The sequence below is a fragment of the Mastigoproctus giganteus genome, chromosome 4 (assembly GCF_048544385.1).
Source record: "Mastigoproctus giganteus isolate SK-2022 chromosome 4, ASM4854438v1, whole genome shotgun sequence".
Taxonomy (NCBI): domain Eukaryota; kingdom Metazoa; phylum Arthropoda; class Arachnida; order Uropygi; family Thelyphonidae; genus Mastigoproctus; species Mastigoproctus giganteus.
Genome location: NC_143578.1, coordinates 52223238 through 52367416, shown reverse-complemented (window position 1 = coordinate 52367416; position 144179 = coordinate 52223238). Strand labels below are relative to the sequence as shown.

At 38.0% G+C, this 144179-nt stretch overlaps 4 protein-coding genes and 2 non-coding genes across 6 annotated transcripts in view; 4 read left to right on the top strand and 2 right to left on the bottom strand.

Moving 5' to 3' along the window:
* The first annotated feature begins 41939 nt into the window (after window positions 1-41939).
* TRNAL-CAG (transfer RNA leucine (anticodon CAG)) lies at window positions 41940-42023 on the top strand. The gene has a single exon. It is a non-coding gene; the product is annotated as a tRNA-Leu (tRNA).
* Window positions 42024-55835: 13812 nt separating this feature from the next.
* On the bottom strand, window positions 55836-62648 carry LOC150086738 (alpha-1A adrenergic receptor-like). Its single transcript, XM_090371550.1, has 2 exons — window positions 62483-62648; window positions 55836-57043 (listed from the first exon to the last, which is right to left on the bottom strand). The coding sequence occupies exons 1-2, from the start codon at window positions 62522-62524 to the stop codon at window positions 56054-56056; spliced, it is 1032 nt and encodes a 343-aa protein (XP_090227676.1). The 5' UTR covers window positions 62525-62648; the 3' UTR covers window positions 55836-56053.
* A 9668-nt stretch (window positions 62649-72316) lies between these two features.
* LOC150086736 (uncharacterized) lies at window positions 72317-106422 on the top strand. The gene is made up of 6 exons (XM_090371551.1): window positions 72317-72491; window positions 78937-79424; window positions 91355-91405; window positions 100950-100980; window positions 102337-102421; window positions 106117-106422. The coding sequence occupies exons 2-6, from the start codon at window positions 78957-78959 to the stop codon at window positions 106229-106231; spliced, it is 750 nt and encodes a 249-aa protein (XP_090227677.1). The 5' UTR covers window positions 72317-72491; window positions 78937-78956; the 3' UTR covers window positions 106232-106422.
* On the top strand, window positions 97853-97934 carry TRNAL-AAG (transfer RNA leucine (anticodon AAG)). Its single transcript has one exon. It is a non-coding gene; the product is annotated as a tRNA-Leu (tRNA).
* A 2549-nt stretch (window positions 106423-108971) lies between the features above and the next one.
* On the top strand, window positions 108972-117248 carry LOC150086735 (uncharacterized). The gene is made up of 4 exons (XM_090371549.1): window positions 108972-109378; window positions 112620-112794; window positions 116556-116719; window positions 116864-117248. Exons 1-4 carry the CDS (start codon window positions 109258-109260, stop codon window positions 117178-117180), a joined length of 777 nt encoding a protein of 258 aa, XP_090227675.1. The 5' UTR covers window positions 108972-109257; the 3' UTR covers window positions 117181-117248.
* Window positions 117249-138206: 20958 nt separating this feature from the next.
* The window catches only part of LOC150086734 (ileal sodium/bile acid cotransporter-like), a 13499-nt gene continuing 7526 nt past the window's right edge, over window positions 138207-144179 (bottom strand). The window contains exons 3-6 of the mRNA XM_090371548.1: window positions 143933-144137; window positions 142007-142267; window positions 139839-139980; window positions 138207-139047 (exon numbers count right to left, since the gene is read on the bottom strand). Of these exons, the coding sequence (XP_090227674.1) occupies window positions 138950-139047; window positions 139839-139980; window positions 142007-142267; window positions 143933-144137 (706 nt within the window). The 3' untranslated portion in view covers window positions 138207-138949. The remainder of the gene's footprint in view (window positions 139048-139838; window positions 139981-142006; window positions 142268-143932; window positions 144138-144179) is intronic.

Genomic DNA, 144179 nt, shown 5'->3' with positions numbered 1-144179 from the left:
TGGAAAAACTTTTTCCTCTTCTTCTCTCTCTCCCTTTATCGAGATAAATGAACTTTGATTTTGATGGTCTTTCACGCCGTGTTTGGACCCGAATTACGTATACAGCGTCTCATTTGGGAGATTTTTTTTCAAATTATCAACTTTTATTTCCCTATTTCTTTGTACAGATGGCAGTGACATCAAATACAAAAGGAGATTACATTATATACGCCTTTTATTACAATATTTAATGTACTCCGAATATGTTTGTCACTTTTGAGTAGCTGCCCTTTCCTATTCGTCTTACCCTACAATTTGATAATTATTCAAATTATTAGTCAAATAGCAAATACCCAGTCTAGAATGTTTCGATTTCGATACTAATATACCCCTCAAGGTGTATATAACCACCATCCGTCTAACACAGGGTGGAAAAGGCCCCTTAACACACATGCACACAATTTCTAATATATGCTAAGGTAATTAATAATCTCCAAATTTGTATGTCCTTTACATTACAATTTAACTTTTGAAACAAACCAATCAGGACTGTCACTTCTGAGTAGCTGCCCTTTCCTATTCGACTACCCTGCAATTTTATAATTCAAATTTCTCATCGTTTACTAAAAAAAAATTGCAGATACTTCTCTTCAGAATATCATAACTCCTTACATTTTTGAAACGACCCAATTAGGACTGTCACTTTTGAGTAGCTGCCCTTTCCTATTCGTCTACCCTGCAATTTTATAATTATTCAAATTCTTACTTCGTATACTTCTTTCAAGTGGCCATTTCTTCCCACCTGACCACTCATCGAAATCCTCCCCATCTTTGCATAAAATATTCTAATTTCAAACGATTTATCCCATCTATTTAATATTCATATCGCGGTATTAAGAGAAATAAAACCATCCAACCATTTTAAACCACGTGTGGATAGTGTAATTATTCTGTAAGTCACGTTAAGGAGGGGAGTGTTTGATGATTGATCTTACTAATATACACAAAGCAATAAAAAAATATATAATAGAAGCGCTTCGTTTTTTTAAATTTTTTTCTTTTAAAATTGCGAGGGAAATTTCAGGCGAACTTTTGGACAACCTATAATTTGGTTTAGCCATAACACACCATAAACTTACTCCGGATTTATTAGCGCACTGATTAATAGATCAATCATGGCCATAGTTGGAAAACAAGCCGATAAAATGAACCAAATGAGTAATATTATCCAATAAAAAAAAAAAAATCGTATAAAATTTTACTGTTAATATATAAAATGGACCTAAAAGTAATTTATCTTAATTCTACACTTTGGGGTAAATTGGTTTTCATTAAAAATATAAATTATTTGTATTTCTGCTTTTTTTTTTTTAACTTTCCACGCGGTACCAAACGATCAAATTTCTTTCATTCATGCTACAGACATTGTTATTAGTCGCTTGGTTGAGCACGTGCGTCAACTTTTTTTTTTTTTTTTTTTTTTCGTTTGGTGCCCGGATGTTGTTTGCAGACGACAAAGCGTTTACCGGCATGAAATTTTACATAAATATCGAAACTTTTTAACAGCAAATTTTGTTTCCTGTTTGAATCGATTTTGAAAACTCTATAAAGTAGCGTAATTCACCAATCGGGGACATTTAATTTAACCAAGATGATGAAATATCTTTTGGAGAATATTATACAAACAGAATATTTGATCTAAAAGGGGATTAAATGAAGACATTTAATATTAAAAGCGAAAATCCTTTGGGAGATTACTTTTAATATATTTCATTTGAAGCTTTTCTTCTAAATCCGGGAATGTTATTGTGTTTCTCAATTACTTATTTACATTTATCTTTTTATTTTTCTCTAGTACTTAAAATTGTTTGGGGTTTGAAAGATTCAAAAATATTTCTTGACTATTAGCGTTAAGGATACGTTTAGAGATGACTTCTTCCAGTTCAATTATACATTTTTATTTTTAATCCTAGCGAATAAATGTATATGTAATCTCTCGAGTGTTCTGCGTTTAATTTTATGTCTTCCATCCATTTAAAATGGTGCATCATTTAAATTTATAATAAGAAATGGAAAAAGAAGCCACGATGAGTACCTACGAATTCTAATAACAATTTTCAAATGTTGCCAACACAGAAACAGAATTAATTTGTGTCTTTTTGTTTGGATGGATTTTACTAAATCGATTCTTAAATTTCTAACGTGTGCGCTAGTAATGTTGCTAGTAAAATTAGCTTGTACAACAGAAAGGGAAAACTAGAGAAGATTCAATTAATTTTTGTAGATGATTCTAACCCACGTGATCTATTTTGAAGTCTACCAAGGGATGGTGTATTCAGTCTTTTGTGTAGATACACTGCTCGACAAAATTAACAGAACACGTAGAAAACGTGGTGCAGCTAGCGATGAAGGTGGACAAAATCCCATTCTTCCACCAGCGTAAATCTTACCTCACCAATTGACCAAGGAGTTGGCTGTCGACGTGCAATGCGACGCCCAAGGGTGTCCCACACGTTGTGTGGACACCCTTGTGGGCCAAAGAAATCTGGGCCAAACGCACCCCTAAAAAGTCATACATAGAGTTGAGGATCTGTTCTCGGTACCTCAGACCAAGATCTGAGGATCTGTTCTCAGACCTTGGCCAGATCTTCTTGTAATGGTTCCTATCTCCTGAAACTGGTTCCGTAGTGCTGGGACGACACTGCGTGACACTTTAAACCAAGTTCCCTCAGCCTGAAATGCCCGGCTTCAAGTCGTCCAACGGTCAGCCATCTCAAGAATCATCTAAATGACGATAACTTGCCATCCTGGGTACTGGAGATGTGGCTGTCCCACTGATTTGCATAATTTGCATAATATGCTGCTCTGTCAGGTGGTAGATCGATTTCTACTGTATACTCGGAATTTGCATGCCTATTATATCAAACAGTCGCCTTGGGAGTTCTTCACGTGGCGTGCTTGAACCAGCACGATTCCACAAAATTGGGTTTCCTGTTAACAGTTTGGTGCGATATCTGATAGTTGTAAATCCCTCGAGACCCTATATGACTGTATTTTCTGTTTTGCGCTATGAAAAATCCGAATATTTTGAAGGGATCTATGCAGTCCTTCTCCAAGACCAACTACTTCGGACACAATGCAATAAAAAGTCATAAATGTTTTCATCAGACGGAATTCGAACACAAACTCGTTTGCAGGATGAAAAACCTGGGTTTCCGGAAAGAAAAACGACACAACCCTTATTCGAGTCCGACTACTGGTTGGGTGTTTTCCACAATGGCTGAGTTAGTCGGTCTAAGGCGAGGGTGGCATGGTTTTTTCTTCCGGAAACTCCGGTTTTTTGTCCTGCAAACAGCAAATCGACCGCAGAACACACGCAATTTATAAACATATTATATACGGAGCAATATGGCTAAGTTTTTGGCAAACAATCACAATAAACTTAAGAAAAATATTAAGCGAATACACATTTATCAAATAGAGGTTCAAATAATAGAAAACACTGGTTTTTATACATGCCATCCAACGATATCCTTGCTCAGTTTCTTTGTTTCTCGATAAGGGAAAAGTCAGAACCGACAAACGTGTCGTCTTTGAACTCTCCTTCACCCGCTGTATTTTTCATTTTGAAAAATAATCGCCTTTTTAAGAGGTCAGAGCCTGCTCGCGATCAACACATCCCCGTATCCAATTCTTCTCTTTATTTTTTGATAATGCAATCAATTACGAAACCAGCAACGAAAGAAAATATAACCTGTTACCTCACAGACAACAAAAATCAAGGAAGATTCGTAATAGGAGAATAAAAAATGTTTTTATTGCAAACAGAAGGAGAAATGCGCAAGAAAGTGCAACCATTATTGTAGAGTGACGTCACTTATCAGATCAGGCAATCATTTCGGCATTGTTAAGTGACGTCACAATAGAAATCAACAAATGTAATGAACTGTTTTGCAAATAGAACGTGAAATGCAACAGATCAGGAAAACAATTTGGTATTGTTCAGTGACGTCAGAATAAAAAATGTGTTTATTGCAAATATAACTTGAAATGCAACAATAAGTTTCAATCATTATTGTAGAGTGACGTCACTTATCAGATCAGGCAATCATTTCTGCATTGTTTAGTGACGTCACAATAGAAATCAACAAATGTAATGAACTGTTTTGCAAATAGAACGTGAAATGCAACAAGACTTGGCAACCATTGTTGTAAAGTGACGTCACTTATCAGATCAGGAAACCAATTCGGTATTGTTCAGTGACGTCACAATAAAAAATGTGTTTATTGCAAATATAACTTGAAATGCAACAATAAGTTTCAACCATTATTGTAGAGTGACGTCACTTTTCAAATCAGGCAACTATTTCGGTATTCTTCAGTGACGTCACAATAAAAATGTTTTTATTCCAAATAGAACGTGAAATGCAACAAGACTTGGCAACCATTGTTGTACAGTGACGTCACTTATCAGATAAGTCAACTATTTCAGTATTGTTCAGTGACATCACAATAAAAAATGTTTTTATTCCACTTAGAACGTGAAATGCAACAATAAAGTTGCAACCATTATTGTGGAGTGACGTCACTTATCAGATCAGGCAATCATTTCGGCATTGTTTAGTGACGTCACAACAGAAATCAACAAATATAATGAATTCTTTTGCAAATAGAATGTGAAATGCAACAAGACTTAGCAACCATTGTTATAGAGTGACGTCACTTATCATATCAGCCAACCATTTCGGTATTGTTCAGTAACGTCAGAATAAAAAATGTGTTTCTTGCAAATATAACTTGAAATGCAACAATAAGTTTCAACCATTATTGTAGAGTGACGTCACTTATCAGATCAGGCAATCATTTCTGCATTGTTTAGTGACGTCACAATAGAAATCAACAAATGTAATGAACTGTTTTGCAAATAGAACGTGAAATGCAACAAGACTTGGCAACCATTGTTGTAGTGGACGTCACTTATCAGATTATTATTATTATTATTATCTGTTTATTTCCATAAGGAAACCACCCCGGGACGGCAAAGTGCCAGGAGGGTGCTAAGTACATATCAGGGTACGAGATACTACGTGCAGTGGGTTACATATACTGAACACGTAGTCTCGTCCCGAAATATTATATACACATTTTATGTTTAATACATACATACAGTATTTACACATTTATGATTGTGTACAAACATTATACAGCTCATATATTTACAATTCATTAATAATTCCACATATAACTTACATATTAACACAACTGTTACAGAAGGTATATTTTTACAGTCAACAGATTATTATTGTTCTTAAAGCAGAAAGCTTCACTTTTATTCACAATTCTTTAGTACTTTGCAGCCGATTCATATTTCAGTAAGTCTGTACGAATCCTGGAAGATCTCTTTCCGGTATGTTGCATCCTCACAGATCAGGAAACCAATTCGGTATTGTTCAGTGACGTCACAATAAAAAATGTGTTTATTGCAAATATAACTTGAAATGCAACAATAAAGTTGTACAGTGACGTCACTTATCAGATCAGCCAACCATTTCGGTATAGTTCAGTGACGTCACAATTAAAATGTGTTTATTGCAAACAGAACTTGAAATGCAACAATAAGTGCAACCATTATTGTAGAGTGACGTCACTTATAGGCAACCATTTCGGTATTGTTCAGTGACGTCACATCAGAAATCAACAAATGTAATGAATTCTTGTCGAATATAACACGATTCCAAGCTGTGTTCGATAGAGATTTCACATTACCTTTTGCGTAATTTAACTACGCATTCCTCTTCTGAGAAATGTCGTCCCTCCCTCCCTCCTCCGAATCCCCTTAAAATTAACGAGAAGTTAGAGATGGTGAGGAGAATTGTAGCAGAAGGAAGTAAAGCATTAAGCCCATAGAAATGCTCGCGGTGGATGGCAGAAGCAAACCCGAAACCTGAGTCGTCTGGCTGATGGAATTATAATGACTCATAAAGCAAGCAAAGCCTTCACCTGCCTCCAACTAGTTACCTAAACTCTAAGTGCAACACTGTACGTGTACGTGTGTGTGTGTACTCTCCGTCTGTTTATCGGACTATCATACAACATCTATCCATCCATCTGTTTTCTCAGTTAGCACGTTGCGGGCTGAATTGCTAATCAATACGGTAAAATACAACTTTAACAGGTTCGCTGAACAGACGTAATTGTCTTTTGATGGGTATTGTATAAACACACACGCACACGCGCGCCTGCTAATAGTGATACGGACGGGTGGGTGTGTTTGAGTTGTAGGGGGGAAGTAAGAACCATACTTTCCAAACAGCAAAGTAAAAAATTCAGCTCATTAAATATGCAAAATCTAATTTAGCGTCGTCTGACTTAGAAGTCGTCTGCGATCTGAAAAATGTTATCTGCTGCCACCAGACGGCAGGAGGATCATACACGGTCCTAAATCGAAGTTATATACGCAGTTTGTTCTTTTTACTACTGATAATTCGTTTTGTTGTGTCTGTGGGGTTGTAAGCTCGGCGTATGACGTAACAATGAAAATATTTTGTCGTTTGGTACGGTAATATTGTCTTTTTTTTTTTAAACTACAACTGGCGATTTTTTAAAACTTACCAATACGTTAAAAGAGTCATCAAAAATACGATTGCTTTATCGTCTGCCATAGCTTTCGTCTTTTGGTGTTTCTCCAGGTTTCTGAAGAGGTAAATGCAGTTTGCATAGCTTTACAACCCACTCGCGTTCCTCGAATTCTTACCGTAAATACCTAAAATTCTTACGGTAATTATTTTAGTGGTCAGCAGTATTCTCCCCATCATTCTTTCTGGTGAAGTGGATATCGCGAACTTCCATTACCGCGTTTGCAGATAACAGTAAACCCGATTTAGAGGTAAGTTGCGTAAAGGTAATACGTTCCGTTAATTTTCTGAAGACCTTCATCAGAGACGTTGAAAACGCAAGTTTGCTTCCTATGTGTAATCATAGTACTATTAACTATTATTTAAAACACGCATGCTCAAATATATTTGAGTACAGTAGGCTTTTCAGACATTGCATTCAATGGCTCCGGTGGTCTTCTGACAGAAGGACATTAGATGAATCTTCAACAATCTCGATTCAAAGACGTCTGGAGTTCCCGATGGCATTTCTCCACTCGTTCTCGAAGCCTAGAATTCTAGACCTTCCTCCTGTTTTGTCTCATCTTCTTACATCCTCTTATGGTACTGGTGGTTTTCTTCTGTTTGAAGTGAACCACCCAGTGAATAAAAAAAGGGTGACAAATTCTTCCCTTACAGTTATGGTCCCTTTGCGTTTACCTCTATTTCTAAAGTAATGGAAGAATTCAGCAACCACCAAACAAACTGGAAACCATCCATCTGATGGATGATCGTCAATATGGATTCCGTCAGTATTCGATCCATTGGTAATGTATTGACTCATGTTACTCATCTGTGGACAAATTCGATGGGAAATCTTAGATGTGTCAAGACCAATTACTTTTGACATTTCAAAGGCTTTTGTCGTGCTTCGCATAAAGGTCTACTAAACAAACTTCCAACTGATGGATTGAGGATTGTTTTTTTTGCGAATGGATCCAGTTTCCTTTGTCATTAGTCATTGTAGATGGCTCTGTATTCTGATTTTGCCACTAATGCTGGGTTCACTTATTTCTTCCACTCTTTTTCTCCCTATATTAATGATCATCTTCCATCGGTTGGAAATCCTACCCATATCTGATGAGAGAGAGAGAGAGAGAGAGAGATTGTCGCATGGAGCGAAGAAAACTTCGTTAATTTCAATCCTTCTAAAACTGTGTCAGCTTTTTTCTCTCAAAAAGAGTCAGCTGGCCCCATATTTATCTTAACTGGGGTTTACTCTGGCTTCTCATTTCTTCTAAATATCGTTTCATTTGCATAAAAAAAAAAAAAACCTGAACTTTCTACTTTTGTCTGATTACTTATTCCTCTAAATAGCTAATGAGTATAAAATATCAAATCCCTACCAATGAATGTTGTTCCCACATCTGGGATGGCGCCCACAAAACTTCTCATAAGCATTCACATTAATTAATAATTAATGAAACTGAAACTCTGTCCACTCACTATCGCACAGATATTTCTTTAAAACTTCCTTCAAACTAAGTCCTGAAAATTACAATACATATATTTATTTATTTATATTTTTCTTTCTCTGTTTCGTTTTCTCTCTCTCTCTCTCCTTCCCTCTCCTACTCTTTCTCTTCTTCGCTATCTCATTTTTTCTCTCTTTCTATCACTCCTCTTCTCTCTCTCTCTCTCTCTCTCTCCTTCTGCTCTGCTCTCTTTCTCTCTCTCTCTCTCTCTCTCTCTCTCTCTCTCTCTCTGCTCTCTTTCTCTATCTCTCTCTCCTTCTCTCTCTCTCTTTGCTCTATTTCTTTCTGCTCTCTGCTGTTTTTCTTTCTCTCTCATTTTTTCTTTTTCTCTCTCTCTCTCTGCTCTCTTTCTTTCTCTCTCCTTCTGTCTCTGCTCTCTTTCTATCTCTGTTTCCTGCTGTTTTTATTTACCTCTCCTTTTCTCCTCTCTTTCTCCTTCTCTCTCCTCTCTTGCTCTGTGTCATCTCTTTTTTCTCTTTATCCTTCTCTCTTTCTTACTCTTTATCTCTGTTTCCTTTTCTCGCTCTGTCTCTTCGTTTCTGTCTGTCTCTCTTTCCTTCTTTCTCTCCTCTGTTTCTTTTTTGTTTCCTTCTCTCTCTCTCTCTCTCTCTGTTTCCTTCTCTCTCTCTCTCTCTTTTCATTTCTCTCTCTCTCTCTTTGTGACAATTTTAAGATCTTGCCGCATATTTAATCCGGTATAAGTGAGTACTTAATCCTCGCGTCTCTATCCACTGGGTCTATCACTCACTCACTTCGAACACCCCCGTCTTCGACCTTCCCTTACGGCAAAGAAATGTCGGAAGAGGGCAAAGGGAGGCCGCACCGAATCTAAAACGTTTTTATCACGGGGGCAGACTGGCGGCTTAAAAGAGTCCCGCCAGTTGCCCCGTTGTGTTGGGATCGGCATCGGGCCGGTTATTGCCCGGAGGAAATCCACCTGCTTAGCCCCTTCCGACAGGGCACGGCGCAATGAAATAACACCCCCCAGCAGCTGCGTACTGATCTGTGACACTCGAAGAAGTTATGGACACGATAATCTGCGCGTGACGTATGTGGCCGAGCTGGAAGGCGCCAATATTTCTCGTGCAATCCGTCTCTCCCCGAGAGGCTTCTTCCGATTTAGCCGCTCCTCGCGACCGTCATTGTCACAGCGAAACGCCGACTAGAGGAGCAAAGCGGTCTTTACCTGGCTCAGAGTGTGACAGCACCCCTCATTGTGGATGCACCACTCGCGAGACAGCTCATTCATCAACGTGATCCACGCGGGCCCACAAGGCCCCGCTGCCGAGGAAATAGGCTTAATTACCATATTATGAACATCGAGACAATGAACTCGTCAAACACGAAGCGACGCCTGTCGGAGCGCCTCGCGGCAGGAGTTGTAATCACGGGGACGGACGGACGGCGGATCAGACGACTCCGACCGGACATTCGCAGAAGACAAAACGGGACAGAAGAGTGAAAAGGCGGATTATAAGAATGAGGAAGGAAAGATCTTAGTTTGGGGTGGGGTGGGGGGCGGGAAAAGAAACGCGAAAGAGACGGGCGCGTGCGTGAGAGGCTGGGGGAAGGCTGGAGATGGGGAGGGGGCGAACCGTTGGGAACAAGTTGAAGGATTGGGCCGCTCGATACAGCACGCCGAGGGTAGTCATCAATCACGCACCTGTCAGGGCAGCGCGGAGACACAAAAGAGTGAGGCTACCTGATATGTGATCAATGAAAATGTCGGGGGGAGGGGGACAGGTGGGGGGAGGGAGTTGTTGGAAAAAAGCGCTCTTCTCTCTGCGGTCGGGTATTAGGACAGCGGCTGTCTGCGAAGTAGTGACCAGGGTAGAACACGGAGCGAAACTCGCCCGACTGACATCGCAGCGCGAATGCGGGAAGATTAATATTGTGTCAGTACGCTTTTGCAGTTTTCCGTAGCGGGCGTACGGCTTCGGGGCCGCAGCGTTTGGCGTTCACGTGTGGAGGCAACCTGGAAGCAATTACCGCGAATGAAAATCATTAAAGACACACTCGCTTTAATTTACGGCCGCGTTAAAAACGTATTGAAGAAGAGAGAGAGAGAGAGAGAGAGAGAGAGAGAATAACCGAAGATACCTGCCAGTCGGTGATTACTGCTTCGCTCTTCGAAATGGTTTGCCTAAATAATCGCCCGCCCGCCCGCGTGAACGTGTGTGTGTGTATTCGCTGGGGTTTTCGGCGAAATCAAATGCTACGAATTGTTCCCGTCCATCGAGTACGGTTAGGGCAATGCGCGGTTCAATAGATTCGCGCTCGTGTGGCAGCCGAGGAAGGCAACAATGAAAATTAGCTTCACTTTTCAAGCAGACTTCGGCTGCTCTAAATGGGATTTCAATGACCCGGATGAACCCACCTCTCGCGACTTGTGATTGTTGGAGGGTGCTCCACTTCTTCCCCACCCCTCCCTCTCTCTCTCTCTCTCTCTCTCTCTCTTTTATTCACTCTTTCTTTCTACTTCATTTTTCTCCTTGCATGCGCTCCTCTCTCTCTTTATTCTTTTCCTCTTCTCTTCTTTTTCTCCTATTTTTCTATCTTTCACACTGTTTCTCTCGTTCACTATACCTTCATCTCTCCTCCTCTTCTTCTTTTCTCTTCTCTCTCTCTCTCTCTCTCTCTCTGGGTATCTGTTTCTTTTCCTCTGTCACTGTCTTTCTTTCTCTCCATCGCTCTTTCCATTTCCCCCCCTCTTTCCGTCGTTTTACTCTTTTCACCCTATATTTTCTCTCTGTTTCTTCGTTCTTTCATTCTTCCTCCCACTGTCTTTCTGTAATTTTTTTGTCGATATCTCTTTTCCTTTCGCTCTCTCTTTCCTTTTTCTTTCTTTTTTTCCTTTCCATTTGTTTTTTTTTATTGTCCTTCACCATCTGTTGTTTTTATTTTCTGTATCTTTTCTTTTTCTCTTGCTTTCTCTGTCTACTTTTCTTTCTTTTTCTCTCTACCCTTCATCGTTTTTCTCGTTTCTCATTTTCTCTTCTCTCTCTCTTTATTTTTCTCTTCCTTCCTATCTCTTTTCGTTATTTCTCTATGGTTCTCACTCCTCTCTCTTTCTGCTTCCTTCTTTCTCCCTTTCCTTTTCTCTTCTCTCTTCTTTCTCTCTCTCTTCTTCTTCTTCTATCTTTTTCTCCTCTCGTTATTTCACTATGACCTTCACCCTCACTCTTTCTTTCTTCTTCCTCTTTTCACTCCGTCCTCTTCTCTTCTTCCATCTTTTATTCTCATTCTTCTCTCTCTCTCTCTTTCTCCTTTCGTTATTTCTCTATGATCTTCACTCTCTCTCTCTCTCTCTCTCTCTCTCTCTCTCTCTCTCTCTCTCTCTCTCTCTCTTCTTTCTTCTCTCGCTCTCTCACTTCCATTATCTTTTTGTTTCTCCCTCATTTTTGACATGTTTTTCTTTACTCTTTCTCTATCTTTTTCTTTTCCCCTCTTTCTTTCTTTCGTTTTTCTCTCTGGCCTTCACCTTCTCTCTTGGTTCTCAATCTCTCTCTTTCGGTCCATATTTTCTCACTCGCTGTCCACCGATCTGTTCATCATTGGCTGTTCTTACAGCTGCACTGAGGCAGCTGAGGTCATGAGGCGTCAGTATACGACAAAGGCCGCAGCACGAGCTACGACACATTTGCACGCGGTGCTGCACGAAAGATAATTCCACCCAATTATCCCAATATCCACCTTTGCGTCGAAGACAAAGAAAGTCATTTTAATCTCAATGCCAAATAACTTTAAAAAATTTAAGATTGTTTAGAGAGGAAATTGCACATTAAAAAAAAAAAAATTTTTTTTTCTTTCGATATATGCCAACCATCCTGGTCCTAATAAATCAGCGAACTTCCTACCAAGGTTCAGGTGGCACAGCGCTTATCCCTTCGTTTCTTAACAAAAGAATTTATATTACCCCAAAAAAAAAAATTGCAGAAAAGAAAACAAGCATCTTGTAGACGACCCTCGAAGAACAAAGAAAATTATAAAAGTAAACAAGCAGCCGACCCGTGTTTTCACAGACCCATCTCCATATTTATAACTCGTGTTAAAATAGCTGTGCTAAGCGTGACTGATTACCCCTGGGGCCCAGAGTTCCCACCTACCGGCACAAGTTCGCGCGAAGCTTTTTTAGCATCGATAGTTGAATTTCCTAACTTTCGATTACCAGCTTAAAGGGGAAGGGGAAACTTTCCTCTTATTAGGAAACTCGAAGAAAAACACGCTCATCTCAAACGACAGATCAGTCCCCGGGGTCGAAGGAAATTAATATTTATGCGCCGAACATTCACCTGTTTATATTTCCGCACAACCAAAAGATGTCCACGTTAGGCCTAATACCTTCTCCTTCTCATAATTTCCGCGTCTGACGCGTATTCGATTCCGGCGTTTCTTTCTTCTCTTATACTCCTGAGAAATTTCACGAGCTCCCAAATTCCACCTCATCAACGTTATTTTTAGCCTTACTTGACTCTCGGTTACCATTAGAGGTCTCTGATGAGAATTTTGTACCTCGCTTCAATTTAATTCATTAAACCATGGTGGTCCCACCCCTTTTTTAATGTTTACCTAACGGGGGTCGCTAATTGTCACCGGAGATTAAGTTTTCGTGTTTATTCGTGTCGTTTGGTTAGTCGAAGTTGTTTCCAGATGACCCCCCCGCCCAAACGCCTCAGTATTACGCGCGTCAGAGATGCCCACATGTGAATTTGAAGTCGCGAAGAAATTATGGTCAAGAGTTTGGAAAATATCTTTTGAAAAGCAAAACGCTGCTACCAGTGGGGTGCGCGCTTTAATTATTTAGTTAATCAGTGATAATAATTAATTCCTAGCGTATTGAGAGATGTTAAATGAAATTTTAGATAAATGCTACATTCTTTACATTCTAAAATTTACAAAATGCTAATCTACGTTCCGGTGACACTTTAATGTCTTCATCAGAAGACGTTAAAGGTTTTGCAAAAATGTCATATTGTTATGTAGGTTGGTTATCAGAAGTTTAACATTTCCGGACTCTGCTTTTCCGAATAAATCGATTAGTAAAGCTTTTGATAAATCAACAATAAAATGTTTTGATAAATCAACAATAAAAACTTTCGATAAATCAACAATAAAATCTTATGATGAAGAGGCGAAATTTTCGAATGAACAAACAGTCAAAGCTTCCTAATAGCCTAACAAGTTTTGAATAAACTTCCAATACACAAGCAATCAAAACTTCGAAAAAAAAAAAAAAAAAAAAAAGAAGCAATCGAAAATTCTGAATAAACGACGAAAACTTCCGAAAAAACGAACATTCAAAAACTTCATAATAACATGCAAAAACATCCAAAGCTTAGGAGTAAACGAATAATCAAAACTTATGAATAAAAACGCTCAAAACATACAAATAAACACTTCAGAATAAATGAATAAAAAATATTTAATAAAAAAATTCACTGAAAGAATAGTCAAAAATTAAGAGTGAAAGAAGTCAAAACCCAGAACTTCGGAAAAAGGAACAATCAAAACTTGAAAATAAAATCGAAATCGCCAATAAATCAACAACGAAAATTTCGAATAAATCAACAATCAAAACTTCCAATAAATCAACAATGAGAACTTTGAATAAAACAAAAATCACAACCGAAAAAATCAACAAACTTTGAATAAATCAACGATGAAAATCTGAATAAATAAAATATCAAAACTTCGCAAAAAATCAACAAATTTCGAATAAATCGACAATGAAAAATTCCAATAAGTCAACAATCCAAGTCTCTAATAAGTCAACAATGAAAACTTTGAATAAATCAAAAATCAAAACTGCGAAAAAATCAACAAACTTCAAAATTAAATCAAAATTAAAAACTTTTAAAAAATTAACAATCGAAACTTTCCAATAAGCGAACACATTTGAACAATCAACGCTCCCCAAGAAACCCAAAACTTTCAACCAAAGTAACAATCAAAACTTATGAATAAACACACAATCAAAGCTTCCAAATAAACAAAGGAGCAACGCTTCAGAATACATCAGCAACAAAAACTTCAAAATAAATAATCAATGCTTTCCGATAAAATAACAATTTCGAACGAGCAATACAATCAAAACAAACAATCAAATAAACAAACAAACAATCAATCAAATAAACAATCAAACAATCAAAACAAACAATCAAATAAACAAACAAACAATCAAAACAAACAATCAATACTCTTTCAAATAAACCAACAATCGGTACTCCTTCAAATAAACAAACGATCAAAACGTCCAAATAAATCAACATATTTCTGATTTATTGGAAAGATAATATTGATTTTCGTCTTTCAAAGCTTGAGTCAGCTTCCTTTTTTTTTGCCTCTGGAAGTATTCTATACCGCCATCTAGCGGATTTATTCTGAATAAATACTGTGGATGGCAGCGTAGGGTATTTCAGAGGCAAAGAATTTAAACAATTTTTCTGTTTATACCCCAGGACGTCTATTTAAGAGCAGAAGAGCTCACAAGAGAGGGGAAAAAAGTACAAGAACATCACCGTATTTAGCATTTGTCATAGGCTTAAACTACGATCAAGTGAAACGCGGGTATTAATGCACCCTTGCCTTTAACCATTCATTATTTCTGATGATTATCATTTCTATTATTTAAGCGCTTATAACTATACCGTTATAACGACTTTATTAGTGATTAATAATTTAATTAACTTAATAATTATTCTTTAATAAAAGTAACTATCATTAAATTTGGCTTCCGTGTTCGCGGTCATTCCTACATGTCGCCAGATGGCGCTCGTCAGTTCATTACGTAAAAATGTGTGTACGTTTGTTATTCAAAACTCTCGATGACTATCGTATGTGTAATAGTTCATGACTTGTAGCCGAAGTCAGTTTTTTTTCTTTCTTTCTTTCTTTTCTATTCAAGCTGGATAAAGGTATTCGGTGAATTCGCGCTAATGTACTAACAAGACATGGAGGGTATTAAAGGCATTGCAGCGTCCCTCATTAACTGTTGCACTTCTCATTCCCACACCATTCGTTAAGTTCAGACGAAGCCAAATGAGTTCGCTGCTTTCTATCAGACGATCATGACACATACCGCTATGTACGTTTCAACCAGTGCGCGCGCGTGCTTGCTTTTCATTGTTGTAATGCCCGGCATTCGCGGAACAGCTTTTATTTCTAGTTCTTTTCTGACATCACGTGACCACGTGAATAGTTGAGGTTTGAACAGCTGCATCTAGAAGAGGAGTGGGGGAGGGGGAAGAGAAAGACACAGAGAGAAAGAGAAAGCACCGGGCCGAAGATACATTTTTAATGCACTGCAAGAGGATAAAAAAAAAGGAGGGGGAGGGGGGCATAAAAAGAAAAAGGGAAAGCAGAATATGTTATTGGTGTTCAGCTTTACGTAGAGATAAGTGCAACAAGACACGGGAATTTTATGGATTAAGGTAATTTACTGAAGAAAATTCCGCATTCTTTTTTCTTTTCGTTTCTGCAAACAAAGGAAAGTTTCAATAGAGGAGGAAATGGTAATAAGACAATCATTAAACGCACTAATATGCCGTATTTAAATTAGCGTCATTTATTTTATTCATTTTGCCAATTATCTTGGATTGCGCGCAGTGAAAGCAATCGTGTTATTCCGCATTTAAAGAAGGTCGTGCGCATTTATACACTGCCATGCCAAATTATTGGAATCGTAGTAGGGATCTGTTGAAATAATCATCCGGGAGAAATCGCGGCTCATCGCTGAAGCCAGTCGGCGGCTCTTAAGGAGGGGGGGAAGATCGCGGGTCAGAGGTCGGATAACTTTATTTTACTCCGACAGTCGTCATGGAGGTCAAAGGTGCGCGGGTTTTTTATTATAATTTTGCGAAAGATAACCTTACTTTTCCCAGAGTCCTTTTGGAAATCGGAATGCGCATGTGCAGTGTATGTATCCCGCGTGTATACTACGCTTGAGAATAAATTGTCCCAAGCACGCTGCTCTCATAACGGTGGATTTCGCATCGCATTAGAAGTGATGTGAGAAGAAAATCTTTCTTTTCTTTTAATTTCTTTTTCTTTCTATTTCTTTCAATTTCTCCTTTTTAATAAATCCCTCTCTTTCCATTTCCTTCCTTTTCTCTCTCTCTCTCTCTCTTTTTCAATTTATTTCCCGTTCTGTCATTCTTTTTACAAGGCACTCCCTCTGTCATTCTTTCAGTTCCCCTCTTTATCACTCTATATATTTTTTTTGTTTTTCTTTCTCTCTGTCACTTTCTCTTTGTTCATCTTTCTATTTTTTCTCACCCTTTCTCTCTTCATCCCTCAGCTTTCTTGTTATCCTTCCTTCTTTTTTACTCTGTCTTTCTTTCTTGATATAAATCCTTCCCCCTCACTCTTACTCTGTTTTCTTTCTGTCTCTTTATAAATCTCTTTTTTTCTTTCTATGAATATTTCTTTCTTTCTTTCTTTCTCTCTTTTTCTCTCTATGAATCTTTATTTCTCTCTCTCACGCTCTTTATCTTTCTTTTCTCACACTCTTTCTCTTTTTATTCTCTTTCTTCCTTTCTTTCTCTTTCTTTTTATTCTCTTTCTTCCTTTCTTTCTCTTTCTTTTTCTCTCTATCTTCTATAAATCATTATCTTCCTCTCTCTTTTTCTCTATGAATCTTTCTTTCTCTCTCGCACGCTTTCTCTTTTTCTCTTTTCACTCTTTCCTTCCCTTTCTTTTCATCTCTTTCTTTCTATAAATCATTCTTTCCCTCTCTTTCTCTCTCTTCATATAAATCTTTCTCTCTCTCGTTATATTTCTATCTGTTTTTCTTCCTCTCTCTCTCTCATTTTCGCTTTCTCTTCTTCTTCATTCTTTCTCTGCCTCATTCTTTCGTCTTCTCTCTTTTTCTCTATCCCTCTATTTTTTCTCTCTGTGTCTTTCTTTATTTACGTTTCTCCTCTTCTTTTTTTTATTAAATTTTCTTCTATATTTTCTCTCTCTTAATCTCCGTCTTTCTGTTCATCCTGTCTTCTTCTCTCCTTTTCTCCTTCTATATATTCATTCACGATTATATTTTTCTTTCGTTCCCTTTTTTCTCTCTTTCTCACTTTCTCACACTTTTTGTTTCTCTCTCTCACACACACACTTTCTATTTCTCTCTATCTCTCTCACTTTCTCGCAATTAATTTCTTTCTCTCTCTCACACACATGCACTTTCTTTCTCTCTCTCTATTCTTCTGCTGTCTCTATTTTCTCCGTCTGCACACATCTTTCCCCTTTTCTACACTGGCTCTTTTTCTCTCTTTCTCTCTAAAGAAGATTACGACGAGAAATACCATCGCATTCTCCTAGAGAGGATCACGTGAACAACTTTTAAATCTCTTCCCTAATTTCGTATAAACTGAGCCAGATTACCTTAACGATGTAAACATTTGTTCGCTTTGTGATTATCCCTTCATCACGTTTATCACATTTTATAATGTAATATTTATTTATTTATCCTTCAATCCATCGTTCTCCCACTCTGCATTCTTTCTTCATCTATCACTCCTGCTTTCTATCTACCTATCCATCTCTGTCTCTCTCTCTCTCTCTCTCTCTCTTCCTTCTCAACTCAATCAGTTTCTCTCCACACGCTCATTTCACCTAACACTCCCACTCCGATAAAGCATATACTCGAGTAGTCATGTCAGGCATTTCCTTCCCCGATAATATCAGCGGTGACGTGTGTCAGTCCTGTGGTCTCAGCTAATGACAATTTCAAACTTAATCAGTCAACCAGAGTAAATATCCAGATAGCCACTCACTCGAGTTAACATAAGATACGAGAAAGAAAGAAAGAAAGAAAAAGAAACTTTTTATTTCCGTTCTAATAAAGTCCATCATGCTATTGACATCTATCACGCAAAGGTGTACGGAGTTCATGTCGATCGGCGAACTAGGTTGGCTGCGCAAAATATCCTTAAATATCTATCATCAAGCCACTTAAAGCTATGCTGGTCTCTGCTGCTGATATGAAGTGTCATTAGAACGGCGTAAACGAGTGTTTTTTGGCCCATTTTTTTCCCCAACACCGAAATCAGTTGTTTGCGAATGATATATGAGAGACGCACAATCCTTAAGTCGACCCCAGCTTTCATTAAACCCCCGTGTACGGTAATGTTCTCTTAAAAGAAAAATAAAATCAGACGTTAACGTACTTGAGGACTAAAATTCACTCGGAAAAACCATTCGGTGAGTTACGTGGTCACCTGGCTATCGAGAACCCCCACCCAATCTAGGTATCCTTGGACGCTTTTTCTCTTCATTCTGCTTAATTACACACCACAAGGTGTGCTGTTCCTTGAAAATTTTAAAGGAACTTTTCAATTTCCGAAATGTATGAAAGTTCGATGTGGCAAGATCAGGCCACTATGATAAATGTGGCTGGGCTAGTATTTTTTTTTAATGATGATTATTCGCTTTAGCAATTAATAACAATTTTCTGCAAAGTAAACCAGACGCTGTTTTAATAAAACATCGTCTGCTACTACAAAATAAACCGAGTCCAACAGATGCGTATTTCGCAACAGCGTTAACTTGTTTCTTAAGGGTCACAGATGAAAATAGAGCAGAAAAAATAGCGTCCTCTAAATACAGTTGGACTTTACCAGGCAGCTTTATTAAGATTAAGATCGAATTTTGCACGCGATTTTTTCTCTGATAAGAAAAAAGGGCATCCTACAGTAAACTTACAGCACGATGATCATCCCCACTCTCTAGAAGTGCTTGGAGTAAACTAAACACAAATACGTAAGCGTTCATGTATGCCTGTGTGGGTGCGCGTTAAGGGATGTATATTATGTGCAAAAGTATTGGGACACTTTTATTCAGTAGGTGTTTATTTTTTTCGTTAACTCTTTGCCTAATATTTTTAAAATGTTGATAAATGGGCATCACGATTTCTTGATCCATCTTACTTTACCTTTCTTAACAGATGTGACCTTATAGTCCAGGCATCATGGCAGCTTCTGTTCGTATGTTAAAGCATTCTCGGTGGGGGGGGGAGGTGAATGCAACTTCATCCCCCTTGAAATCAATTATACACGATGGAGCAGGTGGCATGATGTAAAGCAACTTTTACAGGGGTAACAAACTGTTATTAGTCAGCAAATGCATTAAATATTAACCCGCCTCTTAACACCCCTCTAAAAACATTTTTACACATCCGGGTAATAAATTTAAATCAATCTTCCTTAAATCGGTTGGCTTATAGCAGATAATTATTGTCGTGCGTGACCCTTTGTTAAACGTCTTCGAGACTCAGCTCCTTTTTTCCACTTATCACTTTAACATCTAAAAAAAAAGGGGACAATTATAATTTGGAGAAAAAAGGCCGAACTCGATTTAAAAGGTTCTTTTCAACCCTACAAGAGTCCTTCTTACCTCGTCAACCCAGATTGTTCCACCTGGTGGAGTCAAACATGCGATTTCAGATTATCAGTGATCTAACGGCTGAAAAAAAAATATATAAAAATAAAGAAAAAAATTCACAGTTTTATTGATGGGCTCGAGGGCATTTGGAGAAGGGAGGGCTATGATAGATGACTCAGTTATAATCCGCAGAGGACGCTATTTATCATCGGTCGTTGTGATTTGGGCGAGATCGCGGTAATCTCTTCAGTCCAGGGTATCTATCACTGCTCTTGTCTGCGGTACTTTGGGAACGGGAAAAGTAAACAGTAATCCAAGTCCTCTTCAGCGATGGGCTACGTGAGACAGCGTTCCGAAGAGGTTTTCTTTACCGAAAGTTAATTTCCTGGAGAGAAATTTAATTTAGACCTGGTCTTGCTTGTTGAGAGATATTTGTTTCCTGCACCGTTCTGTTGGGCAACCGTATTACGTTGTGATAAGGATTTTCCAGCAGGGGGGGGGGAGAGGGATGTGTAGGGATGAAGACATTACTCTTTCCCTCGCTCTTTCTATCAGGAACTAGTAGAACTTTTTTTTTATTGTTTTCCGAGTGTTTAAGTTCATAGACGTCTGCTTTTATTGTTCTTGTGTTAACTAGAAAGGAGTTCAAAGTTTTTTTTTCTTTTCTGGGAAAATCGAGTCATTGTTCTTCGGGAGAAAAGAGATTCGCTTTGAAAATAACAGTTAATTTTTTTCTCTTTCTGGAGAAGCTGGTATTTGTTATCTTTGTGACAGGAATTTTTCAATTTTTTTTTTTTTTTTTTTTAATTGAGAATTCTTGTTCCCATAGCAACAGCGAAAACGTTTTGGCTGTTGCTATGAGAACAAGAATTCTCAAGATGCGGTTATCGCGACACAACGGTTCACTGCTGCCATGGAAACCAGTTTTTGCTTTTTTACGGGAGAACGGAACGCGTTCATTGTTGCCATGGAAACGAAAATTCTCAAAAAAAAACATGTGCGTTGTGTTTATCGCGACAGAACAGTTCTCTGTTGCTGTGGAAACGTAATTCTCGAGATTCGTGTTGAAGTTTATCGCGAGATCATCGTTGTCATGGGAACATAAATCCTCAAAAATGCGCGTTGCATTTATCGCGACAAAACAGTTCTCTGTTGCTATGGAAACGCGATTCTCAAGGTACGTGTTGTGGTTTATCGCGAGATCATTGTTGTAATGGAAACGGATTCTATGGTAGTTTCGTTTTTCAACACGCGTGATTATTGTTACCATTGGAACAGTATTTCTTAAGAGGGGTGTGTGTGTGTGTTGTTTCTCTCAACATAATAGTTCGTTGCTGCCACGGAAACCGGATTCTCAAGATACGTATTGCGTTTTGGAGAGACTGATGCTCATCGTTGCTATGGAAATGAATTTCTCAGATCAAAACAATGGTTCATCAGGTTTGTGTTGTGGTTTATTGCAAGATCATTGTTGTGAGAGAAACTGATTCCAACGTCGTTTTTTTTTTTTTCGTGATTATTGTTACCATGGGAACAATATTTCTTTGTTTATCTCAACAGCAATAGTTCTCTGCTGTCATGTAAACCATGATTCTTAAGACACGTGTTGTTGTTTTTTTTGCGAGACAGATGCTTATTCTCGATATGGAAAAGAATTCCAAAAGATAGTTTTGTTTTTCTAAATGTGCGATTATCGTTACCATGGAAACAAGATTTCTTAAGATGAGTGTTGTTTAGATCAACGCAACAGTTCGTTACTGCCACGGAAACCGCGATTCTCAAGATTCGCGTTGTGTTTTCACGAGACAGCCGCTCAGTGTTGCTATGGAAACACTGATTTTTAAGATTCGTGTTGCGTTCATGGTGAGACAATAATTCGCTGTTGCCATGGGAAAGAATTTCGTATATATCAGTTTCGTTTCTCGAAACAAGCGATCACTATTGCCATGGAAACCGTGATTCTCAAGATGGGTGTTGTTTTTCGAGGTAATGGTTGCTATGGAAACGAATTTTCAATGTAATAGTTTCGTGTTCTGATAGAAGCATTCTAATGTTGCCAAGGGAAGAAGGAGTCTCAAAATCCAAAAGTTCGCTTTTGTCATGGAAACGAATTCTGAAGATAGAAGGTTTTTAGAGGTATTCATCATTGCCATGGAAACAGAGGCATCCGGATGCATGCTATATTTATTGCGAGATGGGCTTCATTGTTGAAGGTTTTCATCAAGACAATAGTGCATTGTGACCATTCTCAGGATAAATGTTGTGTTCATCGCGAAAAAATATTTTTCTGTTGCCATGGAAATAATTTCGAAATATTTTCAAACTGATTGTGTTATTTAGGGGATCGAATGGCCACTGAGCGATTTTTCTTTTTTTTTGTTTTTTAACAGAGAAAGTTCATTGTTGTGATAGAAACCAGGATTATCAACATACTTGTTGTGCTAATAACCAGACGCGAGACAAGAGCCCATTGTCATGGAAAACGAACTTCAAAAGATACAAGTTTTGTTTTTCGAGACAGGAGTTCATCGTCTCCATGGAAACAGAAATTTAAAAAGGCGCACGCTAAATACGCCATTTTGTTTTCATAATTTGCTAATCCGAGCAGTCTCGCTAAAATATTTTCTTTCGCGAGGCTTAAGCGTCTAAAAATGTCCACTCTGAAAACCACGCAATAGAAGTTCTTCCTGTTTGACAACTTCGCATTTCCGTTCTCCAACGCCTGGACCATTTCATCAACTCAGTCTTTTATATCTTTGTGTTAAAGCAGCATTCTTCGAAAATAATATCTTGAATTCTTTATAAAGAATAGTCAAGAAATGGACATTCTATAACCAAAAATAAAGCAGTGTCCTAAGTCGCATTGTGACGTAAATTTCATTGTTAACGAGGAGTTCGTCTGCTAAATGAAACTAACAATAAAGAATAGTCGAGAAATGGACAATCTATATTTAGCAATAAAGCAGTCTCCTAAGTCGCATTGTGACGTAAATTTAATTGTTAACGACGAGTTCGTCTGCTGAATGAAACACGCTTAGAAATAGACATTCTAGAGCATTAAAGAAATTCAAAATGAGAGCACATTAAAGCGACATCTACTAACAATTTTCCCTTTTTCTCCTTTGCGAAAAATATATTAGCTTCAGAAAAAATGATTTTTTTTGTGCTATTTATCCTTATATGAAGTTAATAATAATAAACACTTAACCATACTGGAGTATTTTCATTTTTATTACTATTTTTTTCCCCCGGTTATAAGCCAGAATAGAAGTTACGCAAAATTAACCTCATGTCCTTATGAAAAGTGAATTACATGTTAGGAGGTTCAGCTACATTAGCCAAATAACAAGCATGTATCTTAGGGTTAAGTTGAGCTGTAAAATTGCCATAATAGCTTAATCCATCACCTCAACTGGCTGCATGTCAGGACAGTATACTTACGGATGGCTTCCACCTAGTGGTTAATTTGATTAATCCGACATGTTTAGTGTATGTGTGTGTGAAAGGACGAAAGAAAGAGGCCGTAGTTACGGCGTTATATTTCAGATGACGTCATTTATCACCGCCCTCTCATCGGACACTGGCAATGATCCGTCTAATAGCGAATCCGTCTCTGAATCTCATTTGGCGATGAGCATTTCGACACGGCAACCATTGTCTGGCCTGATATATTCTTCATTACTTGGATGGTGTTGACTATAAATAAGAAAGCGTATTTGACGCGTCTTTTGAGCGCACTTGGAAGCTGCGAAGGAGAAAAGTATCAGCCGAGAAAATCGTTAGTAGATGGCGCTTTCATTTGCTCTCATTTTGAATTTCTTTAATGCTTTAGAATGTCTAAAGCGTGTTTCATTTATCAGACGAACTCATCGTTAACAATGAAATTTACGTCACAATGCGACTTAGGAGACTGCTTTATTTCTAATTGTAGATTGTCCATTTCTTAACTATTCTTTATTGTTAGTTTCATTTAGCAGACGAACTCACCGTTAACAATGAAATTTACGTTACAATGTGACTATGGAAAACCCTTTATTTCTAATTGTAGATTGTGCATCTCTTGATATTCTTTATTGTTAGTTTCCTTTAGCAGACGAACTCATCGTTAACAATTAAATTTACGTCACAATGCGACTTAGTAAACTGCTTTATTTCTAATTGTAGATTGTCCATTTCTTGACTATTATTTATTGTTACTTTTTAAATAAATTTTCTGTTTATACTCCGGGACGATCAAACGGTCAGAGGAGTTCACAAGATAGACAGAATACAAAAAACAGCACCGTATTTAGCAGTCACGAACTTGAACCCCGGTCACTCGAGACACGTGTACTTATGCACCCGCGCGCCTGACCACTAGGCTACGGCGGCAGCTGAATTTATTTTTTGCAATGAAACTACGTCACAATGGTATAATTTAATAGAGGGTTAATAAACGTTTTTTTTATTATCGATTTCGTTTATAACAATGAAAAATATGGCGTAATGATATGATTTTTTTTTTCTGCTAACTTCACGTACCGAAAAGATTTTGAGTCACTGGTAGATGGCGCTTTAATATGCTCTCATTTTAAAATTTCTTTAATGCTTTTGAATGTTTATTTCTAAGCGTGTTTCATTTTGCAGACGAACTCTCTGCTAACAATGAAAGGATGAAACAACGTTAACAATGAAATTTACGTCACAATGCGACTTAGGAGACTGCTTTGTTTCTAATTGTAAATTGCCATTTCTTGATTCTTTATTGTTAGTTTCTGCTTTGTAGATTTTCCATTTTTTGATATTCGCTTTTGTTAGTTTCATTTAGCAGACGAACTAATCGTTAACAATGAAATTTAGGCCACAATGCGACTTAGGAAACTGCTTTATTTCTAATTGTAGAGTGTCCATTTCTTGACTGTTCTTTATTGTTAGTTTCATTTAGCAGCCGAATTTGTTTTTAACAATGAAATACGTCACAATGCTATGATTTCGTAGTAGGGTGAATAAACGTTTTTTATTATCAATTTCGTTTTTAACAATGAAAAATATGGCCTAATGATATGATTTTTGCACTTTTGAGTTTTTTTTTTCCTTCTGATATTTTTTCTGCTAGCTTCACGTAAGGAAAAGATTTTGGGTCACTAGTAAATGGCTTTACTTCTAAGCGTGCTTTATTTAGCAGACGGACTCATCGTTAACAATGAAATTTAAGTCACAATGCGACGTAAGAAACTGCTTTGTTTCTAATTGTAGATTGTCCATTTCTTGACTCTATTGTTAGTTTCATTAACAATGAAATTTACGTCACAATGCGACTTAGGAAACTGCATTATTTCTAATCGTAAATTGTCCATTTCTTCACTATTCTTTATCGTTTGTTTTATTTAGCAGACGAACTCATCGTTAACAATGAAATTTACGTCACAATGCGATTAGGAAACTGTTTTATTTCTAATTGTAGATTGTACATTTCTTGACTATTCTTTATTGTTAATTTCATTTAGCAGCCGAATTTATTTTTAACAATGCTACGATTTAGTAGTAGGTGAATAAATGTTTTTTATTACCGATTTTATTTTTTAACAGTGAAAAATATGGCGTAATGATATGATTTTTTCACTTTTCATCGTTTTTTTTTTCTCTTCTTGTGCTACTTTTTCTGTTAACTTCATGTAAGGAAAAGATTTTGGATGTCTAGTAGATGGCGCTTTAATTTGCTCTCATTTTGAATTTGTTTATTGCTTTAGAATGTTTACTTGTAAGCCTGCTTCATTTAACAGACGAACTCATCGTTAACAATTAAATTTACGTCACAATGCAGCTTAGTAGACTGCTTTATTTCTAATTGTAGATTGTCCATTTCTTGACTATTCTTTATTGTTAGTTTTATTTAGCAGCCGAATTTATTTTTAACAATGAAACTACGTCACAATGGCATGATTTAGTAGAATAAACGTTTTTTAATTATCAATTTCGTTTATAACAATGAAAAATATGAAGTAGTGATGTGATTTTGAGCTGTTTTATGTATTTTTTTCCTGCTAAGTTCATGTAAGGAAAAGATTTTGGGTCACTGGCAGATAATTATCGATGTCACGCTTAAGCATACAATTTCATAGTCTGCTCATATATCTTTCAGGAAAAATTATCATCTCATTCTCTACAATACATCAACAGGAACACGGATTAAAAATTACATCTCGAGACGAAACGTTAAAGAAAGAAAGGCCGTAATTATATGACTAAAACTGAACAAAAAAAATAATTAATGAATGCTTTGTTGTTTGTTCTAGATTATGACGTGGGTGATAGTTGAAACAGATTGTACGATGTCTGCGGAATCCAATACGCCTGGTAGAATCTCAGAACATGACTTACATATTAAAAAGTCTCCTGCACGATCAACGCAGGTAATATTAATGCTACCTCGTTGGTTTCTTGATTAACAATAAAAGCATGCGCATGCAAAAAAAAAAAAAAAAAAAAAAAATCAGAAAACGTTTAGGCTCAATTTAGCGATTTCCTTCATCAAAAGTACCTTAATATTTTTGATGAGCATTAATATCTTTTTTTTTTTTTTATCAATTTTAAACTAGATAATGATCGGTTTAGTCGAAGGAGGTGGTTAAATCCCCTGTAAATTTGTATAAAAAAATTTGTATTTATTGGCAGCCAGACTTATAGCGCGTTTTTAAGCTCGGACTTCTTGGAACCATGATGACATCCGCTGAGATTCAACATTGCAGACATCCATTTCATATATTAGGACGTTTATCATTTGAAGTCGTGGTATTTGAAACAAATCCAAATGCTTTTTCCTTGTTTGCTACCTGTTAGCCGCCAGGGAGCTTAGAGGTAGAAAGCTTCCTTTCTTTGACGATACAGAGAGATACACCAATTCTGGGATGACGTATCAAAAAGTCTGCTGGTGATCTTTCACGCCACCGTTTGGCACGTGACATAAGACTCTACTCTGCTCTAAGATTTCTTTAAATAACTGATGGGAGAAATGAATGACAAAGTGTTGCAGGAAATGGAATAATAGGAAGTTTGTTGGACTGCAGGGGGAATAAGTGTATTCTTAATTAAGTGAAACATAGAGGGCGCTGCTGTTGCCGTTCGGGATATGGGAGTTCGTTAGTACATGATCTTGGAGAATGTCCTTAACAATATGCAAGATAAGTAAACTTGGGGGAAAAAAAAATGTGTTCATGCACCTGGGTTCGAAACTGTCTGAGACTGCATTCGACCCCATACTATTCCAGGAGCGACAAGTTATGGAGAACATACGCAGGGTTATCCTTTTATCGCGCAAATTTTGGCCAGCGTTTTGTACAAAGGCTGCCATGGTAACCTTAGAGCATATGACGTCACTGATTATTTAGTGAGATATTAGACCTACGGCAGAAGACAGTTTCATTGCGAGTGTAGTGCTATTTGAGAAGCGCGCTACTTATAAGTGCGGTGCGTAACTTGGATTTTTCCTTAGAACCAGAAATAATGAAAACTGCAGTCGCTCATCTGACGAGCAGACTTTTCGTAAGGTTGCATCGAACATACTAAAAAAAAGAGTCTACATGAGGAAGGTGGTCACTTCCAGCACGTTCTGCACATTTTAATTAAATTCTGTATTCGTTTTCAATAAAAATTTGTTGTTTTGCTAACTGGATTTCATTTTAATTGGATAATCCTTAATGAAAAGAATTAAATTTTGCAATATGCAGTTGGAGATATGCAAAATGAATAATCGCAGAACACTCTCTTGAACAAGTATAAACACAGTTAACGGATTCTTAAAAATGAGGCGGTGGCGGTGGCTGTAGTTTTCGTGCCGTTAACAACATGGATATGTCCAATGCCAAGGCAGTCTACCCAGTACCTGCCATGTCTCAAACAAACAAAGCTATTAACGAAACAACTGTGCCAACTGTGCAGACTAGTCTCCTTGAAACTCTGCTGGGGATTGCCAAGTGCATCAGTAGTGTTGTGCGGTGCGTAAAATGGGTTTATATCATTCTGATGTACACTTAACGGAACTTGCCATGGTGTCTGGAAAGGATTCAGGCCTTTACATCGTCTTATTCTACTTCTAACTGCTCCCAAGCCTTCTTATATACTCCGAAGCCTAGTGCTGCCATCTATCTGCTACCCGACCTCTAGAATGAATTATTTCCAACACTGCAATACTTGTTGATGGATAGTGTATACTGAGGAGCCCCACCCTCTTTAATTATTACTGGAATTTCGATTCCAGGATTAAGTTCGCCCCCTCCCCTTCCCCCGTCTCCTAAAATTCGCCTATTATTCCTTTTTTACCAATTCTTTTCTCGTCCTATTTTTTATTTTATTCTTTCTTTCTGAGAAAGAAATAATTCTTGGTGTCCGCCTTTAAGAAAAGAGCTTTCCGTATCAGAGGTGTGCCGGGTGGCAGAACAGAGTGGTGGCAAGATATCATGATTTATAGAACTCTTCACATTACTCTTAGAGCAAAATGGTTTTAGATTGATTTCCTTGTTTCTGTGGGCGTCTCACGTTCCACTGAACAACCGCTGAAACAGCGAAAAGAGGATAAGTAGCACTTTCTTTGCTTCAAAATCATATTTCTGTTGGCTTCAGGTGCAGGGGTACAATGTACCCGGAACTATTTTATGTGTGGTAACTCGGTTTAGATTAGTTAAGTAGCTTCATTAGGTATTCTGTGGCAAGATGGATTGGAATTGATTTTCTCCATCTCTGAAGACATCAGATGGAAAATGTTCTTTCCATGTACAGAAGAAAGCAGTGCGGGTGACTCGCAAACTAACAGAACGCGGAGAGAAAATCACGGATAAATGGGAAATTCCGGATAAATGGGAAATCTCGGATAAATGGGAAATCCAGCTGAAAGCTAAATGTGTCCAATTCTCTTCAATGTTTGCCAAAGCAAGAACATTTCTAATAATGCTGCTTTCTCGTCCATCTCGCAAAATCTCGTAGTACACGAGAAATTTAGAGATATCCGGTTGAATACAATTTCAACATACGTGTTGAAATTAACCCTGTTGGATATTTATGACGTGGACTTGTGACGTAGAATTAATTGTTTATTATATTTGATGGTTATTTTATTATTTTTTATTATAAGCATACTCCTGGAGCGTTATTTAATAAGGGTCATTACGTTTACAATAATTAACCATGAAATACGTATTTAGTGACGTCGTGTAGGATTAAACACGCGATATGCCCAACACTCTACCAGCACGCTTATTAGCTGGATAAAGACAGCATATATAATCGTTCTCTCTCTTTCTGTCCTGTTTATCCCCACACTGGATGGAAAAGAACTGAGTTCGGGTCCCGTCGATGAAGTGAGGTGTTTCTATGGACCTTTTTCGCAACGTGGCTGAGTTAGTCGGTCTCAGGCGAGAGTAGCAAGGGTTTTTTATCCCGGAAATTGTGTTTTTTTTGTCCAGCAAAAGAAAATTGACTTCAGAACACACGCAATTTACAGACAGTACACACGGCGCAATATGGACTTAGTCGCTAATGCTCCTTAAACTCTACAACAACAACAACAATCTCCTGTTTATTTTATTTTATTTTTTTATTATAAGTATACTCCTAGACACGAGAGCCATTATGTCTACAATAATTAATGTTAACCATGGAATACGTATTTAGTGACCTCGTGCAGGATCCAACACACGATACGCCCCACGCTCTCTACCAGCACGGCTAAAGGCAACATATGTAATCTCTCACTCAATTATTTATATACATTTCACTGTTGTTATAATGATTCATAACAACAATTTAAATGACAGTTCTGTATAGTACAATATACACAGGAGATGAGAAGCGCATGCGCATAAAATGAACTCTATTATTATTATTTTTTATTTTATTTTTTATTTTTTATTTTTTTTTTTTTTTTGCCTATCTTAAACGAGTTTAGCTGATAAACATGGTAAATAAAAAAAAAAAACGAATGTGAAATAAATACAATGAATTTAGTGACATCGTGTAGGATCAAGTACGCGATATGCTCAACACTCTACCAGCACGCTTATCATTTGGTTAAAGGCGACATATATAATCTCTCTCTCTCTCTCTCTCTCTCTCTCTCTCTCTCTTGTTTAAGCTTTTTATTTAATTAAAAATGTATATGCATTCAACCCTTGTTATTATGATATTAGCATACTCCGGGACCGTCTCATAATCAGAGTCAGTACGTCTACAATAATTAATGATAACCATGGAATGCGTATTTAGTGACGTCGTGTAGGATCAAACACGCGATATGCCCAACGCTCTGCCAGCACGTTTATCATTTGGCTAAGCGCAACATATATAACTCTCTCTCTCTCTCTCTTCTGTTAAAATTTAGTAAATCCTGTTTACAATGAACCTCGTTTAATGAAGCCAATGTTATAAAGCACGCTGTTTTTTTTTCCCTTTTCTTTCTTTCCTGCTACAGGTATATTGTTTACTACAATGAATTTTTGTTGTTGTTTACGGTGGACGTAGAAATATTGTTTCCTTAAGTACCAATTTTAACTGTTGATTGTGAAGTGTCCGCTTGCCAAATAGTTCATCTTATCTTAAGAGAAAAACGGGTTCGGCCATTTTATGGAATGGTGTCGATACGCCGCCGACAGTGTTACGTGCGAACGTAGTGTTAGATTCATAGAGCGACCTTTCCGATTACATAACGTTCGCTATAAGAGAGAGACACCGCTAGTTTTTCCCCGGTGGGTCGTATTCCTCCCTCGCAATAAAGATGGATGCTTTATTACACGGACTGCGATCTAATCCGATTTATTTTTTATTGTTTTCGTTAAGATTATCAGCACCGAGGATAGACGAGTTGAGGATGAGATTTTTCCAAATACGGTATATATTTTCTACGTGTGTTGGGGTGGGGGAGGAGGGGCGCTGGGGGGTTTAAGGCATTCGGTGTTTCTTCTCTTATTACATCCCTCGTGAATTCTATGGAGAGGAGCGATAAAATTCGTCTATAACTACAAAGGAGATTTTAAATTACTTATTTACGAAAGGGGGCGCCACCAGTCCGATGATTATTATGGCGAGTTCTGCCTGCGAGTGCTGGAAATAAAGGTGCAAAGTGATGGCTGGTCATTTGAACAATGGGCACATAGCAACAGAGAGAGAGAGAGAGAGAGAGAGAGAGAGAGAGAGAGATAAACGGAAAGGGAGAGAAGGAAAGACAGGCGAACAGAAACATAAGAAAGTGGGAAAGAAACATAGAGATAGAAAGAGTAAATGAGAGACAGAGAGAAAGAAAGAAAAAAGGAAAGCGAGAAAGTAAGACAATGACAGAGGGAGAGAGAAAGAAAGGGAGGATGAGAGAGAAGAAAATGCTAAGAGAGAGAGAAAGTGAAAAAGAAACAAAGAGAGACAGAAAGAGTAAATGAGGTAGAAATAAAGAAAAAACGAAAAAGAGAAACAGAAAGTAAGACAGTGAGAAACTGAAAGACAAAGAAAATGAGGGAGAGAAAGAAAGAAAGAATAGAAGAGAAAGAAAGGGAGACAGAGGAAGGAAGGAAGGAAGGAAAGAGAGAAATAGAAAAAGTAAGACGGTGAGAGAGCGAAAGAGAAATTGAGCGAGAAAGAAAGATAAATAGAGAGTAAGACAGTGAGAGTGCGAGAGAAAAAGAAACTGAGAGAGAGAGAGAGAGAGAGAGCGAAAGAGAGAGAAACTGAGCGACAGAGAGAAAGAAACTAAGAGAGAGAGAGAGAGAGAGAGAGAGAGAGAGAGAGAGAGAGAGAGAGAGAGAGAGAAGAAAAAGAAAGAAAATTAGGAAGTAAGACAGTGAGAGAGAAAGAGATAGAACATAAAAGAGACACGGAGAGAGAGAGAGAGAGAGAGAGAGAGAGAGAGAGAGAGAGAGAGAGAGAAGGAAAAGAAAGAAAAAGAAAGAAAATTAGGAAGTAAGACAGTGAGAGAGAAAGAGATAGAACATAAAAGAGACACGGAGAGAGAGAGAGAGAGAGAGAGAGAGAGAGAGAGCAAAAGAGAAAGAGACTGAGAGAGAGAGAAAAAGAAAGAAACTGAAAGAGAGAGAGACTGAAATAGAAAGTAAGACTGAGATGCGAAAGAGAAAGAAACTGAAAGAGAGAGAGAGCGAAAGAGAAAGAGACTGAGCGAGAGAGAAAGAAATTGAGAGAGAGAGAGAGAGAGAGAGAAAGAGAGAGAGAGAAAAGAAAAAGAAAGAAAAATAGAAAGTAAGACAGTGAGAGAGAGAAAGAGATAGAACATAAAAAAGACACGGAGAGAGAGAGAGAGACAGAAGGAACGCGAGAGAGAAAAGAAAAGGCAAATGGAAAGAGAAAAAACAGTGAGAAAGAGAGAGAGAGAGAGAATGAAACACAAACGGAGAGAAAGAGAATGAAAGATGGAGAGAGAGAGAGAGAGAAAGTAAGAAAGGGAAAAAAGACAATGAGATTGAGATGGAAAGGAAAGACAGACGGAGAAAGAGAAGACAGTAAAAATGAAAAGTGAGAAAAAAGACTGAGAAAGGGAGAGAGAAGGAAAGACAGACTGACAGAGGAGAGAGAGAATAAAATTTGTCATTAAAATTTGTGAAGTAGAATTATATGATTTGCAAAAAACTGGAATTGTGGCGCCATCTAACGGCCGAATGAATAAAAGGGACGCGTTTGAGAGATAAATAAAAGCAATTGGAATCTTTGAAATTAATGAATTTTTTAATGAAGAATTTTAGAAAAGAATCTACTGACGCTTTCGACTAAACTTCCTGCTTCTTTGCGCTTGCGTCATTCAATAATCTCGCGATCCTCAGGAGAACTGCGAAGAGGACTTGCCCTCCTTGCAAACACCCCACACTTCACTGCGAAACATTTCTGCGTCAAGAATTAAAGTTTAAGCGGATAAGTAATGGTAATCATAACTTCACCAGGGCCGGAGTCATCAATAATCGTATGGCCAAATTAAGTCGATATTCGAGAGCAACTTATGATAAATGGCTTAATCAGCACGGGGTTATCCTTTATTATTTCATCAAGATTAATATCGCGGGGGTTAACTTACAATGTTCCATTCAACAACGAAAACTGTCGCCAACCCATATCATTTATATTGATTGACAGCGCCCCCCCCTCACTATCGATGCATCTAATTGCGAAGGGACTCGAACCGATTTCTACTTCTAAAAGTACTGTCCAAGTAACTGCACTTCTTGGCTCGCTGAGATGATGGGATCGCGGTTCGGTTTATTTGTGCAAATACAATGTTAGCGCCACCTAGTGGCTTAACGTTTCCCTATTCCTGTTAATTCACGTTTGCGACTCTTATGACCTCGTCGAAGTGGAAAGCTAGTTGACAGTGGTGCCATCTATGGAGATATGTCGGAAGTTTGCAAAAAAAGTTCTACGCAATTGGTGTTCTTTCTTTGTCTTCGGGGATGAGTCCCGGGACAACTTAGTAGGATTTTTTGCCTTAGAGAGAAGTCGGTTGTGTGTTGCAATGGTAAGAAGGTAGAAAAAACAATTAAATTTAGATAAAGAAGAAATAAATAAAGAGGAAAAGAAGGGAATTGAGAAAGGAGAAAAGCAGAAAACAAGTTGTGTAAATTAAAATGAGGAGAGAGAAAATACGAAGTTCAGAAAGAGAAAAGGAAGAAATGTAAGTTAGCAGTGAGAGAGAAAAGGTAGAAATAAGGACTAGGAAGAAGTAGAGAAAAGGAAACAGTGGAGAAAGCAAAATAGAAAAAGAAAAGCAGAGAATATTAGTAACGTATAAAGCAGAGGTATGCAAAGGAAAACAGCGAAAAAGAAAAACGAGTGGAGAAGGAGAAAGCAGAAAGATGGAAAGTTGAAAAAGGGAGAGACAGAAAAGTCGAGTAAGGGGGAAAAGAAGGAATGTAAAAATTAAGTAGTGAAAGAAATAAAGGGTGGAAATAAAGAGACAAAGAAGAAAGAGAGAAAAAGAAAAATGGCTTTTAGAGTAATACTTAGAGAAACAAATGGGGGAAAAAAAGAAAGAAAAACAGGAAGAGAAATTAGAGGAGGAGAAAAAATTAGCGAAAACAGATGGAAAAATGCAAAAAAGAAGAATTGGGAGCAGAGCAGGACCAAGGTATTTCTGCACCCCGGGCAGAAATATTTTTCCTTTCTTGCCTCATTGTTCTTCTGTTTTTGGCGCCCCTTAAAGAATAGCGCCCGTTGTAAGGGCCCTACTGCCTTAATCCGGCACTAATTGGGAGAAAAAAAAATACGAAATAGAGAAATGAAAGATCTTAGCACGGGGAGATCCAACCATCACGTTCGGGGGGGAGGGGTAGTAACAGCGTAGAAATATAGGGGGGGGTTCCAATTATGGGGAATAACAGCGTGCGAAAATCTTCTTTGCACACAACGCACAAGTATGACAATTCGAGCTTACAAAAAGAGAAAAATAAAACGCTGTAATGCAAAAAGAGAGAGTGTAGAAAGAGAGAACGAAGAAAGAGCCTGGAGGAAGACCAGAGCGAAGAAAAATCTGATTGCAGGTGTGCTCCCCGCGCTAATCGCACGACATATGTTAAGAGGCGTGTTCTTCGCAACACATTAATTGCCCTTCTTAAATAAACCCACTTAACAGTTGCGGTTTCTTGAGCAGCGCGTGTTCCATGCGGGCAACTCACGGCACAATAGTTGCGGACGAAAACAAATGGCGGCACTGGCGAAGTTCGGGGGATGTTCGGCTAAGTGCTGGACGATGCTTGTCACCTTGTTCCCGCCAAATGGAAGTTCGTGGTTTGGCGAACAGTCAGTTGCCGTTAATGGGCGCGTGTCCGTCAGTCGCCGGTGACGAAGGGAGTGTCCTTGCGGTGGTTAACGTCAGCTACGGCACGCGCCTCGAAGGCACTCTTCTCTCTCTCGCGACGACGCTCACCAAAGTCCGCACTTTACAGGTTGCCGCAATTGTGGTACACGTGATGCACCGCGGGGACCCCCGCGTTTAATGAGACGAACGAAATTTCAGGTTTGGTCGCTGCTAATCGACCCTACCCCCGAACTTTGTCCCCTGCGGATTATCGTAGGGGAGTCCTCGATATTGGAATCGTAGATGGTTTTTTCTTTTCTCTTTCTTCTCACCTTTACGTCTTCCCAATTATTTTTGTATTTAACGAATCCGGCAACAGAGGGAGAAATTATTGAGTTTATTTAGCGGAGTTCGCGTTCCTCCAGAGTTGGCTGTCACCTAATTATCGATAAAGTAATTAGCCGTGGGCTTGGTGCTTTAAGATCTGTTGAGAGCTCGTGGATGGCAGCGAATGAGAGCAAAAAGTATCTATCGTTCCGATCGACTCCCGGCAATGGACATCAATCAGAGACAACTGTATCTCTTGCATCACACTCTTTTACGCTCTCTTTCTTCGAAGCCATTCGGGTGCAAATTATTCTCTTCGTGTCTTCTGATAAGTTCATTTCTTCACCACAGTCGCGGTTAAGACATTGAAATGTATCGATATTTTTGTTGTTTATTAAACTCAACAGAACTTCTTTTACTCTCTCTCGCCGGGAAAGTTATTACCCCACTTATGAAACATTTTCCGGGCTGAATGGACAAGGGACGATCCCAGTCTGTTCTGATTGGGACATTGACCACTGTAACATTGAATTTGTTGGTTCCAAAACAAAATGGTGACTCCCGGCAATAAAATTCGGTAATCCATACCCTAGTTGTACCACGCAAACGACAAGACCAGAAGGGCCCAACTAAGGCCACAAGGTATCGTTCTGTGGTGTCTGTAAATTGAATGTACGCTATAGTTGTTTTTTGGGATGAAAAACCGCGTATCCTTCTCCCGAGATCAAAGCAACATGAACATAGGGATCCACTTGGTTGTGATATCTGACTTGAGGAAGAAGAGTTGTGATATATGACCGAGATATGATCATCTGGGAGATCCCTGAACTGAGCCACTTTATGGCAAAAAAAAAACATTAAAAATTCCTCACATCATTTAACTGGATTCTAACTCAGGTCTTTTCCACCAGGTGTGGGTGGGACGGCGATTATACCAACTGTACTACACACAAAGACTCTCCAGAAACCAGCTCATTAAAAGCGAAAACCATAGATGTTGACCAATTGGAAACATTCATCCATCTATACCAATCGGTTGTGCTGTCCGCATGAAAGAATCCTACGAGAACATGAAACTTCTCTTAAGAAAAGTACAGTGCGGTATTCAGCCCTTACCCCAGACCGACTAACTCAGTCACGTGAGAAAAGGGCCAATAAAAGGTCCCTCTTTGGGGAAAGACAGAAATATTAGGTCTGTCACAGAAATATTTTTAATAGATTTTGTCGAATTCAGAACATTACAGAGATAATTTACCACTTTGCATTACAACCGGGTTGCAAAGGAAAAGATTAACACCTCTTGTTGCCCTATATGATTTAAAAGTAATGGTACACACAGGGCCGGAACGATTAGGACTGTCAACCTGTCTCGAGTGCAACAATTATGGAATTTAATGATTAGGAGCGGCGGGTGCTCACTCAGTTTTGAATAGCAGGCACTCATATCTGCTTTAAGTACACACTATCAAAGACAAACTGCCCTTGGAACACACACACTGGACGTTGGTGCTGTTGTAGTAGGGTTTTAAGATCATCAGCGACTAAGGCCATATTGTATATATTGTCTGTAAATTGCGTGTGTTCTTTGGTCAATTTTCTGTTTGCTGGATGAAACACCCGAAGGAGGAAAAACCATACTATCCTCGCCTGAGACCGACTAACTCAGCTACGTTGTGAAATGGCCCATAAAAATTCCTACCGTCATCAACCGGACTCGAACTCAGGTCTTTTTCCACCAACACACACTGGATGAAAATCAAAAGAAAGGTTCCAGCATTAAAACCTCACTGTCCAAGAAATTATTTTAGAAAACTCCACCTGGATAATTGACCTTAGATGGATGATAGTGCTTCCAGAGGATTCTTCCCCTCCCCTTTATCCCTTTTGATATCTCTGAACAATTTTCCATTATGGTTACTCGCACACCCACCATTTCAGATGAATTATAAGTGTGTACGTTGTATTTCGTATTGGATTCGTCGATCTAATGGATAATGTGGTTTGCCACGATGACCTGGTGACCTCGCTCGCAAAACGCACTTAAATCCACCGAATAAGACGGTGTCATATATTTCTCGGGGGACGTGTTTGTACCGTTTCTACGCTACTAACTCCCCCACCTCCACCAGGGATATATATGGATATTTTTCGTAATCTTTCTTCATTGTTTTCAGGTTTCTACAGCTGTCAAGAGTGGCTGTATACTCTACCAAGTTGGGCCCATCCCCCTCTTCGTACATCAGTCACGTCCGGCCCTTCCATTAGCTGTTCAACAGAAACACGAACAACGGGTATCAGGCGCGTGTGTCATAAATATAGTACACCTTCACCTTACACTAAGTCTTGTGGTGATAAAACGAATCCTGGTGGTGTTCCCAACCCCAATGGACAATCCCTTAGATATATGCTACAGAGTTAGCCCGCACCTTTATGTTGACAGTTCCACTTTAATACGGATGTAGGTGGCAGATGGATCGATAGATGAATATGTGCGCGCGCGCGCGCGCGTTCCTAGATCTGTCACGTTGGCAAGCGCCAAATGATTTTTAAGAGTGCTTCCAGTAATTTGTCAACTTGGCGTGGGTACAATTACTGTACGCTTACAAAATGTACTCGGATCAACGCATTGTTTCAAGGGCCGGACATATTAAAGTTTATATAAAGCTCGAAAGGACAGCTTATTACAGCCGTAGGCGCCGACAAACAAATGATTCTGAACGAATAGTGCAAAGGTCATCGATCTTCATCAACATGTAGCGCCATCTCGCGTTGTCATTATGAATTAGAGAACTGTAAAGTAAGAAAACGATATTTGGAGTCTCTTTTGTCGGATAAAATGGTGGTCTGCAGGTAATTAATGGGAATATTGGGCGAGGGACGGCATAATTAAGGGTTGCTGGGGGCTTACAGTTTTTTTTTTTTTTTTGTAAGAATTTAAACTCCTCTTTGTCTTATAACTTCGAATTAACAGCTTCTGTTCGATTTATATAGTCATCGTATAAAAATTTAATTCCGAATGGAAACGTAAAATACGGGAAAACGTTGTTCGCGGGAAGTTAAAAAATAGCGCTTTTTTTTCTCATATGTTCCCTTTTAAGTTGATATTAGTAAATCCGTCTCGCTATTTAGGATTCTTTGCCGTAAAGAAAGCGCTTAGACGCATTTAGAGATGTGGGCCTAATCAATGAAATAATTATTCCAAAGACTATAGAAAATCATCATTTGAATCCAACGCAAACAATTATTCATTGACCTATTTCCTATTTAACCCCCTGTACGTTTCCCCCACTTCCCCCCCAACAGTGACCAATACAGAAGAATGGCTCGTGACACGAAACATACATTAGGATGAATAATTACAACCCTACACGAACGACATTGTAATTAATTAAGGGGAAAGAGAAAAACCCATGATGCGATGGAAGGGGGAGTGGGTTTGGAGGGGGGGTTGTTTCCCTTTTAGCATCCTGGAAATGACGGAAGCTACCGGCAACTATCATACTAGGCAGAGTGGCTTAGGTGAGTTAATTTGGTTAATTAGCATCGCCCGATAGGACCACTGATGAATATTAACGCCGTGTCCTTGTGTCACATGATATGCTGTCTGCCGTGTGAAGTGTCGACAATGCTAACTCTGACACCCGTAGGACGGATGACATCGGCATTGAACAATGGGAGATTAGCGGGAGGGAGAAAAAAAAAAAAAAAGGAAAGAAATTAAAGTTAATGCACTCCCACTTTAATCAATTCGGCTTTGCTTTGGAAGGCTATGTTGTGTTTATATAACTAATGTTATATTCATCTTCTTATTTGAGGGAATATTAGCGATAATTTTCTGGGGGGGGGTCGACTAACCTTCCCTCAGGTGATGCCTATGGTGGTTAGCAAAGAAAGTTATTCAATTTTTTTATTATTATTTTTTTGTTTATTTTCTAAACTGAAGCAGTGCTGTTATTAATTTAGGTTGGTCGCTTAAGTAGATAAGAATGAAAGAATGTACACTGTTCCTTCAAAGTACGGCAATATAGAGATGGGCTAACGATCATGGGGAAGGCGTTTGCTGTGGCCCTTTCCAGGGACCTCAAATGCCTTCAGAATCTGTTTCATATACACTGCACGGAAAAATTAACAGAACAAAATGTTTTCATTATTTTTTTTTTTTTATTGTGAACAGGGTTGCTGAAGGCGAATATTTGATATAATACATCCTGGCATGCAAAGTCCCAGTTTCCATCAATCTACCATCTTACAGAGGCAGAACATTATGCAAATTATTCATGTCTATAAAAACACGGGTTGTGACCACATCCTTTATCCCCGTTTTTTGGCTTGTTCAGTGGGAGAGCCACATCTTCATCTCAAAGAATCATCTAAACGATGATGGCTTGCCATCGTCATTTAGATGATTCTTTGAGATGGCTGGCCATTGGACTGCTTGAAATCGGACAGTCTCAGGCGGAAGTGGCACGTTGGCTTAATTTGTCACGCAGTATCGTCTCGACCTTCTGGAAGCAGTTTCAGGACACAGGAACCATTACAAGAAGAGCTGGCCAAGGTCGCCCGAGGACTACGTCAAACGGAACAGATCGCTATCCGGCTCTAATAGCAAGACGGAACCTTACGATGTCATCAGCTGTCTCTTGAGGTTGCTGTGGCCACATGTGAAAACATTTCCAACCAGACTGTGTTAAGAAGACTCAATTCAAGTGGACTCTACGCAAGGAAGCCAGTGGGTTGTGTCCCATTTGCTTCAAACCACCACAGAGCTCGTCGCAACTGGTGCCATAAACACGTGTCTTGGAGCCCTGGCAAATAGGGTACAGTTCTGTTGTCTGGTGAGTCCCGTTTAGCCTACAAACAGATTCTAGACATTATTTTAACTGGAGACAACGAGGAATGTGTTACCATCCCTTCATCAGAGAAAGGGACACTTATGGTGCTCGCGTGGGGCAGAATAATGATCAACCGCCGCATCCCTTCATGGTTTTGATAGGGGTACCATAACTGCTCAGAGGTATCGAGGATCGGATTGGTACAGGTCTTCTTTTCATTCACGACAATGCCACTGCACATAGAACTCAAGTGATGGAGGAATATCTTGAAACTGAAGATATTCAACGGCTTCCGTGGCCAGCACGATCACTAGACTTAAATGTGGGACATTGCATGATGACAGCCAACTCTTTAGTCACCTGATGAGCTAAGGTCTGCGCTGGTGGAAGAATGGGATTTGTTGCCACAGAATCTTTTAGACACTCTTATATCGAACATGGTTGTCAGGCCTGTTTTGACTATGGAGGGGATCATATGCCGTACTGATGCCATGTGACCATATTTTCTAGCATGCTGCATACTTTTGTGACTTTTTGGCAGTTCTTGTACAACCCCTATAAATGTCCCTATGAGTTCTTCATTGGCACACCACCAAAACAAATTTGGTCTGGCTTCATCGCAAGCTGCACGAGTTGCACCACTTGTTCTGTTAATTTTGTAGAGCAGTGTATTTAAAGTTTAATCAATTCACCGAGAAATTTCACTTATACCTCGTTTAACGTCGTTTCACTTAAAGTTTCCCATCTACGTCTCTTTCACGTTAAAAACAGGCCTATCATATTTAACATGCAATCTTTAGTTTCTTGAAACTTTCTTATTATTGCGCGGGTCAGCTGTTAGCAACAAAAATAAAATAAATAAATAAAAAACAAAAACAAAAATCAACCGAAGACTAATTTTCCTCTTTATACCCATGAGTTTTAATTTATGTATAGCAGGTCACAAAAAAAATAACAATGTTGGCAAAATGCCAATAATCTCAATTTCTTGATGAAGTCAACAAACCTTAGATTATGAATATATAAATAGAAAGAAAAAGGAAAAAAATATATTTATAAAATAAATAACAGTTTATCTTCTGCTTTTTTTTTTTCTTTTGGCTAATTCTTTAGTGCAGCAATATTTTCGAAAAATTGCTTCCATTTGTCACGAATGAGTTCTTCTTCTAACAACTTACCCTATTTTATCTCCTACGCTTTTATTATTATATTTCTTGCGACATTTTTACTCCTTTGCTGAAGACGACTAATACAATTATGTCACGTGTCTTGTCAGAGTGGAATTTCGAAATATGTCTTACTTTGCCTCCTTGTGTATAAGAAGAGGATTACAATGTAATTAACTGCTGCTCTGTTGCTTTACTTTTATTTTCCATCTATACTTAATGTATTTTCTAAATAATCTCCTTTCGCGCAACTCCTCCGAATTAAATTTCTACGAACGCACTCAACAAAAGTGTTCCTTAGAAAGAATGATATCTAATTTCGTAGCTCCTTTCTTCCCTTTTTATTTTTATTTATTTATTATTTTTTTTTTTTTTTTAGAGAAAACAGTGAAGCGTTCAAAGATGGCGGTTGTTTTCTTTATAAAAAAAAGAAAAAGAAAAAAAATTATAATCAATGAAATCTCATTTGTGTAGAAAACATCCAAAGAAACTCCTAAGGAGAAGGAGTATGGATTTTTGTTTGTTTTAGGCGAAGCCAACCAACTGAAAACCCATAATGCTTTTGTAAATGTGTATCCGAATTGAAAATATAATTCTGGCACTTTGCCAAACCTTTTCCCTCTCTTATCTTCTGCATAGCTCGCGATTGGTTATAAGGTGGAAACAGCAGCCGATGAAAACAACAAGTTAGCACGAGACTAACATCAGATAATGACGTCAGAGGTAGCACGTATGAACAAATAATTCTTCAGAAACATTTGCTTCGCTACTCTACTGTTTTGTTTTTTTTTTCTTTCTTTCTTTTTTTTCTACCCTACACGCCACTATCCAATATCGTTTAGAATGTGGAATATATCTGCGCATGCGCATTTAGACGTAAATGTTTAGTAAGGAGTCAGGAGCGGTGTTAATAAGGTTGGATTGCAATTCTGGATAGACGGGGATTATTGCATTATAAATCTTCCTCGTTTACTGCAGTCGCTTGGTTTGAAAAGCAGACGGAATTAGACATCGGCTGCTGTAATGTGAATCTTAACGTTTATTAGTAAACAATGACTGTTTATTCTGTGGTCTTTTTCTAAGTGCAGTAAATTAAGGTCAATGGAGTTGTTTGGATTTCTCAAACCTCTTTGGATTCTGTTAAAGTCCATCCAAGCGTATGATTGTTGTTTGATGATTCGACACTTTTTGTTTCTTGTCGATTGGCAACAATATGGAATTAGCCAGAAGTTATTATGGGTCTTTAATCGTGTCACTACATATTTCATGCGTGTTTGGCAATCGTTTGACACTTGTAACAGCAGATAATATTTTAATGTCATCACCAGTTGTGATGGTGATTACCATTACTAGTTTTAAATTCAGCGTCCATTCATTGTTGTGTCAGGATGGCCGAGCGGTCTAAGGCGCTGCGTTCAGGTCGCAGTCCGGTTTTCCGGGCGTGGGTTCGAATCCCACTCCTGACAAAATTATTTTTACTTCATTTTTCTTAAAGCTTCAAGAATTTCAAAGGTCTCTTATCCTTACAGATGTAGCACATGTCTTGGAAAATTAAGTTTAGATGAGGGAATGGAGTTTAGATTGAAAACCAGACGATTCCAACGAAAAATTTCATTGGCACGATTTGGTCAAACAGGATCTTGTGATGGCAGTGAATGGTCCTGAGAGAAAGCTCCATTGGAGAAGAGATAATCACCAAGTTGTGATTGATCTGAGGCAAGAAAAGGACCAATATGCTGGACCAATTGTCTGAACACATTAAAAAAAAAAAAAGTTTTTAATCTCTTTCTCTGACACTAGATGGCAGCAATGGAACTCAGCGTTTGTAATTGTATCTTAAGCTGATGGTTCCAATTATTTTTTTAAAAAACCAATATATATGTGTTATTTAAGAAACCAAACATATGGTGAATCCTAGAATTTACTAATATCCATGAATGGTGAATTCACTTTTCCGATTTTTATATAAGGGTATAGGGGGATATATTTCCCATCCCTGCAAGGTAGTCTGTCTGAAATATTCACTGTATTCAGCTTGTAGAGAATATTTAAAACAGACAACCTTGCATGGATGCGTGATATACCCCTATATACCCCTATACCCTTGTTTAAAAATCGGAAAGGGGAAAGAACCAGTTAATTGGTGAATGTTTCCACTGGTGGGAATAAATTCGAGCATCATTTTCTATCTTATTCTCATTCTCTGCGTTTGTTTGATGTGTAAAAGAATAGTGGGAAGCAAATAGCTGTAGCACAATGCGCGAACTTTTCTTTGTCCACTACTGTATAATAAACAAAAAATAATCAGTACGTGCAAAATTATGGCTTCCTGTGTGCTTCAATCGTCTGGCATTCTATGAATTGACATTATTAGAACAAGAATAAATCATACATTGCGAAATTTGAACTTATTATGCATTGTGAGAACCTTCGGGGGATGTTTATAATGATGACTATAACGGATTCCGCCTTTCACGGTCGGTCAGTTTTGTTCCCTTTGAACGCGTCTCAATTAAGATGGGTAAGCATTCGAAGTCTTAAGCAACTCAAAGAGCTTCTTTGTACTGAAAACAGAAAGAACAAAAGATAGGTTGAGTAACAGAAGCGTTTAAGAAATGTTTGTTTGAAGCACCCTGCTGATGCAAGAAAAAAAAAAAAACGAAAGACAGAAAGAAACTGTTGTACCGATTGCTTACAAAGAATCCTTCAGAATGAGATTGATGACCGAGTAATGCAGAATAGTCAACAAAGTAACTAAGGCTATGAGAAGACCATGGAAATGAATCGTGGAAGAGAATCATGGAAGTCGCCTTGCGACTTCCTCGTTTTTGGGAAGCTGAAAAGTGGTTTGGCAGAAATTCTTTGTCAGAAATCGTTTTGTCTTTCTTTAAATGAACGTTAACAATTATTTTGATCATATGTGGTCGTCCTGGAGTGCAAACAGATAATTTATTTATTTATTATTTTTATTTTATTTATTATTTTTCTTTTATTTATTTCTTTATTATTTTTATTTTATTTATTTCTTTATTATTTTTATTTTATTTATTTATTTATTATTTTTATTTTATTTTCTTTGCTTTCGTGAATCTTCAAAGTGTTTTTAAGTTCATTACTAAGATTAAATTAGCATCGATCGAAGATAAATATTTTTAACTATTTTTCGATTAACTACTGGTGATTAACTGATTAACTCGAAGTGGAATATTGCAAAATGAAAGAAATTTTTGGTTGTGGGAGAAAATGCATTTGCGCTGTAACTTTTTTTAAAAAATTCTATTTGAACTGGCATGCAATCAGCGAGGAAACTTACAGGGAGAACTTAGGAGATGCAGAAACCAGAAAAGTGAAAAAGGAGAGAAATGATGGGAGGAGGAAGACAGAGAGAAAATCTGCAGCGAAAGAGAAAGGGAGGATAGATGGAAAAATATAAATTCAGAGAGAGAGAGAGAACAGGGATAGAAGATAAATTGAAAGAGAGCGAGAATAAAACAAAAATCATCGAAAGAGAGAGAGGGGGGGAAGAAAGAAGATAAACTGAGAATGAGGGGTAGGAAGAAAAAGAGAGAAATAGCCAGAAATAGACAAATAGAGAAACAGACGGAGAAAATATATTGAGAAGGAGACCGTGAAAGAGAAAGAAATACATTAAGAAAGCGATAGTGAAAGAGAGAGAGAGAGAGAGAGAGAGAGAGGGAGAGAGAGAGAGAGAGAGAGAGAGAGAGAGAGAGAGAGAGAGAGAGATAAACGAGAGAGAAGAGAATGAAAGAAGATAAATTGAGAAAGAGAGACAAAAAGTGAGAAAGAGAAATAGAGAAAAAAGGGAGAAATAGAGAGAGAGGGAACAGGGATAGCAGATAAATTGAAGGACAGCGAGAAGATAAATTGGGAAGAGAGAGAGAGAGAGAGAGAGAGAGAAATATATTGAGTTGTGAAAGAGAGAGAGAGAGAACCGAGAGAGAAGAGAATGAAAGAAGATAAATTGAAAAAGAGAGAGAGAGATAGGGACAGAAAAGAGAGAAAACTGGGCAAGTGAGTGAAAGAGAAAGAAAGGAGAAAAGAGAGATAATTGAGACAGTAAGTGAAAGAGAAGGAGAGAGAAAAGCGACAAAATTGAGAAAGTGATTGAAAGAGATAGGGGAAAGGAGAGATAATTGAAAAAGTGAGTGAAAGAGAAAAAGAGAAATAGAAAGAATTAAAATTGAGAAAGAGAGGTAGGGAGAAAAAGAGGGAGAGAGAGAGAGAGACAGATAGAAAGAGAGGAAAATAGAAAGAAGATAAATTGAGAAACAGAGATGGTGTGAAGAAGAGAGAGAAACGAGAGACAGGAAAAATTGAGATAGAGAGAAAAGAGAGTTAGAAAAGAAAGATAGTGGAAAGAGACAAAAGAAGATGAATTGAGAAAGAGCGAATGAGAAAACGAGAGAGAAAGAAGATAAATTGAGAAAGAGATATGGAGGGAGAAACGAAAGAGAGAGAGAGAGAAAGAAAATTATGGAAGGAGAAACGAAAGAGAGAGAGAGAGAAAAAAGATAAATTGAGAATGAGAGATAGGGAGAAAAAGAGAGAAATAGATAGAAAGAGCGAGAAAACAAGTGAGATAAATTGAGAAACAAAGAGAGAGGAAAAGAGAGAAAGAGAGGAAAAAGAGAAAAGAAGATAAATTGAGAAAGAGAAAATGATAGGGACAGAAGATAAATTGAAAAAGAGAGACTGAAAGAGAAAAAGAGAAAGAGAGAGATAAAGAAGAGAAATTAAAAGAAAGAGAGAAGATAATTTGAGAAAGAGAGGGAAAGAAGATAAACCTAGAGAGAGCGAGAAAGCGAGAAGGAGGAAGTTTTCATCAACTAATATATCTATTAATGCGCAATAATAGAAGGTCAGTTCGAGGTTCAGAGAGAACTGAAGGTTCTCTCTGTCCAATCGTGTTCTGTCTTTATTTAGCAAAAACACCAGTGCACCGTGACCCATTTAATGATCTCATCTGCTTATCGCGATCTCTGTCGAATTCCTCTAATTAATAAAAACAAACAAAAAATGCGCCTTGCATTTCAGTTCGAATTAATGAGTTTGTGTGGAGGGGAAAGGAAAAAATACATTTTTATTTTATTACACGGTGGTGTTTTACTCTGCATAAAAACGTAAATAAAACGTTGCGTTTTTCTTTTTTTTTTTTTGTTTACCTGTACACTACTGCAACAAATGTATCAGATCACTGCACACTATTCATCGTATAAAAAAAGCAGCGGGTACCCTGAAATTCCGAGGTACTCGAATCATTGTTTGCGCTCTCTATCGCACGCTGACAAATGTCCGCATATTTTTCCTTCGTTCACCCAAAACGCCAGATAATTCTCTCTCTCCTATTTTCGTGTACATATTTAAAATATCGCCTTTGATGCGAGTGATGGAATGCCGAAGCATCAATGCCGTTGGCCTTGATGTTTTATTCATGCGCGGACTCTCAATGATAAAAACCGAACAAAACGGCGTTATCTCTCCCTATTGGACGCTGCACGCGCACTGTACAACCTCCCTTCCCCCCCCCCCCCCGAAAAACTATAATTTCTTTTATTTTTTATCTCTTTCAAATACGCTTATTGCGAATTTTAAAAAGAAAACAAAAATTTAAAGCAAACGATATTGCTTTAACAATTATCCTCGTGCCAACAGACAACAATGAATAAAAATCTCATTGTCGTCTGAATTTTGGATCGCAATTTTCGACATTCGAAATACTCGCGTTCCTTTCATTCATAATTTGAATTGATTAAGAAACAGAAAATTTGAAAATTATTCACGATGGAAAGCAGACAAGAAAAATTAAGTTTTTGAATTTACATACTTCGCTATTTTGAGAGATAAAATCAGCAGAACAAGTGGCTCCCCCACTCCGAGAATTCTGTTTAATGAACAGTTTCCAGGACTAATAAACCGCACAATTTGGTGACATCGTAATGGCTATTCGGCTCTCAAAGAAGATATAAAATGAACGGGAATTGCCTTTCTTAATTACCCCGATAAAAGAGACAATTCTACTATGTACACGCCACCAGAGGGCTCTGTTGTGAGCAAACACTAAGGATGAGGAGATTATAAAGATGAAATTGATAAACCCCCCTAGTCTAAGAAAGAATAGAACGAGCGTAGTCATGGAAACAGTTTGGAGATTTAATTTTTTGCGCGGATTTACATCCTCGTACGACTCTGGAAAGAAATAAAACTGTTTGCTTCATTTGCATATTAGTAAATCAGCAATAATGCTCACTTAAAGTTTCTTTGAGCAAATTTGCTAACCTGGCATGCGAAATGCATGATGGGATCGAGTAAAGTTTTTAGAAATGCCCTTGCTTTGTTTGCCTACGACGAAAGGCACGCTTCTGCAGCTAATCAGAAATGAAGATGTGGAACTTGGTCAGGTGTTTCAACCTTTCTATCCCAAAATGAACAGATGGGGTTATTATCGTTGCTTCGAAACAGTGGATAATGGAACTTCCAAAATATATCTGGGTTAACAATGTTTCCCCCTTCCCTCCCCTCCCCCATTGTTTAATGTTTTCTCATTGGTTATTGACAAGGCATTGTTAAGTTAATTGCGCTTGCGTTCTCCAATCGAGTTGCTCTTATTTGGAACAACAAAAGGGAGTTTTTCGGGACTGCAAAAAGGAAAGTTTTAGTGTTTTCTGCCTCTCGGAAAAATAATAAAGGTTGGCACATTTGAGAGCGAGCGAGAGTAAAATATCAAGCCAATATTGTGCCACGTTTGCCAGATGTTGTCTGCTGTTGAACAGAGATGGATGGATACAAATGACTCATTAATCTCCTTCATCGATCTATAATGAAAGAGCCAATAATCACCACACTCCATTATGGATAGCTCCGAAGTATCTTTGCCGAGCAAAACTTTAATATCGGAACTGTTATCGGAGCTGTTTCGCATATTTCAGTCGTTTCGTTGTAACAGTAAGTTTGTTAAGACGCTTTCTTATACGAATCTCGTTGTTATTTCGGAGGAAACGAAGAGTGCAGTGGGAAAGCTGCGTGGAATTAATTATTGGGATGTGGTTGGTGCGCAGTGTGGGTCGTGAATAAATGGGGTCTGGCCGTGGAGGTGTTTGCAGCAGTTTTGCCGTGTCGTGGTTGGGTGTGCCCTCGCAATCAATCACTGTCACAATAGCTGCGAAACGTACACACGTTGTAATAAGTGTCAGAGCGCACTCTTTCCGCTCGTGCATTCGAGTGAGGCGCCTGCGTGCAGTGTGCTCACGTGCACCACACTCACGCTCGCCACATCCTTCGAACAATGACTACCAATGCCGCTTTTAAAACCTGTGCGGCGAGAATGAAGGGGTAAGAGACAGAGAGAAGAGAAAAACAAAGCGAATAAGAGAGAGAGAGAGAGAGAATGAAGGGGTAAGAGACAGAGAGAAGAGATAAACAAAAGCGAATACGAGAGAGAGAGAGAGAGAGAGAGAACGAAAGGGTAAGAGACAGAGAGAAGAGAAAAACAAAGCGAATAAGAGAGAGAGAGAGAGAGAATGAAGGGGTAAGAGACAGAGAGAAGAGATAAACAAAAGCGAATACGAGAGAGAGAGAGAGAGAGAGAGAACGAAAGGGTAAGAGACAGAGAGAAGAGAAAAACAAAGCGAATAAGAGAGAGAGAGAGAGAGAATGAAGGGGTAAGAGACAGAGAGAAGAGATAAACAAAAGCGAATACGAGAGAGAGAGAGAGAGAGAGAGAACGAAAGGGTAAGAGACAGAGAGAAGAGAAAAACAAAGCGAATACGAGAGAGAGACAGAAAGAGAATAAAAAACAAAGCGAATACAAGGAAGAGAGAATAGAAAGTGAGAAACAGAGAGAGAGAAAAGAAATAAACAGAGAAGTTGAGAGAGAGAGAGAGAGAGAGAGAGAGAGAGAATGAAGAGAGAAGGAGAAAAAAAGCGAATACGAGAAATAGAGACAAGTGAAAGAGAAGAGAGAAGGAGAGAGAGAGAAAGAAAAGAGAAAATAAAGCAAATAGGAGAAAAAGAGAGAAAGAGACAGAGAGAGAAGCAGAGTCATACAGAGATAGAAAGAAAAGGAATGAAAGAGAGAGGGAAATAGAGAGAAAGAGAGGAGAGAGCGAGAGAGAAGTAGAGTGATAGAGAGAAAGAAATGAAAGAAAGATGGAAGGAGAGAATGAAAGAGAAAGGGAGACAGGGAAAAGAGAAAAACAAAGCCAATACGAAAAAAAAAGAGAGACAGAAAGAAGAAATAGAACGATAGAGAAAGGGAATGAAAGGGTATGAACGAGAAAACAAAACAGCCAATAAAGAAAAAAGAAAGAAGATACAAGGAGAAAGAAAGAGAGATGGGATCGGGAAGTGCGATTTCTTTACCTTATCGCGTGCTGCGCCCCCTGCTGCTGCTGCCATCTTTGATGGTGTGCGTTGATTGTGGACTCGTTCATTCGCACTTTCCGAAGATAAGCGTCCGAATGAATCCGGGGCAGCGTTCGGGACTTTCCTCGAAGCAGGAGTTGACCTTTGCCGGAAGTGGCACGCGTGAATATAAATCTCGCATAACTGCCGCCTCTTATCCGACGGCCACTCGAAAGTTCGGATATCGGAGCCAACAACTCCGCCGGTTATATTCGGCCGCCTTTGCTGAGATCAGCGAGTTGTCGCGACGTCTGCGTGTAACGAAGTGCCCGTCTACAGCGATATCGAACATTTCCTGAGCTGCCGACCCTGCTCGTGCAGTCCAGAAGAGAATTGCGATTCGGTTTTGCCAGCAGACACACAGGGCGAATCTTGGATGCGCTCAGCATCTTATTTATTGATCAGCGCGTTTCTTGAATGACCTTTCAACAGCGGCAACTAAGGAGACTGCGTTGTTAATAAACGCAGAAATAGAACGCAAAATGCATTATTAATGAGGGCCCCATTACAACGCAAAATGTATTATTAATAAAGCCCGAATTACGATTTATTTTGCTTCGCGAACAGGGGGGGATGAAAAAGGCCCCCTCCTCAGTGGCAAAGAAATAAAAATCCTTCCTTCCTTCCTGAAAAGCGAAGATGCAAAAATCCTTCCTGAATAGGAAGGATGGAAATACGTCCTATTAGAGAAGGATTTATTAATTAAATCCTTCATAAATAACATTACTCGTCCTGAACAGGAAGGATAATGTGCTTTAAATAAAGGCAGAGACGAAAAAGAGAAAATATAATGGATGGCAGAATACGACACAAGATTTCTTGTTAACAAGGGCACAAATAGGTTTAAAATGTATCCTGAATAAAGGCAGAAAACACAAAATCTATTGTGAATAAAGGTGAAAGTAGGAAGATAATCTGTTTTTAATAAGGCGGAAGTAGGAAGGATATCTGTTGTTAATACAGAAGGAAGTAGGAAACATAAACTGTTGTTAATAAACTCGTAAGTAGAAAGGATAATCTGATGTTAATAAAGGCAGAAGTAGGAAGGATAAGCTGTTGTTAATAAAGGCAGTATATTAAAAAAAAAAAAATAGGAAAGATAATCTGTTGTTAATAAAGGCAGAAGTAAGAACGATAATCTGTTGTTAATAAAGGGGAAAGTACGAAGGATAGCCTGTTGTTAATAAAGGCAGAAGTAGGAAGGATAATCTGTTATTAATAAAGGCAGAAGTAAGAACGATAATCTGTTATTAATAAAGGGGAAAGTACGAAGGATAGCCTGTTGTTAATAAAGGCAGCATATATAGAAAAAAATAGGAAGGATAACCTGTTGTTACTAAGGGGGAAAAGTACGAAGGATAATCTGTTGTTAATAAGGGGGAAAAGTACAAAGGATAATCTGTTGTTAATAAAGGCAGAAGTACGAAGCATAACCTGTTGTTAATAAAGACAGAAGTAAGAAGGATAATCTGTTGTTAATAAAGGCAGAAATAGGAAGGATAATCCGTTGTGTAAAGTAGGAAAGGAAAGTTGTTAATAAACGGGAAAGTACGAAGAATAATCAGTTGTTAATAAAGGAGAAAGTAAAAAGGATAATCTGTGTTACTAAAGGTAGAAGTGTGAAGGAAGGATAATCTGTTGTTAACAAAGGTAGAATTAGGAAGGATAATCTGTTGTTAATAAAGGCGGAAAAATAGAAAAGATAATCAGTTGTTAATAAAGGAGGAAGTAAGAAGGATAATCTGTTGTTAATAAAGGTGGAAGTAGGAAGGATAATCTGATAATAATAATAGAGGCGGAAATAGGAAGAAAAATATGTTAATAAAGTCAGGAACAGAAATGAAAGCTTATAATTAATTAAAATAGGATTAGGATCGAATTTTTGACGTTAGAAAGAGAAAATATGTTTCAATAAAGACAAAATGGGGTTGAAAATATGTATTTTTTTAAAATAAAGGACGTGTAGGATACAAATATATTATTAACAAAAGCAGGAATAGTAATAATAATCTTTAATAAAGGTAGAAAGAGGGCACGAAACGTACTGTTAATGGAATAGATTTTTGGGCAGAATTTTCAAGGGTATATTTAAAAGAATTCGTAGATTGCAATCCATTAATAGTATTTCTCAACATGGCCGAAAGGTCCCCAAAGGATATCAATTAAAGTATCCTTAAGTAAACATTTTATATCCTTTTACCATATATAAAGCGAAGGATTACGTAGGGGTACTTGGAACAGACACGTTCGCAAAGTTCCCAGAAAAAAAATTACTTTTAATTGGGTTTTCGTGGTGTAACCATCGACTGTTCGAAATCTGATAACTCTGAACGTCTTAAGTTGACTGCTAAGAACAATATTTACTTAAAGTTATGACTCTCTCAAGAACCATCATGATATCCAAAGGATTAATTGCAATTGGAAGGCAATAATTTTTTCAAGAAATCAGCTGGATGTGACGACATCAGTGACGTCACAGTACCTAGAATGGTATTACATTGACAGGAAATGGCAACATCCTGGGGGTGTACTTAAGAAATGACAAAAAGATCAAGACATAGTAAGAGAGAGAGATGGCATCGTATTTAATATTTTACGTGCGATCTCTGCTGGCGTGTTTATCCTCAGTTCACGCACTGGGTGGTTGATTAATGAACGCTGAGATCACGTGTTCTGAACCCCAGTTTTGTAGGTGGTGTACATTCACCCAATATGTGTATTCTTATATACATAGTAGCGCTGTTAGTACATCCCCGTTATGTATCCACTTGCCATCCCGAAGGAGAACTGCTAATTAATTGGAAACGATGATAGCAATCTCCTTAATGGAATAGTCTGAGCGTCTCCCAGCAGGGTACACCCTGTTCTTAAGCAAGCCTCGAATATAAGATAAATTTACGAATTAAAGAGTAAGTCAAGTTTCGGAAAACGTGGATAGAACCGCTGTATATGCGTTCTTTTATTGAGTTCTGTTTTCAGCTAGAAATCCATGTGCAATCCGCCCCTCCCCCCCATAAATGAAAATAAAGAGTGAGAGAAAGAAGAATGAATTTCTATATTGGTGTAGCAAGATAGATTAAAGAAATAATCTTACAATGCGCCACGCACACACACATTTATTTCGGAAAATACAATTTTCCCTCGGTCAAAAGTAACACGAAAGATCAGACGAAGTATTACATTAATCAGAGAAAACGTGACCGAGATACAATCACCAAATATGGCGTTGGAGAAGGATTGTGCTGTCAAATATCATCTCCTAACAGATGACTGACTGCCTTTAAAAATATTTGTTATAATTCACAGGATAGCAGAAGAAAGAAAATGCTTGCATGTCGGTATTGCTTTGGCTATCACGCACTATCAGATCATGAACAAAACACGATACCCGGATGACTTCTTGCTAAAAAATGCTCTTCGAATCCACGCCGATAGATGTCGCTGTTTAAAACACTCGATATCGAGGTGCAGCGTATCGTAAGACTCTTAATGACTCTAAGCGACTTTTGGTTTGGTCAGTTGACAACAGGATTTTGGCAGTAGTGGCCGCTAGAGGGCGCTACTCGCCCTCTAGCGGCTACTAGGCGCTTTAGCGTTCATTATTTTATATAAATTAAAAATAAAAATTTTTTATCATTTTAAAATAGACGTGCAGGTAGAGAGCTCTGCACGTTGCTTGTTCGAACCTGCACTCCGCCACAAAATAATTAACGATCACTAAAAAAAACAGTTTCAAATGCATAATTCGATTTAATAAAACTGCAATTTATATTTCCTTCTGTTTTTTACGCCATCTCTTTTGATAGTAACAATAAACTGTAGCATTTTAATCGGTTTACAAGTTTTCCTTCCGACTCTTTAAGTAATATCCTGATGAAAGCATGCGCGCTGTAAGGTTAAGAGAATTTAGTGCTTTTCTCTTTCGTGCTCTTGTGCCTCTTTTACTAGGAAAATTGCTCACACTAAAATGTTTTACTGCCTTTTGAATGGGGGGCTCTTGAATTTTACGACAATTATAAGCGTTCTTTGCTGTTTCGTTTCTGTGCGCTGCCATATCGTTAGCTGAACACGCGTTTCTCTGTTAATGTCCTGTTATGCGTGGCAAATGGCCTTGGCGAATCGAATTTAAACACTTTTACAAAGTTGCGCATCATTGTTTCCAATATGTTGATAGCATGCTGCAACATACGTGTAATTCTTATGCGCGTTACTTCGTTTTGGAGAATATATTCTAAGAAAAATCAGCCTCTTTTCCAATTAATATTTTGTCTGTCCGTCTGTCTTTCTTTCTGTCACGCTCTTTAGTTGTTATGCAGGCAGGAATATTTTGTAATGTAGTGTTACTTTGGTTATCTTCAATAATCGAAATAATTGAATGAAATCGTCGAAAGTTTTTCCATAATCGAATGATTTTCAGTGATTTTTTTTTTTTCATAATTGAATTATTTTAAATGTTTTTCCATAATCGGATGGATTTTCATAACTGAATGATTTTTTTTTTTTTTTTTTCATAATGTGAAGAAGTTTGCCTTTAGCCAGCGGGTGGTTGATTGCTGGAACAAACTTCCATCTGACGTTGTCAAGGCAAAAGTAGACAAACATATGGAGCGAATGGATGGGTGAAATGGGAAGGTTTTTTTTTTGTTGTTGTTTTTTGGCTGATACTGTATAAGCTTGCTTTCTTGCATCATGTGTCTCTACTAATGTTAATATGTTAATGCTAATGTTAATACTCGACCGGTTTTCCCTGTTCGAATGAACAGTCACAATTGAATGATTGTCCATAATCGAATGAATCCTTCGAATGATATTCCACAATCCGATGAATCCTTCGAATGATATTCCACAATCGAATGAATCCGTTGAATGACTTTCCATAATCGAATGAATCCTTCCAATGATTTTCAGTTTTTCCATAATCGAATGAATATGAATATGCCTATGATTTTCCATAGTCGAATGATTTTCAATGTTTTTCCATAATCTACCGATTTTCCCTATTCGAACGAATTGTTACAATGGAGTGATTTTCCATAATCGAATGAATAGTCACAATAGAATGATATTCCATAATCGAATGAATGAATTACAACTATCGAATGGTTTTCCATGATCGAATGAATCCTTCGAATGATGTTCCACAATCTAATCTTCGAATAATTTTCCGTAATGGAATCAATTCGTTGAATGATTTTCCATAATCGAATGAATCCTTTGAATGATTTCCCATAGTCGAATGATATTCAATGTTTTCCATAATGGGATGAATCCTTAGAATGTTTTTCCATAATCGAATAAATCATTCGAATGATTTTCAATGTTTTTCCATAATTGAATGAATGCTTCGAATGATTTTCAATGTTTTTCCATAATTCAACGAATCCTCCTAATGAGTTACAATGTTTTTCCATAATCGAATAAATCATTCGAATGATTTTCAATGTTTTTCCATAATTGAATGAATCCTTCTAATGATTTTCAATGTTTTCCATAATCGATTAAATCATTCGAAGGATTTTCAATGTTTTTCCATAATCGAATAAATCATTCGAATGATTTTCAATGTTTTGCCATAATTGAAATGAATCCTTCTAATGATTTACGTTTTTCCATAATCGAATAAATCATTCGAATGATTTTAAATGTTTTTCCATAATTGAACGAATCCTTCAAATGATTTTCAATGTTTTTCCATAATTGAATGAATCCTTCGAATGATTTTCAGTTTTTCCATAATCGAATGAATCTGAATATGCCTATGATTTTCCATAGTCGAATGATTTTCAATGTTTTTTCCATAATCTACTGATTTTCCCTGTTCGAATGGATTGGTACAATCGAGTGACTTTCCATAATCGAATGAATACTCACAGTAGAATGATATCCTTCGAATGATGTGAATATAATGGAAACAATTGAATGATTTTCCATAATCGAATAAATCATTTAATGACATGAGTATATCCGAAATAATCCAGTGACTACTACGAGTATAATGGAAATAATCGATTGTGATCTCACGATTATGCTCATTCACAAAGAGCAGTACCGATAGAACACAGACGCCACCCCGTGGTCACATTTTGCAACCAAGCTGTGTTTTTTTTTTTTTTTAAGAAATGATAATTAAATTTAAAACATATACTTATTTTTAACAGACTTATGTTCATCATCTATTTATAGATGTTTTTTTATGAAGTCTAATTAAAATGTTTTCTTAGGCGAATGAAGAGCTTCGCTTTTTTTCTTTCTTTCTTTCTTCTGTGTAGAATTCTCTTTTCAAGACAAGCCCGGGAGCTGTTTGTGTTTCTCGTGGTGATGCCACTCTGTTTCCCTGTAAATCGGTAAATGTTATAAAGAGTTTTTCATCGCATTGATTATGACTTTATCAAAAAGTAATGAGAAATAATACCATTCAATTTTCTTTCCGATCAAGACTAACAAGATTAGCAAATTCCCTCTTTCTTTCTTTCCCAACCCTACACAGGAGTCAACGTACCGCATTACTGTAACTCCAAAAACTTTTGTATTTTTAATTACCATAAAAATCTCATCTGTTCTTGAACAACTTTAAGACAAATCAAATTAATGCTCGCTTTTATTGGGGCATAAATCACCTCCCGCGTGCAGGCTGGACGCACCCTTCACTGTCAACACCATTTAAACAATTATTTGCGACCAAAATAATGAGCCCCGCGCTGTTTAAGTAATAAAGCAAAATCATTACGAAAAAATATTTATTCATGGACACGTTTCCACACTCAACAAATGGAACTACCAACTGCATCTTCAGATGAAAAGAGACAAGTGTTAAAATTACAGAACATCATTAAAAAGAGTCCAACTTTCCATTTTCGTCCATTCAACTGATCAACTGTGGGATTATCTCAACAGATGACATTTATTGTTTTAATGCTACTGAGGCTATTTGAACATTGACAATATTCCCATGTCCGATGAGGCTATTTGAACATTGACAATATTCCAATGTCCGATGAGGCTATTTGAACGTTGACAATAATTCCAGTGTCCCATCATTTTAAGGACTTACATTAGAATATTGTCTTCTAGTATGCTACGCGATGTCCCTACATTCTCTGTCCACCAGTAGTTGTTTAAACGCCACCCTAAAATCGCTATTCTTCCATCCATAGATGACCGGATTCACGGCGGATTTCCCAAAATAACAACACACAACAAAGGGTTTCACCGAGTGTACATATTCCTGGTTGACACCATCCATATATCTGATGGATATAATTAAAAAATACGGAAGAAACCCCAGAAGACACACACCTAACACCAATGCCATGGTCCTAGCAGTCCTGGCTTCCTGATGTAGCCGATGGTGTATTTCTTGCATGGCCACTGCTCTGGTTTGCTTCCAGGCTTGTTGGAAGATGATCGCGTACAACACTGTCGTGGACACAAGGGTTAAAAACACGTGAGACGCTACAGCCCCAAGGGCATAGCTGCTACTGTGAGTGTAATAAAGGTCACACTCTTTGGAAGGGTCGTAGGTCTCTCCAATCCCTAGCAATGGCAGCGAACTGACGAGACCCATGTACAACCACACCAGTACGATATACGTGGAGGCGTATCGTGGTTTCATGATCCGATGGTATGACAGGGAGTGGACGATGGCCACATAGCGATCTACAGCGGCTCCTACCAGACAAAGCATCGAACATCCGGACGTGTAGATGGCGAACCAGTATCTCAGCAGACACCCGTACTTCCGACAAGTGAACTCCATGTCGAAGTAGAAGAGGACGTAATAGGGAACGTTCAAACCGACAAGGAGGTCAGCAGCTGCTAGACTTACCACGAACTTGTTGGTCACCGTCCGCAGCCTTCGGAATCGGCAAACTGCAACCACCACTAGAAGATTGCCCACTACAGCCAGAACCGCCAGAAACGAGTCTAGTATGACAATGAGGACTGTCTTGATGTCAGGGTTAGCCTTGTAGCACGAGTCGCTGTTATTAGCCTCCGCTGAGTATAGGACATCAAAGGCACCTGTACTGTTCAGGACTTCATTCAAGTTTGGGTCGGCTGCAATGGTCTAGAAAAGAAAAGGAATTATGATTATATGACGTCATCTGTCAGATGATCTACTACAGAAAGATTTATAAATGTCAAGAAAGTCCATAGAATATTTCTACATATGAATCTTTGCAGTGAAAGTCCAAGTTGTGTTCTAGTTGACGTACTGTTTGATGAGATTTCTTCTCTATAGAGTCCTGGAGAAATTGAAATTGGGGACTCGACAGATACTCAAGTGTCAAATGCTACGCCGGGCAACGCTCTCTCGATTCCTGTCCCAGGACTGGATCGTTTTGTGCAGAATGTTCTAGTTCCAAAAGAGGTACTCTCAATGTGGGGGATTAAATTGTAAGGGAAATATGTTCAGCAATAAAGACAGATGAAATATAACCAGAGCCTACACGTGCGAATGGATTAACTCTAGAGTTCAGGGATTCCCAAAGATTTGTGAGGGAGTTTTTCTCAGCATTGCGTGACAGAGTTAGTAGGAGTTTTTTAAAGTTTTTGAACAGAGGAGGCGCAAGGGTTTTTGCTAATGTCATTGAGGTACTTATAAGGTCAGGGAAATGCTAATTTGGGGATAAACTTGCATCTTTCTCGAGAGTAGCTGCGTGGAAATTCTAAGTACATTATGCAGCATAAAATTAGCAACAGCCACAGACCACAGTAAAAAACGTATTTAAGCAGCTAATAAAAACCGATCTCAAAAAACAAATATCCAAAGTTACCAACAGATCTCCATCCTATATCCACTGGTTTCTCTCTGATAAAAGTCTTTGAAAGGCTAATACTCCCTACAATTGTCAACCATTGCTTCACCAATAGACCATCACATCTCCACACGTCACTGCACCAAAGATGTACCATAACGAGCCTCCTTGATAGGTTATTTCGAATTCAGCATGCCTTAGCAACAGGTCTCAAATAGGCATCATCTTCTTTGACATAAAATCAGCTTTCCACAATGTACCAATTCAAGCACTTCATTTTTAGAAAATTATTTCTAGGCAACCAACTCATTAATCTATATTCTCCAGAATCACCTTAAAGATAGATTTATATGAATTTATTACGGAAAGTACTCGAGTAAATGAATACTTCCCATAATGAACTGAAAGTATGAGTGGAATGGGATTTATCCAGGAAGCCACCAAGGCATTCGTTTCAGTGGCTAGATGATCCACAAAAGAAAGGTGATTCAGCAAATTCTAAATGGGAAGCATTGAACGAAGAAATATTAGAGTGTACTAGGCTTTCATACCAACTAAGAAATACTGTTCAAAGTTCCGGCCTAAATGGATCTTAGATGAATTAATGAGGCTCGTGGCAGAGAAGACAATGCATGGGATGCACATAAAGTGTTAGGCGACACAGAAGCTTATGGTAGATATAAGCTGATCTGTAACCAAGTCACAAAGAAGGTTAGGCAGGCAAAGGCAGAATACGAGAAATCTTTGGCAAAGGATGCAAAGAAAAACAGCAAAGAGTTCTTTACTTATGTAAACTCTAGAAGGAAGGGGATGAACTGTTGATGATCCTGCTTAGGTAGCTGACAAACTCAATGAGTATTTTGCATTTACATTTATACATGAGGAATTATTCAGGGAGGAGAAATTGTTGAAGTTAAACATAAGAAAGGTGCCTGGATTGGATGGGATCTATCCAGTTATATTAAAGGAGGCGACAAAAGAAGTAAGCACGCCCTTAGCCATAATTATGAGAGCATCCTTGAACTCAGGGAATGCCCCCACGGACTGGACATGTGCAAACGTATCCCCAATTCACAAAGGGGGATCGAAGGGTGACACGAGTAATTACAGACCAGTTAGTTTAACTTCTGTTCCTGGTAAAATAATGGAATCACTGGTTAAAGATGCATTGCAGGACCATCTAGACAAGACTGCAGCAATAATTCAGACACAGCATGGGTTTGTTAAGAAAAGTCTTGTCTGACCAATATGATTGGATACTATGATGTGGTCACAAAGGAACTGGATGCAAAAAATAATTTTGATATCATGTACTTGGATTTCAGGAAAGCTTTTGACACTGTTGCGCATGGAAGACTATTGTACAAATTGGAGCAGAATGGTATTAAGGATAAGTTGCCACAATGGATAAAAGGATGGTTGAGTGGGAGAAGACAGAGGATGGTAATTAATGGGTGCTGCTCTTCGTGGACTAATGTTATTAGTGGAGTCCCACAGGGTTCGGTGTTAGGTCCACTGCTGTTTTGTATATTTATCAATGATATTGATGAAGGTATATCAGACTTAGTGTCCAAGTTTGCAGATGATACGAAAGTTGGCAGGGTTACTAATGACAGCACGTTATTGCAACACGAGATAGAAAAGTTGTGCAGATGGGTTGAGAGGTAGCAACTGAAGTTTATCATCGACAAATGCAAAGTACTGCATATGGGTAGAAGTAACTCCAAAGTAATATACCAAATGCGTGGTACTACACTGAGGGCAGTGAAGAATGGAAAGGACATGGGGGTAATCGTGCAGTCAGATATGAAGTTTACTGAGCAGTGTACATACAGGCTGCCGAGCAGGTCATGTAGTATTATCAATAATATAATGTTCAGAAATTTTGCTAGCAAGTTAAAGGAGGTGATTATCATTGCCCTTGTATAAAGCAATGATCAGGCCACATCTTGAGTACTGTATACAGGTCTGGAGGCCTCATTTCAAGAAGGATGTAGAGATTCTGGAACGAGTACGAGAAGTGAAACAAGATTGGTGAGTGGAACAAAGGGTTGGTGTTACCAAGAAAGGCTTAAGTTCTGCAAATTGCAGCGCCTGGAGAGGTGTATATGGCCTTGAATGGGTTGAGCACGCTCAATGCTAATAGGATTCTTCCACTTGCTCAGATTACGAACCTAAGGGGGCATAAATTCAAATTGAGGAAAGACAGATGTAGGATAGACGTGCGGAAATTTGCCTTTAGCCAGCGGGTGGTTGGTTGGTGGAATAGACTTCCACCTGTCGTTGTGGAAGTTGATAGCTTAATTCAATTTGAGAAAGAACTGGACAAACCTTTGGAGCGAATGGATGGGTGAAATGAATTTCTTTTTTTTCTTCTTTCTTTTTTGGCTGATGCCGCATAAGCTTGCTTTCTTGCATCATATGCCTCCAATAACGCTAACGTTTGTGATACGATAAGATGAAAAAAAAAAAAAAAAAAAGAACGGATTTAAGCATTCTGTTAACTCTGACATTGACAAAATAGGCAAACTATACAACACGACATTATTTAAAAACATATATACAAATTATGAGCATTACAGGTACACAAATATACAAACGCTTAGGTGCACCTCACGACCACAGTTGCCTCGGATAACTAGCCTTGGAGAAAATTTAGCCCTTTGAAAAGGAAAGCATATTTAATGGTGTATTGTGAAGAGGAATCCATATTACAGATGGAAAGAATTCTGCAGACGGATCCAGTGAATCTTGAATTATAGGGTTATCTTGAATCTCGGTTACTTCGTATTAACCAAGAATGTATTAACGAGGGTTCGCTCTATTAAGGGGACAAATATCTCTACCAAGAATATTTATAAATATTCATAATTACGATGATCTCTTGGGATCTTTATACAGGGGTCAATAACTTTCGGGGTTCTCCCAACTGGTGTTGTTCTGGTGTAGAATATCACTTCATTTGTGAGGGTTCGACATCTTTTTCGGTAGCAACCGAGCCAAAGTAAACATCACGGTTGCAGCTGTTGGATGTGAACTCCAATTTCTCTAGAATTTTGTTCAGGTGGCTGACCCTGTTTTTGGGCGAATTCGTCCCTCTTATTTATCCTTAAAAACACTGATAAGAAACGAAGTTTTACGAAACTTTTAAGTGCAGATTCTTAATTTTATCTTTATGGGGACGGAATGTGGAGTGTCAACAACCCTCTTCGAAGTAAATCAGCAGAAAACTGAGAAGGGAACACCATTAAGAAACTGTTTTCGTCTCTCTTGTTAGCACACGGCGAGAACGTAAAACACTTCTCAACTTAGGGGGGTAGAGGAGGGGAATGACCTTTGGTCGATTTCCCGCAACCTCTAAGGAAAATAATCTTCTTCGGATTCTTGTGTTTTTAATCAATGTTTGACGTGTGAAGACATTCTTTAAAATAAAAAGAAAAAAAAAAGAACAGGCGTAACGTAAAATTTTTCAAATTTCTAAAAATTTGAAAAAGAAAACTGAAAGTAATAACAGCAGATCTCTGAGTTATATAAGATGGTTGTGTTTAGATACATCATATGTTCTTAATGCTACCAGTTTAAAATTTGGTCTCTCTTATTGGACGTTTTGGACGTTTCTCAACTTTTTATCTCCAAATTTTTAACTTTTTTTCACTTTTTACGAAATTTCCTACCTTCTCAATTTTTCTATTGTCCCGATTTTTTTTTTTTTAATTTCCAAATTTTTTCCCGAAAGTGAAGAAATTTTAAGGGGGAACATTTTTCTTTTGTTTCAAATTTTTCTAGGAGTTTTTATTCTCGAAAATTTTTAATTTTCAACTTTTTAAAATTTTCAACCTTAAAACACTTTTTTCTAAATATTTTGCATTTTCCAAATTAAAAAAAAAACTAGAAGCAACTAGAAAAAACAACAGAAAAAACTAGAAACAACAACTAGAAAAATTTTTAAAAATTTCTAGACTTCTACCTTTTTTTGATTTTTCCAATCTTCTGCCTTTTAAATTTTTCCAATCTTTTATCTTTTAAATTTTCCAAAATGTTTCTACACCCTTACTAGAAACAACAACTAGAAACATTTTTAAAAAAATTCTAGTCTTCTACGTTTTTTGATTTTCAAATCGTCTGCTTTTTCAATTTTCCAAAAATAAATTTCTACCCGATTAAAACTTTCATAAACTTTTTCAATTTTTCCAATTTTTTTCCCTGAAAAGGAAAAATTTGAAAGAACGATATATTTTCTCTAAAAAGTTTCAAATTTTTTCAAAGAATTACTTTACTTCCTCTATTCCTGAAATAACGATTGTCGAAGATTTTACAAGTGCATCCTATCAAAACATTATCTTTTCAATTTTGAAACAAACAGCAAGAAAAAAAGTAATTCTTATTAAATCTACCTGTCAATCTTCGAGACAATAAATGGTACATTCTCTTTGGATGGACAAAGTCCAGCATGTGCTGGGCCAGCTAAGCCTCAAAGAAAACATGCTAATTCATTCAGAACAAACCACTCGGCCACTGTCATGATTGATTGATCACACTCAACTCAAAACGAAATAATTCTGTTAAATAAAACGTCAGCATCAGGTTGCTTGTGATTTGCATATCCCCAGATGGCTTAATATTAATAAATATCCAGAAATAAATGCGCTCATCAGTCCCCAGCATTGTTCCGAGTCCTCTTTAGTATACATACCTATTAATAGAGCGCGAACAACTAAACCCTTCCCTTAATCAATCCCCATACTTACCACCATCTTATCAGCTCCAGTTAGGGATGACCTTGGGTACATTCATAAGGAGACAGCTTTTCCAATACGGCGTCCTGCGTGTCATCCCTTATCGAGCACAGCCCTACCTAACTGGACAATCGTGTTTGTTTCATCATGTGAGCCGACGCGAACGCAGCAACAGCGTCTTGAGCCTTGAGAGGTTCTTTAGATCGACCGACTGGCACCTTATTCGCTTGCATCACTTTATACTGTACTCTTACAAGCGGTGGGGGGGATAAATAACGCGGGTACTGTGTCTGCAGGAAGCTGAAAGAGAAAACCAGCTTAACAAGACGCCCACCCCATCGTTTCGCCCTCCCCTCCAACTTCCACCCATCTCTGTACGGGACATCTGCGTGACGTCACGCGCAACTTTCCATTCTGGCGACTCCTTATCTTCCAAGCGATACACAGCTGGAAGCTCTCTTCCGATGTGCGCGCGCCCAACAAAAGTATGCGTGTGTGTGCTTGCACGTGGTAGATCCTCAGGCGAGGATGTTGCTTCAAACACACACACAGGAGCCAAGGGGTGGAGTTGGAGGTAATCGTTACACTCATGTGACTACGCAAAATTTCTCGTCGAAATAAATATAATTTCGATTATTAGATGTGACGTTGTCAAGGAGACCGTGATGGGTGAACGAATAATAGTTGTCAACAAACACCTCCCAGCCACATTGGTTTTTCCAAGAATCAACTCTATTGATGTTAGACAAAGATGTCTGGAGTATCGCGGTACGCATGCCCGGTATTGAATGTAGTGGCATTCAGTAGTGTGACTATCTTACTGTTGGTGATCTCATTTTGGCCCTTATTGATTGGAGCAGGTGGGAGGGAAACCCATCATGGAGTTTCTCACCATGTTTCAATGGTATAGCGTGTTTTAAAAGAGAATTATGCGGACATTGATGAGCATCTTTCACTGAAATATCTTGTTCAACCACATCTCATTGATGGTTGGACATCTTGTTCAACCATTAATGTTCTCATCCACTTCTGCGTAATCTTTGAAGATTAAGCTTTCCTGTAAGTTCAGGTGATGACGCGCATGTTAAAATATTTCTTCCCTATTATGGGATTGTTCTTCGCAATTAATATCCAGCATGTTTGAAGCAGTTGGCGATGGTTTTTCATCAATTCCATTCCATTCTTAAATACAACACAAAGCACAATTTTATTCAATAGCATTCTTCGGTATTTTTTCTTAAAACACTGTATTACACCTTGATCAAGTGGCTGAAGAACTGACGTCTTATTTGGTGGTAGGTACACGTAGGTTGTTTACTTGACAATGAGGGGCGCAGTTATCCACAAACAGCAAATTTTTTCTATTCTTCTCACTCATCTTGCGATCTAAGTCTGATCCATTCTTCGTAGATTTGTGATGTCATCCATACCTTTTGGTTTCCTCGATACATAGTGCGCAATGTCTTCAAACCTTTCAAGCATCGAGGCTTCTGGGCTTTCCAAATGGTTAAAGAGGCCAGTTTCATCAGCATTGAAGATGTCATTGTGGTCAGCAATACATTTTCACCACACTTTTTTGAAAGACAGGCCACGACGAGTCTTAATTTTCTGGAACCATCCATCTGATCTTCAATATCCATTCGATGCGCAAACGGTACATCGAATATCCATCCGAATACTTCGCCTTTCGTGATGGAATCCAACCGGGTACAGCAAATGTCTCTAAACTTACAATCTTTTTTCAGTCTTTCAGAACAGTGACTACTCTTAGGAATGCCAAACTGTTTGACAATGTCAGCCTTAGATTGCACACCATGCAAAATCCTAATTTAATCTCTGATTGGCAAAGCTCTCCGCTTCCTGGAGCCATACCAATAAACATACACTCCAACTAATGAGATTAACTTCTAGCCGATGTTCATTTGATTACCACATCTAGAGGCAAGAGTGGGAAATCTTAACAAATGATTTCTCACGGTCAGACGTTGCAAATGGTTTAACAGGTACTTCGAATTGATCTTTGTAAATGAAAAACCCTTGATAGTAAGGAGCGGTAGGAAACTGAGGCACACTGAGGAAACTGATGAAATTAGTGATATTGAAGTAACAGTTGATTGGTTTTTTGGAAAACTTTCGAGACTGTAGGCAAGTAAGATCCCAAGAGTTTAAGGCACACACATCCAGTAATTCTGAGGGATGTGGCAAGAAAGTGCGCTGAATCATTAAGGTTAATTATTATGGATTACTAATACGTAAATGCGGTTCTAGGTGTGAAGAAGGTACTATACAACGATCAGTCTAGCTTCAGCGGTGGGGAAAATCGAAAAATATGAATCCACTTTTTTTAGCAGGCTGGAATATACAAGGGACTTTTCCACCCTCAAGTGTAATATTATTGCAATTCTGGCCCACATAATTTTCAGTCGAAATATAGGACAGAAGTTTTATTGCAGGGTGATGCTGTATATACGTGTGGGGGAGGGGAGGATATTCACTTAAGTACAATATGACTGCTAGCCTTCCCTAAACAGAAATTACGAAAACAGCTATAAAAGAAATAAATCAAAAATTTTTAGATGAAAAATGGGACAGCGCTTTTGCAGAAGGGGATGCACAAGGGGGAGATTCCCTCCCTCAAGTCCCTCAAGTATCCTATGATTATATGTTATAATTCCGGCCTTAATCAAAGTTTAAATGACCACTCAGAATGAAATAAATCAAAATGTTTAAACTAAAAAAGTAACAGCCATTTTTTTAGAGGGGGGAATATACAATGAGAGGATATCCCTCAATCCTTCTTCCCTCAATACTACTCCATTCGCTTTTATTCATTCACGCAAAACCTTTAGACGCTATTCTGATTATTGGTAGCACATACTACCACCACCATCCATTTCCTTTAAAAGGACCATCTTGCAGTACATTGTACCATGTACGCATGCGTGTGTAGTACCATAGTTCCACCTTCTAATTGCTCTTCGGGGATTGATCACCCATTTGTTATTCTACCCTACTGCTATTATTACGTATCTTCTTACCACATCGCGTAGCAATCAAAATTTAATTTAATTACCAAGCTCCAGTTTCATTTGAGTTGAGGGGGCTATTGAAATTCAAAATAATTAACTTTCGCAATGAGTTTCAATCATTTTAAGAAAATTAATCTAATAACAGGTTACTGTGATCACGGTAAAGATTGATTTATTGTTTAAATTAAACTTCTATCAGACGTGTGCTGACTGGTTGCGCCATCTACCAACACAAACGTGGACTACGAATAATTTTGGAGATTCTGGAATTATTTTGAGCTATGATAGTAAAAATATTTCGTAAATTTCAAACCTAAATGTTAGTTGCCATAGTAACTGGTTGCGCCATCTGCCAACAGAAATGTGGACTACGAATAAATGTTAATTTCGGTGATATTCGAAATATTTATTTTGAGCGATGATAGTAAAAAATGCAAATTTCAAACTTACAATCATAAATGTTAGTTGCCATAGTAACCGGTTGCTATGGCAACTGGTTGCTATAGTAACCGTGAAGGAAAACTATCGATATTAGCACGAATTTTAAAATCAAACTCGATTGTTTTTTTTTTTTTAATTAGATTAAATTCTAGTACATAAACAATTTTTTTTGTATTTGCTTAATAAACTGGATAATAAATAAACTAAATTAAGTTAAGGTGTTCATTAACATCTCGCTGCGCGTGCCAAATATCTCACTGACATTTATTGGTACATAATTGTTCTGGTATGGCCGGCTATTTGGGAATAAAATGTGATTATTTCTCAGTGGATATTATTTTGGTGTCTAGGATGAGATAGGGGACAATGTATTACCAAAGGGACCCCAGATGTGAGCGGGCCATTGCCGATCAACCATGACACGATACAGACAACCAAGTTGGTTATAATTATCACACACACTGCCAACCCATAATAAGATATGGTTGTTTATCATTGGTTCCCTACCTCATTTCCCACTATCCGCACTGCGGGGAAGATCAGAAAGAAAGAAAGAAAGAGAGAGAACAAATTAAGTACAAACAAGTTTAGTATCATACTAAAGGTCAGTGGTCGCAGGATCTTTTTCCTTTGTTTCTCTTTCGCGACGGGTGATCCTTGGAAGCTTTGAAGACATCTTTTGTGCGGAAGAAAGACTTGATGGACCCACGGTTGAATTATTCAGGGGAAATGGAGGCGAGTGACAGCACGCATTCTTTTCTATGTCTCCCTGCTGCATACAGAAACCCATCCGAAGTGTGTGTGTTCTATCTGTATGATAATTTTCCTTGTCTTGGCCCCTATATAAACATTTCGCCAGCCGAGTGAGATTTTGAAGAGAGAGACAAAAGGAAATTCGGTCCCAAAGGTCGATATGGTAAACACTATGGAAGCTTTATGGTAAATTAAGATTCCACTCCAGTTCTTTGTATAATTGCTTCCACGCTAGTCTGTCGGTGGGCTTTCATTTAATTTTCTCCTCGATATTCTAAATATTATCTACAAACGTCATCAGCGAAATTAAAAGTAAACGCTAATTAAAATTATCCACACTATGAAGGACAGGGACAAAGGAGCTGTTCCCTTACGGGTTTCTGGGTCTGTATGCGAAGCCGAGTTAGGGGAAGGATGCGGAGGAGGGCTCTTTATCTTCGCTGGGATCAAAGATCTAGCAGTGTGTTTGGACAAGACCACAGACGCCAATAATCTAGTTTGATTTCTTTTTTTTTTTTTTTTTTTTAATCAGAGGCTGCGCGTTTGAAAAGTGTGAAATGTGAAGATCAAGGAAGGTTCATTTTTTCGTGGTTTTTGATTATTTAATAGAAAAAAAAAGAGAAAAGGAAAAAAAAAAGAAACCATTTGCAGATTTTTATTTCATAAAATTTAATATCTTGTCTCATTTTATATTTACAGTATTTATTTATTTAAAAATTTCAAGTTTTTATCACTACCGTATTTTTCGAAGCATGTGACGCATTTTTTTTCTGAAATCAAAAAGCCTGAAAATTTATTTAATCATATAAATCCGGCAGTTATCCCAAATATCGAAAGTACGTTTTTCAGGATGCTTTCTTAGCTGCCAGTTTTAATAGCCAATTTCAGAACGCAGATATCAATGGGCATGGTCTTATGGTCCAACACATACGGTACAGTTGACTCAAATTATTACATATACTGATTCCACTTTGCTTTATGTGAAAGATTAATTAATTCGGATGCATCTCTCAAGAACATCATGACAAGTTTGCAATTCGATCCTGTCATGATGTATCCAAGGTCGCATTGCTCAGAGATATTTTATGATTTAAGTATTATTTTATGATAAGACGTCTTCAGGCGTCTGAGACAGTCTAGCGCCACATTTGGTGGCTATTCTTCCATCGGGATATTTGTCAACCATAGAACTGCAAAGCCGAACTGCCGTTTCCAACATGTCACAGACATTCTCAACTGGATTGAGATCTGGAGAATTAAGGGACCAGAACAGACGTTAGAAATCTTAGGAATGTTAGGAACCATTCAGAAACAATTTTTGCACCTGTGGATAGTTGCGTTGTTGTCTCGAGAGAATCCATCGCACTCCGGGTGAAAATGAAGGTGAAGTCGGTCTGATACGACAAAAAGATTGGAAGTAAGACGACCTTCTAAGGTTGTGATCGGATATGTTCCATGCCAACAAAACAGACCCCATACCATGATACTACCTCCAGCTATTTGAGTAGTGGACACCATAAATCTTGATGCACGGCTTCATGAGGTTCATGCCACATTTCCACCCTTCCATTGAAACCCGTCACACTGCGTGATCTTTTTCCACTGTTCCACAATTAAGTCTTGGCAGCACCACTCCAGTCGAATCTCTCGATTTTTAACAGAAAGAAGTGGCATTCGTACAGGGACACCATTACCAAATCCAAGCTTCTTCAACAACTCCTGCTGCATAGTTCGTTCGAAAATGGATCTTTCTTTAACTAAACTAAAATTTTTCAATCATTTGCTGAACATTGCACCTTCTGTCCTGAAGGACAATTCTCTTTAAATTCATGCGATCTTGGAGTACCAACTTTCTTCCTTTTAGAGCTGGATTTTCCTTTCGCTTTCCACTTGTTGTGTACTTTTTGAGATGGTTGCTTTCGACACGCCGGTGATTTCCTTTGGTTTCTCAATTGTAGCTCCTGCTAGACGTGCTCCAACAATAACACCTTTCTGAGAATCGAAATGATCACCACTCTTCCCCGTTACTTGATCGAATCATAAGCCCAGGGAAAGCGTACAATAGCTATCTGATACCAAGGAACTTCTGATCATACCATGTGAACAACTTATATTTGCATACGTACGTTAAATATTTGTTCATGTGAATTGCAAAAGATTTCTAAATTTTTGGTCTATGAGTGCATGTTCAATCCGGAAATAGGTATCTAGATTATATTTGGTATCAATTTAACCAAGCTGTGTTCCAACATTCTTTTTATATTTCGAACTCTGGTCGATATCGTCTAAGATCAATTTTACTTCTGCATATGTAGAAGTGGTTAAGAAGTGGACAGCTGAATTTAAACGAGGAAGAAAGAGAGGCTGGAAGATAATCCGATCTGTGAAAGACATCCATCACTCTAGAAGTTGTTGACAGTTTGCGTGATCTGAGCGATGGACGAGTGACAGTTCGGTACATTGCCAGCGTCTTGGGCATCTCATCTGAACGTGTGTAACATACAATAACGGAGGTTTTCGCTATGAAAAAAGTGTCAGCACGATGGGTCCCAAAATTGTTGACAGCAGATCAGAAACGCACGAGTTGTCAAGTGAACATTTCCATTGTTTTCAAGCGACAGATCCATCCAGCAAATTTCTTTGTAAGGTTTGTGATCAGGGATGAAAAGTGGATCCATCTGTTTCAGCTAGGGACAAAGGAACAGTCCGAACAGTGTAGATTCAGTTCTTCTCCCTCCTCCAAAGAAAGCCAACCCGATTCCTCCTGTTGGTAAGGTGATGGCATTGGTTTTTTGGACATATTTCTGGACTGTTGCTAGTGGATAATCTTTGGAAAGGACAGATACTCACAGCGGCATATTAAGCAGACCTTATGAGGTGTTTGCATGAAAGCATCAAAGACAAACGCCGAGGAAAACTTCGCAAAGGTGTCTTGTTCCACCAGGAAAACGCGCCACCTCACAAGTCTGTCATTATCATGTCTACACTGCATGAGCGTGGCTTTGAAATCTTGGACCATCCCTCGATTCACCAGATCTAGCATCATCTGACTTTCACCTATTTCGTAAATTGAAAAAAAAAAATAAATAAATAAAATAAATAAATAAATACCTGTCTGGCAGCCATTTTCCCAATGGCAGTGCATCATTGCTGCAGTGGATGCATTCTAGAAGCCAAAGAGAAAAACTTTCTTCGCAACTGGAATCAACATGCATTGCAGAATCGGTGACAAAATTGTATTGACTCTAAAGGGGACTATGTTGAAAAGTAACAGGTTACCAGATTACTCCACGCTTCTTGATTAGACCGGAGTTCGAGCCCGTGCCCACCAAATACGGAGGATGAGGAAAGGTCAGGGAATGACCACCGCATATCCCCGGAGCAATATGGCCTTAGTTGCTAATGCTCCTAAAAACCAAATAACAACAACCAGATTACTCAAATAAACCCTTCATACTCAGGCCACGTACTTTTCAAACGCCCCTCTTATAAGACAGTTTTGAGTCACTTTCTTTCTCATGAATCAGTTCATCAAGTCCGTTTTAAGTCAGCATTTTTTCTTATGGGTTTGTTTCTTTCTTAGGGATCAGTTTTATCGTGAGCCAATTTCTTTATTATGAGCCAGTTTTGAATAAGTTTCTCTGTTATAAATCAGTTTTGAGTCAAGTTTCTTTCTTACAAGTTTCTTTCTTTCGTCTTAACAGTTTTAAACATGCGTTTGTTTATTTCCCAGAGAATTTTGAGCCAGAATGATTATTATTAATCAATTTTGGCTTAATTGATTTTCTGCAAATCAGTTTTGATGAAATTATGAATGAAATTCTTTCTTACAAGACAGCTTTGAGAAAATTTCTTTGTTAAAAATCAGTTTTGGCTCAGCTTACCATCTTTCCTATCGTCTATCTCTTTCATGAGCCAGTTTTTCAGTTTATTTCTTTTCTATAAGCCAAATTTCCGGCAGAGTATTTATTATGAATCAGAATCAGTGTCTGACTTATTAGCCAACTTGTTTCCTGGAAATAAATTTTGGCTGGGACCTTTAATTTCTTTCTATGAGGTAAGTTTTGAGTTTGTTTCCTAAGAACCAATTCTGTGGCAGGGTCTTTATTATGAACCAATTTGCAATTAGTTTCTTTATTATAAGCAAATTTTCAATCAATTTATTTATTACGAGACAGTTTTCAATCAGGTTCTTTATTATGAGCCAATTTTCAATTAGATGCTTTATTATGAGCCAGTTTTCAATTAGTTTCTTTATTATGAGCCATTTTAAATCAATTTATTTATAATGAGCCAATTTCCAATTCGTTTCTTTATTACGAGCCAGTTTTCAATCAGTTTATTTATTATGAGCCAATTTTCAATTAGATTCTTTATTATGAGCCAGTTTTTAACATTTCGAGCCAGTTTGTTTGAAGTCATTTAGTGTCTGCTTCTTTCTTGGAAGTCATTTTGAGTCTGACTCTTTCTTGGAAGTAGTTTTGAATCTGGCACTTAATTGAAAGTCCTTTTAAGTCAGCTTCTTTCTCGGAGGTTATTTCGAGTCTCTATCTTAGAAGTCATTTTGAGTCTCACTCTTTTTTGGAGTCATTTCGAGTGTGCCCACGTGGGTATCAGAGTTGCTAGGATCGCCGTTCCTCCCCACACCAGCTGGAAAAGAGTTCGAGTCCCGTCAATGACGCGAGGAATTTTTATGGGCCTTTTTGACAACGTGACTGAGCTAGTCGGTCTCAGGCGAGAAAACATGGTTTTTTCTCCCGGAAACCAGAAAATCGACCACAGAACACACGCAATTTACAGACAGTATACACAGAGCAACATGGCCTTGTCGATGATGCTCCTAAAACGCTAGTACCGCAACAACAATATATTGAGTCTGACTCTTCCTTGGAAGTCATTTTAAGTCAGTTTTTTTTCCCTTGGAGATTATTTGGAGTCTGACTCTTTCTTGGTGGCCATTTCGAGTCTGTTTCTTGGAAGTAATTTCTAGTCGGTTTCTTTCTTAGGAATCACTTCGAGTCTGTTTCTTTCTTAGAAGTCATTTGGACCCTGTTTTTGTTGAAGTCATCATAGTTTGGTTTGTTTGGTATTATGCAGCACTTCAGGCTGTCCTTTACAACGCTGCCATCTAACGGCGGGAGAGAAGTTGAAAAAAACGAATAAAATGTTAAAAGAATAATTATGGGAAGACGATAATTTTTAATACAATAATATTTGTACAATAGTGCGCAAACATTAATGAATTTTATATTAATTATTAATAATATGTACAGTATTGTACAAAAAATTCAACAACTATTTTTATACGATACTATTTTCCAAAGAGGCATAATTATTTTGTTTGACGTTCAAAAATAAAACATTTACAAAATTGTTTTTGAAAAAAAAATTAGTCGCTTGATCCCAACGAATTTTTATTACTTCCAACAGATTTTGTACGTCAAAGAGAACCCACAGACCACGATTTAATCCTCATTCCATAAAGATTCAGTCCTTGTTTCATAGATGGCGCCACTAACCGACAGTAGGGATGATCTCGAGCAAGGTAGTAATGAAATCAATGCCTACAGCGTGTATGTACGTTTGTAATTCGTGGCGCACTCTATTATTGATTGACGGACGCGTGTCTGTCGCACACTTCGGACATTGGAAAAACAGACGTGAAGCCGATGTCACATCCAGTTTGTTTCAGTGCATCCGGCTGCCCTTTGTTCAAGAAATGAGACGTGTAGTGTCAGTTTGTCTACACCACCTCCATCGAGTGATAGAATGAGATACTGTCTTCTGTCTATTGTCAGGTAAGTAACAGTCAACGTTGTCGGTTTGATAACTTAGTGTTTTAGAGCAGATGAAATACGCACAGTGTGCCAAGAAAGACGATTCTGTTTTATTGTTTATTATTAAAATCAATCTCCAACCATTGACATCTGTTAATAGTCTGAGTTTCTAATATTCTGTGATGAAAATTACAAATTAAAGCAGTCCAAACGACAAGCAAAAATCGTTAGTTGTCCAACTACAGTGGGTTGATGATTCTGTTCATATAAAATAGATCACGTTATAAGCCACATATTTCTTCACAGATGATAAATCTACAAGAATCTCAAAAATTAAACTTGAAATCTAGAGGCTTCTCAAAATTTAAACGCGAAATCAACTTGGTTTTCAATAATTAAAAACGAAACGTTCACGCTACTCAATAATTAAACGAAAACCGAAATCTACAAGCTAGTTAACAATTAAACGAAATGCTACTCAACAATTAAATGAAAAGCTACTCAACAATTAAAAGAAATGATACTCAACAATTAAACGAAATGCTACTCAACAATTAAGCGAAAAGCTACTCAACAATGAAAAGCTACTCAATAATTAAACGAAATACTGCTCAAAAATTAAAAGAAATACTGCTCAACAATTAAAGGAAACGCTACTCAACGATTAAACGAAAGGCTACTCAATAATTAAACGAAATGCTACTTAATTATTAAACTAAAACGCGAAATCTACAAGATATTTAACAATCAAACTCAAAATCAACAATTGTCTCAATAATTAACTTCGAATCTAACCTCTTTCAATAATTAAACCTAACCTACAATTATTTTTTCAACAATGAAGTTCGAAATACAACATTTTAAACAATTAAAAATCAGTTAAGATTCCTTCTAACAATACGTTAACTATCTTTTGGTTTCCCTATTGTTCAAATTCTGCACTCAAAAACCTGTAGATTACAAAACCGGTGATAATACAATCTGTTTTTAAAATGTCAGAAATAAAATGTATTTCATAACAGTAATCGAATAGTCTGCTAACAATCAAAAGAATGATATTGATATCTTTCGGGATCAATACTTGCATTGTAGATGTGCATGTTAATGCGATAACCATACTATAAAGTCGTCTGAAAATTTATTCCTTAATATTGATTTAGTTTGGTGTTTCATTTTTAAGTATTCATGTATATAAATAAAATAAAAAAAAATTAAGGAAAGGAACTCATCTTACTGGTCAAGGTTTTATAACATAATTTTGATCCCGTATGCTAAATGGGTTGAATAATTGTTTTGTATCAGTTGAAATATTGTTTTTATACTTTCTAAATACTATTGGCATGCCCTCATGGGTAGCACAGTTGGTAGGATCGTGGTCCTCCCAATACCCGTTGGAAAAGACCTGAGTTCGAGTCCCATCAATGATCGGAGAATTTTTATGGGTCTTTCTCACGGCGTGGCCCAGTCAGTCGGTCTCAGGCGAGGATAGCATGTTTTTCACTCCCGGAAACTCGGGTTTTTCGTCCAGTAAACGAAACGTCGACATCAGAACACAACTTACAGACAATACACAAGAGCAATATGGTCTTAGTCGCTGATGCTCCTATAACCCTACTACAATCTAATTCTTCCAAGTTCTTCTGCTCAATACAACTACACAGATTTACAACACCATCTGGCCACACGTACCATTATTTGCACGTATTCTTCAATATTTATAAACAGACTATTTTTAACCGTACCAGTTAAGCCCCGTCTCCTGCTAGGTTCATGTTTCGTTTCTACAATACGTAATCAGACATGCATGAACTTATGGACGGAACTTGAGCAGAATACATTTATTGTCACTGAGCTAAACCACTAGCAAATAATTTGCTTAAGAGGTGGGTTGTTTTGGAATAAATGATGATGAACTTGAGACCACGAAGCGTTAGTTTTAGATGCTTTGCATATCATCGCGTTTAGAAATTACGTAAATTGTGTTGAGTTACGGGATGAAAAAACTTAATTTCGGAGGGTGTACGTCCTCACCTTCGATAGATTAAATAGTTCTTTAAGTTCGAAACATCCACAGATCTCTTTTGCAACCTCATCTAAACCACTGTATGGATGGTAAAGATTGTATTGCAAAAGAGTGGGATCGTGAAAGATTGGTCTTCTAATATTACCTTCATTCATCGTGATAATTACTGGAAGAAACTCAAAATCAGTGTTCAGTGTTAATATGATTCTGGGTACAATGGCCAACTTATTATCTTGAAATACAGTTCTACCTATGTATTATACGAGTCTTTGCTAAGAATTATTGTAGTAGGGTTTAGGAGCATCAGCGACTAAGGCCATACTGCCTCGTGTATATTGTCTGTGTTTTGAGGTCGATTTTCTGCTTGCTAGACAAAAAAACCCGAGTTTCCGGGAGAAAAACCATACTACCCTCTCCTGAGACCCACTAACTCAGCCACTTTGTGAAAAAGGCCCATAAAAATTCCTCACGTCATCGAAGGGACTCGAACTCAGGTCTTTTCTACCCCATGTGAGGAGGACTGCGATCCTACCCACCAGGGCTCTAGGCTGAATAGAATTCTTATTAAGAGTAAAACAATTCTAGCTTGTAGATCAGGTTTAAAATCAACAAAAGAGGGCCGGGTTCTTAGAAAGTGTGAAAAACAGTCTGAATAAAATCAATATTAAATGTAGTTTTCAAGGACGGCTGTAAACTGGGTCATATCGATATATATTGAATTTTTTTTTTTTACTTATTATGCTATACAACATCTTAACGTTCAAACAGACTCATTACAGACGCTAACCAATTCTTTATCGTGTTTTTTAAAGGCTGTTTGCACAACTTGCACTTGTACTCGGTAATATATTCACTGAAAATAAGTAGGTCACAGATATTAAAATTATGAAAATTGAAACCATTTCACAGTTGAGGGGAGGCTATAAGTACGTCGTGTTCTGGGTTTAAAAGGGCTGAAAGCTGTTCGGTGAATTCATTTATTGCTGCATGAAGAATGCACGATATTGCTAATAAATGCTTCTGGTTGGATTGATGTCCAAGTTGGTAATGCACTCTTTTTCAGAGGACGAGAAAGAGAATAAAAGTTCCAGGAACCACCATCAAGGCCACCAAAACAATGTCCGTGGATATTTTTTCTTTCTTCAGGACTGCAAGGTGCTGAGTGCATGTTTGTTTTTAGCTGTAAAGCAACTAAGGCTGCGAGGCGATGTATATTGTGTCCGGAAATTTCTTGTGGTCGATTTGCCTGTTCACTAGATGAAAACTCCAAGTTTGCTGGATGAAAATCAAGTCGATTGTAAAATATACATCAACATTTTGTTCTGAAGTGTAGTCATTTATGCACGAAGTCATTCCATCAGGAAAGGAGGATATAGTGTCCATCTGCAGGGCTTCGACTGTCCCAGAACTGGACAAAAACAAAGATTTTGGGTAAAGTTATCCATCCATACATAGCTTATGGAGATAATCAGCAGCTAAATCGTGTATTCTATGGTGAGTGATGGTATTTTTCGAGTTCACATTGGCCAACAACCAACTTCAGTCAAGACTGGTCTAAGTCAGAGACTGCTGGGAGTCATTGGGGTACAAGTAAACACGTGGGTTGTGTTAGGGTAGTTAAGAAAAAGAACAGTTGCATGTATACTTGCGGTTACGCCAATGCTAGGAGTTTGGTAAATAAATTTGATGAATTTGAGGTATTGCTCAAAGCATCAAAGGCAGATATTTTTGGGATATCAGAGACGTGGTGTCACCAGATATAAGGAATATGGAACTGGAATTTGGGGAATACAATGTGTATAGAAATGACAGACAGGATAGGAAGGGAGGAGGGGTTATGCTATTATTGAGAAACACATAAAATCCAAGGAAGTGAATCCAGTCGACATCGCTGGACAGTGCAGTGTCCAATCAGTTTGGTGTGACATAAGCATTGGGAGATCAAAATTGAGAGTAGGAGTGTGCTATAGGCCTAATGACTCCGATGATCAACTGTTGATGATTCTGCTCAGGTGGCTAACAAAGTAAATCAGTATTTTGCATCTACATTCACCCATGAGGAGTTATTCAGGGAGGGGAATGCCAGAGGTGAAGTAAACTCTGGCAGTAAACTAGATAATCTTGTAATAACTGAGACTAAAGTGGAGGAGAAATTGTTGAAGATAAACACAACAAAGGCACCTGGGGTGGATGGGATCTATCCAGTTATATTAAAAGAGGCAGCAAAGGAAGTAAGCAAACCATTAGCCATAATTATGAGAGCTTCCTTGGACTCAGTGGAAGTACCCATGGACTGGAGATGTGCAAATGTGACCCCAATTCACAAAGGAGGATCAAAGGGCGACACAAGTAATTATAGACCTGTGAGCTTAACTTCTTTTCCCGGAAAATTAATGGAGGCACTGTTTAAAGAAGCACTGCAGGATCATCTAGACAAGACTTCAGTTATAGCTCGAACACAGCATGGCTTTGTTAAGGGGAAGTCTTGCCTGACCAACTTGATTGGATACTATGATGCAGTCACAAAAGAACTGGATGCAGGGAATAGCTTTGATATTATATATTTGGATCTTAGAAAGGCTTTTGATACTGTTGCACATGGAAGACTGCTGCAGAAATTGGAGCAGTGTGGCATTGAAGGCAAATTGCTGCTATGGATAAAGGGGTGGTTGAGGGGGAGAAAACAGAGAGTGGTAATCAATGGACACTGCTCATCGTGGACTACTGTTATTAGTGGAGTCCCTCAGGGTTCAGTATTGGGTCCATTATTGTTTCCTGTATTTATAAACGATATTGATGATGGTATATCAAGCTTAATGTCCAAGTTTGCAGACGATACGAAGGTTGGCAGGGTTGTCAAGGACACTACTGACACTATGCTGCTGCAACAGGAGGTTGAGCAGATGGGCTGAGAGGTGGCAAATGAAGTTTAACATTGACAAATGTAAAGTACTACATATGGGAAGCAGCAACCCCAGAGTGACGTATCAACTCTGTGCTACTACACTGACAGTGGTAAAGAAGAAAAGGACCTGGGGTAATTGTGCAGGCAGATATGAAGTTTTCTGAGCAGTGCAGACGGTCTGCAAGAGTAGCTCATAGTGTCTTGTCAATGATATACAGGAATTTTTCTAGAAGGGATAAGGAGGTGATTATTCCCTTGTATAAGACAATGGTCAGGCTACGCCTTGAATACTGTATTCAGGTCTGGAGGCCTCATTTCAAGAAGGATGTAGAGCTGCTGGAACGAGTACAGAGAAGAGCAACAAGATTAGTGAATGGAAAAAAAGGGTGCTCTTACGAAGAAAGGCTTAAGGTTTGGAAATTACAGTGTCTGGAGACTAGGCACCAGCGAGGTGATCTGATTGAGGTGTATAAAGCCTTGAATGGTTTGAGCATGCTCAATGCTGATGGGATTCTTCCTCTTGCTCAGAATAATCACCTGAGAGGGCATAAATTCTAATTGAGGAAAGACAGATGTAGGATAGACGTGCGGAAATTTGCCTTTAGCCAACGGGTAGTTGGTTGGTGGAACAGACTTCCATCCCTTGTGGTGGAGGTTGATAGCCTAAATAAGTTTAAGGCTCAGCTGGACAGGTATTTTGAACGAGCAGAGGGGTGAAGTGGAAGTGGGTTTTTTTTTTTTTTTTTTTTTGGCTGATGCTGCATAAGCTTGCTTTCTTGCATCATATGCCTCTACTAATGCTAATGCTAAAGTCTTATTAGAATCATTGTCTCTACAATGGGTTTTAATGCGGATCATTGCCAAGCTTTAAAATTTTCCTGCGGTGGTTTTATTGTTTCTTCTTTTTTTTTTTTTTTTTTTTTGATTTGGTAGTTGTTGGCGCATCGGCTTCTGTGGCCATATTGCACCTCCCAAGGTTTTTGTAGTACTTTGATCCAAGCCCGAGGCGTGAATCGAACCCGCGACCTTTGGGTTGCCGAGCAGGTACTTTACCCACTCGGCTAGCCCGGTCGGCGTTTCTTCTTACAACAGCAGTCTTTGCCCACACTCTTTTATACTTGCAATGAAGTATTTTGAGAGCACAGCCTCCTTTGGTGAGGGCACCATTAACATCAACAGGTTTTAACTTAGTACGGGCCTGTGATTAGCTTGTTTCCACCCTGCCAATCGCTCTCTGTCCCAATAAATCGTTCATAAGAGGGTCTTGAGACATTGGACCATGAAATGTCACTCTGACTTTTGGTATTTGCATAATAGAACGATGCACACGTGCTCATTTGCACGAGTTGTTTGGTCTATGTATGCAACTTCAGTTCTATTTACAAAGGGGAAGCATGCCAACCGAGCTGTACTTCGACTTTTGTCCACCACTATATGAGGATAAGTTTCTTAAGATGATTTCTCCTATTATTGTTTTTGAAGTGTACATTAACCTATTCATTTTAATTAATCCATAATATTTTCTTTTCTTTGCGCAGGTCCACCTGATGGGCATAAAATGGGAATTGGATCCAGTGTCACTCATGATGCACCCACTCCAGACATTCCTAAGTCCGAAGACATCGATAAAGGAAACAAAAAGAAGAATTTGCTGTTTAGAAGAGTGAATAATGTAAAGGAAGAGAGCAAACCCCCGTCCATCTCCCCCGAAAAGAGAAGCACTCATAATGTTCGCGATAGTTTGGATTCACAAATCGAGGAAATCGTTGAAAACACCAAAGATGTACCAAAATTGCAACCACAGCGCTCTAAAACGAGTATTAAGGTACCATCAAAGGAGATTAAGGACACGGATCAATTGCTCCTTCTGGAGGATTTTGATTACGATGAGGTTAACAATATAAATGCGAAGAAATCTAGGATGGATGTCGCACCAGCAGTGTTCACAAAGCCTAAAATAATCGAACCAATACCTCAGGGAATCAAGAACGGCTTGCATACCATGGAGAATTCTGAAGAAATAAATGTAAGTTGATACAAAATTATTATTTGTTCTTACACACTTGATTCCCAGTTACTACCATTAACCTTTCACCGTGAGATTAAAACTACTTCGATGCTTTGTTGTATGGCAAGTGTTGCCATTCTTGAAAGTTAACGAGCTGCGTATGGATATTGAAAGCGTGCTTGCTGCGGTGAACTGAGGCTGATTTCAAGGTCATCTGTATGCTTAGTCAATGAGATATGGCTGACGATTTATTTTTTTCTCGGAGGGATGGCCGTGTGCCACGCTACACCGAGCACAGGTCATGTGATTAGGAGGGTTTCCGATCGCCGTGCGTCATCATCCATCGTTATATATTTGCACCTGTACAACATTATATTTGTCTTCTGGGAATTGGACCATTTCACCTTTATGGGTTGCTTTTTCATAGGTGTTTATGTCAGGATGTACACTCCATGTTCAAAGAATTGGTAGTCATTAGTATTATAATAGATGAATGATGTAATGAAGAGAACTTTTACTGCCAATCCTTTCTAGAACTCCTATGTCTTAATTAAGCCGTGGCCTTCGGACCCGAACTCAATGTTCTAAATGGTCTCACCATGGTCTTATACATAGGGACAAACAACTTTTTCCCTTAATTTCAAAAAGTCGTATATATCATAGACAGGACCTCACGTGTTTTCCTAGACACTTGTTTACACTGCATGTAAAGTTTCATGTTCGATTGAATCGTAATCCCTAAAAGGGAATAAAAATAAAGGGATGAATTAGATTGGTCCACTTGATGTCGGTGGTTCGACTGTTGATGATCCTGCTCAGGCGTCTAACTAACTAAACGAGTATTTTGCATCTACATTCACACATGAGGAATTCTGTAAGGAAACGGAGGACAGAAGTTTATCAAACTGTAGCAGGGTGTTTAATGATTTTGTAATAACTGAGAGCAAAGTGGAGGAGAAATTGTTGAAGTTAAACATAAGAAAGGCACCTGGGGTGGATGGGATCTATCCACTTATATTAATGGAGGTGGCAAAAGGAAGTAACCAAACCCTTAGCAATAATTCATATCATATACTTTGATTTTAGGAAATCTTTTGATACTGTTGGGCACGGAAGAGTGCTGTACAAATTGGAGAAGTTTGGCGTTAAGAGAAAGTTGCTGCTATGGATAAAGGGATGATTGAAGTGGAGAAGACAGAGAGTGGTAATCAATGGACATTGGTCGTCGGGGACTAATTAGTGGAGGACTATTGTTGTTTTCTATATTTATCAATGATATTGGTGAAATGTCCAAGTTCTCAGATGTAAAAAAGGTTAGCTAGTTAATGGGAGTAATGACAGTATGCGGCTGCAACAGTATTTAGAAAAATTGGGCAGATGGGCTAAGAAATGGCAACTGAAGTTTAACATTGACAAATGCAAAATACTGCATATGGGTAGAAGTAATCCGAGAGGAACGTACCAACTGTGTGGTACTACATTTAGGGTGGTAGAAAATGAAAAAGACCTGGAGATAATTGTGCAGTCTGATATGGAGTTCTCTGAGGAATGCAGAGAGGATGCTAGAGCATGTTATGGGGTCTTGTCAAAGATATACAGGAATAGCGAAAAGGCGCTGATTATCCCCTTGTATAAGGCAATGGTCAGGCCACGCCTTGAGTACTGCGTACAGGTCTGGAAGCTTCATTTTAGGAAGGATGTAGATTTGCTTGAGCGTGTACAGAGAAGGGCAACAAGGTTGGTGAGGGGAATGAAGGGATCCTCTTACCAAGAGAGACTTAAGTTTTGCAAATTGCAGTGGCTGGAGACTAGGCACCTGCGAGGTGATCTGATTGAGTTGTATAAGGCCTGGAATTGGTTGAGCAGGCTCAATGCTGATGGGATTCTTCCTCTTGCTCAGACTATACACATGAGAGGGCATTAATTCAAATTGAGGAAAGACAGTTGTAGAATAGATGTGCGGAAATTTGTCTTTTGCCAGCGAGTGGTTGATTGCAAGAAGAAACTTCCATCGGTCGTTGTGGAAGTTGATCGTTTAAATAAATTCAAGGAAGAACTGAACAAACTTTTGGAGCGATAGATAGGTGAGTGGGAAGTTTTTTTTTTTCTTTTTTTTTTTTTTTTTTTTTCTTCATATTTGCTGATGCTGTATAAGCTTGCTTTCTTGCTGTATCAAATACCACTACTGCTAATACTAATGTTTGGACTGGTCTGAAAGACAGAGGGGGGGGGGGGGGGAATTACAGAAGCCAGTTCAGAAGAATAATGCCCATGGAAGTGTCTGTAGAAAAGACATGCAGTAGAAATAGAACGTCTATGAGACAACGAGTGGAGAGCCTCTGCATGAGATAATTAACATAACTGCTATCTTTTCAATGGAGTCTAGAAGCCTGAGGGAGTTTATTGGGGGACCGCACAAGATGTGGGAACAATATTCTATAGTAGTGCGGATTTCAGATTTGTACAAAGTGGGAAACTGTTTGGAAGAAAAGTAACTCCCAGAGCGAAATAGAAAACCCAGCTTTTTAGATGAAGAGGAAACAATAATTGTAATGTGCTTGTGCCAAGAGAAGTTAGAAGTCAGGGTAATTCTCAATAGAGATATATGATCTTGCCAGAAAGCGGAGTGTCATCGAAGATAAGCATAGAAACTCAAGAATCTTTTTGCGTGATATAAGACAGGACTGAGTTTTAGAAGGATTGAAATCAACTAAGTTGCTTTTACCCCACTGGAGGTTGTTGGTTAATGTAGGATTTGGGCCCATCAGCAACCTAGGCTATATTGTGCAGTATATAATATCTGTAAATTGTGTCTTCTGTGGTCTGTTTGCTGGAAGAAAAATCCGACTTTCCCTGAGAAAAAAACCAAACCATGCTACCCACGTTTGTGACCGACTACCTCAGCCACGTTGTCAAAGAGACCCATAAAAATTCTTCGCATCACTGACAAGATTCGAATTGATATACCGGGTGGGGATGATGATGATGATAATACCAACTGTGCTTCCCACGAGGGCGCTCTTTTGGAGAATTACCTGGAGATCAGCATTTAAGGAATTCGTAGTGGATATTCAAGAAGTTGAAACTGGGACAAGGTTTCTCAAAGTGGAAGGATGAATGCATTGCTTTATCAGCTGAAAAACTATGGATAGGATTTTCAGTCGATGGAAGAGAAGGCCATTAATACACAAGGAGAGTGGGAGAAAGAACTGAGCCTTGGAGAACACCAGCATTAGTGGACAAGTTAGAAGATAGAGAGCCGTCTACAATGACCAACAGTAAGGGTCAGAGAGAAAACTAGATACCCAATTATAAAAAAAAAAAAAAAACAGTTGACAATTCATAAAATGGAAGCTTATTTAAAAGACCTTTGAGCCAAATAAAATCAAAAGCATTTGAAATGCCAAAAGCAGCTAATTAGGTTTCTTTTTTGTCCATAGATGGGTAAACTAAATCAATACATCACCAGTGGACCGGCACTGACGAAATCTATATCAACAATCATTGATCAGATAAAAGATTTCAAGATAGTTTAGGAGTTGTCGGTTAATGGATTTCTCTATTACTTTAGAAAGAGTAGAGGTGAGTGCAATGGGACAATAACTGGATGGAAGGAATTTGTCACCATTTTTAGAAACTGGCTGGGTATAAGAAAATTTCCAAGCAGAAGGAGAAAACATCAGTTGAATCAGAAAATGTAAAAAGGCGACACAGAGCAGGAGTGACCTCAGGAGCACAGATTTCGAGAACAAATGGATCTGGAGCTTTATTGGTATCAAGATTGTTCAAATTTAATCTAACATCCTTTTGATGGAAGACCACAGGTGGCATTGAATGGAATCTACAGGAATGGTAGGAGATGGTTTACCAAGATCAGTAGGAATACATGACTTAGAAGAAAAGTGGGATGCTAGCAGGTCAAATTTATCTTTAGCTGAGATGGCACCGGAATCATTGGGTTTTAACAGAGATGGGTGTAGAGTTGGGCTTAATTCGGCAAGAGACCAAAATACTCGACAACCGTTTGGACAAGCTTCAAGTTTTCTACTCTTAGCTTGTTTAAAATCTCGTTTGGACTGATTAATAACTACTTTACGATTGTTGCGAGTAAGGGAGAAAGTAATCCTGGAGATTTGGATGCCAGCTAATTTCCATATGCAACATTCTTCTCTTGAACAGCCTTTGCACATTTTTTGAAAAACCAAGGTTTGGACAAATGATGAGATTTTAAAGTACAAGGTCAAGGTGTGTTTGTTTCAATTTCCGTACTTCATTACATTAATTAACACCATTTCAAAAGTATTACTATTAGGCCACAGCAACCAGACCCACTTGTCCAGTAATTGTACAGGACTCAACCACTTTGCCTCTTAACTCATAAAGACTATCAATATCCTGATGTGACTTTACAAGTCACATCTTGACAGAAACCACACTCTGCTCAAGAACCACTGACACAACCAATAGACAACCTCTCTGTTAATTCTATTAAATCCAATTTTATATTTATAGCAAATAATCTACAAAACCCAACATCATTACCATCGTGGAACCAACATATTTACTTAAAAAAGAAAACTAAGGACTTATTTACAGAAAACATATTTAATGGACAAAAAAAGAATAATAGTTCTTGTCCTTGAACACAAACTCTGGATTACTTGGCATCACTCTTTACAGATCAACTCCAATTAGTCTCTTCCTACGTGAAAACAATTTATCCGCAAAATCACAAAAAGCTAGGAAATTTTCTTTATCATTGACAACACATGGTAGGTCATCTTCATTGTACACTTCTGTAAGAAGCTATTTCTTAAGTCTGTATAGAGATAGCAGTTAAATATTAAATGCTCCATGGTCTCAGGAGCACCACACTTACATAATGGAGAGGCAGCCAACCCCAGAGTGAACAAGTTGGAGTTCAAGCTGCCATGCCCTGTTAGAAGAAAAGATACATTCACACCTGGGCAAAACCAGGCCAACCGTTGCTTGGTAAATTCTGATATGTTAGGAAGGTAACTGAAAGTAATTTTACCAACTTCTGCATTGCACCAAGTTTGCCAACTATTAACAAACTCTCTTCTAACTCTACAATTATCTTCCTTAGTTGGTATGTCTAAAATAATTGAATAGTGCTCACTATTGCAGGCAGAGCTTTCCAACGATAATATTGTAAGTTGTGGAACTTCATATTGAATAGGAAGTTTTCCACTCAATACTTGGAGTGCCATTGTCGACACTGTTCTGCAATTTCTTGTGATTGCAAGAATTGAGTAATGCAATAGGACGATAGGTGGAAGGAACATTGAGGGGTTTGTTAGGATTTTTAACCAGAATTTTAAGATTGGCTTGCTTCCAGGGAGTTGGAAAACGCCCATCAGCCAAACAGGAATTAAGAAGATTAACAATTAGTTGTGGTTTGATTGTCCAGATTCTTTTTAATATTGCAACTTCAAGTAAATCTAAGCCTGGACATTTATTATCCTTCAAAGAATCAATAGCTGTGCCAATTTCAAGATTAGTAAACGGGTCTTCATCAGTTAATCCAGAATACATCAAGTACTCCATCCTTAAATTTATTTGTTCCTTACTCTCTGGTACACAAATGTCTTGGTAAATAATGCTATCCAATATTGCATTCATCGACTTTGTCCAAGAAAGAGTCTCTTGCCCATCAGCCAAGAAAGACGACACGATCTCACCAGGGTGCAATTTCTCCGCTATAATTTTGTAAGTCCCCACGGTTCATCCTTTACTGTCGATTTAACCAGTTGTTCCCAAGCATTCTTCTTTTCTCTATAAATTTGATTAAAGTAGGTCCGCCTGACCAGTTTGTAAAGGCCACCCAGACGGTCCACCTCAACCCTTGCCCTTTTATTTCTCTTGGCACACTGGTAGTTACGCCGAGCAGTTTTCAATTCATTTCTCAGATTTGTGAGATCCTGAGACCACCAGGGCACATGATTCTGTTTTCTTTCTCTTTTTCTTTGTAAGAGAGGCATCACAGACCAACCTTATTGGGTCATTTACGGCTTCCATCTGCTCCATTGCCTGCAGCTGCCTAATTCTCTCGATGTTATCAGCCATGGCTTCTACACACATCCTGTTCTCAAAAGTTTCCCAGTTTGCACCCTGAGTCCTGTACCTTGGAAAATTGTATGAGTTCCTTCTTGCCGTACAGCCTGAATCCATAACAACTTCAAACGTTATAGGGTTATGGTCACTTGCTGACCATGTAGTTCTAACTTGCCAGTTTCTTATGTTTTGTCCAAATGTAGAGTTGGACACCGTGATATCTATGAAGGATTGACCAGATGTAGTTCAAGTAACATGCGTTCCATGGAATTCCATACTTTGCCAACCTCGGCAATCATGGAAGGGGTAATCTTAGTCCCATTCTTAAGAAAGTCAAATAAACTATTCTTCAGAGCAAAAACGTAATCAAGAACAGCAGATTCATCTAAATGGACTGTCTCATTATTCTGACCATTATCAGTTACTTTTGTCCTTTCTTGGACCAGTGCAAGTGGGGGAAAATGTTGCCCTAAAATATCAACAATATTGATAGAAGGGTCCTGGAAATCCTCCAGTCCAGCCTCCACCAGTTCCGGGGCAACGGTCAAATCCCCTGGTCTGGAAGTTGAGCAATTTTCGTCAGACATAGTTACTAAAGTTATTGAGATGTACAATAATTATACATAAGTTGGACAACTCTTAAAACATCTTCAATAGACATTTATGCTATAATTATTATATTTATGACGCCATCAGTTAGATCAGAACAATATTGCATCCAATTGTTATTTGAGATTAGAGTTAGAATCAAGTGGGTTACTGCATCAAGGATGGTGTCACCAATCAGAGACAGTCGTGCTGGTCGCGTGATCAACGATGGCAAACAAAGGCTTTGTTTACTACCACGGGGAAGAAGCAATGGCTGCCTCCATAGGTACATAATTATAGGACACAAAATTTACAGCTACGCAAAAACTAGTTTGTAGTGAGCCAATCATCTAAATAATAACATGAATCACTATTGCTATTCAAGAATAGTTCACTGCACAACTCAATTTTTAAAATAAGCAATATCAAGGTGATCCACAACAGAAAATTGCAATGTTAACAACAGCCAAACCTATATGGCATTTCAACTCTGTGTTCTGTTGAAAGCAACGACGCACAGCCCGAAATTAAAATTACTCATATTTTCGAAATGCCTTAGAAGTTGGGCACAAATAAACCATCAACAACTCACCAACACCTAGAGAACTTGATGGGCACAATTTTAATCCAAAGAGAAGACTTTGAACCACTTCGAAGACACAAAATAACAGAGCACCAAATTCATACAACTGACCAGTACTTGGTCAGCGCCACCACTCGATTCTAAGGTACAATGTGGAATAAAGGATTTCAAGAAAAATTTCGCTGACATGATCTAAGCAAATATTGACATGAAAAGACTGAAAACCGTAATCCAGCCAAGGAAAAGAAGAATAGCAATCTCGCAGTTCATATTGCATTCTTGTAATGCAAAAGCTGAGAATTGTCAAAGAGAGAAATGCTCCATTGGAGAAGAGACCATCACTAGATTGTGATTTGAGGTGCCCAAAAGACCACTCACTTTGATCGTGTACTTGAAAGGGTTGTTTGTGGGAAAAAAACCAAGTATTGGTTGTGTGGGTAGGATTATAGGGTATTCTGGTTGGCAAATTAACAATCTGTGAGAGGTCATTAGTAATTGCAAAAGCCTCAGCATCTCGACCAGCTGGGTCGGTTGGTGACGCACATTACCTCACTGTTAGGAAAGCTGGAAGGTCAAGTTTCAAAGAAAGGAATTCAAACAGTTTCAAATGATTGGTGGAGTTGGGAGAACGGTAGAGACAACAGATGAATTTGACACAATGAGGTGAAAGTGCACAAGTATACTTGTTTAGATGAATGGTTATAAATCTATAATGATTGCCTATAAATTTCATCCAAGCCGCATTAATTGGTGTTCTGCAAAATACTTGGATATTCTGAACTTGGCTCACACTTGGATATTCTGACAACAGACACATCTTTTGTTTAAATTGACTGCTATTTTTAGACAACCATTGTAATGTTGTCCCTTTAACAACAGAGGTATATCATTAACCACAACAGAGTGGGTAATGAAGTGCCTCATCTGCACTATCATCAATGTTTCTCCTTGGAGAAAGAGTTATTTAAATACTGAAGACGTGCCAGTCGCAGTGGAACGCTAAGTATCGATCAAACACTGTCAACAGGTGTAGCCACTTACAAGAAACATTTTTCTATGCGTCTGACGCAGCTACAACTGTCACGGGACATCACTGGACGGGCGTTCACGCTCGATTTGGTTTTCGAAGTGAATTTTGATGAAAAATCAAGGCGTATTTCAATTATTGAAAGTGGAACAGTAAATAGAGTGCACGTGCCAGGGTTTCCAAAAAATTCGGGACCAAATTGATTGAGAAAGCTCTCGTCGTGAACTCCCTCCTATCATGGCTTGGCAAAATAGACAGGAGCGCAGCAATAAGGCAATCACAAAGGACTTGGATGCAAAGGACATCAATTGACATCATGTATTTAGATTTCAGTACAGCTTTTGATACCATTCCATGTACAATGAGTGGCCATTTTATTAGGCACACCATCCTTTTCATAAAATTCAGCGCTCCTTCTATAACATGGATCGAAGGAACTGATTGGTTTGAAGCTATCCGGAGTCCATGGTTCCATCCTGTCAGGTGTCAGCAATGTGTCGTGGTGCACATTGCTCCCCTTGATACCAGTGGAGCACACTTAGATGTCACTGGTTACCTGGAAATTGTTTCCGCTCATGACTGTAATGTATCTATCTAAGAATGGATTCTTCCAACAGGATAATTCACCATCCCAAAAAGGCAAGAACTGCGCAGAACTGGCTCCAGAAACATCAAAATTGATTCAGACTACTGCGGTGGCTTCCTCAGTCAGTAGATCTCAATTCAGATCAGACATTTACTCTCACTTATCCGAAAGTATTCAATTTGCGATAACTTTGGGAAGGAAGCAAATGAGTTAACGTGGACCATTATCCCTTCAGCATACTTTCGAAAGCTGGTAGAGGCCCTTCCATGGTGTATCCATAATGTTCTGAGTGCTAAAGGGTGCCCTACTTACTATTCGGTCGATGTACCTAATAAAGTGGCCACTCGCTGTATATGGCTGTTGTATAAATTGCAGTAGTGTAGTATCAGGAACACGTCACTACTATAGACAAAAGGAATGGTTGAGTAGTTCGGGACAGAATAGTTATAAATGGGCGCTGTGCTTCATGGACTAATATGATGATGGGGTACAACAGGGGTCGGTCAGGTAGGATTTCTTGTTTTGGTGGAAGAAAAACTCAAGTTTCCGGGAAAGGGGATGACCCACGCCTCAGCCCGACTAACTTAGCCACAGAGTGAAAAAGCCCAAAAAAGTTCCTCGTGTCATTGATGGAATTTGAACCATGTCTACTTGGTGTGGAGAAGACCGTGATTATAGCTACTGTGTATCTGCGCGGACATTGCGATGTCAAAGAGGATTGAATTGCTCTTGCTAAAATTTTCTCGTTCACATTCCTCCACCTGTATCTAATAAGATTCTCCAGAACTTGAACCACTGCCTGACTTCATAATCAGGACTTAAATGTACCTGGATTTTTTTTCCGAAACTCTGTGCAACAGATACCTTGTTGAACGTCTTAAAGACCTTCGGTGGAGTTAAATATTCCAACCAGTTCCAAAATGCAATAGAGTGAAACCTCTCTTAATGAATACCTCTATAAGGGAAACCTCTTGTTGTGGGCACTCAGACCTGGAACCCGCCCGACCAGAAGCGTAAAAAAATACATTAGTCGAAATCTCCAAAACGGACACTGCCTAATACGAAAGCCTCTTGAGTAGCACGGCTGGTATAATCAACGTCCTCCCCATATTGAGGGAAAAGACCTGAGTTCGAATCCCGTCAAAGGCACGAGGAATTTTTGTGGACTTTTGTCACATTGTGGCTAAGTTAGTCGGTTTCAGGCGCGGGTAGCATAGTTTTTCCTCCCGGAAACAAGGGATATTTGTCCAATAAACAGCAAATTGACCACAGAACAACTTACAGACATATTATATACAGATCAATATGACCTAAGACTTATAGTTCTGCAATGGTACAGAAAATTCATAAAGGATCCATGTTTGTGAAATCATCCTGTAAGAAGTTGTGTCTGAATAAAGTTGAAAGACGACGCATTGGATGTTATTTTTTACTTACCCTGTAGGCGTATTCACTCATGATCGTGTTAACATGAACCCCTGGAATTGGCAGCATCTGATCTTTTTCCAAGACATATACAAGCCTCTACTTCTGTGGATAACTTCGAGACATACCAGATATGTCTCCAAGTTATCTACCTTTCTGTTTTCTATGAATCCTGAAGATTCATGCATCCCCAACTACATTGGTAGTTGTTTAATAATTGAATGAAATCATCATAAATCATGAATCATCATAACTCATTGAATAAAATCTTCATTAATCTTAATATTTATTAATCTAATATTAACATTAACAACATTACCATATCAGCTAAGGTTTTTGACACTTAACATCAAACTTCATGCTAATGAAGTATGTTGTCCAACAACATACTTCATTAGCACGTTGTTGTCCAAGTAACACTTGTACATTAATATTAATATCATCAGTGACCGCATTAACACATCATGATATATTGACACTGCCAATGGCAAAGCAATTTAAGCTGTTTAGCACTAATATGTTAATATAAAAACACTAGCACATTAGTGTTAATGCGTTAACGATTGACTATTAGTACATTAATATTAATGTCATCAATGATCGCTTTAACACATCATGACATAGTGACACTTTGTCAATAGCAAAGTAATTTAAGCTGTTTAACATTAACATTAATATGTTAATATAAAAACACTGGCATATTAGTGTTAATGTGCTAACGCTTTACCATTAGTACATTAATGTTAATGTCATCAACTACCGCATTAACCCATCGTGATATATTGACAATAATGTGGTAAATACTTTGCTAATAGCAAAATAATTTAAACTGTTTAATATTAACACTAATATGTTCATATAAAAACACTAACACATTAGTATCAATGTGTTAACTGTTTACTATTAGTACATTAAAGTTAATGTCATCAATGGCCACATCAGGATATATTGACAATAATGTGGTAAACACTTTGGCAATTGCAAAATAATTTAAGCTATTTAACATTAACACTAATATGTTAATATAAACTTTTAGAACATTGGTGTTAACGCATTAACACTAATGAGTGAATGCTGCCATTTGCCACAATAAAATATTAATATTGACACTAACAATGTTATTATCAGTGTTAATGTGTTAACGCTTTATCATTAAGGGCTAACAATGTTATTATCAGTGTTAACACGTTAACACTGATAATGGAAAGCGTTAAATGTGTTAACGCTTCATCATTTAGTGCTAACAATGTTATTCTTAGTATTAATGCGTTAACGCTTTACTACTAAGCGTTAAAATGTTATTATTAGTGTTATGTGTGTTAACGGTTTATGATTTAGTGCTAACAATGTTATTATCAGTGTTAATGTGTTAACGCTTTACTATTAAGCGCTAACAATGTTATTATGAGGGTTAATGTGTTAACGCTTTACTATCAAGTGCTAGCAATGTTATTATGAGTGTTAATGTGTTAACGCTTTACCATTAAGCGTTAACCATTACTACATTAATACTAATGAGTGAACGCTGCCATTTACCACATTAGTACATTGTGATTAATGTTAACTTTTAATGTGTTCGGCTAACAACGTTATTATTAGTGTTAATGTTAATTGAACTGAGCGATGGCGTAACATTTATGTGCATTTGTTTTTGTTCTCTTCAGGATTCCGTCGAAGGGTTCGACATAGCCAAGTTCAAGAAGGCGAACAGCAAAGTAAGTGGAGACGTTTTATTCGATACGCTATCGCCGCTACTTAAAGCTGGTTTGTGGGTCACGTGATTGACGCAGACGGTGGTGTCCGTGTTGAAGACGAGGTGCGGATTTAATAGATGTAAATGTCGATCGCGTTTTCTACGAAGCGGCCGACATGGCACGGCTAATGGACCGAAGTAAACTTGTCTGTTTCGGGGATGTAATCACGAAGACGCAAATACGGCCCGTAATAGGGTCGGCGTGGGACAAAATACGCTTACGTGTCCTCAACGGCCCGGTTACCTTGGCAGTGTTGATTTCCTTAGCGGCGGAGATGAACGTGGCGTTGTGATAACATTCTCATTTGCCGGCGAACATCCAGAGCGTGCGTACGACTCGTGGCGGGCCCTTTGCGTGAGTTCACGGCCTCGAAATCGCGGCTGACGCGCGAGCTGGTTAATATTAGAATTCGCCCGAGTAAAGAAAGCGTTAGTGTGCCGGGCACGTGCGTGCTGTTCTGCCCATCTAATTGCTTTCTTTTTTTTTTTTTTTTTTTTTTTTAATATTTTGGGTTAACTTTTCTAGCACGCTCCATGTCCGGCTTTATTTGCATACTTCGTATCGCGTGTACCGTAACAGACAGATCATTGCCACAAAACTGAAGCACACACGAAAAAAGAAAAAGAAAAAAAGGCGCTGATCTTTCTGAATATTCATTCTGTCTTCAGGTGATTCTCTTCTTCCTTGTTTTTCTTTTTTTTTTTTTTTCTCTGCTTCTTCCTCTGCCTTTCCACTTTTCTTTCACTTTCTTTTGCTCGCTCTGTTACTACTTTTCCCTTTTTCTTTTACTTTCTAATTCTCTCTTTCTTCTCTTCCTTCTTTCTTTCACTTCTTCCATTCTTTCTTTTTTTCTTTTTCTATTGTCTCTCACTTTCTCTTTTTCTGCCTTTCTTTCACTTTCCAATTCTCTCTTTCTGCCTTTCCTTCTTTCTTTCACTTTCCGATTCTAATTTTCCGACTTTTTTTCTTTCAGTTTCTACTCCTGTCTTTCTATTTTTTTTTTTTTTGTTTCTTTCAAGTTTCTGCTTCTGTCATTGAACTTTTCTTTTATTCGGTTTGTTCGTCTCTCTTTCTCTCTTCGTTCTTTCAATAATCTTTCTAATTTTCTTTCTTTCTTTCAATTTTGAATTTTCTTTCTTACTTTCAGTTTCGAATTCTCTTTCTATTTTTTTCCCCCTCTATCTTTCAGGTCCTACTTTCCTTTCACTCGCCTATTATTTTTTTCCTTTCGTTTCATCCTTTTCTCTTGCTTTCTGCTGTTCAATTCTTATTGTGCATTGGGGATAGTTGAACGAAAACGCACAATCTTTGGTTAACAGGGACGAGTCCTTTTTGCCTTTATTAGACCGAATACGGATATTTGGGAAAATCGTTAATTCGGGACAATCCCAGGTTTTTTCGGGATTGTCCCAATTTTTGACTTAACGTCCCGATGTTCACAAAATGTTCTGCGTTCGCTGATTGTTAAATTTTTCATGTAAAACTATTTTTTAAAACTAAATATACGAACTTAAAATTAACAATATGCACTACCTAGTCAAAATATTATGACCACCTGCATAATAGTGGGTATGTCCTCTTGCCAGCAGCATCACTCCCAAAAGGCGAGGTATAGAACGTTGCAGGAGGAATGCAATATCACATTGCCAGGATTTCATCCCATAGATCTGGTAGTCCGCGGTGGAGGTTGTTGTTATTGTTGGTTTTAGGAGCATCAGCGACTAAACCCATATTGCTACATGTATATTGTCTGTAAGTTGCGTCTGTTCTGAGGTCGATTTTCTGTTTGCAGGACAAAAAACCGGAGTTTCCGGGAGAAAAAACCATGTCCCCTCGCCTCAGACTGACTAACTCAGCCACGTTGCGAAAAGGCCAATAAAAATTCCTTCGTCATCGATGAGACTCGAACTCAAGTCGAACTCTTTTCTTTATTTTTCTCTCTATCTTTTCTTTCTACCTTTTCCATATATCTTTCTTTATACATTGTTCCTGTCTCTGTCTTTTCCTCCATCTTTCTTTCTTTTTTCTCTCTTTCCTTTTATTCCAAATTTCTGAGGATAATTTTGAACTACTTCTAATTTCATTTCCTCTCTCTCTCTCTCAATCCATCTTTCCTACTCTCTTCCCTTTTCTATATCTTTCTTTCTATTTCTGTTATTTCTCCCCCTTATCCTGTATATTTCTCTCTTCTCCCTTCTTTCTTTCTTTATGTGCGTGCAATGGAACCATGGACTCCACAAATCCAGGCTCATATGATAATTACCTTTGAGTATTGATCTCATGCTTACTCTATAGGAGCACACCGCGTAGTAACGTGTAGCTAAGGGTTCATGCACATCGCTAATTGAAGTCTGCAATACACCACAAATACGTGTACAGTCCGGGCCCCTAGTAGACCCTATTTCGTGTATCAAATATATTACACTAAACGTACATTATATTGAACATTAAAGACACAAATACATACGTTTCGGACTGAATATATACGTCTTTTCATCAAGGTGCGCTGTGTACAATCGGATGGACACCAGAAAAAATTAAGTCACCCATCTAATTTTTCTATTAATATTTTATAACCCTTCCTTTCCACGAATTATTTCTTGAATTCTGATTTGCAGAGATTCATTTAGACCCCCATACACCCCCCCTTAATCAGTTTATTTCAGTATTAGGTCATTCCGAAAACAATTGAGCCCATTATTCCTTCAGGTTTGGTGGATAGGACTTAAATCTGATGCCTTGGCTGCCTAATTTAATTGCCCTACCATTTTCTCGTGCTCCTTATGCCAAGTTAAAGCAGTTGAGATCCTGAGGATGATTGTCATGCTAGAATACAGTAGTATCGAAATCACAGCCTCCCTCAAATCTCAAATGCTCAACAAAATGGTAAAGGCACCATCCACAATCTTTGTATGGACAGCCTATTTCATCGTGGTTGATATTTCAAGTAGAGGACCCACTTTGTAATAGTTTAAAGATCCTCAGAGTATTACTGACCCAATACCACTTTGTATGGAACCTTGCAAGCAGTCTGGATGAAAATCCTCATTGATCTCATTTGAATTGTGTCCTTGTCATCATCCTTAAAGTATCGGCAAAACTGGATTCGTCAGCCCACATGTCAAAGCTTTCTGATGAATAGTCCAGTTCTTTTTTAAGCTTTTCATCCCATCTTATGCTTTATGTCCAGCTGTTCAATCCTATACCAGATATCCATGATCATCAGGAGACATAAATATCCTAAGTTACAAAAAAAAACTGTTCTTTAAAAATTTATTTGAAGAGCAAAACAGGCCTAGATCAAAATCACAACCGATGGAGCCGCATCGGGTGAGTAAGGAGGATGTTCCATCTGAGGATTCAATTGTCCCTCTGATAATAGTGTGAACTGCCCGCTGTCGGTGAGGTTGTATTGTTAGTATCCGATTGTAACCGAATCTTCAATTCTCTTTAGGGGTGGTTACCAACGGCAATAGTTTATTTCTGTTTAAAATCGATTAAACGTTCCTATGATTTATTCAATGCTCTAATGATCTCTATACATCGCCTATTAGAAGTATCAAAGGTTGGTGAAATTTTAAATGATGCACATACACAACTTCGATCGTTGCAGAATGGAATGACGTAGTGGAAAACACCTTTACCCAAAAGATAACGTGCTTGCGTGCAAATGTACTAACGGTTTCTATGAAGATTGTAAGTGACCCTAGCATGTATTCTCATGATTTCCTAATAGATCTCCAAAGTGAGTTTTCTCTTATTATTTGAGGATGTTTATTGGGATTACAGTCAATGGTTTCAAGAGAAACCATTGAGTTAAACAAGAAATTTAAATTGAATTTAGAAGGACTCATCTTGTGTACACTTTATCCTTAATGAACTACAGGGCAGAAAGGTTTTGAACTATCTCAATCATCTAGGTTGGCAGCAAAAATCTGTCCAACCTGTCGCTGCTTAGTGTGTGGAGGACAGAGAGTACATGATAAACTCTCCACTGATAAGAGTCCCAGAGGTCTTGGACAGTTGTAACTAACTTTTAATTCGATCATGGCTTTAATTCTCTCATAGCCCATGATATTTACATCTTTGGAAATGTGGGGATTTGTGGGGGGGGGTGATTGTACACCTCACCCATTTGAGGTACCCGTATTCATCTGTTGCAAAGATCCAAGGGTTGTGGAAAGTACAGAGGCCCAAATTTCCTCTGTGTACACGATCAATGACAGCATAAAGATATGACTATATTTTAGGTTATAATGTGAATCACTCAAAGATGTACTTTCACCTGAGACAAAACATCCTGGAATGGAAGTAGTTAACATGATGCTGGAACTTCCTAGACTTGAAAATCAACTTCGGGTGAGGCCAACAGGCCAGTAATTAGTAGCCGAATAACCGTTGTGTTGAAGGAGTATCATCATCAGTCATTTTCTTTTTGGGAACTATATTCTAACTAAAGATTCATAAATAGTCCTTAAAGACGAAGAAAGGTAGACAGACTTGGAAAATTGTTTCACAGACCGAGATATACTACCATCCTCATCTATAGCGTTTAGCAAGAACTCCTCCCATGATGGCAACCGTCATAAGACAACAGTGTTACCAGAGCAACATCGATTTTTCCGCGTTTCTAGATCAGGCGTCTCTGTTGTGAGGCTGTTCTATCAGGTACCATTCATCCCTATTCATTGCAAAACTCAGAATAAAGCTGTATTCATCAATTAACAATTTTAATGGCCACCGCCTTAAACGTCACTTTCCAACATTAGAATCTGATGTAGACACAAAATTAGCGTTATGTAACGTAGTTTGAAATACGTGTGGACTTCGAAGGCCAATTTCTCAGCGATACCTGTGTGTTTTATGGCCAATTAGAGAAATGTAATGCCAAGTCTGTTCAGTCCCATAAGAATAAGTTTCTCTTTTTGGAATGGAACTTCTATGGATTGTACATTTGTAATGCGGCAGCTGTCAAGAATCAGATTTGATTGGCCTGTTTTTTACCTTTCAGTGGGCTATAATTTTTTCATTTTGCTGAAGACAGAATTCCATTTCATCATATTCAATTACCTCGATGCTTTTGTTAGGATCTGGTTGAAGGTTAAGTATTCATTATATTTATGATACGAGTGGGCCAGAGTTAGTGTCGATGGACCATTAAGGTCCTCTTGTGACCGATTGTCCATAACTGTTCGTACTTAGTCTTGGTGTAACCTCTAACCTTTGGCTTTAACAAGTAATCGCCATACTTTAGCAGGAAGCTTCACCCCCATGTGGGGAGGACAGCGATCGTAGCAACTGTGCTACCCACAAGGGCCACGAGAACTTCATTAGGCCTACAGCTAACGACAAACTAACTCTATCTCCAATTAAAAGTAACTTATTTCAATTGGAATCTCTCTCTCTCTCTCTCTCTCTCTCTCTCTCTCTCTCTCTCTCTCTCTTAATTTTGTCCACTAGGGTGCATTAGATCTTATGCTAGCGAAGAGATTCTATCTATACTTATTTTCTGTCTAAGATAGTTTTATCGTGAAAACGAGGACAACTCTATCTATCAGACTAATAAAAGAACAATGTTTAGCTTTTTTCATTTAAGTTTGTCTCCGATATCTCAGGTTTTTAATCCTTATTACGAATATGTCCTTGAAGAGTCAGCCGTCTCTTTTGTTGACATTTATGAAAAGGAAGATAATTTCAGTTATTATCTCTGCGTAATGGTATACTGTATTCTCTTTCTCTCTCTGTCTTTTATCACTTTCTTTCCTTAGCTGAAATTTGCACATTGACCTTGGCTAATGGCAATTATCCTTCTGTAATCTCCCCTGTCATTACCAGAGGAAATTTTAAAATTAGCAGAATCCCATGGTTAATGCGCTATTTATAGAAACGAAGTTTTCAGGGACTGAGATATAATATTCTCCAATCGAGACAGTTTCATATATCTCCGATAGAGGGCGCTCGGGAGGTCAGAATACAGAAACGCTCACTGGGTAGTGTTTCTGTTTAGGAATGCTAATTTTGGATTTAACCTCAGTTTCCTGGTGTTAACGCACTTCTGGGAGATTTTTAGTTTGTATGTAGACTGTGTGGTTTGAATATATAAATAAACAGGTTTGTTAGGAGGAGTTTGTTTTTGCACGTTCCTTCCCCCCCTTGCACTAGATTTATTTTTTTTTTTTTTTTTGCCCCTAAGAAGGGACAGACTTTAGTTTCTAGGGGCTAAGTTAACTTTTGCCACAAATATCCTCAAAAGTCAAAATAAACGTGTTATTAATTTTATTAATTAATTTAAAATATTATTTTAAAAATACATGTTTATCTTTCTGTTTTGTGCTTTCTTTCGAATGTTTCCCTATAAAAACAAACTTCTGTTCTAAAATATATAAATAGAAGATAAATTTAGCAGTTGGTAGGGTGGCCGAGCGGTCTAAGGCGCTGGTTTAAGGCACCAGTCTCTTCGGAGGCGTGGGTTCGAATCCCACCCCTGCCAAAAGACGGGTCTTTTGTCCCTTATCTAACCCAGCGACTCACATTTGGTGAATAGGGGCATTGACACACCCAAATGTGCCGGATATCATCATTCTTCTCTTTCTTGGTGATTCCCCTCTACTGCATTATAGCCAAAGTAGCTTATGCGCCATCAAACCCCCATAACAACAATCCCCTCTACTTTCCCCCCACAGGGTACTCAAAATATTTTTTGGCTGGTGCAGCATAAGTCTCAGGCTTCCTTGCACCATATGCCTAATAATAATAATTTGTAGATGGTTTTTTACAATTATACAATAAGCGTTCGTACCTCATAAAAAAACCATAATCTGAAGTATGTTAACTAGTTAACATACTTCAGTGATAACATATTTCAATAATAATGTTACTTAGTTAACGTACTTCAGTAATAGCAGTAATTAACATACTTCAGTAATAATGTTACCTAAAATGTTGCCTAGTTAACATACTTCAGCAATAGCAGTAATTCACACACTTCAGTAATAATGTTAACTAGTAACATACTTTAGTAATAAGAGTAATCAACATACTTCAGATATAGCAGTAATTAACATACTTCAGTAATAGTAGTGATTAACATACTTCTGTAATAATAATATTAACTAGTAACATATTTCAGATATAGCAGTAATTAACACACTTCAGTAATAGCAGTAATTAACACACTTCAGTAATAGCAAAATTAACACACTTCAGTAATAGCATACTTCAGAAATGATGTTAACTAACTAACATACTTTAGTAATAGCAGTAATTAACGTACTTCACTAGTAACGTATTTCAGTAATAATACCTAGTTAACATACTTCAGTAATAGCAGTAATTAACATACTTCAGTTATAGCAGCGATTAATATACTTCGGTAATAACATACTTCAGTAATAGCAGTAATTAACACACTTCAGTAATAACGTTAACTAGTTAACATACTTCAGTAATAGCATACTTCAAAATAATGTTAACTAGTTAACATACTTCAGTAATAGCAGTAATTAGCGTACTTTAGTAGTAACACATTTCAGTAATAATACCTAGTTAACATAGTGTAGTAATAACATTTCAGTAAAAATGTTATCTAGTTTAAATACTTCAGTAATAGCATACTTCAATAATAATGTTAAGTAATTAACGTACTTCAGTAACAGCAGTAATTAACACACTTCAGTAATAGCATACTTCAATAATAATGTTAAGTAATTAACGTACTTCAGTAACAGCAGTAATTAACACACTTCAGTAATAGCATACTTCAATAATAATGTTAAGTAATTAGCGTACTTCAGTAAAGCAGTAATTAACATACTTCAGTAATAATGTTACCTAAAATGTTGCCTAGTTAACATACTTCAGCAATAGCAGTAATTCACACACTTCAGTAACAATGTTAACTAGTAACATACTTTAGTAATAACAGTAATCAACATACCTCAGTAATAATAATATTAACTAGTAACATACTTCAGATATAGCAGTAATTAACACACTTCAGTAATAGCAAAATTAACACACTTCAGTAATAGCATACTTCAGAAATGATGTTAACTAACTAACATACTTTAGTAATAGCAGTAATTAACGTACTTCACTAGTAACGTATTTCAGTAATAATATCTAGTTAACATACTTCAGTAATAGCAGTAATTAACATACTTCAGTTATAGCAGCGATTAATATACTTCGGTAATAACATACTTCAGTAATAGCAGTAATTAACACACTTCAGTAATAGCATACTTCATAAATAATGTTAACTAGTTAACATACTTCAGTAATATCATACTTCAAAATAATGTTAACTAGTTAACATACTTCAGTAATAGCATACTTCAAAATAATGTTAACTAGTTAACATACTTCAGTAATAGCAGTAATTAGCGTACTTTAGTAGTAACACATTTCAGTAATAATACCTAGTTAACGTAGTGTAGTAATAACATTTCAGTAAAAATGTTACCTAGTTTAAATACTTCCGTAATAGCAGTAATTAACATACTTCAGTAATAGCATACTTCAATAATAATGTTAAGTAATTAACGTACTTCAGTAACAGCAGTAATTAACACACTTCAGTAACAGCAGTAATTAACACACTTCATAAAGCATACTTCAATAATAATGTTAAGTAATTAACGTACTTCAGTAGTAACATATTTCAGTAATAATGTTACCTAGTTAACATACGTCAGTAATAGCAGCGATTAACATACTTCAGTAATAATGTTAACTTGTTAACATACTTTAATAGGCGATTAATAGATTTCTACATGTTAACTAGATTGATTATACGTTATACGATAAATAAATATCATTGCTCTATGTTAACTAATTAACATATAGCAATTATATTATATGTTTACTAACAATCCAGCATTTTAATAAAAGTATTTTCAAGAATTTTTTTTTTTTGGCTGTTAAAAACAATTCATATTTCATTAAAGTGGATTTTCATATTCAATTTCATAAAATTGATTATGAAATTTTTAAAATTTCGTATAGAATTATTTCATAATATATTTATTTACGCTGCTTAAAATAATAAAATTAAATTAATAAAATCTTGAGAGAGTTCGAACTCCCCTAAAATTAATAGGAAATGCGTACGTTGTCTAACTTGGTCTGATTGGCATCATACGTCACACACGAATGACGTCATTGCCAAGAGAGAAGATTTTCAGTGTCATTAGACATTGAGTAACATATGGATTGTTATTTGTAGATAACTTTGTCAGCACTCGGATGTAATGGGTTGCTTCCTTGGGCCCTTTTGTATATTTGTCACGCAACAGTGATATTTGGGGAAATTTCTGAAAATTCAATATTTAAATCTTATTTGCATGACAAAGGAGTGGGTTCGAAATGGTACCCTTATGAGTTTTCGATACTCAAAAGGGTACCAACTATAAGTGGTGAAGAATACATAATTTAAACATTAAATGTAATTTTAGTTTTGTGATCAACTCCTTCTTAACTTTAATGAAGACTTGTTTTTTTGCAGGCAGGTGGACTTCAAAGACTTGGTGGAGTAGGTAAGATTTTTTTATAACAGTCTTTGATGTTGTTGTTGTTGTAGGGTTTTAGGAGCATTGGCAACTAAGGCCATATTGCTCCATATATATTGTTTGTAAATTGCATGCGTTTTGAGGGCAATTTTCTGTTTGCTGGATGAAAAACTCGAGGTCCAGGACAAAAAACCATGCTACTCTCGCCTGAGACCGACTAACTCAGCCATTTTGTGAAAAATGGCCCATAAAATTTCTCATGTCATCGACGGGACTCGAACTCAGCTATTTTCCACCTGGTGTGGAGAGGACAGCGTTCCTACCAACTGCGCTACCCACGAGGGCCCCAAATAAGATAGTTTTTCACTTTGATTCAAGTGATGTTGATATATTGCGCATGCTCATAACGCAATATCAAATTCATGGTGCTATTGCAATGCTAGTGTGCAACTTTATTGGATTATCTTTTGTAAGAATATTTATTTCTTTTCGATCCAAAAATCCTTACTTTACTTATATAATTCAAGGATTGACGACTTTTAGTATCCCCGATCACTATATAAAAGAAAACAAAAATTCCATGGTGGAAGCTGGACTCGAACCTGCACATCCAAAGAGACTGGTACCTTAAACCAGCGCCTTGGCATGCTCAGTCACCCTACCACCTGTTAATGCGTCCTCTGAGGTCTAATTTAAGATAATAATTTAAAATTGACGCATAAGACAATGAGTTTTGGTTACCATACATCCGGAATGTAGAAAGTTGCCCAGGCGCTCCGGCCCGTTGGTCAAAAGTACAAGAAAGGTGTCGTAATTGGCCATCTAATATTCCACACACATAAAAAAAAATGTTTGTAAGGAGGGATTAGTGTTTTTGATCGATAGGACTAGGGCTGAGAATGAATGCACTGTCTTCTTGGTTTTATCGTGTCTGCGCTACCCCAGTGTGCTCTTGGATGTGTTTACGTTTTCTCAAAATGTAAACACATCCATGAGTAGACGTCAACAGCTTTGTTTATAAGTAAATCACTGTTAGTCTGTTCTAAAAACTAAAGTTTTGTTCGAAAGAGCAAATACAGTTAGTTTGATACTTGATTCTGTTTTTGTAGCTATTTGTTTTTGTAGCTATTTAATAGTATGTTTATAAACCCTAAAAAACAAGAACTAGAACTTACACGTATGTATTATTTCATTACTCTCGAACCAGCATTTTTGATGTATTTTTCCTATACAACAGAAACAGTGCGCCTAATTCCAGATAACAAAAGTCGTAGACACCTGATGAAGTCGCCAAAAGCGTGACAGTTTTATTATTATGAAGTTTTTCATTTAATATTTTTTCCATATTTAAAATAATATACTAACGAAACTGTAACATTCTAGGTATAAACCATCGCCAGGATAGCGCCCTCTTGTGGCGATTTGGGTTAGCCAGTCCAGAAAGTTTTACATTTAGCACAACAACCAGGCAAGTTCATGACCTTTATAGATGTAGTTTGATCGTAAGGCCACCTGGTGGCGCATATCGTAAGTTTCATGACTATTAGGCCATCTTATCCTCATTCTGGTAAGATTTTAATCCTGAAACTTATAGTAGTCACCACCAGATGGCTTTGTGATCATTTTATGATGGATTTACTTACTGTATTTAATTTCCAGAGTATTTTTTCTCTAAATTGATTCCTTCGTACAGTTTAATATTCACAAAACAAGTTTTAAATTAATTTTAAAAGTTTCTGTGACATTTAACATTTCCTGCTGGAGACGAAAGCAAAAAAGTTTGACGAGAAGTAATGACGAAATCAGGAACGCTAGCTCGTGGAGAATCTCGGCCCTTGTACGTGCACCTAGTGGAGAAGTCTTTGTCGAACACAAGACTTCGTGACGGAAAACAGGCTTACTTTAAATATTATTTCAAATATGCACGCAATGTGTAATTCAAAAGTATTATACAACCTTGAATAGTCAAATTAATTACCCTCCCCCAGGTATCAAAGACTTGTTCCGTACCCTCATGAACTATTCAGTGCTTGAGACTTCATGTTACCCTCTCCAGTTGTGAGGTATGACACCAGGAAACGCAGGGTGTGGCGCGTGCTGAATTCTCATGAGATTTCCTCGGACCTTGACTACTCCAGCAGATAGAAAATATGGATCGCTCGACCTACAAGCGGTTTATTTGCACGGAGGATATCTGTCGCTCTTTTCTCTACGACCGATCGTTGGTGTGGCCTTTGTAGACACGGCAGAGGTCGCTGCAGGACCACGATTGTTTTCTAGGAAATTTCATAAACAGCGAAATGAGTCCACAAAATATTTCTTTATGTTTGATGAAGGAATTTCAACAAGTTATGGACAGAATTATACAAGATGTATTAAAGTAACAATCTTTGGTTACAGTTAAAGTTAATTATAATCAATTCGCTAAACTTTTATAATTATTATTCCAGATCATTAGGATTCTTTCGTATCGATGAGAACTCGATTGGCATAGATTTATAAAATTCTATTAGGCATTATTTTTTTGTCCACTACTGTACACACATCAGTTTCTTTATCTGATAACTACTTTGCTGATCTTCTGTGATTCCTTCAGACGCATTTGTTTACTTAAGGCGTTTATAAGTGATATACTGCTCGAAAAAATTATCAGAACGCGTAGTGTAACTCGTGCAGATATCTTTAGTTTCAAGATATTCCTCCACCACTTGAGCTTTATGTGCAGTGGCGTTGTCGTGCATGAAAAAAAAATCTGGACCAGCCGCACCCCTTAAAAAGTCGCACTGGGGTTCCAGGATCTGTTCTCGGTACTTTTGCGCGTTTATTGTACCCCAATCAAAAACATGAAGAGGGGTGTGGCCGTTAATCATTATTCTGTCCCACACGAGAACACCGCGTCCACTGTAGGTGCCCCTTTCTCTGATGTTGGATGGATGGTACCGCATTCCTCATTGTCTCCAGATGAAAGAACGTCTGGAATCTGTTTGTAGGCTAAAACGGGACTCATCAGAGAACTGTGCCCCATTTGTCAGGGCTTCAAATCACATGCTCATGATACTAGTTTCGACGAGCTTTGCGGTAGTTTGGGATTAATGGGATACAACCATGCTTCCATGCGTAGAGTCCACTTGAATTGAGTCCTCTTAACACAGTCCGGTTGGAAATGTTTTTACCTATGGCCACAGAAACCCCAAGAGATAGTCGATGACAGGACATCGTAGAGTTCCAGCTTGCTGTTACAGCCAGATAGTGGACTCTTCTGGTTGATGCAGCTCTCAGTAGCCCTTGGTCAGGTCTTCTTGTAATGGTTCTTGTCTCCTGAAACTGCTTCCATGGTGCAGAGGCGACATTATGTGATGCATTAAGCAAACCTGCCACCTCCGCCTGCGACTGCTCGACTTCAAGTCGTCCAACTGCCCGCCATCTCAAAAAATCATTTAAATGACAACGATTTTCCATCCTACGTACTGGAAATGTGGCTATCCCACTGATCCAGCCAAAAAACAGGAATGAAGTGATGTGGTCCCAACCCGTGTTTTTATAGGAATGAATAATTTGCATAATTCTCTGTAAGGTGGTAGATCGATTTCTACTGGATCTCCGAATTTGCATGTCAGGATGCCTCTTATATCAGATATTTGACTTCGGCGACACTGTTCACAATGATATATTCATGAAAAACATTTTCTTCTGTTAATTTTGTCGCGCAGTGTAGTAAAATTCACATTACAGGTGGTAATTAAATTTCGATCTGCGCTGGTAGAACAGTGGTATCGTCACCGTCTTCCCCACACCGGGTGGAAAAGGCCCGGGTTCGAATCCTGTCGATGACGCGAGGAACTGTAATGGGCTTTTTTCACTCCGTGGCTGAGTTAGTCGGTCTCAGGCGTAGATAGATTTTTCGTCCAGCAAACAGACAAATCGACCATAGAACACACGCAATTAACAGACATAAGACAGCACGGCAGATGAATTTAATTATTCGGGTGGCCTAAATATAAGATTCACTCATTCAGCTTTGATTTTAGCAGGCTTCTCAGTCTCTGATGGTATTTCTCTGTCAGGCCAGCCTTGATCTCCTATTCTGGCCCACCAACTGGTGGGCCAGAATAGGAGGTCAAACTGCTGGGCCTGCATCATCCCCAGATATTTGTATGTCTCTCCCTCTGTCATAGCTTCAGACTCTTCACCTGTCTTCAGCTGGTAGTTTCGTCTGACTGGATGCACTTGGTGTAATCCATAGATCTTCCATTTGTCTAAGTCATATTGCATTTCGTTCCAACCACTTCGTGTGTAGTTTCGTTCTGTACATTGTCATGCCTGACTTCAGCTTGATTACTTCGTAGTATGCTCGCATGATGAACGTATTCATTTCGATGCTCCACTTCATGCGTTGTCTTCTACTTCCCTCCTGGGTGGTCACTAGCCCAGTTGCGCAGAAAGCTCTTCCGGTTAGTTGGGCTGGATGGGCTTGCCCTTCAGTTGTGGTAGCCATACTGGAGACAGCGCCACTCACTCCACTAGTGGAGTGAGTGGCGCTGGCTGTCTTGGTGACTCAGTGACTTGGGATCCACTGGTGGGTGGTAGGTATGGGAGCGACATCAAATGACGACACTCTGCCTCAGCCTGCACTTCGACCTTGTGGAAGTAGGTCCAATGAAGCGACTTTTGCGATTTTTTTATTTTTTTCATGTGGTGGGATTCGAACTCGGATCCATAATATTGGTGGTTTGGCATTGTAACCAATGGGCTAATCATGCCCATTTATAATAATAATAATAATAATAAACCGCAGTAAAGTACACAAGGAGATGTAAAAATACATAGATTTTTAATTTGCCAACTCGGAAGTTCTCATTATGTTGAGAGCAGTGAATTAGTTAACTCATTCAACCGTTCTATGACAGGAGGCTGTTTTGATCTGAGGGATGAAAATCTGGGCGGAATTCTAGAAGCGATCGGAACTTAAAGTTTCTAAATGGGTGGCAAGTGGCTTTACCACTACTCTGTCACAGTGGCAATTGTCTCTGAAGGAGTGGGATCATAATTTGTTGAACATAAACCAGACCAAATATTAACAAAATCAAAACCCATATACTACTTAAAAATCAGTGTTCGTAATTAATAAAAATATTTCTTTTTTTTCTTTCTTTCTTTTTTCAGATCGTCCGACTCACAGAGTAATCAGTTCCTAAAGCCTCCAAGTTACGACCTTTCCGAGGAACAACTTATGGCAAATATCGAAAAGGAATTTGCAGAATGCGGAAGTGCAATGTGACAGTAACGTGTGGGCTAAAACCGAGAAATTAGATGCCAAAATATGAAGAATGGATGCCGTTGTCTGAAGGATGTTATAACTCATCCGAAGAGTGACTTAAGTTTCCTATTTTTAAGGACAATAACTGGCCTTGACGTTCTGTGAACACTTATTATGCAAAGTAAACTGTTAACCGAATTCTAAGTTTGGATTATTAGGTTTGAATTATGTGATCATCCCCATATTACATAAACTTATATAGACTTTAAGTCTATAGTTGACTCTATATCATGAAATTTTAATTCAGAATATATATTTCTGTATTCGAGATCATTTATATATGTGGCTGAAATGATTTATATATAGTAAGGTCAAATAATAATAATAATAGAACTTCTAAATCATATACTTTAAAATTCGGAGTTCTACAAGGTTCTGCCTTAGGACCACTATGAATTATTGTTTACTTGAATGATCTTTTTCTATCATATGAAATCAAAACTTCACTTTAAATTTTAAATATAAAAGGAACTAAAATAATTTACAATCTGCTTCGAATATTGTATATCCAGGCCTATCATTTAATTCGTAGAAAGGCAGTGCCACCGTACAACTACTCAAGTTTCGGTTAACTGCCGGTAGATGGTAGGAGAATGAATGTCCAACAATGCGCTGAAACAGTTGTAAGTTGTGACATGTGCGATAGTTGCAAAATAGTCTTAAGTTATGTGCTGTTAGTTTTAACTATTTTGGGAGCTGCAAGATCTGAGATCTGATTTTTTTTATAGGTTGTAACTTTGTTAAAACCTTTACATTTGAAAAACCAAATAATATCGTTGGAGAAGAACATTATGTGGTGGTTTTTCATGAAATTTAGTTTTCTATAATGGCCACTCTTATACTACATGAATATTAAGATAGTTTATTTAGTTTAAAACTAAATCCTATACGTTAAGGAAACTTTGTTGAAACCCATCCTCAGACCACACATAGACTGTTTTTTTTAAGGACAGATAGAAAAAGAATAAACCAAATTGTCAATATTAATATTACTTTTAGTGGAAAATACAATTTATGCATAATGCTTAATACATAATACATTAACAGTTTTAGAATGTTGGTATATATATATATATATATATATTAAAAAAAAAACATAAAACAGGAAATTTTGAACTTACCACAACGATGGGTGCTATTGAATAAAATGTCAGTTGGTTTGACTTAAAAACTAACTAAAATTATTATATTTTGTTTTATTCAAGAACTGCAAATATCCAATAGATTTTTGCATGAATACGTCTTCCCCCACAACTTAGTAAATTCTTTTGTTGATGCTTTTTTTTTTTATTTGCGAGTTTATAATGTGAAAATTAATATGAAACTCACTTCTGGTACAGAATCTTCCTCTGAATATCGAAGATTATGTCCAAGAGCACAAATTGCTAAATTCCTTGCGAATATTCAGCCATTTTATGTATGAAAAAAAAAACAAAAAAGAAAAAAAAAACAATAACTGTTGATTGCTTTCGAAATGGGAGAAAATATCAACAAAAAACATTTTGTAAATGTAGATAGTAATTTTCAGCAATGTATGTCATTTGTATGTATGTGATAAATGTAATATTCGCTAATAAAATTCATTATCTGTTATGGGTCGAGTCTGGCTTCTTTTACAGATAATGTGGCTCAAAATATACAAAATACAAAGTACAATATAATCATTTGTATTTTAGAAATGACCCGCTTCCATCAGAACTATGAAATCGCAAGAAATGGTTGCCATAGTTACCATTCACTGAAGTACAGGGTTGCTATAGTTACAATTTATAATTAGTATTAAATTTCGTGCCGGATGTAGTACACTTTATTTGAGAAATGGACGGTTACCATAGTTACCATTCACTGAATCGCGTGGTTGCCATAGTTACCGTTTATAATTCGTATTAAATTTCACGTTAAAGCTTCTCATTGTATAGAATACTTTTATAAATAAGAATACAGTATGTGTATAAATAAATTCCTTTTTTTTTTGATTTTGGGGATTATCCGGGTCATCATCAGCCATTTTCAATCCACTGCAGGATGAAGGCCTCTCCAGCAACTTTCCAGTTCCTTCTGTTTTGAGCACTGGCCATCAAAAAAAGGAATTTATTTATACACATACTGTATTCTTATTTATAAAAGTATTCTGTTATTTTCTTAGTCCATCTGTCATCATGTCTTCGATCTGTGTCCACAACAATGTCATACGTGAATTTAATTATTTTTTACTGCGGTCTTTTGAAACGCAAAATATTGTTGAAGCTTATTTTGCTTGACCTCATCATTACTGAGGGAGGGGTAGAGGGTTAGTAAGTGAGAAGAAATTTCTCAACGCAGTGAAAAAATTCAAAAAATAATTTTTTCTGTTAAAAAAGGTCTGTAATGAGAGATTTTCGAACTTTAACTTGCTTTAACAGAAATATAATTCTTTTTTACTACGTTATCATTATAGTTTTGTGTTAATTATTATTTTTATTTGCTCTGTTTGTAATTTACGGTTTTGGAAGATGAGTCACCGCTTAAATGAAACAGCTCTTAGAGTTTACAAGCCAGAACGAATTTTCCTATCCTTCCATCTTGACGAAATCCAGTCATCCCAGCCAGTTATCGCAACTCATCACGTGTCGCCTCCATTCTTAATTCTTTCTTTCTTTCTTTCTTTTTTTTAATCGTTCTGACTGTGATTCACTAGGGCAGCAGAAACATTTCTCCGGGAACCAGAACAGTAATCCGAGGGCAGAAAGGGGTATTCAGGGAGACACGCGGGGTTATGGAAGTGGAGCCTTCGTGGTGGTCGGAGGCGGTGCGGCGTACAGCCACGCGTTTTTACCAGAAGGGAAGTGTGTCCGGCAGGAGAGCGAAGCGGAAGGGGCGGTGGCTGATGTTCCTGTCGTCTGGCTACTGTGTACCACTAATCGACACGGGTGTGCACAGACAGATACACAATGCCAACTTCACAATGCGCAGCGTTGGAAAGATGGAGAGGATCAACTTAGACGACGATGTCAGCATCCCCATCTGAGCCCGCGACACAGTGGATTCGCCCAGAGGGTTGTATTTATATCCTGGCATTCATGTCCTCCGCTTATCTCAAATTTGGGTTAAAGTTATTCTTCGCTGCAGGTAAGTATTACTTTTAGAAAAATTACTCATCGTAAAATGTCTCGCGGGAGTCAATCAACAGTGGGCCGGGTCTTTTACAGTGGAAACAGCCTATTTAGCAGCAAATGAAGCGATGGGGGAGTGAGAAAGAGAAAGAAAAGCCAAATGAGAGAGAGAAGAAGAAGAAAAAGATAGAGATATGGAGAGAAAAGGAAGAGAGAGAGAGAGAGGAAAGAGATAGGCAAGGAAGAAAAAGACAAATAGATAGGGACAGAGTGGACAGATGCATATAAAGAAGAAAGAGATACAGTAGATAGATCGAGAGAGAAAGAGAGAAAGTGGAGGAAAGAGAGAGCAGCCTAGAAGAAACAGATTGATGAACAAGTAATAGAAATAGATAGAAAGAGGGGGGAAAGAGAAAGCACGAGAGAGAGCGACGTTATTGAAGGGCGTACGAGAGGTTTAATAATTAGGGGGAAAGGAAAGAACAATTCTGGTATGTCGATGTCATAATGGAAGGTGGCAAACTCAGTTGAAGTTCGATGATTACTTAAACGAAAGAACGAGGTCATGGCCGAAAGCCGAGATTATCGGCGCGTTAGGCTGGCTTTGAACTTCGTCTCATTAAAATCTTAAAAGAGTCACCACTTCACTTTACTCTTGAAATATTGTTTTGTCTCATAAGATTGATAATCAAACCAGTTCTTCTATATGTGTGATTTACTCAGAATGTCAATCTAAAATTTAAGTTAATCTGTCGTTTTGTTAATACGATTATGCGCGTGGATGTAACCAAATAGTGGAAAGAAAAACTTCCCCCATACAAGAAACAGAAAGTGTACATAAACTGATACATTTATGTACACTTTCTTTCTTTGCAAATTTGCATATATGGTAAATATTGGACACTGAGATGACACTGAAATGAGATCGATAAATCAAATGAATTTCACTCAATAATTCCTCAGCTGTATAGACACAATGGGCACCAAAAGATGACAGGGATTTATACAGTACCAGCCAAAAAAAATATGAAGGAAACTACCACTTCATTGGTCTGTCTTTTCTAATAATATCGCCAATCCTTCGAATGTTTTCAAACTATCCTCTTTGACAGCAACAGGTGGAATTCTGTTCCAACAATCAATCATTCTCAGGCTGAAAGCAAACTTCTGCACATCTATCCTTCTTCAATTTAAATTTATGTCCCTTTAAATGTCTTTTCTAAGAGTAAGAATGCCATCAACATTCAGTTTACTCAACCCATTTAAAGTCTTAAACACTTCAATCAGGTCTCCTTGCAGTTGCGCAGTTTCCAATCACTGCAATTCGTAGAACTGAAGTCTTTCTTGGTAAGGGTACCCCTTCTGGGCATCTAAAAGTCTCCATCAAAATCACGACGCTGATGGGACTCTTTGATGCTGATTGAAAACTCATGTCAAAGCCACGAACGTGCATAAGATTTATTAAACTGAAGAATTTATCTTAGAATTCCTCTTTTCCGTGAAGATGCGTGAAAGCGCATGAATTCCTATTTAGCTCTAATTGGATGGAAAGGACTGTGGAATTCTTACGCGTCATGTGACTTTCCCAACCTGTACACAAATGTGGATTTACTCTAGAGTTTAGCTGTGATCCAAGAATCCTTTACTACCTGGAAGTAACTTCCGGGAGGCGAGGTTAGTGTCTTTTATCAACATTTCCTCCAGCAGTAAACAAGGTGCTGATAGTAAAATTTCCTGAGTCCAGACCACTACAAACGAGTGACAAGTGGCAAAACTCTCTCGCTACTCTTTCCTCTCACTACTCTGTCACAGAAATAGAGAGGGATTCGAATCCGATCCAAGGTCTGAGTACCTGGACGACTTAACTTGAGTCCAGTGCTGAAATTAAAACAAGAAATCGTAAAATCTCATCGTGTGTTCAATAATTTGGTTAATATAAAATAATAAATTTTGTGTCATGTTCTAATTTAAAAAAATCTAATTTTGTTGTAGTTTTAGATAATGTTTTTAGGTAATTTAAGACGTAATTAAATCAATATTATCCTCAAAAATAAGATCTATTTTGTAAACTCCGAAAATTTAAAAAAATAATTGTTCTTCAATTTTTTTCCCCATGAAATATTCATTGTTCCAGATTTCCATGAAACATTCATTATTTGAAATTTATTTCTATGAAATATTCATTGTCCAACCGTTTCTTTCTTAAAAATCGATTGTATAAACATTTTGTTTTTATGAAATATTCAAGCTGCTAAATTTTTGGCTCATGAAATATTTATCGATGGATGGACAAACAGACATTGTTTAAATAAGAAATATCCATAGTTTCTAAGATATTGCTTCTCGTGAGAGTTTGTCTATTAAGAAATCTATAGAGCTCAGTGGGAGAGCCCAATAGTGTTCTTCGCAGTTGGAGGAAGTTCAAGACTTCTCCTGAGGGTGAAAAACAAATTTTTAATATTTCTTCGATAAAACTCCAAGCTCCAGCTTACCAGTGTTGAAAATCATCGTACACTGGTCACTTTAATATGTAACCTCGTATATTTATTAAAGACCTTCTTCCATTGACAAAACACGACTATAAACCACAGTGATCTTCACATTCAGAGATAACAATGAACTTAAAACCTTTCCTAGAAACTGATCAGTATGGTCCTCATTCGTTAGAACGTTGGAGGGCCCTCTTACATGGGTTATCAGATGGAGAACTGCAAATACTTTTAGCATCTTCTGGCGGCAACGTCTTCGTGGAAATGCCGATGTTCCTTCCAAATAAGGCCAATGTATCTTACGGTAATCTGATCAACTTGTGAATTTTGGGTGGGCGTGCATGAGTTCGTTTTTATGAGTGGATAATCGAGCAAACATGTGTCGTGATGAACGAACTGTGTATCCGCCTAAGTCATAGGAGATGTACACTGAAATCTGATAATCTCCTACATTCTAAGGCTAATTTCTTTAGGGTGGTGTGACTAAGTGAGCTTGCTAACGGTTACATAACTTAGATACCTCTCATATCTTTCAATTTTTATAAGCACGCGCTTGCGCAGTTTCACCATTACCAAGATCCTGTCATTGAATTCCACTTTTAATTTAAACAACCTTTAATAGGTGGCAGTACTAACTTCTATAATTTAAACACTCGTACGATAATGCAAATATACTCTTTCACCAGATGTCATGGTATAACCACTGGATAATATTATTTTCATCCAATCCATGTATTCAACTTACTTATATCTTCTTTCTTTTACCAGTAACGTTACAATCAGCTGTTGCATGCTCATCGGAGTCCAAGGAACTGCATATCTGTCTTAATATTTACCTGGAAAGGGATTTTCCCTTTGTGGAAGCCATTCTAAAAGGTCGTAATAGGTGGAATTCAAGGGGCCGACTTCTTCTTGAAGGTCCGGATCTGGAAAACATTTGCAGGTAATTAAAATATTCTATACTCAGTAACATAAATTCTAGTGCATGTGGTGACACTGATTTGATCAAATACGCAATTGTTAATTAATTGGTTTTTCCAACTCTCTTTCTCTAAGAGATTTCAGATTATGATCATTATTAAGAATTTAGAATTTCTTCACTTTGAAGAAATTCGCCGTCCAGCTGAACCTTAAACAGAGTGGAAGAGCTGTCCATCGAAATAGATCCTGGGATTATGGTACCTTAAAAAGAAATAGGACTCAATATTTCATTCCTATATATCTTTGAGCAATCAAGGTACCTATCGCAAAGATGGAGATCGGTATAGTCATGCATTTCTAAATTACCGATCCCTTTCCCTGATGATAGAAGACTGGGCGCGGATGGTTAAGCTCTGCCCAGTCGAGAACACGACTAGAATCAGTTTTTTCAAAGCTGAATATCGACTTATCTGCAATGAGAATATTTGCCTATTAGTATTGGAAAATGACAGTATTGTCTGCACCAAATCAGAGGGATATTTCTATGAGAGAGGTGAGGGAACGCAAAGTGTAGACAATGCTTTGGATGAAGAGCGTTGAAACTGTTTTTGAGATTTTTTTGACGTCTCGCTGTTCAAGTTAGATAGTTATCATCTTGGGATGTTGTGGCTGACTTGAACTTGCCTTCGAAACACTTCTCCTGTTTCCTGGTGTTATTACCATAACCTTGACATTACCATTCTTGGCACTAGCTATCTCGGTTTGCAACCTGTCCTGCCAATTGCCATCTACCTCTCCAAATCTTCCAAACATCCACTTTGCGTTGTACAGAAAGAGAACTAATCAGATGCATTCTGAAGGACGCGACATTAAAAATGCATGATGCTGCTGTAATACTGACTTTTATAGCCGCCTGATTCGTTTGATCATACTCTGAAACATAAAATATTATTATTTATTTATTTATTCCTTGAGGTTTTAATCCCGAGGCACATATAGAGCTGTTCTTAACACCCTATTCTGGTGTAGTTTAAATTATATTAGGAAGCAAAGTCAACTTTCGCTAAAATTTACTAAGTGGCATTTAAAGAACGAAAAAGAACTTTTGAATACTAGTGTGTTTTGGTCCTCCATCTTTTCCGGGACCGCTTTAGAACTACACAGATTCCCACACAACGTTTTCGGACCTCGTGATCGGGTAGATGACAAAACCTATCTGCAGATACGCGTTCAAAGAATTGTACCATTAAAAAACTCAAGGAGTTAGGCGTATCCCACAAATATCTTAAGGTCATGTTTCACAACGCATCATAAAAAAATCATCCGACTTGGAACAAGTATAATCAACAGAAAAGCCGAACTCATAAATCTGGAAACAGCAATTTGTTAAGTTTTTTTGGCAACCAGTGTAACTAAGCGTAATTATAGGTGTGCTCCAATACCAGGTGTTTGAACAAGTTCTTGGAAGAATTGTAGAGATTCTTTGATTTGCCATCACATCGATACTTAAACTTAGGTGAGGTGCCGACCGGTTTAGAACAAAAATGAATATAGTTCAAATGGAAATTCGTATTGTTTTTGCTTGAAGTATCAAAGAGATCAGGTGAACGTAAACATTGTACACGCTATACAGGGGGTTCATTTTAAGACTAAAATATACACTATAAACAAGGTTCGTTATAAGACTGAAATATGCGCAATAAACAAGGTACATTATAAGAGAATTATGTAATGCTAGTTCATTGTAAGAGAGACAGAAATGCACGCTATAGACGAGTTTCATTTTAAGAGTGCCTGGAATTTCGTGACTGGTACTTTGTAAATCCATCCCCCACCCCTTGCAAAGTACATCTTACATTCAATACCGTGAGCTGCGTTGATTCTCCTCTTGCGTGAAGAAAACTATGTGTACACTCACCAATTTTAACTCTGGTAACTATTGGCCTCCATTGCTTCAATTCGTCACAAACATTTTCCAGAAACTGGGCACTTAGATGACTCTCATTTGTTTCTGTATAAAGTGATTGTTCTGGCCCATTAACCATCGGAAACAGCAATTACGTCAGCTCCTGATAACCCTTCTTTATGTCAACATTTGCTTTTGAGATTGATAACAGCACGGAAGCGAAAATTGTTACAACTATTAATGACCTTAGCAATTCCAGCGAAAAAAATTTCGGAAGGAGGCACCGGATGTGTTAAGGTCAGGTTTTTATCCAGTTAAAAGACCACCGTTAACGATAAAAAAAATTTGAAAACCAGTTTCTTGAACAATTATATGCTTTTTAAGTCCTTATGTTGTACACAACAAAATTTGTTTGTAATTAAATCTCAAAAAAAATTAGATCTTGTCCATCAAGCATCTTTTTAGAAATTTTGAAGTCTATCCTAGGGGAAAAAGTCGATTTTAACAACAAAGATTGACACCGTTAGTGTGCAGCCAACACCTATAAGCGAAAACGAAAGAAAGAAAAATAAAACTCAATATTTCTACCTAAATTACTATACACATCTTACTAAAACCGTCTGAATGAACGAACTTCCATTTTCTGATGTTTATTCCTGTTTCTATGGTAACCTTAGCGTGTTTTCGGACGCCTACTCCTACAAGACATTCAATTTGTAAAGCATGAACAACTGAAGGCTGAAAATATCCTTTTTTTGTTAAAAAAAAAAAACAAAAAAACCCACAATACATCTCATTACTTATATTTCTTAACCACCATCCTAAAACAAGTACTAATTAAATAAAGTATGGATGCAAATTATGTTAATTTTATAACTGGAAAATTAATTTTTAGAGATAAGAAAAAATAATTTATAATTTATCTGTATAAATATATTTAAATTATATTTATTTAGAAAGATTTAAAATAATCTATACATGTATACAGAGTTTATGCCATTAAGAACATTTTTAATGTAATTTCAGCTCCTATGGACGAAATCTCTGAACTTTATGAACAGTGTCTATGACGTATTCTATGACGTCACTCTCATATTAGCATATGAAAGAACACATCAGACTATTTAATGTTAAGAAACCATTACTGTAATGTTATCTAAATTTAATATTTAAAAATTTGTTTATTATTTAAAATGTTTATGTTTTGTGTTAGGATTTCTAATTCTTTAAAATTCTTTGTACTTGTTTTTCTTTTAGACAGATTTTATAGTTGAAGGATCGTTATAAACTGTAAATAATCTGTATACATAATTTTTACAATTAAGAATATTTTTAATGTAATTGCAGCTCCTATGGACGAAATCTCTGAACTTTGTGAACAGCGGAAATGACGTATTCTATGACGTCACTCTCATCATTAGCATATGAAAGACACATCAGACTATTTAATGTTAAGAAACCATCACTGCAGTGTTATCTAAATTTAATATTTAAAAACTGTAATTTATTATTTAAAATTTTTAAGTTTTGTGTTAGGATTTAAAATTCTTTGTACTTGTTTTTCTTTTAGACGGATTTTATCATTGAAGGATTATAATAAACTGTAAATAATTTAAATACAGAATTTTTTCATTAAGAACATTACAGTATTAGTGTGATTGTAGCTCCTCCTATGGACGAAATCTCTGAACTTTATGAATAGTGAAAATGACGTATTCTATGACGTCACTCTCATCATTAATATATGAAACATCATGCTATCTAATGTACTGTTAATGTTTTCTAAATTTATGTTTACAAAATTTATAATTTATTCTTTAAAATTTTTATTTTTTGTATTAGGATTTAAAATTCTTTGTACTTTTTTTTTCTTTTAGACGGATTTTATCATTGAAGGATTGTTACACAGGGTTGGTTTCGCAATGTAGCACTTATTGGGATATATCTCGTTTAGCTCGTCTCCTACATACCATTGCCACCGTACACGAATTTCTGTGTAGTTCGCCTAAAAAAGAAGTTCTGCAACCACAGAAAATGAAAGGTAAGTGTATAACTTCATAAATACACACTACTTATAATTTAAAAAGAAACATTCTTGTACAATTGAAAATAATAGGAGTCACACAAACGATCTTTGTCCAATGTTATAAATTTAACATCACAAATTTCTGTTGTGGCCTTTCAGAACTCCTCTTAAATGGAGCGTGCATCGAATACGTGCGTAAGAACATTGCCGACTGTGATTCTAAAGATTTTAACTGGATCGATGTTCTAAAACGAATGCTGAGGCTTCAAGCGGATCAAGAAATCTGCGAACCACTTAACAAGCAGAAAAGCTGTTTGATGCAAAGATTACTCAGAAGTCAATGTTCTACACAGGCTATGTTGATATACAATAACACCATGAATTCGTGGTTAGGAACGTGGTGCGGGGCCACTTCCATTAGCAGCTCGACATTGTTGATAATAAGTCTCTTATTAATCTGGTCTGTGACGTTATAACAATAACTGTATCTAGATATAAATATTGTGTTTTGTACCTGGAAAATAAAGATATGAATTGTTACTTAGCCGGTTGTTTTGTTTCAATAATTTCTCTTAACTGATATAATGGAAGGAGACTCGAATCATGTGAACAGTCGATTCAAATCAAGTAACGTTCTTTGTTCTTGTATCCTTTCGCGTGTTTATTAAAGATGTACGTATATTTTTCTTAAATAAACACACGTTCATCTCGGGAAAAATCCATTTTACGCACCGCACTAATAAATACTATACTTTTCTTCAAATACCACCGCTCTCACATAGTGACAGAGTGTGTTTTTTTTTTTTTTTTTTCTCTCGACACTGGGATTTTCCCTTAAAACTCCGCGTTTATACTCTTGTGTAGGGCCAAGTGTGTGTTTTCTGAGATATCGGTGTGGGTTGCGTTGTTCTTCTGGCCTCTTAGCCTAGGGGCCGGTGGAGAGCACCAACACCACAATTTTTGTCACCGCCCCATTAGGGGAGGATAGCTGTTGTGGGGAAAACCCTGGTAGCCTAGGCGTCCATGAGAGAAAAAATATATATATTTATTGGAAAGGAAATAAGAAGTAGATAGAAATGGGTTTGAAAGGAGGTAATGGAGATTTACAAGATTGGGGATAAAAGGGTAGAGAAAAGAGGGGGCAGGTAGTTGAGGCACCCGCCTGATTTGAAAGGGGGAGACAACAAGGGAACCCCTGGGTCAGGACGCTCATCCTGGCCCAGAGGGTGGGAGTTGAAAGTGGGTGGTGGAGTGAGCCACCCGGCGAAAGAGAGGTAGGGGCCGCCCAGGGTGGGGAAAGGAGACTCAACCGCCCCAGGAGATAAGAATAAAAGAACATCGGAAAGAGATCCCTATGATGAAGCGTGCTTTTTGCAGATCTGTCCCACACTGTCAGCCAGAGGCGGATTTAACGGCGGGCGCACCGGGCGCGCGCCCTGGGCCCCGACTTCTGAAGGGCCCACGCAAAACTCCAACTTTATACGCAAAACCCCAACAAATTAGTTGAACTAATATGTTCAACTATTATTTCAAAACTTTGATTATTATTATGCTATTATTAATTATATTATACATGTATTATATTCAAATTTTATTGGAAATAAAACATTAATAGTACATAATATTTTTTATTTATTTAAAAAAATGGTTAACATGTATTTTTATTTTCCCTGTATCTCTCTTTTTTTTAAGGGGCCCAATATTTTCTTCTGCTCCCGGGGCCTCAACCGATCTTAATCCGCTACTGCTGTCAGCATCCCATACCATGCTGTAACTTTTCCTTGCTGGCATGGTGGCTAAGAAAAGCTACAGCATGGTGTCAGCTTGGATAACCATGAGGGCCTGCGTGGACATCAGTCTGTCCGGTGAACCCATCGCTCTCAAAAAAAAAAAAAAAAAAAATTTGGTCTCGCCTCAGCAAGCTGACGGGAGACCAAATTAAAAATAATAAAAAAAGGATTAGATAGAGTGCTCTAGTACAGGGTGTACGGAAGAAGAGGGGGGATGAAAGTAAGAGTAAGGGAATGTAGGCGAAGGCATCCCTAAGCGGTCAATGGACACTAAGTTCCATCAGGCGAATGAAGGGATAAAGGGGAAGGAATAGGGTCGAAAGTGACTGTGCAAAGGAGCACAGATAGGATTGTCATTTGGTGTCTCTGTCAAGTCCGGGTGGTGTCCAATCCAGGGGTTTAAGTCAACCCAATGGTAGCTATCAAACTCCAATCGTTCGATAGTTGTCCGTTTAGTGGTGCAATGGTGAAGTTCATAACTCTGTAGTCTGGGTGGTAGTCCATGGTCTCAAACCCTCCGTTGTCTTCCTTGGTACCGTTGTGGTGCCATGTGGACATGTGTTTTGTAAAGGGCAGATCCTAGAACGTCTGTTCAACTCCGCCTCGTATCTCTGTGAAGAACAGTATCACTACAAATGGGCCAGAATGCGAATGACGTAGGTTTGTATGTATTATGTGTGTGTTCTGTTGTTCTGTTCTGGCCGCTTGGCTACCCAGAAACATCAGTCACCTGGACAGATGATTCTGGGTACTCATCCACACCACGGGAAGGTGGGCCAGTCCCAATAATACACGTACCGTCTCAAAAGAAACTCTGACTCACCTGATGTTGTCAAAAGGTGGACCAGGTTCCTTTGGGGGCCCATTCCAGAGGAAGTGGAAAAGAAAAAAAAAATCCCATGGTGTAATTAAAAAAAAAAAAAAATTCCAGAGGAAGTGAAAAAAAAAAATAAATAAAACAAAATAAATTAAAAATAAAATTTTTAAGCTGCTGTCTCGGGATCCCCATTCGTAGCCTGCGTTATTCTGTAGGAGGCTTTCCTGCGCTTGAATACTTGCGTCGAGAAGTTCTGGAAGGCAGCAAGGTTCTGTGGTGTCTGTAACAGAATGTCCAGTTGGTTTTCAGTGAGAGGGATGGTATTTGCTAGGTCTTGCTTCAGGTCCTCATAGAGAGCGCACTCGAAGAGAAGGTGGAACCAATTCTTCTTGGCCCCGCAGTAACAAACGTCTATGGGTATTAGGCCTAGTTGGAAGAGCTTCTCTTTCAATGAGCCATGCCCAGTGACTAGGAATGATGTCTCAAGAGTTAGAGAGAGCCACTTCTGTGCCGACTTAGAGGAGGAGAAAGTCACATCCGGCAGGAATCTCCTTGTAACTGCTCCCTTGGTGGAAATGTCCCATCTTGTCTGCCAGATATTTATCATCTCATTGTAACACCGTGTTTTCTCTGCCTTAGGGTCAGTGTTCAGGTTTAGCTCGATGTCTAAGATCTTGGTTGGAATTTTCTTGTTGATTATAAAGGTTAGGCCACGGAAGGTTACATACAAGTCCAGTGGAAGGGTCCCAGCTAAGACCTGGGTAGCAGCAGTGGATACTGTCCTACATACCCTATGGGTAGCCAGAAGCATTGTCCGTTGTATAGAGCCTAATTTGCCTATCATATTAACCAATCTAGCTCGGTGGAACCAAGCACCTGCAGCATACGTCACGATCGGAAGGAAGACGGCTTTATAGTACAACTGAAGCGACCGCTTGGACAGGCCCCATTCATTCCTGGTGATTCTGATGATTGAGCCTGAAATTTTTTTCACCTTGGAGCTGAGATGGATGAGGTGGGGGTGAAAGCTTAATTTGTGATCCAGAACCACCCCCAGCACAGTGGTCTGTGTGACAATGAGAAGTTGTACCCCAGAGACTTTAACTTGCAGAGGCCGCCTGAGGTCCAGCTTATTTTTAAAGAGCATCATTTTAGTCTTGCTTGGATTTATCCGTAGTTTATTTAGTGCAGCCCAGGAAGAGAGGTCGTCAAGGACCCGATTAGCATTGTCTTCTATGGCTTTGCGAGAGCGGCCGGACACCACTATCGTGAGATCGTCCGCAAAAGCAACAATCTTGGTATTGGCAAAGGAGCGGGAAAGCCAGTCTTGTAGGATCATATTCCACACGAGAGGTCCCAGGACTGAGCCCTGAGGACACCCCCGGGTGATTGGCCTGGAGACGTGATGGTATTTCGACTTTAGAATTACTGTTCTATCTGAAAAGTAGCTTTGAAAAAGTCTATAGAGATGGCTGGAACAGGAGGATGTCCGGAGGCGGGCCAGAGCACTGTCCCACCGGACAGTGTCAAACGCGCTCTGGAAGTCAATGAAGATGGCAAGTTCAAATTTTGCTTCAGAGTTTTCTATGTGCAGAACTAGTTTAAAGAGAGCCTCCTCACAGGATCGTCCTGGAGTGAAACCATACTGGCAGGGGGAGAGGAGATTCTGTGCTTGAAAGAGAGCTGTGGTCCTGAGCGCCATAAGCCGCTCCAGTATTTTTCCAAAGTTTGCAAGTAGCGCAATTGGACGGTGAGAGCGCGGGTCAGTAGGGTTTTTGTGCTGCTTCTTAATTAGTCTCAGTAGCGAGAGCTTCCAGTCCACAGAAACACATCCCTCCTGAAGACATTTGTTGTACAGTAAGAGTATATACTCTGGTCGAAGCTTGTGAAGACGGAGGATGAAACTGAATTCAATGAGATCTAATCCTAGACATTTTTGGATGTTAATATTTTGGAGAACTGCTGATAATTCTTCCAAGGTGAAAGGTTCTGTGGTTTCGTCTGATTCATAACTGTTGTTTGCAGTACGAATAGCAGTATGCTCAGAGAAGTCCTGAGCAGTGTCGTCTGGTGGAAATAGCTTATCCAGGATGTGACTGGCTGAGTCCTGCCAGTTGGAAGTCTTCCAGGAGTCTGCAATCACTGTGCTGAAGATGTCCGGATTGTACATTTTGTTCCGCATGATCTTGTAGACCAGGTCCCACGGATTTGTCGTGCCAGATTCTCTGACAAAGTCAGACCATGTCGCCTTCTTCCTAGTGGCAATAGCCTTTGTGTATTCATTTTTCTTAGCGATGTAGTCGCTGTATAGTCGTGCTACTTCTGGGGCTGGCCAGTCATGGTGTCGCTGGTAAAATCGGCGAGATCGGTGGATGGACCGTCTAAGCAAGGTGAGTTCCTAAGTCCACCAAGGGCATACAGTGGGACGGAAGTTTTTCTTCTTGGCAGATTTATAGGAGGCCTTCAGGACAGCTTGCTGCAAGGTGGTAACTAATTCGTCAGCAGTGCGGACACTGTATTGGGTTGATCCGTGAGAGGGAAATCTGAGACAATAGATCTTTCGAAAGCTTCCCAGTCAACATTTCTGATGGAAAATCTAACAAAGTCCGGAATCCTAGTTTCATTGGTGTTTATGGTTGTAGTTAATGTTATGAAAAACAGGATAACTCTGTGATCGCTAATTGTCCAGTTGGGAATAACTTCCCAATTTGAGACTAGAGGGCTAGGTTTCCTTGCGGAAATGGTGAGATTAATGTTTGACTCTCCAATGGAGCTGCTGTAAGTTGTATACTGACTAGGCTGATTGTGGATCGTTAGATTCCTGCTGATGATGAAGTCCTCAACCAGCATTCCCCGCGTGTCAGTAGTAGAACTAAACCAGAATGGTGATTTTGCATTGGCATCAGTGGCTATGAGGAGTGATTTGGGGCCGATGAAGTCCAGGGCGTACTCCAAGAAGTTAAGGGAATCATTGATATCTGCTGATGGGGGCAGTAGAGTGACACCAGGTAGAAAGACTGTTCAGAGTATGTGACTTGGATGGACGTTGCAAACTGGTTGCAGAATGACCCTGAATGACCAAGACATCCAGATCTCTGTTAAGCACCACAATGCATGTTTTGGGATCTGCCCGGGCAGGTTGAATAATGCGGGTATGAATGGAATACCCGGCGATTTTTGCAGAGAGAAGAGAATGGGTCCTAGTGACAAACGGCTCCTGAATCAAGATGATGTCAACAGAGTGGCTCTCTGCAGCAAGGCGGATTTCGTCTGCCACAGTATGTGACCTGTGCCCATTGATTTGCATAATCTTTAGACTCCAGGGTCCAGGTATGGAAGGGGAATTTTCAGTATAGTTGACGGGGCTAGCAATGGAACCATCTCAAAGAGTAGAGCTGGTTGGACTAAACATTAGCGGTCCTTTGCCGTACTAGTTCTAATGCTCTTTGGTATTCTGGGCAGGAGATGTCCCAGACAGAATGGTTATGTTCCCGTCTTCGCCTTTTGCAATTTATGCAGCTAGGCTCTTCATCTCGGTGGGGACACTCAGCATTAACGTGTCCACTGCGAGCACAGTGTCCGCAAGAGGGGGAGCTGTGGGAACAATTCTGGGAGGTATGCCCATAACCCAGGCAGAGGAAACATTTTGTTACCACTGTGAATGGGCGGAATCTGTGTGCATTGCAGCCAAGGAAGATTCTATCAGTTGATAATATGCACTTGTAGAGGCGTGGAGAGAGACTAACAACACTGTGCTCTCTCAAACTGGATTTGGTCTTAATGGCAAATCTTACTGTGGTTTCAACTTTTACTTCCTCCCAAGAGAACCCAGAGTCAGCCAGGTTCTTGTAATAAAGGTCTTCAATGAGAGCCTCATTGGATAGGTCTTTAGACGTGTCATAAATCTGTAGCGAGGGATTTGATTTCCTGGGTGGGGTAATGACAATATCTGCAGTGGCCAAGGAGTTGGAGATACTAGATAAATCCTCTTCCGTAGCTGTTTCCAGAAGGACACCCCGGTTTCTGATAGATCTCAGTGATCTTACTTTGATACTTCTGTAGTCAGTCTTGAGTGTGTTGGTGACCAATTCTTTTATATCATTGCTCGTTTTAAGCTCCGAAGTCTCGTTGGCCCTCAAGAGCAGTAAGTGCTGTGGTTTGCTTATGGCAACTGGGGTCCGCAATATTTTGCTTTCTTGAGTAGCGGTCAGGATTTGTCCTTTGCGAACGACGCTTGCGTAGGAGGTGGCCTCAGTCGAAGGACAGGAGAATCTGTGGTTCTCAGAAGAACTGGTTTCAGAACCAACAGTGACAGGAAGCTTGGAAAACGTATCTACTATCCTCTCCAATACAGCGGTCCTCGATCGCAGCTCTTCATTCACTGCTTTCAGCTTTTCGTTGTCAATTAACAACTGAGTAGTAATGATCTCCAAACTTGACCATAGCTCCTGGACATAATTACCTGCTGTCTTAGTGAAACGGTTGGTGTCATTATTCAGGAATGAGACTAGGATCCATTGGAGTTTGGATATATCCTGGTGCAAAGTAGTTGAACCAGAAGTGGCTCTTGGAGCTGCAGCACTAGGTGTATGGTGGAGTTTGGATATATCCTGGTGCAACGAAGTTGAATCAGAAGTGGCTCCTGGAGCAGCAGCACTAGGTGCTTGGTGGAGTTTGGAGATGTCCTGGTGCAAAGGGGTTGAATCAGCAATGGCTTCTGGAACATCAGCACTAGGTGCCTGTTGAAGTTTGGAGGTGTCCTGATGCAAAGAGGTTAAATCAGAAGAGGATGGAAAGATTCCTAGCCTTGTAGAAGATTTGAGGCCAGATGCAATGGTAAGGGCCAAGGCAGAAGGAGGACTTATCAGTGCAGGAGTCTTGGTGGGCAGTTGGGAGGTAGCAGTAGAGCTGGCTGGTGAGGCAGAACATAATGGGTCATCAGGGCCCTGATCAGATTCCACAGACAGTGGGCAACCCTCATCTTGGGAGGGGTATGCAGCTAGGGAGATGCCAGCTCTTGGTTCTTTGATCTTCTTTCTGTCCTTTTTTTTCTTCTTCAGTACAACATTACCACTCTTTGATGGAGTCTTAGTTGGGACACTGGGCTGAGGTGGGCTACCAGGATCAGGCCCTTCTTTAGTGGTGGAACTGGAGCTTTCGCACGTAATCATGGTAGAAATTTCAGTCCGTAATTTGGGATGAAAAGCATGCACTGAAGTATGAGTGCAGGGATGCAGCTCGTTAGGGGTGAAAAGCAAGTGACACAGGATTGGGCTGGGGATTGGACTGTCCAAGTGGTTTAGTTATTAATCAGAGTATTGGTTCGTAGCGCGTCCACAAGGGGGCGTCCAACACGTGACTTTTGGTCTACGAACAAAGCCTTTTGTTTCTAAGGAGGAAGAAGCAATGGCCACTCTCTAGCTTCGTAATTTATCGTTAGCACTAGTATACGTATGCAAAAACCCCGTAACTCATCATAGTAATATACAGTACATATAATGTGTTGGGAGTCCAGTTAATCTTCCCAGTGTTCCAAAATGCAACTTAATAGCTAACAATCAGCAAAACACTACTAATTCCAAGTGAAATAAGGGGCAGTTCATCAATAAGCAACAGCCAGACTAATATGGGAGCAGCCATGTTCATTAGGAACAACGTGGTAGCTGGAGCAGCAAAGAAATATTTTGAAAATCGTTAATAACATTGCTGTTCCCTAAAAGTCTGGAATAAAAATGGCAAGTACGAACTCACCAACTCAAGGAGAATCCAGGACGTCAAATTATATCCAATAATGCACAGAGAATACCACAAATGAAACTTCCTTCTGCCACCTGTCTAAAAATATCTTACTCCATATCCAATAAAATCATGAGCTCTGTTGCCATAGTTACCACCGCTGACCAATGGATTGAAGGATAAATGGATAAGTCCGCATTTAAGTCAATGTTTAATATAAGTAAAGTTGGTTGCAAACCAAAAAGCTGCTTCTAGTGAAGTGAGATAGAAAATTGCCTGGAGTTACAAAGCCCACATTTTTCATGAAAAAATTAGGTATTTACAGCAAAGGATGTTTATAATGATGATTATGACTGACGACCATCAAGGTATATATACCATCATTAGACGATATTATGTCCATTTTCTTTTAAGCTAATTTAAATGCGAAATCCAAGAAAAAAAAAGGTGGGGGGGGGCAGGATCTTGTTATAATAAGTCCAGTATTAGGCCTAATATCGATTTGAATTCTTTTTAGAGGTTTAACAGGGCTAAGTTCGTTAAGGACTAAGGACACATCAAGGTTTCAAGAAAGGTGTAAACGTCTACTGTTGGTTTTAATTAAGGCTAGAGCTTGGAATACACGCACTAATTATTATAATAACTCGCATTTGGCAAACACGTATTCTTCTGAAAAAGGCGTAGCAAAAGACCACACCCCCAACTTTTTAAAAGATAAAATGCAAAGTTGGGTGTGTTGGAAGGACAGATGGCGACAACCCAATCAAGGAAAATAATATCGGAATTTAAACCATCAATTGGCATAAACAAAATTTTGGCAGGAAATATTCATCACGTAAGAAATACATCAATTATCGCAATGACAACCATAATCGACAATATTCATAAATACTGTCCAGACACAGAACATAAACGCGAAGAACTAAAATTTAGATTTTATATCAAAAGTATTCAGAGACTTGTAATAATCAAGATAACTGTTTATTCGAAAGAAACAGACAAACCAACCTTTAGCTTATATGCAATTGTCCTATTTGTCATTGAACCAAATAAAACATAAATAACCAACGTTTTATAACCGATTTATTAAGAAACATTAGCTATAGTAGGCCCGGCATGACTAGTTTAATCTGTTCACAGCCTTTCATCAGCTCCAAAGTCTGGAAGATTCATTCTGGAATACCCTTGTATAATATTGAATGTAAAAACAAAATATAAAATAAAAGGAATATTTATAAATCTTGAATACTAGCGCATTAAGGCCTCAGCTATCAATGCACCATAAAATTTCAAACCATCCAACCAATCAACAAAATATAAAGGCAGCTTGTGCCTGAATAGTTGGTAGAATCGCCGTTCTCCCCACACCGGGTGGAAAAGACTTGAGTTCGAGTCCCATTAATGAGGGGAGGAATTTTTATGGGTCTTTTTCACAACGTGGATGAGTTAGTCGGGCTCTGGCGAGGGTTGCTTGGTTTTTTCTCCCGGAAACTCTGATTTTTCGTCCAGCAAACAGAAAATCGACCACACGCAATTTAGACAGTATACACCAAGCAATATGACCTTAGTCGCTGATCCTCTAAAACCTTACTACAACAACAGCTTCCAATATTAACACGATCCTTGTTAAATCATATATTATAGGACGAATCAAGAAAAGAACTCTTCTGATCAGAGTGCAGGCATTAAAAATTTTATGTCCTTTGCCACAATGTCCAGCTATAACCTTATTTCAACAAGATCATGTTACTAGCCGCAATAAATGCAGGAAAACCATAGTAACTGCAAACCACAACAAGAAATCTCTGCTCCATACGTGACTAAATATCGACAGTAATCAATCTAATGGATTTAAACACCTAAGTATACCGAGAAGCGCTTTTTATGGGAGTTAGCAAGCGATAAGTGAGATAAATATCAACTTTGTTTTATTAAGAGATAAAGCTCATTTCAGACTTATTATTATTGCAATTACAACACGTATTCAACGAACCATAAAGCGGACAATTCATTCCTGACGCACGCCATCAACGGAAGCATGAAGAAGCAGGTCAAAGCGACCACAGAAACAGTTTTATCTCCCATTAACTCTGGTTTTTCATCCAGCAAAATAGATAAAAGAGATCGTAGGATATACGAGGTTTAAAAACACATATCGATACCTCATGGTCTTAGCTACCTCATAGATGTATCCAAGGGCAACAACAGCAAATAGTTGCTCCTCAGACGACTGAGGGTTAAACCCGTTTTCTTCAAACTGCTGTTTGTTATCCGACTTTTCTGTATAACCTGCAATCGCTACCCATTATTTAGCAACATTTTGGATCTTTAAGAAATGTTCTCTGTAACTTTGGATGTGTATCTCGAAAATATCTTAAACCTTGACCCTACGTATCTGTCTACCAATAGATGGTTAAAAAGACATTTGAAACATCACATTAATGACGCAATTTCTTGGAATTTGCGCATAGTTCCTTTTAAAGCTCTCATCACATTTATTTTGTGAACTGAACATAAAACGAGTTGGGCTCTCGAATGCTCGTTACTATTCACATAAATGACTTCTTTAGCAACACAATTATACAATACGTCAAGAGTTGAAGGACACTGGAGTGATGTCACATGGTACTGTTACGTAATGTTCATGGATTCTACAACTGAATTGCGACGCCAGATATATTTCATTTGTCACACTCTGTTATTTTCACGCATGATTCAGAACGTTTACGATTACCAAAGCAATAATCATGCAATTAGACTCTCGGAATTTAAAATTCTTAGTACTTTATTTAACATTCAAGTTTCTGGATGCCTGGTTTTCATAAGGGTACGGTTGAAGACAATTAAGGGGAGGTGTCGTGATATCAATTATAGGAGAAACTGTCGACATTCTTATACAAAGGAGAAGAATGATGTATGAAAAATCTTTCAGCGATTACTGCAGTGAACAATGGCAAAAAAAACCAATATTTATTGTACTTTATCTTTCCGAATCAACTAGGAACTTATGTCGTTTATTTTTTAATGATTGGCCCTCTTGCTGTCCTGAATTCATCAAAAAAGAGCATGCGTAGAACTGGCAAGTTGCTGCTCGACTGGAATCCCTTTGTTGAAAGTCTCGATTCCATTGAGACTTTGTTGTCTACACCAGAAGAATGAGTTGATCTCTAGTATTGTTCTGGTCTGTCAAAACAAACTTGTTTCCCAAGATTGAAAACTGCAATGAAAGGAATATATTTTTCATAAGTAGTAGTAATCAAGGCCCGTAGGAAATTTCATGAATAAACTTGATTCCAAGAAGTCCTCAGGTTTTGGACTTCTCTACGCGTATTCTCAAAACCTGTTATGCTTAGCTTGCATCAGTTCTATGCCAGTTCTTAAAAAAAAGGGGTGCTAAAACCCCCAGCCCAACGACCGTCTCATTACGCTCTTTCCAAACTAGTCAAAAAATCCAGAAATCATCAACTCTTAAACTGTCCCAAAACCTTCCATCTGATCAATGATCTCCAATATGGATTCCGCCACTTGTTATGTATTGAGTTATGTTACTTATCTTTGGACAAATTCCATGGAAAAGTTCCATGAAAATCAAGCATTTACTGTCGGCATTTCTAAGTCTTTCAATTACGGTTGGCATAAAGGTCTTCTAAGCAAGTTTTCTTCTCTGTAGTCTAATTTTGTAATTGGATAGCCAGTTTTCTCTCTGATCGTTGCCTTCTTGTGATGATAGAATTCTTTTTTGTAATATTAAAGTACCTCAAGATTGTTTTTCCAATTATTCTTTTTCTCCATATCCAAGAAGTTCTTCCATTGGCATTGTTTTGTCGATAATAGTAAGCCTGCAGTAAATTCCATCTTCCAGTTTAAGAAATGCTGCACTGCACAAACTTCTACGACCTCTGGAATATCCACCAGTATTTAAATGCTGATCTCGAGTTAATTGTCCAATGAGGAGAAGAAATCTTAGTTAACTTCAGGTCTTTTAATATTCAGTCCCGTCTTATTTCACCGGGAAAAAAATGGTGTTCTCCTGTTCATCTTCAGCAACAGTGGCATTTCATTTAACCCCTGAGTACACCCCTGAATCAACGATCATCCCTGAGTACAAGAGCATTCCAATAACGTATATGGATATATTAAGCGACAACCTAGAGTGACCAACACGCTTTTAATCAGATAACATCACCATCTGGGGAATTGGCTAGCCTTTAAAAACTAAACTCAGACACTTTTATTACCGGTTTCGGAACTATTTATTTCCATCATCAGAGAGTAGGTAGTCATAGCAACCTTGTGTATAGCGAACGATTGTTGTATCTAAAGAGCACATGCCTGAGGGGTGTCACCATGAGTGGAAAGAGTACAGCGTCGCGTGAGGGTTGGCTGCAAATGTTAACGCAGAGGAGCATTATATTTAAGCTGTTTCAAATATTACAATAATCTGCGTATGAAACATTCCCTTTTAATTTTAATATTACAATACGAACTTGATTTTATGACGTAATTGATACATATCTTAATTTTAATTACAGTAAGTAACTTAGGAATATTGTAGCATTATGATTATTTTTGTTTTATGAAACCCCAAACACGAGAGGTATTGGAACCTGTAGTACTTGATACCCACTAAGTACTCCAACCCACTAAGTTCTATAGTACCTATAGAACTTAATGGGTTGGAGGTTGAGAAGACGAAAGAAGATATTTGTTGACAATAGACTTGAACTTCTGTAGATTGTAATTGTCAGGGAATACGTATGAAGGAAGGTTGTTCCAGAAAACGGCAATTGAATGAATAAATGAGGAAGATGAAAAGTTGGTTCTGTGGGTTTGAAGTTGGACAGTAAATGGATGTTGGCTGGTGGCGGCACGTGTTCGGACTGTTTTCAAAGAGAGAGCGGGAATTATAGAAGCCAATTCAGAAGAACAGTGCCCATGGAAGTATCTGTAGAAGAGGCATGCAGCAGAAACAGTACATCTATGAGATAGCCAGTAAAGAGACTATGTTAAAGATGAATCATTAATTAACCTAACTGCCCTCTTCTGAATGGAATCAAGAAGCCTGAGAGAGGTTTGGAAGAAAAGTAACGCCGAGAGCGAAAGAGAAAACCAAGCTTTTTAGATGCAGAGCAAGCGATATTTGTAATGTGCTTGTGCCAAGAGAGATTAGAAGTCAGGGTAATCCCCAAAAGAGATATATCATTTTGCCTAGAAATCGGAGTGTCACTAAAGCTAAGCATAGGAGCAGAAGAATCCTTTTTGCGAGATATAAGACAAGACTGAGTTTTAGAAGGAATGAAATCAACTAAGTTATCTTTGCCCCACCGGAGATTGTCATTTAAGGAATTGGTAGCAGATATTCCAGAAGTTGAAGCTTCTGGAATATCTGCTACAGGGAAAGAGCAGGGAAAGGTTCCTCAAATTGGCAAGTGGAATACAATGTGCTATCATCAGCAAAACTATGGATAGGATTTCCAGTCAATGGAAGAAGGTCATTAATATACAAGAGGAAAAGAGTGGGGGAAAGAGCTGAACGTTGGGGGACACCGGCATTAGTGGAGAAGTTAGAAGACGGAGAGCCATCTACCATCACCCTCAGCAAGCGGTCAGAGAGAAAACTGGTTACCCAGTTACAAAAACCAGTTGAAAACCAAAATATTCAAGCTTGTTTAGAAGTCCTTTACGCCAAACACCGATCTTTTCCATTCTATTTGTCCATAAATGGGTAACATAAGCCAGAATATCACCAGTGGATCGACACTGACGAAATCCATACTGGCGATCGTTGATCAGACGGAATGTTTCTAGGTAGTTTAAGAGTTGGCGGTTAATTGATTTCTCCATTACTTTAGAAAGAGTAGAAGTAATTGCAATGGGATGGATTTGTCACCCTTTTTAGGAACTGGCTGGATATGAGCAAATTTCCAAGCAGAAGGAAAAACACCTTTGGAATAAGAAAGTGAAAAAAGGCGGCAAAGAATAGGAGTAAGTTCAGGAGCACAGGTTTTGAGAACAAGTGGAGAAATACCATCAGGAACTGGAGCTTTCTTAGCATCGATTCGTCAAAATCCTTCTGACGTCCTTTTGACGGAAGACCACAGGAGGCATTGAATGGAGCGTGTTGGGAATGGTGGGAGGTGTTTTTAATTTCATTAATACATGATCATTAATAAGTGATCATTAATACGTGAGTTAGAAGTAAAATGGGATGCTAGCAGGTCGGCTTTATCCTTGCCTGAAGTGACAACAGAACCATCTGGTTTGGACAGAGGTGGAAGCAGAGATGGGCAAAAGTTGCGGTCAATAGCTTTGGCAAGAAACCAGAATGCTCGGCTGCTACCATTAGGGCAAGAAGCTAATTTTCTACTCTTAGCCTGCTCAAACTCTAGTTTGGACTGATCAATAACTGCTTTACAATTGTTGCGAGCTGTGGTGTAAGCTGAAAATGAAACTGGAGAATTAGAAACAAGCCAGTTACGATATGCAACGTTCTTCTCTTGAACAGCATTAGCATATTTATTGGAAAACCAAGGTTTAGATAAAGGACGAGATTTTAAAGTGGAGTGTGGGATAAAGGATTCCATTCCTGCAAGAATAATTTCACTGACACGATCTGAACAAACTTTGATATCAGAACTTTTGGAACAGTAGTCCGACCAAGGAAAAGAAGAAAAGAAATCTCGCAGGTCATCCCATTTTGCATTCTTGTAATGCCAAACAATACGAGGTTGGGAATAGTCATGGATCCATTGTAGATGGGAGACAATCACCAAGTTTTGATCTGAGGTGCCTAAAAGAGACCACTCACTTCGACCGTGTACTTAGAAGGGTTGTTTGTGAAAAAAAGATCAAGCGTATTGGCTGTATGATTAGGATTGTCCGGTATTCTTGTAGATAAATGAACAATCTGTGCAAGGTCATTAGTAATTGCAAAAGCCTCAGCATCTCGACCAGCTGGGTTGGTGTGACTAGAAAACGGAAGCCAGCTGGTGTTGTAAACATTAAAATCACCAAGGAAAATTACTTCACTGTTAGGAAAGTTGGACTGGAGAAAGTCAAGTTGCAAAGAGAGGAAGTTAAAGAGCTCCAAGTGATTAGTGGAGTTGGGAGAATGGTAGAGACAAGACACGAATTTGACACAATGAGGTAGAGAGATTTTAAGCCAGAGAAGATCAAAGAGAGGAGATTCCAAATTGCCAAGTCTCTGACAGGGAATATCGGAACGGACATATGCACAAGTACTACCTTTGAGGCGAAAGGAATCATACAGGGAATAATTTGGTCATATGAGATAAGCAGTAGTTGAATCAACCGATAACTGATATTCAGTCAGAAAAAGTAGATGGGGTTTGGCAGACTGCAAGTGGAAATGCACATCGTTGAGATTAGAATTGAGACCACGTATATTTGTGAAATGAACTAGGAAGTGTTTGGGACGTTCAGATCTTTTCGCAGATAAGCTTACTCTATTAGTTTGACAATTCATGGTGTATTCAATAGTAAGAAAAAGTGGGGGGGGACATTTTTGGATATAGCGTATACATGGTAAGAATATACTCAGATCCTTGACATAACGTGGCCTCGACAATGCCCCCCGCATAGACATTACTCGGACTCCCTCCAGTCACTGTCTGGCAGAGCAGAGGTAGCAAGATTATAAACTAGCTGATTGGGAAGCCTTCTAGAGAGTTACCAATAGGTTCGGTCCGGTGTACTAACTAGCGGGCGGCCTGCGAACATCGTTTTAGAGCTGTATCCTCGAAATGTAAGAAAGATTGGATTCGCCATGATGTCCATCATAACCCCAAAAGTCATCAGTCATACTGCAGGATGGAAAAGATGGGAAAGGATTGACCGGAACTTAGCTCTGGAGACTAAACATGGGTTCTACCACTTCTAGCCCCCAAAAAGCAAAGTGGTGGTATTTCACCGGTTGATGAGAGTCATCTAGCACCTAGTACTGCCTGGTAACATAGAGGGGCGGCATTCCTCCATATGTGGTGCGGGCACCACATCTTGACCCCGGCTTACTTTGGTTCACACATGGGTGGTCACCCACCATGTACTTGTGCATGGAGTTATACTCCGAATTTATACCTTGAGTGTCACCCGAATATCAGTTTCGTCAGCGTTTTAGACTCCCAGGTACCAAGTACAGTTTGTCTGGCATATCTGAGAGAATGTCTGCGACAACCTCAAGGACCAAAGTTATACTTACAGTCATAATATTACTTAAGGATCTGCAAAGCTTTCCCTAAATTTGTGAAGATAGGCAGACTTCACGAACTTGACGGTTTAGATGATCCCATAAAAGCTCCATTTGGGTTTAAGTCAGGCGACTGGAGTGGCCACACCATGATGTAGTTCGAAAATCCCAGCAGAGCTCAGAGTTTTGCTTCGGGGTCATTGTTTTGTTGTAATATAAAATCTCTTACACAAAGTCGAAATCCACGGGATATTGCATTACATTCGAAAATGTTTTTACAATCTTCTTTTCTTAAATTTGCTTCAATTTTGACGATGTTGGCCACTGCAGAGAAACAGAAGCATCCCTAGATCATGATGGAACAACCACTGTGCTTGACTTTAAGCACTAAACACTGTGGCACCATTTTTCAGTTAATCGTCTTGCATAAACTCTACGCTTGGATCCAAAAAATTTCTGATTTGGATTCATGCGTCCACAGTACCTTTTTTTTTTCCACCACCGTATTGAATTGTTCAATGTTGATGGCTCTTAGCTCAAGCCAACCGTTTCTTTCGATTTTTAGGTTTCAATGAGAATTTTCACAGCGCTATGCGACCATAACGTCCTCCTACTTGTTTAAGACGAAGTTTTACAGTGGATGTTGACACGAGTTTCTCTGTTCCTATTGAACTCAGCTCGGATTTCAGGTGAATAAGTCGTCGATTCCATTTAGAAATCAGTATTGTGGTCTTATCTTGTGCTCCATTGTTACGTGTGGTTGTCCTAATCGTGGTTTGTCCTTTGAACTGCCAGTCTCCTGAATAGTCGAATGGTAGTTTGTACTTCTTTAAATGAACCACCTAGTTTTTGCCAATACTTCTCATGGAATAACAGAGTTATAACAGCACTTCTTTTTTCAACACTCAGTTCCTTATTTTTTGCCACGTTTACCACAAAACGTCCACCAAACACTCTAGACGCCTACTAGAAGAAATGATTGAGCTGTTTAAAGCTTTGAATTGGTTGAGTAAGCTGAATGTTGATGGATGTTGTTGTTGTGTTTTAGGCCATCAAAAACTTAGATCCTAAATCAAAAACTTAGATCCTTGGCGAAAAACTCGAGTTTCTGGGATAAAAACCATACTACCCTTTCCTGAGACCGACTAACTCAGCCATGTTGTGAACAAGACCTATAAATATTCCTACCATCATTCGCGGGATTCGAAGTATGGTCTTTTCCACCCGTTGGGGAGCTAATGGCAATTACATCAATTGCGCTACGCGCGAGGGAGGGCATGCTTCCGAGATGGCATCCTTCCTATTGCTCAGGCAACACACATGAATTCATATTGAAATGGGATGGTTGCAGGATAAAAGTGGGGAACTTTTTCTTTCCGCAAGAGATTAATTTATTTTGGGAACAAGTTGCCATGTGGTGTCGTGGAAGTGGGTACTTTGAACAGATTTAAGGAAGGAATAAGCAGTTTATTAGATGGGATGGAGAATTTTGGTATTACAAATACCAAATCAAAACAGTCTAATCTACTTGCATCAATAGGCCAGCATCTACTCTAATTCAACCCCAACATCATTAAACTAGCTTTTCTTAATTTATTCCTTCTAGTTTTATTCTTTGGAATAACCTTACTCTGCTGTAAGCATTCTTACAGAAGGGAAAACCTGGTGGCTCAAGGCCACTCATTTCGTTTTCTGTCACATTACGTTAGCGTGAAGTGGGAAATGAATTGAGTAACCTTGAGCGCCTATTATTCTTTCCCTGCTATAAGAGAGCAATTTGAACAAATTTTCTTTGGTTTCTAGTGAGATAGCTTACTCTAAGTTGCAAATCCTGTGTGCTTTGGAGTTACCATAATAATACAGATACGTGGAACTTTGTCAGACCATGTTGCAGTCTAAACATCAGTTCCCTTCAATTCTTACTAATTCTGGGCAACAATTAGAGGCTAATTAGAGGCAAAAATTCGCCAACGATGGATGCCTCTAATTGCAAAATTGGAGATCACTGGTTCTGAAAGAAATGCACTAACTCCTATTTGATCTGAGGTTTATCCCTCTCCAAAAAAGTGGTTATTTTTGTCTGTAGTAACCAATTTGATGGGTCCCGTTGTTACCTACTAAAAAGATGTTTTTATCTATAGGTGGACAGCAACATTGGGACACACACAGGTGCAACCACTCTACTATTTTCCAGGTTCAACGGTTCATTTAGTTCGATCAATGGTTCAATGAGTACGACATGCGTATGGCATTCGGAACTATATATAAGGAAGTACTGTATAAAAACGGAGATGAAAAATATTGAGACAATTCTGTGGGCAACTGTCCTCAAGTGTTACAATCCGTAATTCAGTGGTATAGATACGAAATCCACCAGGTTTAACAATTAACACTCGCTTGTGTACAAAAACTTAAGTGTTCTCTCAGTTATTGATAGTTTGTAGAATATTCCAAGGCCCTTGGTGATCCCATGGCCATCGGTCATCTACCGATGGCCCTGGGATCACCAAGGGCCTTGGGATATTTTATACTCCAGTGAAGATCATTTCCGATGAAGGATGCAATGAACACCTGTGATCAGTTCTACCACGTGGTTTTCTTTAAATGGATCTCTGAAAACTAATTGCCAACTTCAGTTCTGTACATGTTCCATAATGGAACCCATGTTTGGTCACCATAAGTATGAAATGTGTTTTTTTATTTGAAGTATTATCTCTAAGTATTAAATTTTGAAAAATACATCTCTGGATAATCGATCAAGGATTTGCCAATTTTTTTCGAACTTTTTTTTTTTATAATGGAAGGACCATTCAAAGCCAATCACTGATATTAAATAATTAAGGTTACTGAAAATCGATCGTTCAAATTTAATGAAGATATCAACCCTTAACGATTTGGATGGCCTCGACTGTTGCCATCTTCCTCACAGCGATATCCTATTCCTCGTCTGTCACTGTCCCAAGGTCAACACGAATGCAGACTTTAAAAAGTTGCGCCATTTTTCCGACAGTAATCGCTTCTGGACAGATGGAGACGAAATGACCCTGAGCTTCCTGCAACGGATGACCTCGCCCCATTTGAACGCTACAAGCAGAAAACTCAGGTAAAACTGGTGCTTATAGCAGCTGCATACGAAGGGCACGCCAAGGGTGCGAGGTCTTGACATTCTGTAGAACTTCCTTACGGGAGCTCTCGATAGCGATTTTGTTCTGGGAAGGAATGTCGAAAGATATAAAATATTTTCAATAATTTTTACTGGATGGATCCATGAGATGGATGTTTATGTACCACAACTAGATCCAATAAAATTTTACAGTATTGTTTTTGTTACCTAGCTTTTGAGCAATAGTGTAGTTATGGTAGTGAGAAAGTTAAACCGGAACAGTTAACTCAATGGCCCTTGTGGATAACACAGTTGGTATAATCACCTTTTCTCCTCACATCAGCTGGAAAAGACCTGAGTTCTAATCCCCTCAATGACGCGAGGAGTTTTGATGGACCTTTTCGTAATATGGCTGAGATTGTCGGGCTCAGGCGAGGGCGCCATGTTTGTTCCCTCCCAGAAAAACTCAGGTTTTTCATCCAGCAACCAAAATATCGACCAGAGAACACACGAAATTTAAAAACGCACGATTATTATATAGTCAAAAGAAAGCAGATTGAGTAGAATTCACTTCTCGAGTAAAAAATCATAAACCTCGTTATAACGAACTTGCATATAACAAACTCGTGAGATTTTGAGTTCTCTAATTTCGTTACAAGGATGTTTTATAGTATTAACATCTCTTTTTCGAATTAACAAAAGTCGTATATAATATCTTGGTTTGTTCTTCCATTCAAAATCAGTTAATATACACTGTTAGAAAAAAAGTTCACGTAACTGTTTATTATATTCTGACAATAAATACTTCAATTTTTTTTTTTTTTTTTTTTTTGTGCTCATCTGGGTAATTACCTTCACCATTACCACAGTGTTTACAGATAGGACATAAACATCAAAAAAGAGGACGGAACTTGGACAATACTATAATCTAATTCATATTTTTATACAACAAGACATCTATTTCGTTTCCCAGTAGGTGTTTCCAAATATAAAAATACACTGAATTCATTATGAATATTTTTTTTATATATAAAAAACTCATATCTAAGGAATGAACAAATTTAAAAATGTGTACAGTACAGAACTTGTTTGATAATCGATTTTCTAAACACCAATGCTGAATGATAGATGAGTTAAATATTAACCAATCGAAATGAAGTATCTACTTACATAAATAGTCTACTTAAGAGGATGGAAATAACTAAATATAGGAACAATACATTTTCTAAAACAAAAAAAAGGGGGATACACCACGTATTAATTAAAAATTTCAAAGCAACGTTTCGAGTTCTTTGTGAAATTCTTCATCAGGGTCGGTAATCTCCTTTTTTGTAGTTATGTTAACAATACGTTTCTTTCTTGGTGAGGAGGCAACGTACAGTTTATTTTGAACCTCTCCCTGGTACTAAAGAAGATTACAAATGTTCTAGTTCGCAATTGTGTGCGTCTACAGCAAAATACTTACCACTAATCAATAGAAAGTCATAAGAATAGGACTAACACCCTCCCTAAATTATTGTTAAGGACTATAAGAATTGAAAATCGATGAGTCAATGACATTTGCAGTTTACCAATCTGTGTGTTCCTGGCATGGTATGAATGAAAATCTTAGCAAAGACTACAAAAGTTAAAATCACACATACAGTAGGTCATAAAAAATTTTTCGCAGTAAAAAATTAACTTACAAAATGCGTATATATATATATATATATATATATATATATATATATATATATAAAATACGTGTCTATATTATAAACAAAATGTAAAGTTTTTTTTTTTTTCCTTCAAAAAAAATATATAAAAACAAAGGACCTTTTCCTTGGGACTTTGAACCCCAAAATCCTAGGGTGTTTCGATCCACAAGATACAGTTTAATAGTAATATATCCTCTATAAATATTTACCTCCCTGCAGAAACAATGTCCAAGGTTGGACAGTCAATAATAAGCATTTTAAACTATGATTGTGTCTTTTTATCCTTTGGCATCACAGCACTAGGACTTGGCAATTACCATAACAAATCCACTTGCCAAGATAGGTCGATTAGAGGTCTTTAAATTTTCAGTTACTTTAAAATAACTTCCGATCTTTGGTACTGTTCATGATTTAAGCTTTAAAAAAAGGATTTGAACCATAATTAAAATTACATTGTCTTTGTTTAACACCACACCAGTAGACCTGCTGATCACCTGACCACCAAGGTCTAGATGTTGGAGCTCCACAGTCATGCCTGAGGTCAACTATCAATCGCTGTAAGAGTTCTTTGACTATGCAGCAGACACCATGTAACCTTATTGGACAAGCGATGGTCACATGACTTTGGTAGTCATAATTTCAGTAGGTCGAATACGAAGAGGGAAAATTTCACAGTCCAAAAGGCACTGAGTTTTAGGATCCACGAATATCACACTAAATAAACAATATAATGAACAGGATGAAGTCTGTGAGGACGATACGAGTATGTCAATATTATGGACACAGGCCCTGCGAGGATTCAGAAGGACTTCCTTTTAAAATACTTGGACAGTGTGGACAGACCTGGTCCCAAAATCTCGTCGTTACTGTAGTCATGGTGGAACTGAGAGGAGATTTCACACGGAGGACAGTTTATCCTGGATGATTTCGGATGCCATGAAGGATTGGATTTCTTCAGGATTGTCGAACTTCACAAGATCACAAGGTTTATTACCTGTGGAGGAAAAAAAACAGTTTTAACAGTGATATATGAAATAAAAAAGCAGATATGGACAAAGAATTTACTTAATTCTAAGTAGATGCTTTGCGCAAATATGTATCGAGAGATTTTTCATCCAACTGCATAAAACCCCCATTTCTGGATGAAAAGCCGAAGTTTACCTGAGTTAATAGTTACCAAGGATCTTTAATTCGAAGCCATTATGTGACCACAGATTTTATCTTGCTAGTTTTAGCCTTTTTGGATGGTGCGTCTTTCTTATAGACAATGCCTCTTGAAATAATGACATGAAAGCCTGTTTGCGTCCCTATACTAGTATCTTGCATACTTAAAGTTTAAAATAATTGGTCAGCATCAATGGACTGTTCTTGAATTTTTTTCCAGATGAGGCACAAATTTTGAATAAAAATTGGCAACCACCAGAAGTCTTCAGGATATTTAAATCATCTGCGTGATATTTAATATTTTCCACTTAATGGTTGGGAAATTTATTGTTGGACCTTGAAGGGCTACATGAAAAAATGGTCCATACAATGTTGAGGATCATCCCGATTGATATATACAAGAAGTTGTTGAAAGGAAAAGTTAATTAGGACAATATATCAGTTCTGAAAGTACACAGTAATTTAGAACCAAATATCTAGAAACTTCAGATACGTGAAAACTGTTGTCAAAATGGTGAGGGATCAAATCTCAACGTGGTAAGTTAACACAACAACAAAAACAGTTGCAGCTTAATGTTTATACATTGGTGTATTTTACTTGCTAATTAGAGACAAACTTACCATTGAGCTTCTTCTCACAAACTCCTTTGTGGTTTTTAAGATACCTCCTCTTATAGATTTGGTAACTGATACAACATACTGTAACGGTTGTAAGCAATGGAATGGAGTATAACCAAGGAAAAGCCAGCACGTGCCTCTGGACCTAAAGAGAAAATAATAAACAGAGGCTGTGTTATAAATTCCAATTCGTAATCTTGGAAATAACTTTTAATGTTCCCAGTGATCAAAATTACCCTGATTCCTGGTCTGTATTACCTTTTCATACTCCCTTATCACATCCAGCCAGCAAAAGCGTGAAGAATCCCTTATTTTCAACTATCGTCCCATTGTACTCATATTCACCTCAACTCTTTCCAAAGTAAAGGAGAATTCCACCACCTGCCAACTCTTACACTACCTCAGAATCCTCTCCTTCAATCTGGTCAAAGATCAAAGTAAATCTGAAGTCCTTATTTTGTATTTCCATCTGATAATCAATCACCAGTATGGATTAGGCCAATGCCGATCAACTGGTTTACAAACTTCCAGTTTCAAACTCACAGAACCAACTTTTTTTCTTCCTCTTTTATCTGGAACAATCTTCCTCCACTATTCAAGTCCAATGTCCTTAGGGCAAGTATCTTCTCAGCCTTCAATCCTTAAAGGACTCTGAAGTACCATAGGTTCTAACACCTTTCGCATTTGAAGTCACCATAAAAATCTATAAACATTGATTTGTGAATACACTGAGTGGAAATTTTATTGGAACACCAACTCTTTTCTGTTTATACTCCAGGACTCAACCAGGTCAGAGTAATTCACAAGATATAGAAAATACAACAACATTATCGCATTTAGTAGTCAGGCTTTCATGAAATGGAGAGCTCCTTCACTAACAGCAGCTGTCATCTCTTTATTTCCTTTTTATGGAGTAATAAACTTCAGGAGTATCACCATTAAGTAACTGTAAAGGAGAATTCCATCAATAAATCAATGAAAGAATTCAACAGCAAACATAAAAACTACTCCCAATTTCAAACGAAAGAGAAATCTTTTATGGTCTCTCTTTGTTCTTCTACTTAGGTCTACCAATGTACCTCAAAAGGTTTCTGACCTCATACTCATTGAGAATTATGGGAGAAGGAAACTTCGAATAAAATAAACATCACGGAAATTGCAAATTAATATTGGTCAAGGAGAAATATTGACTTTAATAAACAAACAATCATAACGAATGGAAGGTTAGTTCCTTAATCGATGTCACTCTCGAGTAGCCATATTTGAGTTAAATTATCTTGCTAAACACCTTCCACGTAAGTCAACAGTTTGCTACATTTATTCACGAGACAGGGGGTGTTTTCAAAATGTTTTCTTGGGAACAGCTGATAGTAAGACATTAACAGTTCTCTTTCTTTCAAGGTAATCGATATAGTCTTTTGTAGGAGCATAGAAAGAATTCAATTCTGACGCCTTCAGGAGAATACGAGAAATAGAAAATAAATTGTAAGAAGTTTTAAGAACCGGTTTTGCAAGAAAGGCAACTTGTAGAGAGAGATAGATAGAGAGAGAGAAGTAAGACAATTAAGGTTATTTTTTTTATGTTTTTTTGCGTGTATCCGTAAGGCTAATAATATACTAATCATTAAGATCTCTTTCTCTCTTTAACATGATTTCCAACTCAAAACCTATCCTGGTTCACCCCCCCCCCGATGGTAAAAGCCTGAAGGACTAGTAATCGCGCCACCATATGCATACTAAATGAACTAATGACCATATATGCAAATTATTACATAGTTATGCACATAATGCGTGTAATTAGGATACTGGTTTAACAGCATTTACCGTGAATATTTAATAAACACCTGGTGATAGTTGTCTTCTGGGATAGGTAATAAAAGATATCTCTTTCTTTATTTTATTATTTGTTTTTCATATACACTGCCCTTCCATTAATATCCGAACACCTGCATCTACTATTCAGCTTTATTTACAAGAAAACTAATGTGTGTTGAAATTGATTTTTGTTATCAGTTTACTAAATTGATGATCACAACAGAAATGTGAAATACGTGTTATATTTCAATTTTTTTTATTAAAATTAAGGATATTATAAATAAAAATGCAAATGGGATCAGCCTGAAATATAACGTTCTGCGTACATTACCTATTTTTTTTTCTTTCTTTCTTACCTCAATGGGGAATGATAGTGAAATAACTGTCAACGCAGTTCCAATATTTTGGATACTACATTCTATGGCAATTGTCTTTCGTATAGGAGGATTTTGTCGAAAAATCCAAGCCAGACAATATCCAAGAGAAAGGCCTAATGTAGGCAGGACCATTAGTGCCACATAAAATTCCCATCCGATACCATTGAATATGTCTGGAAAGATTATTAATTCCATAGTCTGGCAGATGAAGATGATAGCGAATCCAGCGTAGCTACCGATCTGAAAAATAAATAAATAATAATACAACAAACGGAAATAGAATACTAATAGATATAAGGCAACAGGATAACAATAATAAATAAAGTTAAATACACTGCTTAGACAAAATATTAGTCGGATATTTCGGGAAGACAGTACCACTCTACACAGTCGAATTGTTTGAAGAAGACCCCGACTATATGCGTTATCTGCCTTACCGTTACGCTCCCTGGTGGGAATAATTGGAATATGAGAATGTCCTTAAAAAGAAATCCGCACTCTTTTAGGGTCACCAACATTACCAGAAAGAACTGTGCAGTTCTTGTAGAATCAACTGCATTCTCCAATATTTTGTGATGGTAGTGTATAAAGTGTAGAATGACTATTGATTCTTGAACTAGAAAAAAAAAAGAGTGAAAGGGTTAATGACCTGTAGCTTAGTTTATATGTAGGAGAAAGCACTTTAAATGCCTCCTATTTCTACTTTTCATCCGTTAGTGGTTCCTTTTGAGTGTTTCCATTTCGGGAATATGTTGGTGGTTGGATCTCGATGGATAAATCTGTTGTTTTTAGGGAGATAAAAGAGGAAACTTTCAAATCCCAGACTGTCTGTCTGTCTGACCTTCGAATGTGGAACATACCGAAAATAGGTTACATTTAGATGCACGTCAACCGTTGGAGTTGATCCGGGACGCGATACAAGCTAGGTCTGATGAATAACGATGCCAAGGACGTTGGAGATCAAATAATGAAATTGTACTTAGGGGTTGTTTGGTTGATGTTTTTAATTAAATGGTTCAGCAACTTTGAACGTAGATTTTGGGTGGAAATTTTTATTTCCTTCTAGTAAATCACTTAAAAGACCTTTTCAATTTGGTGTCAAGCGAAAGGTTAATATCCCTAATTGAAGGAAGGGTGTTTTTTTGTTTTGTTTTAGGAAACAGTAAACAAAATCCATGTATTTTTGGAGTGTTAGTGTATATACGTTCTACTTTCGTTAAGCCTAATCTGTAAGTTAGGAAGGTTTCGTGATTATCAAACTTCAAAGAGAAATTAATATTCTTGTCCAATCTTGAAGGATGGTGTTTCCAATGCACGTAGGTCTTCAGGCAATGCTTGGTTGATTAAAGAACTGATTAAATTATGCAATGAAATGCACACGTGCGTACTTGAATAAAAATAGTATGCGCAGTGAGCGAATATTGTGAAATCATAGCATGAGTGTCAGTTGAAAACATCTGGGAAGCTTTGGAACTTTTTTTTTTTTTACATATGATTTACATAAGAGTGTTTTAAAAGCGTGTTTTGGTAGTGAGTTTTGTCATATATAACAAAAGAATAATTGTCAGATTTATATTGGCCCGTTTTCGCTCTAAAAGGCCTAAATGTAAAATTTCCTGAAAATCCATTTAGTGAGAGTCCAGTTATTACATGCCAACGGACAGACGGACAAAAAATAATAATTCTTGGATTTCTGTTGGTCCTATTTTAATGAAATTTGGGTGACTGTGCAAATCAACACAATGCAATTCTGTAACTTCTAATTAGTAATATTTAATGAAATTAATTAAACTTAATTTATTTGAATAATTACTTTATTAATAATAATTAATAATAGTTTCATAAAAATTTATTAATAATCATTCATTTTGATTATATTGAGTGAATCCTAAAACTCTTTTTTACCTTGGTGATATTTGCTGCTATTTTTTGCTGTTTCCATCTCATTAGCATACCTCCACCGACAGGTGTCGTGACTGCTGCCAGTGATAACGCCATCTTGCTGTAAGGAATAATGACTTTGTCCGTTTGTAAGGTGTGACCGTAGAGCCACATGTTGAAAGGCATCATTCCCAAAGCCACCACAGTAGAACACGTAGTCATGGTTACGCTGCAATAATAGAAATGAGGAAAAAAAGTTTTGTTAATGACC

Coding starts and splice junctions, on each gene's coding strand:
- LOC150086738 (XM_090371550.1), bottom strand. CDS start 62,524: ATGTACCCAAGGTCATCCCTAACTGGAGCTGATAAGATGGTG. Junction 57,044..62,482: donor CTGGAGCTGATAAGATGGTG/GTAAGTATGGGG, acceptor TTTCTTTTCTAG/ACCATTGCAGCCGACCCAAA.
- LOC150086736 (XM_090371551.1), top strand. CDS start 78,957: ATGGGAATTGGATCCAGTGTCACTCATGATGCACCCACTCCAGACATT. Junction 79,425..91,354: donor AGAATTCTGAAGAAATAAAT/GTAAGTTGATAC, acceptor TGTTCTCTTCAG/GATTCCGTCGAAGGGTTCGA. Junction 100,981..102,336: donor TCAAAGACTTGGTGGAGTAG/GTAAGATTTTTT, acceptor GTAACATTCTAG/GTATAAACCATCGCCAGGAT.
- LOC150086735 (XM_090371549.1), top strand. CDS start 109,258: ATGTCAGCATCCCCATCTGAGCCCGCGACACAGTGGATTCGCCCAGAG. Junction 112,795..116,555: donor GATCTGGAAAACATTTGCAG/GTAATTAAAATA, acceptor TTTTTCTTTTAG/ACGGATTTTATCATTGAAGG. Junction 116,720..116,863: donor GCAACCACAGAAAATGAAAG/GTAAGTGTATAA, acceptor GTGGCCTTTCAG/AACTCCTCTTAAATGGAGCG.